This window comes from Pinus tabuliformis, chromosome J (assembly GCF_031772625.1).
Source record: "Pinus tabuliformis cultivar Carrire ecotype Pingquan chromosome J, CPIR1, whole genome shotgun sequence".
Classification (NCBI taxonomy): domain Eukaryota; kingdom Viridiplantae; phylum Streptophyta; class Pinopsida; order Pinales; family Pinaceae; genus Pinus; species Pinus tabuliformis.
In genome coordinates this window covers 1125685476-1125829654 of record NC_142295.1, presented here as the reverse complement: position 1 = coordinate 1125829654, position 144179 = coordinate 1125685476, and the positions used below count along the sequence as shown (strand labels likewise).

Sequence of the window (144179 nt, the reverse complement as noted above, 5' to 3'; positions counted from 1 at the left end):
GAGGAAATTCCAAAATGGTTCAGAATACCTTAGGTGAAAACTCATCCCTCCATTCCACAAGAGGACATCACCATTCAAAACCCAAGTATTCAGTCTAATCAACATCTTTGCTATCCTCCATCATCTACAAGCCATGACTCCTTGCACCATGACTCGCTTGAGCTATTTACTTCAGAAGCTAGTTGCGTGCACTCTCTTGATTCTCGAGTTGTTGGCTCAAGTTGTAGTCATGTGCAAGGAAGTCTCATCATAAAAATAAAGGAGAAGGACAGTGAAGACATAATCAATTCCTCTTAAAACATTGAGCCTCCATTCTTGATCGATTCTCAATCCGCGAATCTTGGTGAAACATCATGCACAATCAATTCTTTCAATCAACCTCCAGTCTTGGTCTGTCATCAATCCCATGCTTCCGTATGTTGTGATGAACACCCAAGCAGATAATATGATGTACTGTCATCTCATGTACACTTTAACTCAGATCTGGAATGCACACCAGTTAAAGTAGACATCCATATTGAAGCTTCCCCTGCACCCCACTTTCCCGTGTGTCCTATCATTCATAGTGCATCAACATGCATCAGATATATTCCACGTTCTCTTTCTTCTTCATCTCATGAGTTATCTCCTCGATCGACACAATGCAATGAGGTTGTCGCTGATGAAAATAGTCTCAACACAAAGGACTCTTCCCACTCGTCATCATCATGTGTGTTTCATGAAGACAACTTATCAAGTTAGCTTGCTGAAAATTTTGATTAAGCCTATGCAGAGATGCCTGTCATCCTGAGAGCAGTTTTGAAATTAGTAACAACAACCATCCTCAATCCATGCATGATATGGTTCACATATCAAAATGCAATTTTTCAATTCTGGAAAGTTCCAGGACATGCCATGGAGTCGAGGCACTTCAACATCCATCGATGGTTATGTCAGGACCTTGCGACTCTGGTAACACTGCCAAACCAAATCAGATATTGTTTCTCATGCACAATCCGTATATATGCATAGTTTCACTCGACATGGATCCCTGTTTAAAGAGTATCTAGTATTCTGGATGTGATATTTAAAAATTTCAGATTTTGGATAATGATTGAATCCACTAGTTCACTACAACATGTCCGTCTGCATGCACCTCTCTTACATCTAATTCAGGTTGGGAGTGTCCATCCCTCATTCAATCATGGGAAAACAAAGTTGATCATCTCAAATAATATCTTTGTCAGGAATCATACTTATCGGATGTTCTCTCTCGTAATAAGCTCCTTCATATTTTTGCAAATTTCGCACGTCAAATCTACCCTCTCATCACACCAGCAATCTCCCTATGTGATGAAGAGCACACAACGCTATCACACGAATCAAGTTACTCTCTTTTCACCACACTGCAATTGGTTTCATACATTCACAGTGTTGGCATCCTTTCTACATTTCTATGATTACCATGATGCCTACACACCTTTTCACCAGTGACATGTTGGTGTTTTATCATGTTTAGTGGACAACGAACTTGGTTCCCTCATTCAAAGATTTTGCACGATTGTTCAAAAATTTTCTTCATTCGTGTCAAACTGGGAATCTGCCATCTCGATCGACTGGTCTGATTTTTCTTCTACCTTGGGTGGTTGTCATGTAGATTATCATTTTCCCAACATTACATCCAATGACAGTCACTTCGCAAACTATGATTTTCACTCTATAACATCTTTATTCTTAGATTTCTATCAAGCAAGAGAGGCACCTCGACATGCGCTGATGGCTATGGCGGGCCCTCACTGTCTTGACATGACTGATGAGAATTACTAGATCTATCTATCTCTATTAGATTCCCATCATGATACCCTCTCTCGAATTAGGAATCCATCTTCTTAAATATCACGAATCTTTTGAAATAGCCATCATGGATTTTGTGATCCAATCACTGAATGGCTACAACAATCTTACTTGGTGAGTCGTGTTTCAGGTAACAAGCTTCAGTCCTTCCTCGCACTCGCTAAAAAACTTGGTGTATAACAAAACACACTCACAAGAGGCCTCCAAGGTTTGTTAAAAAACAGTAGTCACAGAAGAGGTAAGCATGTGTGTTGGGTGGTTATGACACATTCTTTCACCCACTGGCAAGACCTTCTCTCTCGTGTGCAAGTTTTTCAAGTTTTTTCATTTTCTATTGGACACTATTTTTTATCTTTTTTAATTGCTCATATCTTTGTGGCTACAGGTTAGGTACGGCTACGGTGCCTTCATTGGAAATTTCATTTCACGTAACCTAGACTATTTAACGTAGGAGTAGGAATAGTTTTTTCTTTTTCTCTTGTCTTTGATTTTTGGTTTGCATGTTTGTTTGCTTGTTGTTATTTTCACTTTGTTTTTTTTCTTACTATTTTTGTTTTCTTTTGTTTGGTTTGCTTGATACCTTACTATGTTTGTTTGCAGAAATAAGTGTTGCCAACCACTGCGTTCTAGATTTTGATTAGAGTATGTGGCTGAGATTTGAAGAAACTTGTTACACTGTAGCACTTGGCCAATCTTGTGTCTATCTTCTCTATGCTTCGTTATAACCTCCGATCGATGAAGTCTTGAAGGAAAATACGAGATGCCCAGAAGGGAAGTTTTAGTCCAACCATAAATCTGTGTCCACACTAGGAAGCCTCATGCCTATACTCAACTTTATTCTCTATGTGTTCAAGCTCATCCAACTAGTGTAAATGGAGAAGGAGAAAATCTAAATGAGCAAAACTATGTCAGAGGAATTACATGCTTCTTTGAAGAAAAACCCTCTTCTAATCTCAATAATTTGGGTTCCCTCTTCCACCCGAAAAATAAATAAGTACCCATGCACAATCATTTTTAAAAAATACAAAGGCAAAAGAAGAGAAAGGCTTCCCGCATAGAGAGGTGAAGCATGCAACTCCACCGAGGTACTGACTAGGCTCACTGGCAATGGAGCAATGCATGTGTTCCTCCGTGACTCCGTCGGGGTTTTGTCCAGGCCTGGTGGCAATAGAGAAACACTAGAGATGAAAACTTATACTCTGAAAATCTTCAACTCATGAGCCAAACTACCCTTCCTAAATTTGAAACATTGTGATCAAGCTGAAATTTTGATTGTGTTTGACTGAGTTGGGAAAGTGTAAACCATGTATGTCCATGGGGTAAGTGGGAAAGATGACATAACTCGCATGTTGATTCAATACTCCCTGAGAGACCAAGGCCCTGTGTTATTAATGAACCGAAATAGAGAAGTTGGAGTTCTACCAGTGTGTCGCCAAGTTTTGTGGCGGTTACAACCACCCTCCAAAATTTTTTCCTACACCCGATTTCAGAGCCTCCCTTGAGAGTTTCACTCAATGACTACACACACTCGGGTTAACTCTATGAGATCAAGTGAGTCTTCACACCCACCTTTCTTGATCATTTCACCCAGGATTTTGCATGTTGATGTCAATATCATTTTTGCGACCATGTTCTGGTCATACTCAAGGTCTTCGCTTCATGTGTACTTTTTGTGTTCGCTATGTAAACATCTATCGCACTCACACATGGAGTCACATACACTGTCGCGCAAGCGACCAATGATCAATCAAAAGTGTCATGCTTGTTGCGTACACCATTGGTTAGTCATCTTTAGCATGTGTGTCAGGATGGTTGGAGTCATCTCGTTGTCAAGTCATATAAGTGTGTGTTTGCAAGATCATGTATTCATCTCGTTCACACACTTTGTCACTTTGCTGAATTTGTGACGACCAGATCCCCCTTCGACAGCCGGACCATCACCCCACCATCAACTTGATCGATTGTCACATGGAACAACACATAAGCACCAAGCAAGTCATTTCAAGTTGCATTGCCCACAAGTAAATCAATCAACCTTCATGCTAATCAACTGGAGAGTTTGACCCGGTAGCCACCCAAGGACTAACTCCCCTCAGAAATTGTGTAGAGGTTGCAAACCTTGCCCACTCCACTGGCTAAGAAAATTGCACAAACAAGCCGAAAGACACCCAGTGCCCATCCTTGTCTCCCTCATAAAATTGCACAGTTTTTCCAGCTTGCCCTCCCGATAGTCGACCGACTGCTCACCTAGAAATTTTGTAGTTTTCATGAGCAAGTCCTATTTCGCTTAGTAGTTTTCTCAGCTCAGAAACTATGCAGAGGTGACCAGTAGGCCATCCTCCCAGCACCAGAATAATTTTTCCCACCAACAACCACCGACAGCAAACTAACACTTCCCCTCAGGAATTACACAATTTTTGCTGCCAAGCTCTTGTAGTTGAGTATGAGTTCCCCCCAGGAATTACACAGTTTTTCTTCCAAGCTTCCAGCAACTGACTGCCAGCTCCTCTAAGGAACTATGCAATTTTTGGTCCCAGTGGCAATTTTTGTTGCCAGTGACCCAACAACTGATTACCATTTCCCCTTAGGAATTGCACAGCTTTTGTTTCCAAGATCCCAATGCCCACTCATTCTGAAAATTGTGTAGATTTTGCCTGCCCAGATTTTTCGCAACCCAGATTGTTCCTCCCAAAAACTGAGTAGTTTTCTCCTCCAGCTGACCCAAACCTTGCAGGCAGTCACTGTCAATCCAGATTGGCCATCTTCATCACCCAGTGACTCCTACATAGTTTTCATCAGCAGTGCCCAAAGCCTCCATCCTGCCTCGAAACCTTGTCACCTCTCCCTGTCACCTGCATCTTAAATAGTCATGCATCATGGTAGACTAGGAGGTTTTTGGATTTGATGTCATCTCATCATGAGTGATTACAAATATAGGTACACAAGCAAACATGGCATGATGATGAATGAGATGAATGAAGGGAGCACATGCAGAAGGACAGGTTCACCAATAGACGAACAAGTGATGCATGCAAAGAGATATGCTCATGAACGAATGATCATGCAAAGATGTGTTCATGGATGGATGGATGAGAAAACATTCAAGATGTGTTCACAGACGGACAAGAGGGCAAGCATGCACCTTTCGCAAACGAACGAACCTGTCAAGCTTACCAACATAGAAGCAAGGAGCAATGTGTGAATGCAACATCAAGCGAACCAGGGACCATCAAAGACTCCATGCACTTCACCATATAGAAGTGAATTTGTGACACACCATGAGGACATCCATCACCCAGCAGCACTGCAATTCGACATGCACATGAGAAGCAACATGAATGTACCAACATTGTCATGTCAAGTCATGTCATGAGTCATGTCATCCACATCTCTACTGTGGGCCATACAGTCAATCAATGTAATGTAATATGGAATTCCAACAACCACAAGGGCCAGTTTCGCCCTTGGCTATAAATATCCCCTCATTTGTACATGCAAGGGAATGTTTCACCTCAGCTCCTCCCACATAGCCTTTTAACGATGTGTCTTATAACTTTCACTTAATTCAAATGCCTGCTGATAGGCCAACAAGTCTTCACACATGTATTGTAATTGTTGTAAGACTAATATTTAACACTTATAATGCATGTTGCTTTAACCTGTGTTTAACACTTGAATTAATTCACTTGTTGTAATACATATATGTTAATGAAAATGTGTTGTATATGTTGTTATCACTATCTCGCTCATGTAGACTACTCTCCCGGACATCAGATAGACATTTTAAATAAATCTTGTTATAAAAACCATTGTACTCACACAGAATAATCCACTAAGTGTTATACGTGTTATCTTCCTTTGTGTTTTGTGATTGTCACATCCGTGTGGACTCTTCCACCAGAAGCTGTGCACGTCCTGTTGTGTTGAGTGTTCCTAGCAGAGTTTGGACTACTCCCAACTGAGTTGGGACTCATTCTCACCCTCTCCCTATACGATGAAAGAACCATTGACACAAGAGACACTTAAAATCACCAGGCACATGAACCTCACTTCTTGCAAGACAAAGCATACCAATCTCCTATGAAGACAAGCAAGAGTTGAGGCAATTCTTTAAGATAATGGCATCCAAGCCATCATACCAGATGGGACTCCCACACCAAATGGTGTGAGGTCTAGTTGGGACTTCATACCAGGGTGATCCCATGAATGTTGGCGGGACCAACACCATCAAAAACTTCCTAAAATTTCTTCAATAGGAGTCTGATCTTCTGACTGTTCTTGTAGTTGTTGTTGAGGTAAGTTTTTAATAAGATTCTCAAATATTCTCTTCCTTCCTCTTTCTTCTTTGCTGCTACTAGGTGGCTCTTGATCCTCCTCCCTAAAATGATTCATAACTAGGAAGCTATCCCAATTATATCCTAGTCTTTCAAGATGAAATTTAATGAGTATTTTTATAAGGTCATGGTGATACATGACATTTTATATGAATTGAATCCTTTTATGAACATTCCCAGACATTTTACTTAAGCTATTTAATAGAAAATAAGGACGAATGATTTCATTTTCTTTGATAAAATGCATCATCAAACGAATGTGGTAAAAGAACATAAAACCAAATCTTCCTTCACAGGTGACAAATTTTTTAATTACTAGCAACAAATTTCTCCATTTACCCTTAAGTGTTGTAATAGGAATTCCTTTCTTAAAAATAATGATATCCATACCTAGGTTTTTCAAGAAAGTCTTGCATTCTTCTCCTTCAATGCCCCTGTTCTTAAACCATTTCTCTCTGACTCTTAATAGTCTGGTACCTTAAGCAATAATATATTTTGTCACTACAAACTTGATGTCTTATATTTTAACCTCTACCCCATCGAAAGCTTTGGCAAATGATTTGGTTACTTCTTTGTTAAAACCATCAAAATTTTCCACGAAATCTAGCCATTGTGCTTTCTGCAACATTTCCTTCACCTACAGATATCCTTCCATCAATTTTCTTCCATTTGGTTCTGTTCTTACTATGATGCTCGTGCTTGAGAAATTTTACCTTAGAATTCACTTCTTGACAGGGTATGAGTCAGGGTTTCAGGATAATGTCTTTGGTTATAGTATAAACGAGAGCGAGGGGAAAAATAAGTGAAGTGACCATTATGATATGAATGGATGTGAGTTGGGTGATTTCAACAATGAATTTAGAATTTGAGATGAGTGTTGAGTAATGATGAGGGATGAATGGGTGGTTTACGAGTTTTTATTTGATATGACAAGATATTTTCATCTCACATTTGGAAATGATGGCTTTTGAAGCAGTGATATATCATCCATATAATTTGTATACTAATGTCTTGACCATCATTATTAAATTAAAAATTTGCATACCTTTTGAATTGATGATTCTCACATTTGATTGCTCTTTTTTTGTATTGCCTTCAAGTGCTTCTAAGGATGGATTTGATCATTTTTTCAATTTCTCCAATTAGTAGTCCCTATTAAACATCAGTTGCAGAATTCTGTCAAAGCTCTAGATTCTTATAAATTATGTAGTTATTTTATTCTAGAAAGAAAAAGAGGGATACAAATAAAATGGTAATGGCAAAGAAAATTTAGGATGCCAAAATTACCTTTTTTTAACCCTAATTTTTTTATATAAACATGCCAACAATGTTGGTTTTCATGTTTATACAATTTATATTATCTATATATATATATATATATATATATATAGATATTGGTTTTTAGAAAAGAAAAAAGCTTAAGAGTCAAGTTGGAGGAGAAGTAAAATTTGTCTTAACCAATTGGACATCAATGTTGCCTTGCAAATGTTTGATAAAATCCTCCTTTGTCAATGGATTATGATATATTCTCAATCGATGACCATTCAAAAGAGAGGTGATCCTTTCTTCATGAATAGTTCTGATCCTAATTACACCATTATCAAAGACTGTTTCAATCTCATAGGACCCAAACCAATGAGTTTGAAATTTCTCTTGGAAATATTTGAACTTTGAATAAAAAAGTAATGCCTAATCTCCTGCTTGGAAATTTATTTCTTTGATATGTTTGTCATGCCATATGGATATCTTTTGTTGAGCTAGATTGGTTCTTTGGATTTCATCTTGTCTTATCTCATCAAGTTCATTTATTTGCTCCATTATTTATTTTTGTGCTTCTGAAAGATCAAGGCCCAATTTAATTGTTGTCTTGAAATTTTTTACTTAAAACTCAATAGGAAGAAGGAATTGCTTCCCATAAATAAGCTCATAGCGAGTATGCCCTGTAGTGTTTCTCGATGTGGTATGGTATTCCCATAAAGTTTCTAAAAGCTTTTCTGTCCAACCTCTTCTATGTAGATCCATAGTTTTTGTGAGAATTTTTTCAATTACTTTATTGGTGGACTCCACTTTTCCATTTGATTATTGATGGTATTGAGTGGACTTCTGATGTTTGATTTTTTACTCCTCAATTATCTTCTATACCAACTTGCCTGTGAATTGAGTACCTTGATATGTTACAATTTCCCTTGGGACACCAAAATGAGTAAAGATATCCTCGAAAAGAAATGAAACTAAAACATTTCCAGTAGCAAAAGGAAGTGCTTTAACTTCTACCCATTTTGTAACATAATCAGTCAAAACAAGAATGCACCTTTTAAGCCTTGATGGTGGATTGATTGGACCGACAAAATTTACAGCCCATTTTTCAAAAGGCTCAATAAGTACCTAAGGGTGTAGAGGCATTTCATTAGAGGGAACATGTTTCCCCATCCTTTGACAACTATCACATCTCTTGACATACTCCCTGGAATCCTTAAAAAGGGAAGGCCAATAGTATCCTAAGAGAAGGACTTTGTAGAAAGTTCTCTTGTCAGCGATGTGTCCTCCACATGGCTCATCATGACAAGACTTCAATATATATGGTACTTCATCTTCTCTAACAAAACTTCGAATGATGAGATCTAGCCTTGTTTTATACAATTATTCATTTATCCATGAATAAGATGCACTAATTTGAATTACCTTCCTTTTTTCTCGAGGAGATAAATATGATGATAACTTCCCTATAGCCAAATAATTAGCAATGTCTGCAAAGAAAGGTGATTTAGTAGAAACTTCGAAAGGATATTCATGAGGGAAATTGTCTTCTATAGGTACATCATTATTATGATTTTGAATCCTAGAGAAAAAGTTAGCAACCGTATTTTGTTTCCTAGGTCGATCCAAAATAGTGATGTTAAACTCTTTCAACAACAACAACCATCTTGTAATTCTTCCATTAGTGACAAGTTTATTCATTAAGTACCTAATTGCAGAATGATCTATATGTACAAAAAAAATTTAGCCAGTAATGTAATGTCTGAATTTATTGATGGCGTGGACAACAACAAAAAACTCATTTTCTGTTATAAAGTAATTTAACTCTGCAGGAGTCAAATTTTTATTGGTGTAATAAATGGAATAAGAAGTTAAATATTTTTGTCCGAGTACAACTCCTAAATCTATTTCCGAAGCATCAGTTGAAATCTGAAAAAGTATTTTCCAGTTTGGTCTGCTAAGAAATGGTGCTTCAGAGATTTTCTCCTTTAATGTTTCAAAGGTCTTTTAGAAATAAAAATTCCAATTGAATTCACAGTCTTTTGTGAGCAGTTTGGAAAGTGGGGATGCAAATTTTGTGAAGTTTTCTATAAGTCTTCTATAGTAACCAATGGAAGAAAAAAAATTCTAACATCTCATTGACAAGTTGGAATTGATAATTTAGAAATAACTTCTACTTTAGATGTGTCCACTCTAATTCCATTTCTTGAATTATGGTGTCCTAAAACAATTCCTTCAATAAACATCATAAAAAAAATTCATGGCTTAATGAGATATTTTCCCCTTTACATCTTATGAGAAATTTTTCCAAAATTTTAAGAGCTTCTTCAAAATAATTTCCTTAAACTATAAAATCGTCCATATACACTTCCAAACAATCATGACGTAGATCAAAAAAATTCATAATACTTCTCTTTGGAATGTTGTAGGTGCATTACATAATCCAAAAGTATGTACTAGCTAAGCATAAATTCCCCATGGGTAGGTAAAGATAGTTTTATTTTAGTCTTCTGGGGCTACTTGGATTTGATTATACCCGCTAAAACCATCTAAGAATGAAAAATATTTATTTCCTGCCAATGTATCTAAAACCTGATCCATGAAAGGAAGTGGAAAGTGATATTTTAAAGTGGCTTTATCGAATTCCCTATAGTCAATACATACTGTCCATTTTCAATTATTTTAGGAATAATTACTAAGGGTGAAACCCATTCACTGTCTGATATTGGACAGATGAAATTTACATTCAATATTTTTTCTAGTTCCTCCTTTACAATTTCCCTTACATTTGGATTCATTCTTCTGTGAGGTTGTCGAATTGGTTTGGAATTTTCTTCAATGTAGATACGATGTATACATGTATCATGATCAATTACCTTCATGTTAGTATATTCCCATGCATAGGCAGAGGAATGTTCTTGTAAAATATTTATTAATTCTTTCTTTGAAATTCTTCCAAATCATTATTGATATTCAAAGTTTTTCCTTAAAAGATTTCAATTGTAGGATTGCCAAAATTTTCCATAGAATGCAAGGATATTTGACGAGATGATAAATATTAAATATTGCATTGTTCTTGAAAACTTTGACTAGATTCACAATATGATGAAGATTCATTATTTTCCATTAAATTCAAAATTTCATCTTCTTCATATATTTGTGAAGTAGTAAAGTTTCGTCTTATATCAATATCATAATCTATCTATTCTCCATTTTAAGCTTCTATTGTTGTATTGTAGGTGGATACAATGTAAATTTATTTGTTGAGCTCCCATCAGAAATAAACATATCACGAGATCTACAACTTATAAAAGCATCGACTATAGCTAGGCATGATATTCATATAATCAATGGATTTCCTCCTAAATTATTCTTTGGTGTTAAAATCATAAAATCGTGAGGGTATTCCCAAAAATAAAAGTATACATATATATCTTCTAATACACCACCAAGTTTAATTAAAGTTCTATCTCCCAATTGTAATGGTGTAGGTGTATATTGAAGATTAGAATGTTTTAATTGATTCATAGTTTGTTTACTCATGAGGTTTATATATGCTACTAGATCAACCGATGTATTTGTGATCTATACACAATTGATGTGTGTTTTCATAATGGGACTTCCTGGACCAAGATATTTCTAAATTGTTGTCTTACCCATCAGGATATTTGCAATTTTCCCAACTAGATGGATTGTTTTGAATTCTTTTCTTTTTCTTCTTGATCTTTTTATGCTCAATTCCCTAATTTTATTTATAATAATTGGTATTTATTTAATGTCTTGTAGCAAAGGGATTTTTATGCAAACATTCTTTAGTTCATCTAACATGTCAAAATGAGGAAATAAAATATGTTTTTCTACCCTTTCATCAATTTTTTATCTCTCACAAAAAGGTGGTTTTGAAACAGATACTCAAAGTTGTTCGATAATAGGAGTTGAGTTATTTGAATGTGTTTGAGTAACTTGTTTTTGAGTTTTTTTATTTTTCATTAAGAGACTTCTCTTCTTCAGAGATATTTTCTTTTTCACTTTCCTAAATAACAATTATTGGGAACTTTTTCTCCAATACTCTACCAGATCTAAGTTGGACATTATTTAGATATAGTGGAGATATCATGTAAGTTTGGAAATTTTGTCCTTCCATATTGTAACTAGGTTGTGAGTTTTTATTATTATTTGGATTTGGAAGTGGTTGGGAAGGCAATTGGTTTGTTCTTTGAGGAAATGGTAATGAAAGTTGTGGATTCAAATTTTGGGGTTGAGTTTGTTGAATTGGCTTAGGATAATATTGTGGAGGAAAAGTAGGATATGATTGTTGAAATAGTGGAAATTGAGGATATTGAGGATATTGAGGGTACTTTCCATAAGGAGTTTTCCATCCTTGTGATCAATGTGGTGTCCAATATTACCAAGGAATTGGGGCAATCCAATTACTTTGATATGGTTGTGCAAATGGTTGAGTGTTAAAACCCTGAGTTGTATTGGCTGTGGATTCTCTCAGGGTATTTTAGCAATAAAAAAATAGGGTATACCTGATTTGGTACTCCTTCTTGATAGACACCTTTAAGATTTTTTTTATTGAGGTAAATTCTTTTGTATCATGATTTTCTGCACATATAACACAATTTTCTACACTCTTTAAATCAAGAGGACATTCTCTCAAGGCATGTTTCTTTCTATACTTAGGGAAAAAAATGGACATTGCATCAATATTTTTTCTTGTTTTGTATTTTAAGGGTGTCAATTTGTTCACTAAGACTCCCTAAAATATCTATTTTAAAATTATCAAGAAAATACCCTAATTCTTCTCTACTTACTGTCCCAGCTACAAATTTATTAATCCTTGATAAAAGAGGATCTCTTGAATATTTCCTAGTTCTTGCTCTGCCTCTTTAAATGTGTATGCATAACTCACTAATTTATTCAAGTGACAACTGAGAAATGTCTCCATTACACATTATATTGATAAGATAAATCCACTCATCTCTAATGGATTTTAATAAGATAGCTTTCAAAGTTTCCTCACCTAGATTATTCATTTTTTCCATTTTAACATTATAATCAAATATTTCAACAAAGTCTTCAATATTTTCATCTTCTTTTTGTACCATTTTAAAGAATTCATCCTTAATATTATGGGGCATACAACAGTTCTTATATTTCTCTGAGAATGTAGTTTTAATTTTTTGCCATGTTCTTATGCAATTTATTCCTAAACCCATAAACCATTTTAATGTTTCATCTTTAAGGGTTGCAGGGAATACTTTCAAATTTTGAGCATCATGCAAATAATCATATGATATACACAAGACTTCAAATTAAAATAGAAATGTTTCAGGATCTTCACTCCTTAGTCCATTAAAGTTTTGAATGATAAAGGGTGAGATATTTTACATTGTCACAATTGTATCTTCATCAAGGATAGGAAATCCAAAGGGGTCTGGATTTATATCTTCTCCTCTCCCTCTTCCTCTTCCTCCACCTCTTCCAAATCCCGTATTTCCTCCTCTTCCTCCTCCAATCTTAGGTTGTTCACCATTCACATTATGTACCTCTCCTTCCCCTTCTCCAGCCATTGTATATTCCTCATAACCATCATAGGGTTCTGGTTCCAAAATTGGGTTTTTAGCTTCCTCTAGTTCCTCTAGTTCTTATATCAATGGTTTGTTAAAAGAGGTTTCTTATTTCTATTCTTCAATAGGAACTTCCAACTCTTGAGCTAGAAGTTGTTCTCCAGTTGAAGATAGGAAAATTACTCTCATTGTTGGAGATATCAGATCTTCTTCTTCTATTATGGCTTCTGTTAATGAAGTTTGTGAATCTCTAGGTTGGTTTTTGGATCTTAATACATCAAGGAGTTTGTGTTTGCCTGCGATGGATGGAATTCGAGTTTGTGTGGGTGGTGTGGCACTATGAGGTCATGGTGGGGTGAGTGATGTTGTTGCAATTAAACTCTTACCTCTACCTACAAATCTACCTCTACAGTCTCTTTCCCTATGCATATCATGTTTTTGTTTTTGTTGTTGTTGTTGTTTTTTTTTTTAATTTATCAAAATGAAAAAGACAAGGACTTTTATTTCTACTTCCCCGATAATGGTGCCAAAATGTTTGTCAATCTAATTATCTTAAATTTTTACATAAATTATCGACTGGAGTTGGTAAACTTGTGAAGTGAAAGTGCACTATATATGCTAGAAGTACTTTTTATTAAATCAGATTATTAATGTGCATGATTGAGTTATTGAAAATTACTTCTAAGGATGTTTTTCATTCCTATATTACTCTTCAAAGAAAATGGATTTAACACATTAAATATTCCTAAAATTTCCTGACTCCTTTCTAATAAAATAAAAAATGCTCTTCACACTTGCAAAATGAAAATTAAAGCAAACTCACACTATCTCATTAAGAAAATTTAACTGATCTGTTGCACACAAATTTAATCTCTATAAGCAGAATTATTCATCTAACATTCTAGCAATCCTTTGCATATAAACCAAAATGAAATTGTCTTCTATTTATAATGAAAACCACACATCTAATCATTATCAATCACTCATGTTTTTGAAATGAAAACCATAAAGGAATCACTCAAGATGTGAAATGAAATACTGTAAAATGAAACTATAAAGAAATCACTCAAGCTCTGAAATGAAATACTGTCAAATGAAACTATAAAGAAATCACTCAAATTCTAAATTGAAATACTTTAAAATGAAACTATAAAGAAATCTATGAAAAGTGATTACATGACCATTAGCATCATTATAAATCAACTTGAAAAAGGAATTATTATTGAAATCTTGTTATTTCCATTTAATTGAAATAAAGACCACAGAACGATTCTAAAACATGTAAATAACCGCAACAAACGATAGAAAAAAGATATGAAAATGCAGAACCTTCACTATTTGCAGGGGCCCTCCACAAATAGGCAGTCACATAACTTTAATTCAACACTCATCTACGCATCAAATATTCATTCTTCATTAACAAATAAAATAGAGTTTGAAACAATACTGTTGCATATATAAATTATTTTGTTCATGTTTGTTGTATAGTATTTATAAAATCCCATGTCAATAATTGTTCGAGGATTTTATGCCTACCTTAGCTAAGAGGGTTCTAAATTATGCTTCTAACAAATATCAATATATCATTGCTCATGATTTTCTATTTGGCAAAGAAAATCGTGAAGTGTAGGAATTTCAGACTCTCGCTCAAATGTTCAGTAACAAGTTGACTTTACCCTTTGAAAATGCAATCGAACAATCCTTTGATGATCTGGTTCAGATGAATAGGAGGAAGATGAATAGGAGGAAATCAGTAAAGGAATACTTCTCAACCTATACATATCTTTCTCCTCTTAGTTGGCACCTCCGATCCTGGTAAACCTTGGAATCGGCTATGGAAACATAGATTAGCTGCAAAATCATGTGAATTCGGTAGCTAATACAAATATTAACTCAATAATAAGGAACATTATTAAATATAAAAGATAATACAATTAAATACCTTACATGTCAAAAACCTTGTAGTTTTATGCCTATTGAGTTGATTATGATGGTCAAAGAAAGGAAAAATAGTAAGGGAGAGTGTCGAAAATGAAGCAATCATGAGGCTCAATAGAGACATTATAATAACACTACCAAATGGTAGTGTCAGACACAGTCATAATGTTATGTATGTGCGTGGGATCAAGAAAAATATGATCTTTGTGTCTATAATCACAGATCATAATATAAAGGTTGATTTTTTCAAAACAGACTGCTTAGTAAAGGACATGTTGGATCATTGCAAACCCATTGCTTCACGAGTCAAAGTTGGAGGCATGTACAAACTTGATGTCACTAGCAAGAGTCATCGATTAATGACTTCTATAACTATCTCAATAGAATTTTTTTGGCACTAGAGGTACGATCATATCAATTATCATGATTTATTGTTGTTGTAGATATAAAGAATGGTTGAAGGGATCCCTATGTTAAAGAATGGGTATGCTACTTATGAAGGTTCTGCATTAGGAAAAATACATAGAGATGAACTCTCCTCTAATTCTGATAGGAGCAGAAGATATGCATTACAACCTGTGTATACTAAACAATGTAAACTTTGAAACGAGAACTATAAACTAAAAACATGAATTGTAGCCAAAAAGCTGCAAAAAAATAATAGAAACAGTGCTAAAAATGAAAAGTGTGCATATTGAGATGATTTTTTTTTAGGGTTAATTTTAAACATATTTAAAAAATGGCAATAAAATTGATTTTGTTTGTGCAAGAAACAATTGTTTTTGAGGAAAAAAACACACTAATGTTTTTGGTAGAATAATGTTTTTTTTTTCCAAGTATAATGTCAACATTTTTTAGTAATGATGATAATAATGGGATCTGAAGCACATTAAAATTCCATTAGTTTTCATCGATGTTGTTAAACATATAATAAAATGACACTAAAGATTGCAAAAGTTCTAATTTTTTCAACCATAAAATTAAAGATACAAAAAAATTGGAAAAATTTTAACCATAGAATTAATAAACTCTAAGTTTTCAACACATTTAAACCATGACATTATGAAAAAAATACATGACTAAATTAATCGAAATGTCAATACTTGTAGATTGAATGAAACATAAATTATATCTCTAAGTTATTGTTGCATTGTTGATATTCTAAACAATAAAAATCATCATAATTAAAACATATAATCCAACAAGCATAAAAATGACTCATAACTTCATTTAACACCATATGGAAATCAAAATTTTTATTTCAACATATGATGCAAACATCAATTATATAAATTGTCATAGAAAATTATTCAAAATCACTCATATTTTCTTGCAAACCATCAAAATTCACATCTTCAGATGAATGATTGGATCATGCGGATGGATATGTTCCATATTCTTCTTTTTCATCAACCTGTGCCCCATCTGAGTCCACATGCTTGCCCACCATTTCAGGTTTCAAAATTCTTCTGGATCTGTGACTGGTTTCAGCAGACTCCCATCTCAACACTATTCCTTCTAGTAACAACCTTTTTAGAATCTCTATCATCTTGAAGTGAAGAGTTCCTCCCGTTCTTAAATTGAAGTCATAAACAAGTATGTAAACATCCTCCAATTTTAAGAGGTCTGTACGACGACGATTTATATTTGTACCCTTTCTTTTTCTCTTTCCACCAATTTTTTTATCAACTACCATCTCTGGCTTGTACACAACATTGAATGGGTGTGTATTTATGTCATACCAATGTATTTAAACACTTGCAACATCTTCATTTTTTTTAATTACCTTTATAACCTTAGCAATCCAGAATGGATAGCCATTGGGATCTCCATTTGCTAGCATTGAGATCATGCAACCCTCCTTAATATATTGTATTGAACCCCTGTAAAGATCTTCCATGGCTTCACATTGTGCACATGATCTTCTAGAACCAATATGAATTTCTCTTTCCTCTACCTGTGAATAATTAATAATACCTTGAGATTGTTGTTGTTCAACAATGTTTCTTTTCTCATGTTCATTTGACACATTTTGTGGCCAAATAAATGGAGTTTTCAAAGGTATATCTTCATTTGTTGTTCTTGAATTGATATCACTTTGATTATTGAAAAAAGACTCCCACCAAACTAAATCAGCAATATCAAAATACTCATATGTATATCTAATACATTTTTTAATTTCTCTGAGGCAATCAAAATAATTTATATCTCTATTCTACCTGATTTCATTATGAACTTCAGAAACTGATTGTAATAACAAAATATTTGATGCAAATATTGGATAATTTGGAATGAACTTCAAAAATTCCAAACCTGATGATGATGCCCATTTCTACAGAAGTTGAATACTTATTGCCCCATATTAGTATTTTGCCATCAATTTTTTTGATACAAAATTGATGTTGGAAGCTAATGTCGTTAAGTTGCTCAATGCATTTCTCCTCACCATGCGATCCCAGAATAAACCTTCACATGTCAAAAATTTCTTCCAACACATCAAAAATAGGCTCTAGCATGTATGATTTCTTAATACATTCAATTAATGATGGAAAGATCCCAACTTCCTTCCTCCTTAATGTGATTGGAAAATGACTGAACATTTGATCAACATGATCATGAGTGTGCCCAATAAGAAGGAAACCAACCTTTACCTTCAGAAAAATTCTCAATTAAGCAAGCATGTTTAGATATACAAAAAAAAAATCTGATTTTTGTTTTCACGACAAGTGTTGTCCAATTCTAGATACAAAACTTCAGGAAGATTACCAGATCAATGAGAAAGAACATCATGAATTATGGTTATTGTCAGATTTTCATCATTATGAATATTTGGAGCTCCTAAGTATACCCTTGGTGACATTTTCCCATTGAAGAGCATACAACTGACAAAGTGATACTGAATAGAATTTTCTTCCCGTAAACGTTTGGGTGTGCGAACAAAATGTGGTAGAAGTGTTTTCTTCTAGTCCATAACATCAGTCATCAAACCCAAATATTTATTTGGATTAGCATAACACTTATTTCGATTCTTGTACAAAATTTCCTTTCACTTGTTTGTTGTTTGTGATGGTCTTGAAGTGCTTTGACAATGGAATCTACACAACATAATAGAAATTCATTAATAAATACTTTTTCATAGTTGATGACTATACAATTTTAAAAATTAATGTTATGAATGCTTACTTCTTTCTGCCCCTTCACATTTATCCTCTTTTATTTAAGATAAGCACATGTACTACAAATCCTCATCCTTGTCTTCTTAGGAATATGGACATTGTTGAATTCTTTCTTCCATAGCTTCACAAAATATTGCTATGTAATAAATCGACCATGTCCTTTAGCAACTTCTGCATATTCTTTGTATAAGTTCTAGATTTATCGTCTTGATAAATTATATGGAATATGTATTGTCTCTCTATTTGGCATACACTCTCCATTCTTTGAAAGGAGGTCTTTCATCCATGACATTGCATTATTTGATAATGGCCTAAACTGTTGTTTATGAGGTACTTCTAAATAAAATGCGGGACCCTTTTCCAAATTTTCTTGGATTCTTGACAGATGAAAATTACCCATTGAATGAAACATTTTGAAATCCTTTCTATAGATAAATAAATACCCAAATATGATAATCATAACCTGACAATGTAGATTGCATGTACCCCACCAAATATAAATTTTGCATTCTTTTATTCATTGACAAATACCTCTTCCTTTTCTCCAATGAAAACTTGAAATCCATTTGTTTCAAGCAATATTTTTGACAACATTCACTTGAAATGAGAGCAATTATAGAACTTCTTCTCGTCATATATTTTGCTCTACCCCCTGTATAACTAGGACATATTGGACTGATATGAAAAGGTCTGCTCCTACTCCTTGATACAATATTTTTTGGCAACATCTCCATCATTGGATCGTCATCTGTATAACCATTTTCATCATCATTATGAGGAATATTATCCTCACTATGATCATCCATGCTTTTGAAATACTGATTTGGAGGATATTATTCATCTTTGCCTTCTTTAGTGTTACCCTCATAGTCCTTAGAATTAGGACTAAATGGAAAATTTGACTCGATGTTTATTAGATATTCTTCTTCATATGCATTGTCAGTGCTACTCTCATATTTCATAAGATTAGGACTATGTGGAAAATGTGACTCTTTACTTAGTGAAAATTAATCATCTTGCCCTTCGTCATTGTTGCTCTCATAGTCCTTAAGAGTATGACTAAGTGCTTCATCTTACCCTTCATCACTATTGCTCTGATAGTCCTTAGGATTAGGACTAGGTGGAAAATGTGACTCTCGACTTATTGGAAATTCTTCATCCTGGCCTTCATCGCTGCTCCTCTCATAGCCCATAGGATTAGGAATAAGTGGACACCGGTACTCTCTATTCATTTGAAATTCTTTATCATGCTCTTCATCTCTACTGCTCTCATAGTCCACAAGATTAGGGCTAAGTGGAAACCATGACTCTCTATTCATTTGAAATTATTCATCACACTCTTCATCACTACTGCTCTCATAGTCCATAGGATTAGGACTAAGTGGACACTGAGACTCTATTAATTTGAAATTATTCATCATGCTCTTCATCACTGCTACTCTCATAGTCCTTAGGATTACGACTAATTGGACACCATGACTCTCTATTCATTTGAAATTCTTCATCATTCTCTTCATCATTGCTACGCTCATAGTCCTTAGGATTAGGACTAAGTGGCATCCACGACTCTCTATGCATTTGAAATTATTCATCATGCTCTTCATCACTAATACTCTCATTGTCCATAGGATTAAGACTAAGTGGAAACCACGACTCTTTATTTATTTGAAAATCTTCCTCATGCTCTTCATCACTGCTGCTCTCATACCCAATAGGATTAGTACTAAGTGGAAATCATGACTGTTTATGTATTTGAAATTCTTCATCGTACCCTACATCAATTTTCTCTCATAGTCCTTAGGATTAGGACTAAGTGAAAGATTTGACTCTCTGTTCATAGTGGAAGAATTTTTGTAATATTGATCAATATGAATAGAGTTGTTACATGAAGAAGATGTTGATGCTTCACAAAGTGAAATTTCCCAATTATAATAATCCATTTGAATGATACAAATGCACTCTCTCCTAATGATAATATATAGCTTAAAGAATGAAAATTTCCATCCAAATTTTCCCTCTAAAATTTTTTGCCAAAAGTTTTCCCTCCAAAAATTTCATTTCATGTATTTTCCTCGATAATTTTCTTCTACAATTTATTGAAAATTTTAACTAAAATTTTCTTATGATATTAATCTTTTAAACTAAATCTTTAAATTAAAACTGTAGACTAAATCTTTTCCCTAAATTAATTTTTTACTTAAACTATATAACATTTACTAGACAATTGAATGTTTTTATTTTTATTTTTATTATATCTTTTATCACACATTTAAAATAAATTTCTATATCACCATAACACAATTTATATGTTAAGTGTTTATATAAAAAAATTAATACCACATTCACCATGTGGTAAAACAATTCCGTAATGTTCACTTTATCATAATTTACTATATCGCCATAACAAGATTTACATGTTAAAGTTTTTATAAAAACAAATTAATCCCACATTCACCATGTGGTAAAATAATTCTGTAATGTTCGCTTTATCATATTTACCTATATCGCCATAACAAAGTTTATATGTTAAAGTTTTATAAAAAATATTAATCCCACATTAACCATGCCATAAAACATTTTCGTAATTTCCGCTATATCATAAATTTCATTATCACTATTCTTCACATCACATCAAGGCTTTTCGAGGTTCGTTAAAAGACTGGGAGCAGTTTTGTGGAGAAACTACATTGTTATAGACAACATATTCAACGGAAGATTATCGCATTTGAAAGCTTAGTTTCCATTTTTCTGTGTGAAAGTTTTAAAATTCAATAGGTTTACTAGTAGTTATGTGTCAGTTGGGTTGTTATTTTCGTGTAAAATACCTAAACAAAAGCATATTCCAGTAAAATAATACTTAATTTTTTATTAATGAAATTTAGATTTTTTTTATAAATTAAAAATTTAGATGAGACAAACTTACTCAACAGCCCCATGGCAAGTAGAAGGCCACTACGCCGCATTGGGCGTGGTGGGCCCGGTTGTGTTCGCTAGCGGCACCCACCCCGAAGGCCCAAGGGGTCTATGGGTGTGGAGGCTTGATTCTTAGAATCAGGCCTCCACCTCCATGGGCCTGATAGGCCGTGAGGTTTGTGCTGGAGGGGGTTGTACCAGCCCCTCTCACCCCACCTTCATGGTCCAACAAGGCCATGGGGGTGGAGGCCCAATTCTTAGAATCGGGCCTCCACTCCCACATGTCCATTGGGCCACGGGGTAGGGCAGGAGGGGGCTGCATTTTTAAATTATTATTATTTTTTTTAAAGGTTATGTTTTATAAAATTATTTATGATTTATGATTATTTATCGTTTTTATATTTTGTTTCGTTTTGTATGTTTATTTAAGCTATTTTTTCTTGTAATTCACTAATTTATATATATGTGTATATTTTTTTGCAATAAAATGGAGTCAAAGAATATTTTTGTGAATCTTTCTAGACCAACAACTGCTAAAATTAAAGGTGGATTCTCAAAACACACTATTGAACGAACCAAACCTGAGCTAATAACTATAAATCTATCAAGTGCCTCAAACAATAAGAAGGCGATTTCATACAGGGAGAAATCAAAAGAAGTGAAGATTACAAAAAATGTATGGTATGTGAAAGATAGAGAAGGTGACCAACAATTGCATATATATCTATATGTTGATATCCCTGACGATAATGGAATTTATGAGGTGTTGGGAAACTTCATAGACATCTGTTTGATACCGGACACTGAAGTTGTTTATGTACTTATGAAATCGCCTAAGTCACATGACAAGATTAAATATCAGTTATCATTGTCATTATATGACACGACAGATGAATCTACAAAGACGTGTGAACAAATTATAAATGACATTGCACAAGATATGGTAAGTATTGTTATTTATACTTGTGTTTTGTGTTATTGTAACTATATCTTTATATTTTTATAACTTAGCTTTTATTGACATATGATATTTTGTTTGATAGAATTTTATTGAAAATATTTCAATTATGTTGGGAGGCATTCATTTTATAGAGCAAGATATTATGAATTTTGTCAGAAGTTTCTACTCATGGTCAGAAGAATATATGACAAATAATAAAAAAAGAATAATTCGTGATGCTACAAAACTACATCCAAGAGATCAACAATGAATGTCTATAGTAGATAAATCTAGCAAAGGTAGACAACTTACTTTTGAAGATGAGTAAGTTGAAACTGACGCTGAAGAATATGGTGCCATTACTCAAGATGACATTAGAACTGATGTTAGGAAGGAGAAGAGACATAAAAGACCAAAGATAACAATGCCCAGGAATATCTCTGTTCTAGTTAATGATGAGAATGTTAGGAAGAAAAAAATGAATGTTGAACATTCTCAAGTAGTCAATGCCAATAGTGAAGATCCTAGTGAAAATTAAAAAGAAAGCAAGGAAATCATTACACCAGGAGCCGATTTAGAGAATGACATTATTAAAACAAAACAAAATTCCATTCAACATAACTTGACAAAGACAATCTTAATTGAGGGTGTTCATACATTTCAGCGTAATGTGAGACAATTATATAAGCCAAGTGAAGGACAATTTAAATATCAAATCAGAAAGCCACATCACCTGCATGTTCACAACTTGAAGACATTGATGAGGTATAATCCATATGCCCATGTGGCTAATTATGTGCTTCTTGTTGATCCAGTTCAAGTTCCCAACAAAGAAGAATTTGATAAGTCAAAATGTTTTGAATACAATTATTATGTGCTTGGGGGGAACCATTCTGTAGAAGCTCAAAGGAAATTGATGGAGGAATATCCCAATAAACCACGTTTTGAAACAATGAAATGTATCATTTATTCTAGTTTATCAGACATAGAAGAAAAGTTATTGGCATGGGGTCATAACACAGATAATGAATATATGATGTCTGTGACTCTCATCCAAACGTTTAGATTGATTCATAATGAATTTGAAGAAAAATGTGGTGGGGATAAGATAAATGTTACTCTAGAATTTCGAAAGGAATGTTGTATAGAAATAGGCTATCAAATTGAGGAGAAAATAAATTCAAAAGGTGACAATGTAAATTATGATATATTCAGAAGTATTGATAACATTTTCTAGTTGGCATTTAGAACTGGAGAGATATGGGAATTGATTAATGACATTTTTAGCATGTGGGAGAACATTGGCATTAAAAACTAGAAGGTCAAAATGTCTAAAACATTTATATGTAGCAGTAGTAAATCAGGTCCTGAAATGAAGCAACTTCTAGAAGATATGACTATCACAACTTGGAGAGCATTGCAAGGAGTGAAGGATGAAAAACTTGTCAAAGAAATATTAGCTCGTGTGAGTAAAGGGAATTATGTTTAGAGGAAATGTATGAGGAATTTCAAAAGTAAGTTTGTTGAATTATTTTTACTTATTTCTAGATTATAATTTTCTTTTAAATATAACATATTGATCTTGGTAGTATTTGTTATACATATCATTATATTAAAACTTTTAAATTTATCTATTCAATCACAAAGTTTAAATGAAAATACAAGAACAAATGGTTAAATTGTTTAATGAAGATAGTTTGGATGATGTTGTATGCAACTACCCAGATTCAAGTTCTACGTCAACACTAAAAGATTTTTATCTTGCATTTAAAAAGCTATGTTGATTTATATATTCATTTTTATTCATCTGTATACTATTTTTATTTTATAACTTATACACATATTTTTTTTATTTTATTAAAAATGAGGAAGGATGCAAATGGAGCACTAGATAGTTTTAGAAGATTTATTGAAAAAATTAAGATCGAAAGACTAAGAAAGAAATGTCTTAGGAATGTTGAACTTGATACAACTCTTACTCATTTAATTTGGAATGGGCTTGACACTATTCAATATCAAGTAATACAAGGTCACTGTGAAGACATTGCCAAACTCATACCAAAAAGGATTATTCCCTAGTTATTTCAGATATTCCCCATGGTTTCAATATCCCAAACATTGAATATCATAGTGACCCTTATACTTATCAAGCTCTTAGTAAAGTGGTTGTGGGATTTGTAGAAGTCACATTATCACCATTATGGAGATTTATGACATTTCATTCAAACACACAATTGGTAATGTTATTGACAAACTTCAAGGGGAAAACAAACTCAAGGATGCAGCTTACACGGTAAGACGTTGAAATCGTGTGTTTGATTAATGTTAAAAAATTCATTTATGTACAAGTTAATTGACCTTTTACTATTTCATGTTATTGGAAAAAGTCAAATCTTCTTAGCTATGAAGATCAACCAATTATAAATGATTGTGAGTTCATCCATATTGATAGTTGGACAAAAGATGATAACTATATGTCTATGCTTTTTAATTAGGTAGATGGAAAGATTCATAACCAAGTACTAGTTTATGATGTTGTTGTTAAAAAACTACCATATGAAGATAAAGAAGAAAAAGGAGAGATAGTTAGCATTTATCAAAAACCACATTCATTGATTAATTATCTTATAGAATTATGTTCAAATGAAGGAGATTGGGTTTTGGATTTATTTTCAAGCTCAGGTAAGTTTTATTATATAGAATTGAATTTGAATATCTTCTTTCACAATTTATAAATTTACTTCATTATTTATTTTGTGCTTTATAATTAGGTACAACACTAGCATGTTGCCTACAAAAAGGAAGAGTTTTCATTGCCATTGAAAAAGATCCAGTACAATGCAAATTTATTCAGCAAATAATTAATGCTCTTCAATTTCTTTGAGATGCAATGCAAGAAATTAGGTTGAAGAAAGGGGATTTTAGTGAATCACGTGTGGCAAAAAAGGCAAAGGAACCTCAACCACAATTACATGGAATTATGGGAAAGGCATACATTGGGATATTCACAGACATCAAAGATCCATTAGAAGAGAAAAATGAGCAAAATGAAGCAGAAAATACTTTGGAAGAAGACAATGATGAAACTCTAGAGGATGAAGAGTTTGATTACATGATATTGTTGATTAAATTTAAGTTATGCATGGAAATCAAGCTCATTTTTTGTAAATATTAATTAGTTATACTTTTAATGTTTTGATTTTGACATTTTACGAGAAGAATAAGCATTCAATTAATGTTCTTATATGTTCAATATTTGTGTTATGTGAATCATTTTTTTTTGAAAAAAACTGTGATTATTATTATTATTTGACATGAAATTCATAAAAAAAAACTATTATTTAACCATTTTTCGTTAATTTTTCCTATAAAAATTGTGATTTTGATTTGTCATTTCTAGAAAAAAAATTATCAAAATCTGTAATTTTTTACTTATATTTATGTTGAAAATGTTTATTTTTATGACAATTGTTAAAAATTATTTTTTTTAGAGACAATTATTTTATGTGCATTGAAATATTAATTAATGATATATAAATATGTAGAATATTGAAACTTTAAAATATCAACCTTTTTCTTTAACTATGCAAAAAATAAAGACCTCACTACAAAAAAAAAAATAAAAAAAATGAAGAAGAAGACCACTTCAAAAATTGTTAAATTTAGAAAATAATTATTCACATTTAATACATTAGAAAATTTGAAGTAAGAAAATAAGTCTTTTAAAAAAAGGGCCTGATGTAGAATCAACACTTTTTAAAATCAACATTCAAATCACTAACATTCTAAAAACTAATGTACATAAAAAAATATAGTGTCAAAAATATGCTAAAAACATATATGTATTCTACATCACCACTTTTCAAAAATCAGTTGATTTTTTTTCTACCTCAACAAAACAGGTAATCGTACCAATTCTCATTTCAAAGTTTACATTATTACTATGGTTTGTGGACCAATGCATATGAGATCCCTAGGAGGTGCTTATTAATTTTTATTTTTTATTGATGGTTTCACACGGCATACTTGGGTTTACTTCCTTAGGAGAAAGAGTGGTGTTTTTGAGTATTTCAAAGAATTCAAAAACATTGTAGAGAAATAAACATAGAAGTTCATAAAAATCCTTTGTTCAGACCAAGGGGGAGATTATAGGCTAGGGAACTTCATCAAGTGCTGCAAAGATCATGGAATAGTACATCAACTTACAATACCCTTCACTTGACAGTAGAATGGTGTGGCAGAAAGAGGAAACAAAACATTGGTGGAGTGTGCATAGAGTATGATTAAAGGCGAGATTATCTCAAATGATATTTGGGATGAGTCCATTAGCACTGATATTTATTTAAATAATAGAATTCCAAGAAGGTATCTTGATCTCAATACCCAAAGGCTTTTATGGTTTTAAAACAACAATTCATGATTTGAGGATATTTGGGTGTAAGGAATTTTCACATATTCCAAATGAGAATAGAAATAAACTTGATGTGAAAGCCATCAAATGTACGTTTTTAGGGTACTGTTCATAATTTTAAGCTTATAAAATGTTTGATTCCTCTACTCACAAAGTATTTTCAAGTACAGATGTAATTTTCCATAAGAAAGTAGATGAAGGAAACGAGGATAACAACTATGAAATGTGGCACATACTTCATAAAGTTTAATACACTATAGAAGAAGCTGAAGATAGAGAGCAACAAAAGCTTGAGGAAGAATCCAATTATATGGATACAACCAAGAGATGGAGCTCACCTAGAGGTGGCAAAGGACCTTCAAAGAGAAAGGATGAAGATATCAAATTGCCAAGGAGATCTACTCCATAGATTCACCTACCTCAAAGGTATAAGGACTATGCCGTAATGAATAGTGTTTTAAATGTCATAGAACCCATGAGTTTTATTGAATCTAATGACATGTAGTGTGGATAAAAGCATTGAAGAAAGAATATGACTCTATAATGAAGAAAAAACCTAAGAATTTATTTAATTGCCTAAAGATAAAAGAGCCCATAGGATGTATATGGTTTTACATACCCAAATTTAAATAAAATGGTATTATATATAGATATAAGGTCATATTTGTGACAAACGTGTAGTCACAAAAAGAGGGCATTAACTATGCAGAAACATGTGCACCTATAGCTCACTTGAACACTATTAGATTGTTAATTGCATTAGCTACAAACTACCATTGGAATCTTCACTAATTAGATGTAAAATATGATTTTTTGAATGATGATTTAAAGGAGGACATGTATTTGACACAACTTGAAGGGCTTGTGAAAAAGGATCAAGAACATATAGTTTGAAGATTAAAGAATGCTTTGTATGGGTTGAAGCAGGCACCTAGTTCATGGTATGAGAAGATAGATTCCTTATTTCTTCAACAGGGTTTTATGAGGAGGCAAAATGACCCAAATTAGTATGCCATATTTGATTCAAAGCAGAATGTTGTACAAATTTCCTTGCATGTTGATGATTTAATTATTAAAGGGAATTCTAGTAAACTAATTGATGGAATTAAGGTGTAGAAGTCACAAGTATTTGAGATGAAATATCTTGGAGAGCTACATTATTGTCTAGGTCTTGCAGTTTGGAGAGAAGTTAGACATAATTTTTCTTCTCGGTGTAAGTATGTCCAAGAATTTCTTAAGAAGTTTAAAATGAATCAATGTAAAGTTGCTTTTGTTCCAATGCAATAGAATGTGAAAATTCACGTTGATGATGGCTCAAATAAGGTATATGGTACTTTCTATAGACATCTAGTGGGAAGCTTGAATTACCTTACTACAACCAAAGCTAATATAGAATACATTGTTATTGTGTTAAATCAGTTTAGTTCGAGACCTCTAGAAATCCATTGGAAAGCAATGAAGGGTGTACTTGAGTATCTTAAAGGAACATTTAATTTTGGTATTAAGTATATTGATTAATATAATTGTTGGCTTGTGGGGGCCTGACCCAGGTTCAAATATTTATCCAAACAAATCCCAACACTACTGGCCCTTTCAGCATCAACCCACGGAGCGCGGACTGAAGTCTCACCCGAGGCAATATGGGGGGATGTTGGAACCAAGTGCTCGCACCCTTGAGATGTCTGTGATGTCAGTTTAGTCCAACTAGAACCGTCTTCGTGCAGATTGCTTCAAACTCTATTCTAACCTTCAGTACCTTCATGATCTGTTACAATCAGCTTTGCGCAACCCTAACTAGGGTCTGACATCCTTTCGCACTGCTAAGGAAACGTATTGCGCTATTTCCTGAACTACGCCAAGTCTCTTACCTATCTTATTATTAGATCTTAGTTATCTTCATGTAAGCAAATATTCTCACTTTAATTCACTTAACCAATACAATTATACACATTCGTGAATCATATAAGCATTAAAAGTGAAATTCATACCCAATATAATAGATGCATTAAACAAGAATTAAAGGTGCAAAACTGATAGAAAATTCTCCTTATTAATGTTTCCAATTGGTTACAGACTCGACTCGACCTACGCACTCAGCTGCAGGGGTCCACGCACTTAGCTGCAGACTACTAGGCCTCTACGCAGTTAGTTGCAGAGCCTCTTCCTACTCTACAACCCAAACTAGACTTTTTTCCTTTAGAGTATCTCTCATACATCTTATGAATTATTAGATTAGTTGTCGTAACTACTTAGAGCCTCGCTCTATTTATACAATTCCATTGTGTGCGAACCATGGGTAGATCTTATACAACCAACATTACATTATCAAAATAAGGGCGGGAAACCCTATGAATCTTTAACAAACTACGTGCTCCGCGCCCACAAAATGTTGAGTCTTTACATTGGAATTACAAAATTGACCAAAATCTAGCCTATGAGCCCCAAAACTTCCTTTGCGAGATGTCACGCCCAATAGACTGTTGGAAATAATACTGAGGGGGGGGGGGGTGAATTAGTATTATCTAATCAATAAAACTTTTCATTTTCATACCCAGATTCATATATGCTACTTTAGTTAAGTATACCCGCGTATATATGCGACTCTGTCTATTGAAACTAGCGTATAACCATTAAACTCATGATTCAATTATGTGAGCCATATTAACAGTCAACAGTAGCAATAAAACAGATAGATCAACACACATAAGCAACACACATGGACACCATGATATAAGGTGGAAACCCGATGTGGGTGAAAACCACCTGCTGCAATTCGTTTCTATATTCCTTTATTAAGAAACTTCTTTTACAATGTACTGGTGCAGTCCTTTACCAGCATGCAGGCTACAACCTTCTCGCGTTCTCCAGACTCTCCTGGAAGGGAGCTCCAACCCCCTTTGCTCTTGTACTATCTAAGATACTAGTATGTAGGCACTGGCCTACAATATTATCTCCTCGAGGTACCATGTTTCATACATTTTCAAACTGGATACTCCTGAAGCACAACACTATAATCTGAATGCCACGTTTCATCAAATTATCATACTGGACCCATAACTATCATTGAAGCTAAAAAAAATCACTACTAGCATCATCAATCTCTTAATCACTGAAACACTAAAACCCTGTCAATCAACACACCACAGAACTCTGCAAAATCAATCAGAACCAACTGTATCATCAAAATCATGCATCAAAGTGCATACGCTACTTGGAAGTGCTGAACCTACGTGTATACGCAACTTCATCAAGGTGAACCAGCATATATGTCATTAATTGCTTATTCATATCTTCGTTGCACTTCCTAACTTCAGACATAACCAGATCATTACATATAAAAGGATAATATATGAGTTAGTACCTAGATCTAGTCCATCAGATCACATAAATATGAGTCATTATGATCTTGATCCATATTAGTTCTCATCCATCAATACACAATCATCCAACCAAGATATGCAGAATACTGACACCGTTAAACTGTCATCAGAACTCATCAACAGTCAGAACCACCTGTAACTTCAGACATCATAGCTCAAATGGTATACACTACTACAATGAACCAAACCTGCGTACATACGCGTTTACACCAACGCCAACCTGCATACAGATCTATAAATATTCAAACATGACTTGCAACAATTTCAAACTTAAGATATAGCCAGTTCAGACCATTACATGCGTCAGTATATAGATCTAGAATAAACATAATCAATCATTTAGAGATAGTTTATTTCAAACCATTTGATCTCGATCTATCCTTAGATCTTGTTCTCCATCAACTAGTGAGATCCCTCCTTAGCTCAGATTAAGCAATGCATCATCAACCCATAACCTGCATACTGGATCTCATACTTCTTCAGGTATTCAAGACTTTTTCGATACCCTTGCCTAATGATCTTCATCTCCTTTTATAGTCTTAGCCCTTTCTCAATACCATGGTCCAAAACCATAACAAAACAATACTAAGGACCCAATACCTGGGTTCAACAACTTCGGACGCAATACCAAGGACCAAGACCATAGGTCTAAATGCCATGGACCCAAAAATAAGCTTTCCCACATGTACGTGTTTTTCCGTGCATGAAAGTGTGTGCATACACATACGCATACGCGACTTTCGATCGGCAATCCTGCGTGTATACGCACCTTTGTATTAGTGAAGCTGTGTGTATAACTTGGGTGTATACCCTACTTGGTATATAGCAAACCTGCATATATACGCGACTTGGTACATATTGAACCTGCCTATAACCTGTGTGTATACCCTACTTGGTATATAGTGAACCTGCGTATATACTCTGACCTGCATATATACTCTTATTTCTTCATTCTTTGAAGTCTGACCATCAAATCTTTGCTACTGATCTGCTACACTATGATCTACTATCTGTGTGAGTTTCCATCAAGGACAATACTTGTCTCATAATGCCAACAATCTCCCCCTTTGGACTTGATGGCAAAGCTAGCTTGTCATACTTAGAACTGTCATCTGATTCCTTTGAGCCATCCTGCATCCCATGTATTCTGTCACATCTGATATCTCTTCTATAGATTCATCTAGTTATATATGTAAGTGAGATGTTCTTCTATGAGAGGGTTGCCATCAAGTACAACACATGCATCATAATGCCAACAATCTCCCCCTTTGGACTTGATGGCAAAAACACCAAATCACTCTCCCCCTTTTACATCAAGGGCAAAGGGCGAACCAAGATATTTTCTTTCCAAGACAAGCATTCCGCTTTTTGTACTCCCCGTGAGTACCTGCTGAACTCTCTGAATGAGCTCCCTTTATATATGCCAGGGTGTACCAATCTGTCCATGCTACATACTGGAAGCTCTGCTCTTGTTGAAATGTGTTGTTCATGCTCCCCCTGACTATAGGCAAGATCTGCAAAAGATGTTCTTCAAGAAGAACATGACTCTATACATCATAAAAGACCTTCCTATCACCAAAAAGACTCAATACATACATCCATCACCCAACCAAGTGGGGATACTAGAATTGACTCATCCACCCAACCAAGTGGGGATACATCAAAAGTTTACACATGATAAAACAAGAACATTACATCTTCATCCCAGGCATAGTGGGGAAACCAATATAGGCCATTACATGACCTTGACACCATGAAAGAGATACCACAAAAGAGATATATGACATAGAGACGAAATATCTAGAGCAAGACTTATGAAAGTCACGAATAACTGATATCGGTAGCATCTATCAATCACCATTCAGATTAGCAACCAAGAGATCCTTCTGTTCTCCTTTTGCCTTTGTTCCACCTGAAACCAACAACAACTGTGAACTAGAACCAAAAGCTTCTAAGATAATGCCAACAATGCATCATTGGAAGTTTATTTTCTCCCCCTGAACCTGTGCCACATGGTCTCTGCCAGACCCATATCAGAATCTTCTCATTCTGAGTTTGACCCACTGATTTCCTTCAAATTGTCATATACGCGACTGTATCCACATAAACAAGCGTATGTACGCGGATAGTCCTTATGAAACTCGCGTACAACCATTTCCATATCAGCCTCCTGTAAATGTCCTGTAACAAGGTATGTCTGAACATAGATGTCAACTCCTCCTTTTAATTATCATCATGAAATCATTCACATTATATGTGAAACCACCATAGCCATTACATCAACGTCAAGATCTACATGATCCAAGTATCATTACTTGGGAACATCTACATCAATCAACATATGTAATTATCAACCTATCATCATATAGATAAGAACTCATCATCATGTCTCCAACAAAGCAACTTTGAGTAGTCATCCATGTATCAGCACTATGTATCTTGAGCTCAAGCTCATTTGACAAAACTTCTTGATATCATCAACAACAACAATCCTTATCCACATGAGTGCCTGCATCATAACTGTATGATCCTTATGCATATGACGACAACAGCATATGAGTGACTCATCATCAAGTGAGGAAGATGTGAATTCAAGCTTTGTACTTCTCCTTATCCTTATGAAGATCACCATGTAAGCACCATATATGCATCATCAAAGAATCAACCATAAATCTGATCTGAACATCAACTATGTAACCCCAAGAATCATATGAGATTTTATCATGGACAACTCATAACCACATCATAACAAGATATATCATTTAGCCATATGAGCATCATCACCAAGGACTATTAACCATAATGCCAACAATGCATTATTAAAAGCATATGCTCCCCCTCAACCTGTGCCATTTGTTAGATCTGATCATGCATATATCAACAATAAGCATCAAGACATCATCATCATCAAGTTAGGATCAAAACACTTCTAAAAATCTTTCAAGTATCAAAACATTTCCACACATCCTCAGCAGACCGTAACTATTAACCAATAGAGCAAATAATGGACCAAATCATATCAGATCCTTTTTATGAGCCTATCCCCACTGCTTTTCCTCAGACTAACATATACGTGACTTTTCAGTGTCTAACTCGCGTATATACCCGACTTCCCTTTATGAAACTTGCGTATGAGATTAAGGACACTGAAGTTTTATACTTTCAGTTCCCTCTGAGTCTGTTATGTCTGTGCTGTGTTGTATCTGAGTACATTGTGTTGTGCCACATCTTTCTGACTATACTTCCTTCTTCTTCCATATCTTCAAGTGTGATGATGTTTTCTCCTTTTGGTGTGATGTCCGTACTTTTTTCCTGCATTCCTTTGCTATATGTCCAAGCTTGTTACATGCATAACATTTTACATGTTTCGTATTCCTCCTGTAACAATCAGCAGCTTTGTGACCAAACATATTGCAAGAAAAACAATATCCATTGAAGTACCTGGAATGTGATGATATTTCTATGTGATGATATTGAACCATCCTTCTTCTGCATCTAGCTGCAACATGTCCAAGATTATGACATTCATAACATTCAATATTATTCATCTGAGTAAATGGCCGACCATAGTTAGGAGTAAGATATTTTCTTTGAAGAATCTCTTTCCTTGATTGTTGATGAGATTGACCTTCCATCTCCTTTTTGAGCATTTTAGATTTTGCATTAGAGTCCCTTGTCTTACTAGATTCACCTTCAACAGTTTCGTGAAAACGAAGACCAGTCTTGATAGCAGGAGACCTTTGACTACTAAGAATATTGTCCAAGGCTTTAGTACTATCTTGAAATCGTAACAGTTTATCCTTTTCTTCTAATTTACATTTCAAGATATTTACCTCAACTTGAATTTGTTCTTCCTTTTCTAGACATTGCTTCTTCATGTCTTCTTCAGCTTCCCTTCCTTCTTCCAACCGATGCCTTAGTTTGAGAATCTCCTTTTCTTGTTCTTCATTCAGATCCTGCTGCATTTGATGAATTCTGAAGGCACATTCCAGCTGATATTTTAAGCTGATAACTTCGTTTACCTGTTTTTCAATAGCTTGGAGTAGACCTTTATTCTGCTTCTTTGATTCTTCAAGATCTTCTTTTAGCGATTGGATCGTGGCTTCAAGACTTTCATAGTAACTGGATCTATATCTGAGTTTCTTGATGGTTGTGCTTCTTTCGTTGACTTCATCTCTTAGTGAAGTTACTTCATCCTGTAGCTTTTGATATTTTTCCTTGAATAACTTCCTTACCTTGTTTCCTTCCTCTAGTTGGGCCTTTAGTTTGGTAGCTTCTTCTTTGAAGTCACATTCCCTTTTGTTCAATAGATCTTGTTGATCTCTGATTTTATCTGAAAGTCTTTTAAATTATGACTCTATTTGATATCTTTCTTGTTCACGCATAAGAGCAAATTCAGTTGTTTCGCTATCACTTTCATCATCTTTTCCAAATGGATAGATAGCTGGAACATCAGAGGGTAGCAAATTCATACCTGATAGTTCATCTTCATTCTGAAATGATTCTGAATCTAAAGAGCTTCTTACACCTAATCCCCAATCGATTCTCCCACTGTCATATTTCTTTTGAGATGTCTTCTTCTGCTTATGTGATTTCTTCTTAAGCTTCTTTCCCATTGTTCCACAGATCTCCTTCAAGCGATCAAGCTTCTACCAAAGGACCTGCTCTGATACCAATTGTTGGAAATAATACTGAAGGGGGGGGGGGGGGGTGAATCAGTATTATGTAATCAATAAAACTTTTCATTTTCATACTCAGATTCATATACGCTAATTCAGTTAAGTATACCCGCGTATATACGCGACTGTGTCTATTGAAACTAGCGTATAACCATTAAACTCATGATTCAATTATGTGAGCCATATTAACAGTCAACAGTAGCAATAAAACAGATAGATCAACACACATAAGCAACACACATGAAAACCATGATATAAGGTGGAAACCCGTTGTGGGTGAAAACCACCTGCTGTAATTCGTTTCTATCTTCCTTTATTAAGAAAATTCTTTCACAATGTACCGGTGCAGTCCTTTACGAGCATGCAGGCTACAACCCGCAGAAGGCTACAACCTTCTCTTGTTCTCCAGACTCTCCTGGAAGGGAGCTCCAACCCCCTTTGCTCTTGTAATAGCTAAGATACTAGTACGTAGGCGCTCGCCTACAATCTTATCTCCTCCAATACCACGTTTCATACATTTTCAGGCTGGATACTCCTAAAGCACAACACTATAATCTGAAGGCCACGTTTCATCAAATTTTCATACTGGACCCATAACTATCATAGAAGCTCAAAACAATCACTACTAGCATCATCAATCTCTTAATCACTGAAACGCTGAAACCCTATCAATCAACACAGTCACAGAACTCTGAAAAATCAATCAGAACCAATTGTATCATCAAAATCATGCATCAGAGTGCATACACTACTTGGAAGTGTTGAACCTGCGTGTATACGCAACTTCATCAAGGTGAACCAGCATATATTTCATTAATTACTTATTCATAACTTCGTTGCACTTCCTGACTTCAGACATAACCAGATCATTACATATACAAGGATAATGTATGAGTTAGTACCCAGATCTAGTCCATCAGATCACATAAATATGAGTCATTATGATCTTGATCCATATTAGTTCTCACCCATCAATACACAATCATCCAACCAAGATATGCAGAATACTGACACCGTTAAACTGTCATCAGAACTCATCAACAGTCAGAACCACCTGTAACTTCAGACATCATAGCTCAAATGGTATACGCTACTACAATGAACCAAACCTGCATACATACGCGTTTACACCAAAGCCAACCTGCGTACAGATCTATAAATATTCAAACATGGCTTGCAGCGATTTCAAACTTAAGATATACCTATTTCAAATCATTACATGCGTTAGTATATAGATCTAGAATAAACATAATCAATCATTTAGAGACAGTTTATTTCAAACCATTTGATCTCGATTTATCCTTAGATCTTCTTCTCCATCAACTGGTGATATCCCTCCTTAGCTCAGATTAAGCAATGCATCATCAACCCATAACCTGCATACTGGATCTCATACTTCTTCAGATATTCAAGACTTTTTTGATACCCTTGCCTAATGATCTTCATCTCCTTTTATAGTCTTAGCCCTTTCTCAATACCATGGTCGAAAACCATAACAAAACAATACTAGGGACCCAATACCTGGGTTCAACAACTTCGGATGCAATACCAAGGACCAAGACCATAGGTCTAAATACCACGGACCCAAAAATAAGCTTTCCCACATGTACGCGCTTTTCCATGCATGAAAGTGCGTGCATACGCATACGCATATGTGACTTTTGATCGGCAATCCTGCGTGTATACGCGCCTTTGTATTGGTGAAGTTGCGTGTATAACTTGCATGTATACCCTACTTGGTATATAGCGAACCTGCGTATATACACGATTTGGTACATAGTGAACCTGCGTATAACCTGTGTGTATACCCTACTTGGTATATAGTGAACCTGCGTATATACTCTGACCTGCATATATACTCTTATTTCTTCATTCTTTGAAGTCTGACCATCAAATCTTTGCTACTGATCTGCTGCACTATGATCTACCATTTGTGTGAGTTGCCATCAAGGACAATACTTGTCTCATAATGCCAACAATCTCCCCCTTTGGACTTGATGGCGAAGCTAACTTGTCATACTGAGAACTATCATCTGATTCCTTTGAGCCGTCCTGCATCCCATGTATTCTGTCACATCTGATATCTCTTCTGTAGATTCATCTAGTTATATATATAAGTGATATGTTCTTCTATGAGAGGGTTGCCATCAAGTACAACACATGCATCATAATGCCAACATAGACCTCAAACACAAACATTGTGACTTGCCCTCGAGTTTCTTTGTAGGTGCGGAGATATTTGTGAAAAGACTTCCCAACTCTGATTGGATCATTGCAAGTTCAACATCGCACTGAGTGGTTGCCTGTTGGAATTCCTCTATGCATTGTTCAGTGACCGCTGTGGCTGAACTTCTGCTCTAAATCCTTTCTTGTGTTTCTTGTAGTTGCGCGAGCTTTGCTTCAATGGAGGATGTAATGGTATAAGCCTCATCGATCCACGACTGTAGCGGTGCTTTCAAAACTTCCTCTTTATGCCGAGCCGCATCCACCTGCTCCTGAGCGCCATTGCCTATTGCATTCTTGCGAGCCTCTGCATAAGGGAAACCATCTGCATGGTCCCTTTTACCTTGTCATACTTTTGCTGCAGCTCATGCACCTCTATCTCTAGGTGCTCTATGTTCGGGTCCTCCTGTAGGGTGGTGAGGACCTCGAATGATTACTCAAACAACTTCATTTAATCTGTCACTACAGTGTTAACCGCCACCATTGCTGTTGTGTTCATGGTGGTGCACTGTTCCTTAACCTCTGGCGAAGTTGAAGGTTGCGCCTTCAACTATAGTTCTTCTATCTGAAGGTTCAACTCCAACTGAACCTTGGCCATTTCAACTCTGGCATCGCACACCCCTGCTGCTAACTTTCATATGTGCGCCTCCACTAGTTCCTCTGCTTGGATGGGCAACTCCGGGACCATCTAGTAGGCTTCCTGTACCACCTACACTATTTGTCTGTTCTACGCCACTGCCTCATTGCACTGTAGGCTCAACTGCTCAAGGTTGATGCGCTGCTCACTCATTACCTATAGCCGTAACTCGCCCTGGCCCATAGCTCTATAGTGACTCCATCCTGCAAAATATAGAGTGTCTCTAGAGGAAGCACAACCATGTTTAACCCGAACCCTTTCAAACCACTGACCATAGGCCTATCAGCCTCATTCTCTGTCGTGAGTGCTCCATCTAGCAGCACTATTGTGTTGGTAATCATGGCATGCAGCATTTCCTCGATCGTGGAAATGCCGACTATAAAGGTGGTTGACACTGTACTAGCCTATGGAGTGTGCACCTGGAACTCTTGTATTTCCATCCAAAGAGCCCCCAATACCATTTGGTGTTGCTCCTCAAACTTCTGGAGGGCCTCTGTGGTGACATCCTGCACCGTTTCATTGATATCATGTAGACCCCCTACAGTAAGGGTGACGGGGTCGAATGAAGTCTTTGAGGCCTTGATCTTCTTTCGCAGCCCTACCTACTCTCTTCGGTGTGAATTTTTTAGCTAGGTGGACATTGTCTATAGCTCCGTGTCACCTTGTTCTGTATTGGTCTCTGGCTCGAGTGAAGGTGACTTCTGTCCTTCACGCTCTTCTTATGTTGTTTTCTCCTGCTCGACCAACTTCGCAGTGTCGCACACTGCCTGGGCCTTAGTCGCTGCTTCTTCCTTCATGTTCTTTTCCACCAGCTGTTCCATTCACAGTTTCATCTCTTCCTTCTTCCACAGCATGGCGAACTTTCCTACTTCCACTGCGGAGCTAGTTGGAGCATGCCACTCCGATGGCCAAGACTCAAGGACCACGAAAATTACATTGTCGGTCGCCAGGTCAGGTAGCTCGTGCCACATCTTCGTAGGGTCCTTCCACGCCCTGATGAAGACATGGTGGAAGAATGCTTTGAACTCCGCAAAGTTATGTAGACTGTTGTAGACCATGGGCAATAACTGTGGCTTGCAATTATTCCCCATCATGATGTTCATCTCCATGAGCACCCAAAATATCTTGCTCTCCATTATCCTCTATGCATCCCTGGTTTCCCACAACGAAGCGTACATCGATGCCTCTGGAAGGTCCTGTAAAATCGATAGTAATTAGCTATCTTCAAGCAACTCCCATGCCACCAGTACTATCAACAATAGGAGCCATGCATAATGAAATTTTTCCCCTGCTCTTGTGCATCACGACAGTTCTCAAGGAACTCACCACATAGATAGTTTGACAAGTTGAACTAGACCCCTTCTGCACACTACACTACTAGTGCAACCACTGGCACGGGGACCTCATCCGCGCGACACTTATGCATCACCTTCCCTGCCAATATCTGAGTCGCGACCTCAACTGTAGGGTTGTTGATGTTAGAGATGGGGTACCCTCGCTTCTTCTTCTCCAACTTAAATTTCCTTTTCATGTCCTTCGGGATGGCCAAATCATCACTTTTTCCTTCTTAAATGTTTGTTGGGTCCTCTCCTACACAAGGGAGGCATCTAATCCTATGAATCAAATGGTTTGTGATGGGGATGGGTTCCTCCAGCCACAAGCACCAATCATGCACAAAGAAGAGCAGCTTCCTAATGACAAAAATGGTCACTGGGGCGCGGTAGTAATGTGGCACCAAGAGGAGGTTTAGTACCCCTTCTTTCTCAACACCTATCAGCCATTTGTGCAGCTCCAACTCTATCATTCCAGTCGACCCATCTCTCTTCTAGAAAATTAGATGCACGGTTGCTAAGTCCAGGAATTTGTTGTGGTGTGTGAGGTCCCAATCTTCAAATTTTAGAATGGGGACCTATCCCAAGTACACTCCTTCAAACACAATATAATATAGGAGTAGCGAAGTTTGCAGGTAACCTAGTGAGAGTGTCCGCACCCTGGGTTTCAACTTCCATCTCTACATCCTCCTCCTCAACCACGATTTCTTCAAACTCTTCATCCTCATCAGCCTCCAAATTGATGGCCTTCCCCTTTTCCTCCATTGTAAGCTTGGTCCTTAGTGGATTTCTAGGCAAGACAAGCACCAGTATCATGGCCTACTTATCCTTCTTGGGTGTCGACGTGTGCGGTGATTTAGGGATCTCAATGACTATTCTAGTGCTCTCTAGGGCTTCCACTTCCGCAATTCCCTACGCAGCTTCCTTGGCGGTCATTTCTCCTATATCCATGACTTCTTTGGGTGCTACCTGTTAACACCCAGGTTGTTCCCTTTGACTCTAAGGGAATACGGCCGGGGTAACCACTAACCAATCTTTGGATTACAGCTTCTAGCCAAGCTGTAATCAGAGAGGGCTCTCTCTTTATAATTTGTCTCTGTTCTGATAGTATTTTAGGCTAGATGTGAAGTTCAATTTTGGTTTAATTGTTTGGTTGGAAAAGGTTCAGTCAAAACGTGTATGCTCTTACCAGCATCTTATATAACATTGGGCAATGGAGTCAGTGGTCCTTTGGTTTGGTGTGCTATGTTGATACAGTAATGAAAGCTGCAGAGCAGGATAATTGTCCGAGGAACAATGCTTTGGAATTGAGTTTGTGTGTAATATGTTCAGGATAAGAAAGGCAATTAAGGATCTTTCTATAAACTGATATGAAAAGAAAGCAATTGTTACCTGGAAGCATTGAAGAATTTCTAGATAACATTCACAACATGGAATTAAATGTAACATGAGCATTTAAGAATTCATGTCTGTTTTAATCCTGAAGAAAACATTTACAGCAATATAAGATTGAGCACAGGGTGTTAAGAAACATGTCCTGAACTATTCTTTTTCTTTATTGCTAGATATGATGAAAACATGAAAATGAAATAACATAGGGAAACAGAACAGAGTTTAAAGAAAACATATCATTCCACCAGACAACACAGGGATTCTGCAACAGCACTTAAATTATCAACAAGACACCAGAGTTCCAGGAAATCACTGAGCTGAAATTGCTCTTTGTATTAAACTTTTCTGAAAGTACAGAGTATACATGCCTCAGAGTAAAAATTACCAACCCCTTATGCGTTACTAAGGGGAGTATATATACAAATTTACATAAGAAAATATCTGAATGGAGAGTGAATGTTCCATAAATGCTCAGCTAACTGCTGGAGTGTAGCCGCTGAGAGAGTAAATGCTGTAATCACTTTTAGTCCCTTAGCTGTCAGAAAATGGTCAGAAACTGCTGACTTGGTGGCTGTTGGAGTTGGCTAAGGGTACACCGCCAAAATTTGCGCATCTCTTTATCTTTTGGCTAGCCGTCATAGTTTGTATGCTGAGTTAGCATTCAGCTGCTTTTAATGCTAACTTTATCCTTCTGTTTGTCTGATAGTGACCTGGAGCTGGCAGTGACCAAACAGCTGGAGCTACCGTGGCAGAATTTGAAGCATTGCTTGCCACCAATCTTCCTTTGGCATCTGATGCCTCCTAATCTTTATTAAGGTCTCATCGGCCTCTGTATACCTGTAAAAATTAGGAGGAGTCTCAAAAAGGTGGTTCACTTCATTCTCAATAAAGAATAGGCCTCCCAGTTTATCATATAAGCTCTGTCCTGAGGGAGGCCCTGTCTGTTCAGATGTACTGCTAGATGCAGTAATCTGATTCTCAATGTATGTTGCCATTCTGTTGGCAAATTGATCTTGGGAGATCAATTTTCCTGCACCAGTTAGGAGGCTGGGCAGGCCTTTTGCTTGCAGTTCTGCCAATTTGACCCTGAATTCCTCCACATCTGCTGTGATCTCATTGCACTTCCTCTCCACAGCTTGTACATAATTCCTGAGAGTGAGCACTTTCTTGGCAGTGAGAACGGCTTCTGTTCTGTTGGGGATACCTATGGCTGCCAGTTCCTCCTGTTCCTGCCTGTTTAGGAAGTCTATCATTCTGTTGGCCTGTTCTGGTCTGTTTCCCAGCAGTGTTTTGGCCTTATTGATTTCTGTATGTGCTTGGCCCAACAATTCCATCTGCTGATGTATTGTTTTTATTGATTTCCATTGTTGGGTGATGGATTGGCCTATTTTGGCCCATAAGATCCTTTTTATTTCGGCCATAGCTGTTTCCAGATTCAATTCTTTTTCTAAGGCCTTTATCTTGTCCTTGAGGGCCTTTATTTCTCTGCCCTGCTCTGCCACAGTTACCTTGGACTTGTCATATTTGGAATCCAGTTCTGCCAATTTCTCTTTGGCTTTCTTTATTTCATTGGCCTGGAGTTCCATCTCTTTGACAGCCTTGGTCAATTCCTCTATACTTGGGTTGGCCTCTTGGGCTGCTGTTGTGCCTGCTGCTTCTGTTGTGGGGGCCACTGCTGCCCCTGATGTTGCTGCTGTCGTGGAAGTAGTTGGAGGAGCTTGGGAAGTAGATTCTCCCTGTTTATCCTGTAATATTCCTTCCAGCTCTTTCTCCAGTTCCCGGATCCTCTGGTCTTGCTGTAATAAGAGGTCTAGCTGGTCCTCAGCCCGTTTTTCCTTTTGAAGCTCGGCTGTTTGAGGGTGCTCCGTGGGCTGCAGCTTCAATCTCTTCCTCATTGCATTGAGGTCATCATCTTTCTTCTTTAGGAGGGCCTTCACACCTGTTGGATCACTAGGATCATGTCCTAGGTCAACAATGATCTCCTCAAGAGACTTTATTCTATTGTCCTTGGCCTTAGAGGACATTCTCTCAAAATCCAGCTGAGTATTGGTGTTCTTTAGGGACTCTTTCAGCTCATGGGCCAATGTGGCCTTTTCAACCAAGGTGGCATAGACCATCTCCCCAGTCTGCTTGTGGAGTTCAATCTGGTCCATGGGATGTATATCTCTAGCTAGGACCTCCACCCTTGTTTTTATGAAATCTGCAGCTGTCTTAGGCTGCGGCCCTTTGGGCTTAAAATGACTGAATATCATTTTTTCTTCCTTGATGTCATAAACAGACATCAGTCTCTCTTGCTGGGCTGGTGTAGCATCTATGAACTGTTTGTAGACCTCAGCCCTCAATAGCTCATTCTGAGCCTTTATTTGCTTGAAAGAAGCCTTGGTGCTCTTGGGCTTCTTGCTTTGTTGTGAAGGAGAGGACACCTCCAAGCCAAGCTGTAAAGTTTGCTCCTGCTGAAAGGAGCTTGTCCCTGTGTGCTGGCTGCCCTCCTTGTCTCTTGCTGTACTGTTCAAGACATCTTCAGTAATGTCTTCCACCTCTGGGGAGTCTGCCCTTTGCCTTTTGGCTTCTGGCTGGTGGGAGGATCCACTGGGAGGAGTGGACTCTTCTCTTTCTCTTTTCATTCCCCTTTCTTCATGTGCTGGGGTCTGCAAAATTGGGGCAGTCAATGGCTCAGTTTGAGGTGGTGGTGTTTGCATTATGGGGGTTGTTGGAGGCCCAGTTTGTGGCAGTACAGTTTGTCCTTGTTGCTGCTCTGTTTGCTGCTCAGTCTGCTGCTCTGTTAGAGGGGTTGACTTTTCCTTTCCTGCTTCATCTTCTGCACCCATTATGCCTTTGCCTTTGTCTATCCCTGCTGCTGATGTAGAAGGTGCCTGTGGTGCAGTCCTTGTAACCGAGGTCCCTTCTCCCACTGAGTGAGGCGGTCTGAAAGGTACCTGCTGCACATAATCCAGGTCAATAGTCTTCTCAAGCTCTTTCATATTTTTAAGCATTCTTTCTTCTTCAGTTAAGCTCTCAACTAGAGTGTCCAGCTGCCATTCTTGTAAGTTGGCATATTTTTCTATGTGTGGGTAGTGGCAGTGCTTAACACCTAGGAGCCTATACTTATTTCTCCTAGCAGTGATGAAACCTTGAGGGTCATAATGGACCCATCGAAAACTATAGGAGAGCTTATATTTATCCTTGAGGATCAGGTCTGCAGCTTCCCACCCTTCTTTCTTGTTCATGATGAAGGGGCCCAACTCATTTTTGAAATTAAGGTGGGCCTTTTTCTTGGAGCTGTGGAAATGGGTGAGGTCTGACTGAATTAATTGCCTGTAATACTCCAAGGCAAACAACCTCATAGGTACATATTTGGGGAGCCTGTATGGACAGAGCTCACATCCATAGATCCTGAATACAGTATGGTGTTCATATAGGTACCAGTCACCTATTTTATATTTCTTAGAGAGCTGCAGAGCTTTCTTGATCTCATTTGATATTCTGGGAGGAGGGGACTTCATCAACATGCAGGAGATTGGGTATACAAATTGGTCAACAAATTCACAGTAGGTATAGGGTGAACTTGTGACTTTGTGATAGACAGCGGTCCAGAAGATAACAGATCTTCTCTCCCCTCTATGATCCAGCCTTCTGATGTAGCATGGGAAGGCTTCAGAATGATGAAACATGAACAGGTGGTAGATGTAAGCTGAGTATCTGAAGACCCCCTGTCTGTCCACTTTGCTCAACTGATCATGAATCTTATTGGCTATGAACTTAGCAAAGTTATACTTTCGGGCAGGGGGTTGGCGTGGGCTGTAAACAGACAGCAACACTAGCATGGCTTTATCCACATGCTCACTGTTTTGGTATCCCAACACATAGGCTATCATGTCTAGTAACAGCCTGCCTACATCATTGAAATGTACATTCAGATAAGGAGGTGGCCCTGTAGGCTGGCACTCAGGTCTCATGAAGGTCCTGGTGACCTTTTGCAGCTCCTCACTGGTCATCTTGTCACCAGCTTCCAGCAAATAACTCATGGAGAATGGGATCAGCAACTCTGTCTGATCAAACTGTAACATCTTGTTGATGGATTCAGCATTTATGTAGAAAAGGATCCTCCCTGATGGAGTATTGACAGCTCTGTGCTGCACATCATAGTGTTCAGCACATAGGTGAATGATTTCAGGGAAAACATTCACAGCTGGGAGACAGTAATAGGGCAGGTTTGACTCCCATATCCCATGTGTACCATGACCATCTTTATAGTCTTCCCTCAGTTGAGTGAATGTCTGCAGGAAGTCCCTGTTTCCCTCAAAGTCTTCAATGAGACAATCCTTGTCAATAAATGGCAAGGCCTCCAGCTCCTTATTTGTTTGATTTAGTGGAGCAACACTGAGGGATGAGGATGCAGAGGCTGCCATGATATAATCTAAATCTGTACAGGTAGAGGTAATGGTTTGACAAGTCCTTAAAGACTTCAGCAGCAGGTCAACTGTAAACACAGTCTGGTGTCCTCCTTTCAATGAAAAATGCAAGCTGGCTTTTGTAGTTTGCTGCAAATTCACAGGGATGTGAATTGCTAATGGTAAGTTGCAGAGATAGTGAGGTTTCTTTTGGTAAGAATGCAGGTGGCCTGTACTCGGCAAAAGGGAACAATGCCGAGCACCTCGGGGGCAATTTTATGGTTTCAGCCCGTGGAGTGACCGCTCCAATGTCAAATTATAGTTCAGGGGTGGTGCAGGTTGCTTGGGCTTACTTTAGGTAACAGGCAGAGCTGAATTCAGGAGTTTTACCAGTCTTTTAATGGTGAATTTACAGAGAATTGGAATGCATGGGCAAAAGTGGGAAAACTGGCAAAATACCTGGAAAAACTAGCTTGAAAGCTTGCGGGCCGGGCTGTGGAGGCTTAATGCCGTCGAATTCTGGACTTGTAGCGGTTGAAATGTTGAATTTGATGGCTGGCAGACAAATTTCGCGGCAGCTGGTTGACAACGGCTACTTCTTTTGCGCGTGAAAATGACCGAAAACGGCTCATTTGGTCGTTTATAACGTTAAATTTGGAAAAAGTATGTATTTGGCGCTTTTCCGCCAATGACGTCAGCATGACGTCATGGCGGGGCCCGGGTACGGAGGTGACGTGGCGCTGAGGTGTGGGCCAGGGTGGCAGGACACGGTGGCGGGTAGATGCGGTGGCAGAGCTGCGTGGAGGGCCACGGGACGCGGGAGCGGGCATGGGTGAGATGACGTCAGGATGACGTGCCTATGACGTAGGAGGGAGGGTGGTAACAGGGATGGCGGTAAGCGGGTTCCCCGCACCACCTTTGGGCAAAGGCGGTATCGGGGAGGGGGGCTCCGAACAACCCCACTGCCTGCCACGCGTCCCTGTACGGGGCGGCAAAACCGCTTTCCCCGGACGCTAAAGGTCGGCAGGTCGGGGAACAGAAATGACCGCCCACCGTTGGATGATGGGTGGCGGGAGATCGACGGCTGGCGGGCCCTCCGACGGATCGTGCAGGTTGGGGGGGACCCGCCGGTCGATTAAAATACTCGATTAAATATTTCGGGCGGGGAACCTTGGGATAGTGGGTTTTTATGGGTTTTTCGGGATTTCTCATAATTTCAAAGGGGTTATGGGTAGGAAGGGGTTTTTATAGGGTTTTTCTTTGCAGATGAAGGTTTAATGAGTGGAATGATTTGAAATAGGGAGAGAGATGAAGTGGAGGTTCATCATAATGACCAGGTGTCATTTTGATTCCTTTTTTAGAGACCATATGGCTATAATGCCAAGGGGAGGGATATTTATACAAAACTTGTGGTTTATACACCATGGTGTTAATACTAGTAGGGGAAGGGTAAGATAGGGGAGTTACATAGTAGAATTAGAGGTTAATATGGATGAAGGGGGTAAGTGAGGGGGAATGTCACTAAGTTTGTTTGAAACTTACTTAGTTTAGGGAGTAGATCAAAATGAAAAGATTTTTACATAGGAAATGTGGCTTATAAAGGATGAAGAGCCTCCATGAAACCATAAGTCTTTCCATGAATTTCAACTTATGAGGGATGTTAGTAATAAATGGGAAAAGGGAAAGAAGGGAGGTTAGACATGCTTCTTTGTTTTGCTTCTCTCATTTTGACCACCAAAGTCAAATTTTGAACTGAATATCACTTCTGCAACCCCATCTACCTACCCAGCTACTTTGCCTAGCATTTTTTGTTTCTTCTTGTAGGGTGCATTTGGACTTGCAGACCCTTTGTGTGCCTTTTCTTTTCTCTGGCTTTTTCCTTTTGATTTCTATCAAATTCTACCCTTATTTCTTCCAAGGTCCCAGATTAAACTGTTGGGAGCCTTTATTCTCTACCTAAACTACTTGTCTGCCAAGATTAAGCAGTTTGGACAGACTTCTTTCTCTATTCTACAACAGGAAATTTAAACATGGCATGATCCAGATTAGACTGTTGGACCATCCATCAAAATTTTAAGTCCATACCAAGCTATAAGCATAGATTGGTTTCTCTTGGAAATATGTGATCTTTGAGTCATCAAAGCAGAGCATATTTGGCCCTTTCATAGCCAATCATGAAATATGAAACCTATTGGTATAGGTAGCTAACACTACCATAGTACAATTCCACATGTCTCTGAGTGTCTCTAGTAATTGTCTAAGCAACAAATTCGTTTTGTGAAGATCAAATAAGTCTCAGTTCATGAATATTTGAACGCGCAACAACTTAGTTAACAAATTGCCAAGTGTTGTCTACTAGACAACCATTTATAATTTATAGCACCTTTTGAATTTTAATTCGACTATTCCCCCCACATTTAGTTCATTAATGCTAGATTGGCAGCAGATTTTCAAGAATCTAGCCCATAAAGTTTGCCTTAAATTCTTACTGCCCACTCCATTTGGCCTCAAACCAAGCATCACATCATGAATAGTGACTTTAATGGTCACTTTCCAGCCGACCCATGTGGAAATGTAGCTACCCTCGCACTGTTGTAGACCCTGTGACACTTTGCTATTGTGCACAAACCTCACATTGTGCAGTTCCCAGGCAGAGTAGTTTATAGTCCCATGCCTCCTTTCAGCTGCTTGGAGCGCTAAGACTATGCTTCTTTTGACTAGTCAGATGGTCGGGCCACCTATGTATGGCTTCAAATGAGTACCATTCACTTTTCCTGGGAAGGGTTCTCCATTTAACTTTACCAGCTAGACCGTACCACCCTCAGTAATTTCCTTAATAACATACGGTCCTAGCCAATGCATTCTGAGCTTCCCTTGAAATTTATAAAACTTACTATCATACAACAACACCAAATCTTTCACCTTAAAAGTGTGCAGCTTAATATGTCGATTATTCCATGATTTTCGCACTGTTTCTGTACCTGCTGGTGAAATCCAACCAAAAATCGTTCTTCTTCGAGCTCCTCCAACTGCATCAGCCTCTTCTCCAGGGCTCTGCGATCCATCGTGCCTATGAACACTATTATGCGTAGACTAGGCATAATGTATTCCATGGGCATTACAGCTTCCACTCCATAGACAAGCCTAAAAGGTGTCTATCCCATCAGTTTCTTACATGTCGTTCTATAAGCCCATAACACTATAGTTGTACATAGGTTCCAATCACTTCACTACTTATTGCATACCTTGGTTAGCGCGTTGCATACCTTGTCGAACACTTATGTGCGTAGAATATTTTGTGTGGCTGCTCTTCCTACATAATGTCTTCCCAAAATTAAGAGCCATCTACAAGGTTTCCCCCCAACACATGCTTATTAACTAGGTATTATAGCGCGGGGTACATGTGCCACTACACAGGTTGGGACTTTTCTCCATAGGCCTGCGTCCATTTGGCTAGATGCACATGCGGGTCATTTTTTCCATCATACTTGTTTTCCAATCACATCTTAGGCTTCCCAAAGCATGCCCTCATCATTCTCCTACATTCGCACCAGTCGCTAAAGCTTCCTCTGTGCATACCCCACCATCTCACGGGTGTAGCACGCAGTACCTAGTCTAAGGCCTGGAAGCATTTCTTTTCTAGCACCTCCCTCTCAAAAGCACCTCCCTCTCAAAAGCATCCAAGAAGGTATCCACCTCATTTAGACCATCATAAGTATGCAAATCTATTACTTCTATTAAAATGCAGCGCAACGACCTGGTCATCATATTGCAGTTTAACATAGTTACCTCATGTAACCGATTCTTCCATCGTTCTATTTCCTCATTAGAATATGAAGTGTAGGAGCTCTCACGCTCCCATGTAATCCACCCATCCACGGTGGGATTCACCCAGCTTTGGTCTCGCACTATGATCTTATAGATGCAATACAAATCATCATGACTTTCATAGTCGCAGACCGGATCTATATAGCATGATCCTTCAGTAGCGTCCAAGGGTACAATTACGTGCAACGATTTCTTCTCAAACATCATTTTGCGCTTCTTTAGATTAATTACCCCGTTCATATCAGTGGCCCAGTGAATTCCCAGGAGCACAGGGTAGGGATTGTTGTCATCAACGGTCTCTATTACTTCGAAATCTGCCAGCGCGCTCGCTCCCTCAATGTCCATAGTGATTCCTTGCAATTGTCCCATGGATGTTATTTTCTGCTGGTTCACCATCCTTAGCTGAATTGGATACCATTGCAGCATAGGTTTCCCCATTCGCTCCCATGTCTGTTTCGGCCGAAAATTCGCATTCGATCCCAAATCCAGGATGACTTGATCCATTTCATATTCTTGGATCTGCGTAGTTAGTATCATTTCTCACCCCATCCTTATTTTATGTTTTCTGATCTTTCGGACTACACGTGGTTCTCCTAGCATGGTCCCAGTGCATCTGTTGATGAGTTCCTGTAACCCTTTTATAGCCTTACTGTTGCGCAGTAACTTCATACAGGTTTCCAAGAACATTGTGAGCATAGATAGGTCCATTTCTTGCTCTGGTTTATCTTTTCTTTCTGAAGTGGAGGCATCAACGAAGCTCTTCTTAGCTTCCATGAAGGTTTCACGAACGCGCTCCAAATCAAATTCTACCTCTTTTGTCAAAGATTTGTGAACCCATGCACTATCTTTTGGTTCTTTTCCTTTGTCATCTCCCGTCGTGATTCCACTTCAGAGCACAATTTTCTCATTTGGATCTTCCTTGTGTGGTTCAAACCTCATCCTCTGTAGCTTCTAAGTCGAGGGAGGCGATAGTGCTCCTTTATCACGTATCCTAGCTATCAACATAAGACAATCTTCTATCTCATGATGAAACATCATACAGTATTTGCACGACGGGCATGTTGGATTCATGCAATCGAGGGTAGAGTGTCTTAGCCCTCTAAAATTGTAGCAAATAAACTTTCTGTGACCTCTACGAGTTCCTCCTCCACCTCAGCCTCATCCGCACCCTTGAAATCTGGTTTGTGCCATTTGTACATTTTGGTCAAGGGCCGGCGTTTTAGCCTGAACTCTGTAGGTGGGAGTTTTATCCATCATCAACTCATAACTTCTACAAGTTCACTCGTCATGTCCCACTGACGTACAAAAGTTGCAGAACAACTATTGCAAATTTTGCGTATACTTCAGTAATATGTGGCAGTTATTCGTGGCATGTTTTCCATCTATTTGACAGATCATGCACCACAAAGCAGGCACCATGCTAGGTCCCTCTTGAGTTTCCAACCTTAAACATATCGATCCTCCTCCTACAAGGTAATTTGTAAAAACCGGGCAATGGTCTTTTTCATGACCCTAACCCTTGCATTTCACACACCATAGTTCTTTGTGCACTTCTGGTTGAACCGTCGTGTCTTGTTTCAGACTCTGCATCTGAAGGCACAGATTCTTTAGTTGCGCATGGATCTACTGAACTACTAGGTTAGTGTTATAGAAATATTTGGGCCCTGCAACCCCAATCACATATGTCCATAAACCAAGGGCTTCTAAGTCCATAAAAGTGTTTTTTCGTACCCTAAAGGAGCAACGTCAGCTGATTACATCATCTCCCAGAATTTCTCCATAAAAAGCCACTCAGAACTGGTCAAAACAGGACCATTCAGGCTGCCCAGTGCTAAGGGTGCAATGCATCTCACCTGCCACATGCAAAAGGTGCGATGCATACTGGGAATCCCTTCAGTAGGGTGCGATGAGTGAGAGTAGACAAATGGCACAAGAAGTTTGCTAGGTGGAAACCCTGAGAATCTTCCTCAGGTCTGTATTGAGGAAGCCAAGGTTATTACCAAGGTGGCGCAATTCCATCACCGTAAATTCAGGGAGGCGATTGAAATTGAAAAAAGGCCTAACAATCTCAATAGAGATGACGGCTGGAAAATCAGTAGTTGCTGGATCCCTGCCCTTTCTTCTTAGTCCTTCCTTTTTTCCCCCTTCCCCCCCTTTTTTAATTTTCGAGGTTTCCGTTTTTTCCTTGTGCTGCCCTTTCCATCCTCCTAAGGTTTCTCCTTTGTTTAGTTTTCTCTTATTGTCCTGTTCTGGTCCTTCTGGTATTTAAAATCTGTCGCTCGTTCTATTTTTATTACTTTTTCCTTTTCATAGTTTTCTTGATATTATTTGTTATTAAGCTTTTTCCTTGACCTTATGAACAAAATTTAATTAAATTAAAATTTAGAAATTAATTTTAACCAATAATCTATAATAATTTATTCCCTAGTAGTTTAAATGATTAGGTTTGTCTATAAAGAATAGAATGAATTTCTGATTTATTAAACGTTTTTTTCCTCCTTTTTTTTTCATTGGGTGAATTTAAATTAATATTGGGTGATTCAATATTTAAATGAAATTAATATTATAACATAAAAATATAAACAAATCTTTTTTTTCTTTTTAAATAAAATTAATATTATAACATAATAATGTAAATAGAACTTAATTTTTTTTTTTTTTTCACATTAGATTACTTGAAGTTAGAATTAAGTAATTCAATACTTAATAAAATTAGTACTATAACATTCTAATATATAATTAGAATATATATATATATATATATATATATATATATATATAAACCCTTCACGCATCTATATGATAAAATAAATTAAAAATTAAAAAAGGAATTAAATAATATAATTTAATACCCTAGTGAAAATATTTTAATAAATATAACATTCTAATGTATAATATATTATAATTAGGATATTATTCTATTATTAGAAGTAATTACTTTTGACTTTTTAACATTATATAATCTAGCCGTTATATAGTCGTTGATGGTAAACCTAGCCATTTGAAGATCTGCTCTACCTATTTATTTTGCATCCATGATCTGACTCCTCAACTTGTCCTGACAATGAACCACACTAGTTGGTTCGAAATGCGTCGACAAAGGTTTTCTTCATGTGATTTTCACCGAAACTCTTCTTATAATCTTCTAGAAGCTGCTCATTTGACACTTGCCTCCCTGAATTCACCAAAGGATGAGTAAGAGATCATGAAATATCCAAGTGGAACCAAGAAATATCAGAGAGATGACACTACTCAAAATCCCAAAAGCTGAATCAAACCCCCCCCGCAAATATCTATATATGGATCCCTCATCCTAGAGATCCAAAGGTTGGAATTTGGTAATTTGCAAAGAAGTGCTATTGATTTCTCTTTGAAGACATTGTTGGGTGATCTTGCTTTGTATGAAGTGAAGAGGGATTTCAAGCTGGGAGGATGGCGCTGGGTCAGACCATGTGGTTGTAATCCTCTCTTCTACTACTTTTATCAATAAAGCTATTTGAGTTTTCCTCCATATTCTTGTGTATCTCTGAATATTGTGTTGATATATGCATTTGTATGGTCAATATATATCTGATCCTATATTGTTTACAGTGATATATCTCTATGCTTTGATGGTATTATGTTGCTGTGATTCTATAGGTGCTCTTTGAAACGGGACAAGTAAGGAAGTAGTGGCAAGATTCTGTCGAAGGGGAAAGGAAACAAGCAAGGAGCCAAGCGAAAGACCGAGGTTGGTACTCTCTGCTTCATTCTCATTTATCTCTCGTAAAGGAAAGCACAAGTGACTTTAGTTTGTTTGTTTCTAAGATAGCTACCCAACTTAGTGGGACTAACAGTTATGAATAAACACTAGTTTTCCCGGTAACAAAATGGGGACTCCACTGGGTACGAATTAGTTTGATTGCTTGTCTCTATTTGTTTGATTCATAAACCACAGACGGAGCCTGAAGTTAAGCCAGCTAGCCTTCGAACTGCATTTTCTATGCAAGTGCAAAGTAGATCAATGTTGTTTTAGTCAATCTCTGGGTTTGTTTATGAAATGAACAATTTACTTGCAAACATCCTAGGTGCCCTGGAGGTAGCTCAAGTAACCTCATTAGATCAGCCCCCATACTTTGCAGTTATTAACTATCATTAGCTCAGCCTAAATCCCTAAACTACGCTGCAAACTGTGACCAAAAACCAAGTTAAAGTCTCGTCCCTGGACCATCGCACCTTCTCTTCTTGGCAATCTGGATGCATCGCACCTCCCATGTGCAGTAGGTGAGATGCATCCCTGTTTCCCTGTGTTACAGATGTGATGATCAGATAAGACTGTTTCTGCCTCCAGATTTTGGTTTTTTCTTCACTGTCTTCAACTTTATTTAGGATTTTTGTTGTTTGTGATCAGTAGACCACTGTTGAAACCCCCTTCATTTGCACCATCCGGCCTCCATTGTACAAAGATTTGTGAATGTTTTTTATGTATTTTTCGCCATTCACAGTTCTCATTTACAAAATGGTAGCTTAATCGGACTTTCGTCTTTTAATTTGAAAGTGTCGCAAGCGTCGTTTTCAGTCAAGGAAAAGAATCCTCCTCTTTTTGATAGTTGATTACACTGTTACTCTTGTATTTGATCTAAATTAATAGTATTTCAAGTGTCGAAAGCAGTTTTCAATTCAAAATCACAAAGTGTCGTCTTTTCCTCTTTTCATTTTTTGAAAAGAAAATTGTTAGTACTGTCACTTTGAAAGAAGATATAATTCAGATTTGTAATTAGAATTCTTTTTGTCATTCACACGTTAAGAAAGCGAAAAACAAATACATGCATGTGCATTTGCATTTAGACTGCTTGTTGATTTTGATTTAGGACAGTGCATCTAGTGCGTGCTTTCTGCTCTATGTTGAAAGGATTTCGTTTCTCTTTCCTTAGTAGCTAGGATTTTCATTGCAAAAAGAAGAGTAAACGACTATTTATCATCTTATATTGCATATTTAGGAGTTGTATATCTACATCATGCGGTGAACCTTAAAGGCAAACTTATTAAGACAGGTCAACTGTAAAATAAACTCAATGAACATAAAAACGTTTTGGAACCTAACGCACAACATCTAAAAGTCTAGGCTAGAGACATATTCTGGCATCGTAAAGCCTGGTAACTGTCACTTTCATTGTAGGTTGGGTGATTCCTACTCTTTGAGACAACAAGTGCCAGTACAGACTTGTGCTCCCACGTACCGTCGAGTATATATTGGGAGAACACAATAGGCTATATCCTTTATCCTTAGGAAGCTATGTCTGCCACCCTATCGATCACAATGCACTGAACAGAAAATTCGGGAAGATTGACTGTTGTATCGTAAAAAGTATTCTGTAGTTTTGCGATTGGTTTGGTAATACTCTCTTTTCTTCCTTTTCAGACTCCTTAAAAGAAAAGGTCCATCTGAGCACTTGTCACTTCAATCTCATTAAAAATCAAAGGCGACTAGAGTCATCTTTAGCTTTTTCTCGACTCTAAAAATTGAAAAAGCAAGTTGTGTCAAAGCATCTAAAATTAATTTAATTTGAAATAAAATTTTCCCCTCTTATTTTGAGTTGATCAAATAATCCGCAATCGTGGAAGAAAGTCAATCAAAACCCCATCGTTCGTGGAGACTGATGAGTCAGCCATATTTGACTCCAGAAACGAAACCATTCTGGGCCAAGAGAACTCATTTAACTGGGTCAAAGTCTCCTGGTTTGTTTGAAACTTGTGTTTCAACGTCCTCTGAGACTCCAGTTACTCCAACCATTTCTGGTATCCCTGCCTCTACAGAAGAAGTTATGCAGTTACAAGAGGACATTAGAATTGATCCTAGTGTAATAGTAAACACTTCTATTCCTGAACCAGCTCCATCTAGGGTTGATTCAGAAGGTCTTACCCCTCCAGCATCTATCGCTGCAGAATCTATACCTTCCTCGGCACCAGAAATATTTTACGGACCTAACGGTCTACCTCTTCCACTGGATTGATTGCTATAGAAGAGATTACAGAGGATATTCCATCCAGTATTCCATCGCATTTTGGAACTGGGATCCACCTATATCCTTCTAATTCAGAAGTTAGAACTCCTTCATCGCAAGTTCCTGTAGAATCTCTGGGAAGTCTTTTGGATAGACTCGATACGTCTATACAACCATCGACATCTAGGACTGTGTCATCCAATATAGCGGTAGCAGAACCTTCTGCCACCACTCTGACAATGTCTATTGGTATACCATCTGTCCCAACTAGCTCTCAACTGCTAGAGGGAGTCCACCCAGGGACCGTTTCGACAGTATGGTTTGTTCCAGTTTGTTCGTCCGGAATAGTATCTGGAATTTCTTATGTTGAATCGCAGCAAATTGATCCTTCACAACAGTATCAATTTGGGTATTCTGGTCTCCAAAGACCGATCATTCCTTTGAGCACTAGATTGCCACCGTATGGGGTGCACTATACCCTTTCATTATTCCCTCTGGGAGAACAACCGTATGAGAGTTCACAACTGAATTCGGGTCAAATTGGAATGACATCCAGTGGTTGGGTGCCAATACTGCCTCAACAACCAAGAGTTTTATACTCAATGCGACCGAGTCTACTTGTGTCAAATATTCCCACTACACCAGCTATTGTGACATTGTCGCAAGTACAAGCGTTACCTGTTGTATGCCAACCTCAAGTTTCTCAGGTCATAGTACAACAGCCTCTTGTCTCCACGATGCAACCGCAATCTCCAATTAGTGGATGCTTAACTGGAGCGAATCAGGCTCAAACAGGTACTATTACCCCTCATCTTGGTCAAACATCTAGTATTGGGCAATAGCAAATGGTTTCACAACCATGGCTGGTGCAACATCAACGACCGCAATTCTAACAAGCTTACGAAGGACCTGAGCAACAAAGCTTTGCAGGTAATGGGAAGCCGTATATTCAAAACGGTTATCATCAATCATCCAAAATTGGTTATGCCCAGCAACCTTATCAAAGTTATCAGCATCAAATGCATTATGTTGGTATGCAAAGACCCACTGCTCAGGCGATCCCATCTTATCCTGGGTACGCTTCGCCGAACCTGAATCAACAATTGCCCTTCGTGGTGACTTTAGAGTTACCAGATATAAATCGGCTAACGAATGATACAATCGCTTAGGCCCCTTGGTGGTCGATGATTCCTCATAAACTTCCGTCAGATATTCCTAAATTCAATGGAAATCCGAGTGAAGATTTGTCGAATCATGTGATGACCTTTAATCTATGGTGTTCCTCCAACACTTTAAATGATGATTCGATTAGCCTTCGCCTTTTTCAACGAATGTTAACTCGTCCAGAAACAAAATGGTACATCGAATTTCCTAGAGCTTCATTTGATAACTTCGGTGCCCTTGCCATCACCTTTTTAACCCATTTTTAGTTACCAATAAGGTACAAAACAGGAACAAAGCTTCTTACCAATTTCAAATAGACGACGGCCACTCACATATCTGATCATATTCATGAATGGCGACGTCGTCGTAGAATGGTAAAAAAATATGTCCTTGATCAGCTAGTAGCTAAATGGTTTATTAAGTCTTTGTTGCCTTCTATTACAGAAGATGTGGAAAAGGGAGGAGTCGTCACTGAAGAGCAGGTCATTGCTTGTGAGCAATATCTAGACTTGATCTATACTCAGTTTGGCACTTTCTATGACAAAATCCCTGATGCTCCAAGGCTAGAATTTTCCATTCCTCCTCCTCCTAAATCAAACAAGGACTCTCATGCTGGCGATGGTGTGATAGGTATGACAAGCATGAAATCGACAAAGGCTATGTCTAAGAAAGCCCGTAAGGTTTCTGGTCAAAATGCAAATGAAGAACTTATTTCCTCAAAGGTTAATGCCATGTCGACTGACAAAGGAAAAGAACTGAAGCATCCAGGGGGCAAGAGGAAAGGGAAGAGCAAAAAGAAGAAGTAGGATGATTCATCTCCTGAAAAATATTCTGTAAACCCTTATGGGCAAAGGAAACCTAGTTAGCCATGCCTCATATGCGATGAGGATCATTGGATGAGAGATTGTCCATATAAAGCTGAAGTTAAGAAAATCTTTAAGAATTCAAGAACTTCACCAGTATTGACTGACCCATTTCTGAACCCAGGAACCAATCTGGTTTCTAGCGACAATGCTTCCCCATCCCAAGTGCTTATGTTTTCCATTTCAAAACAACAAAATGATGCTTTGATATTGACAAGGAATAAAGATTATAGGAATCCACAGCTGTCGAACAACAAGGCTACTGATAAACCTAGTAGTTTGACAAGAACTTCGAGCGAAGTTGTGCCACCTATCATTCCTAAGCTAATGATAAATCCACCAAAGGGAGTAGTACACAAATCGACATTTAATCCTCGTGCTAGAGCGGCATAGAATTATAATATAGTAGAGGACCTGACCCAATTACCATCTGCTATGTCGACACTTGAAGTACTACAAAATTTCCCCTCCCAAAAGCAGGCTCTATTATCAGCAAGAGGTGGGATTGACCCAGTAGATTCCAACCTTGTGGCCTTTAATCATAAAGGATATGAACCTCAGTTACTAGCTCAACTCGCTTTCCTCATTCAAGTGAAAGCCCTCAACAAAACTGTTCATCGAACAATTATTGATGAGGGGGCATCTACATGTATTATGTTAATGAGTTGTTGGAAAGCTTTAGGATCACCACCCTTGTCACGATCGTCAACGACATTAAAAGTATTTGATGCATGAACAATCATTCCATACGGGATTTTGAGTAACTTACAAGTTGAACTGGGGGGCAAATCAGTAGAAATTGATGTTGAAGTTATCGATGGAAATCTCGATTATAACATCCTACTGGGAAGGCCTTGGATTTATGTTATGGCTACTATTGTGTCAACGTACTTCAGGAAGATTGCATTTCCTTTTCAAGGAGGAATTACAATTGTTGACCAACAAACCTTTCTCCCAAATAGTTCACAAGTTACGGGAAGCATACCGATGATCCACAGAAGCTCTCAGTTGCTTCAAAATATCGGAGTAGGCCTGCTAAAAGACCCTACATTGATGGGTACTTTTTCCCTACCACCTCCAAACAACCTGGCAGAAGTGGCCACGGAGGGAACCTAAAATATGATATCTTCCATTCAAAAGATGTCCAAACATGTTATTATCATGGATCATCACCAGGTATTGCCTCCAAGCCCAATAGAAGTATTGTAGCAATCAATGTTCTCGGCATGGGAGGCAAACCCAAATGAACACTCGTCAAGTGTTTGGGTAGATAGGTCTAAAGAGGATGGCACCTCTTTAGATCCTTGGTCATATGTACATTCTACAGACGAAGGAATTTTTCAGTTAATGAACATAGAGGGGGCACCATGGGAAGATTACCACCATCGTTCCCATCTTCCATATTACAATCAAGATTACTTCGACGACCTTAATCATCCATCAGTCTTTGATTTTCTATCAAATACTGTAAATACAGTGGATTCCGAGCGAAATCTGTCCAATATTCAAGAAACTATCACCATAAATATCTCGACCAAACCAGATGTTGTAGAAAATATTCATGTCGGCAAATCTTGTTCTTCTTCAAAACCGGAAGTATATTATGCTCTCTTTAACGAATTCAAAGATGTTTTTTCATGGTCATATGAAGAAATGCCAGGCATTGACTCGAGCATAGTTGAACACGGAATTAAGATGTATCCAGATGTCAAACCAGTAAGACAATGGCTTCAGCAGGTGCACCCAAAGAAAGCTGCTACCATCAAGGCAGAAGTTGAAAAAATTCTCCATGCTGGTTTCATTTACCCGGTTCCTCTAACTGATTGGGTATCTAACATTGTTCCTATGATGAAAAAGCAAGGAACAATCAGAGTGTGTATCGATTACGAGGATTTAAATCAAGCTTGTCCACAGGAAAACTACCCTACACCCTTCATCGACCAGATAATTGATGAATGTGCCAGATGCGAAATATTTTCGTTTACGGATGGATTTTTCAGGAATAATCAAATAAATATCCACCCACTGGACCAGTCAAAAACTGCATTTATCTGTCCGTGGGGCACATTCGCATATCGTAAGCTACCTTTTGGTTTAAAGAATGTTGGGGAAACTTTTTAAAGGGAAATGAATTATGCCTTCCATGACATCAAGAACATCATTCAACAATACCTCAATGATATTTTGACTCACTTGTGAAAGCAGACCGATCATCCGCAACATTTGAGAGCAATATTTCTACGTTGCCGACACTACAAAATAAGACTCAATCCGCACAAGTGTGTGTTTTGCGTCAGTTCTGGTCGTTTACTTGGCTTTGTATTTTTAAAGGACGGAATTCGTCTCGACCCGTGCAAGGTTCAGGCAATCATCGATTTGCCTCCACCTTCAAATTTACTTCAAATTCAAAAACTCCAAGGGAAAGCAAACTTTCTGAGGAGGTTCATTCCAAATTACACCGAACTTGCTAAAGGTTATATGCGTATTTTTAAAAAATAAGTACCCTTCGACTGGGATCAGGTCGCGCAAGATTCCTTTGATTCTCTAAAGGAATCCCTAATAAAAGCATCATTAATGTATGCTCCTGATTATCAAAGAGACTTCAACGTGTATCTGGCTGGAGTAGATACGACCATCACAATGGTTTTAGTTCAAGAAGACAATGGAATTGAACATCCTGTTTATTACTTGAGTAGAAACTTAAATGATACAGAAATCAAGTACTCCTATGTTGAAAAGCTGGCTCTCGTAGCTGTTCAAGCAATACAGAGATTTCGACACTATTTTCTCTTTCGAAAAATTATTGTTTTGTCAGATTACAATCCCATGACTTACATCGTGTCGCGACAATTGCTTGGGGGAAAATATTCAAAGTGGATAGCAATTTTGCAAGTTTTGATCTGGAGTTCGTAAAATCCAAATCAAAGAAAGCTCTAGTTTTCACGGAGTTACTATGTGATTTCCCATCGTCGTCCAACGATTCAACATCTAAAGCAACAATCATGGATGAAATTTTGTTTCTGATATCTTCAAGTGATCCGTGATATGGAGATATAACCATTTATCTCAAAACCCAAACGTATAGGTCTAGTACCTCTCGCTCAGAACAGTGATGTACTCGATACCAAGCAAAAGACTACATGATCGTCGGTGATACACTTTACCGTCGTGGTGTCGATACAGTTCTGCAAAGGTGCCTCACCCATGAGGAGGTCGAAAAAGTCTTAAATGATTGTCATTCAGGCACATGTGGGGGGCATCAATATAGTTATGGTACGGCACAAAAGATTTTACGAGCAGGATACTTCTAGCCAACAATGTTCAAAGATTGCATAACCGTAGTCAGAAGTTGCCGTGCTTGTTAAATCTTTGACCGCAAAACCAGAATTCCACCCACACCTCTGCAGCCAGTAGTTTTTGTTGGTCCCTTTTCCAAATGGGGCATAGATTTCATGCAATGTAACCCCACCTCAGCCGAGGGGCATGGGTATATCATAGTCGCAGTTGACTATTTTACGAAATGGGCCGAGGCGATGCCCACATTAAACAACAGTGGCAAAATGACCGCTCTTTTCTTTTTCAACCATGTAGTCTCCAGGTTCGGTGTTCCACAAGCTATAGTCACAGATCATGGATCACATTTTCGCAATCACATGATGGTTGAATTGGCTCCCAAATTAGGAATATCCCACGACAGCTCTACTCTGTATTATCTGCAAGCCAACAGACAAGTTGAGGCGATCAAAAAAGTCCTGAAACGCATGCTGCAAAGGATGATTGGAGTCCATAAATGGAGTTGGCACCTAATCTTGTACTCAGCCTTGTGGGCATACCGGACATCAGTAAGAAATGTGACTGGGTTTACACCCTTTCAGTTGGTGTATGGCCTGGAAGCGATCTTACTAGTTCAGTGCGAAATTTCATCTCTAAAGCTCGTAGTTGACCTCCTCCCCCGAACTTCAGAGGAAGAGGCTCATTTCTTAGAGTTAATCCAACTGGATGAAACCTGTTGACGCCACCTTGGCTAACAAAGCACATAAGAAATGGGTCAAAGCACAATTTGACAAGAATGTCAAACCCCGCGTTTTCTCAGAAGGTGACCTGGTCTTGCTTTACAATCAGGAATCCAATAAATTGGGAGCAGGTAAGTTCCAGTCTTTGTGGATGGGTCCCTACATTGTCAAGTGTGCATTAGCAAAAGGAGCCTACGAGCTAGTAGATTATGACAAGGTTCCACCGTCGCAACCCCGAAAGGGGTTGTACCTTAAGCGTTATTATGCTTAACTCGGCATGGTAACCTCTTCATATGCTTTTGTTAAATTTTTGTTTTCGTTAAGAGTGATCATTTTGGTTAGGTAATCCACTTTTACATTTTGTTGTAGATGTCAAACCCATTGGAATCATCTATTGGATACGCCGACGGGGCGAGTCATAGTATGCAGAACATATCTTTTGCAGCTTGGGCCATCTTTGATCCAAGCGGCGAGTTAGTGAGTTTCAGAGGGGTTTGTATTGGTCTATCAATGAACAACATCGTTGAATATAGCATGTTGATAGAACTCCTCTCTGATCTTATCATGCATGGCATACGCCGACTTGTCGTCAGGCTATACTCACAGCTTGTCATTCTACAGCTTACGGGCATCTATTCCATTCAGAATCCAGCTATCCATTGCATGTTCCTAAGGGTCAAGATTTTGGAAAGGCAGTTCAATTCTATTCAATATCAACATATTTCTAGAAACTTAAACACATTAACTGATTCATTAGCAAATTATGTGTTAGATAGACATTTGCAACGTTTTTAAAAGAAAAGCATTTTATCAATAACTGCATCAAGATCATATAACATAACCAAAATAAAGCTCCAAAAATCATATATATATATATATATATATATATATATATATATATATATATATATATATATATATATATATATATATATATATATATAACTGTTTATAGTTTGTACATAATGTTCTATGACTAGGACAAAATCAGTCATATGACCCAAAAACTAAAATGCAAGGAGGCACCCTAATCTATTGGTGCCAGTGATAACTAGTCACCAACTGTGCAATCATGTGCAAGAGCCTAGTCCATCAGCTCAGCACGCAAGTGATATGGCATTGTAATCTCAGAGGCAACTCATTAGTCCTCACGTCTGGAATACCAAGGGTGAGACCCTCGATCTGATCCTGCAACACTGCAAGGGTCTCGAATACATCCAAATCGTGAAGAATGGCCCTCCCTACAGCCTCTCCTGCTGGAATGGCAGTGGCTACTCTCAGATGCACTGTTGGTCGCACTGGCCCGATATCTGCATAAGCACATGAGTTTTGATTAGTCTTGATGAACATTTGAAAAGCACAAGAACACTATAAAAACAATAAACATAGATATGGTTAGATATTTTTACCTATGACACCCCACTACTCGCCAGCCGGTAGTAGCAAATCTGGGTCACCCCAGAAATCCATCCCAGCATATGGATACTCGGCATAAGCCATCTGTTGACGGTTGAACCACTCGAAGAAAGCATCAGAGAATGAAACCCGTGATTGACCAACATGTCTGTCCATAAGGTCAACCCATCTCTACATCCGTGGCTCAGTCGGTGGTGGTAGGCCAAGTGAGATGTAGTGGGGCTACATCAGTGGGATCCTCTCCAAGGTGAAAGCGGTCATAATAGAACCATAGCCAAAGTTCTTATATCTTCCATTTTTCATCTTGGTAAGTTTCTCTTTGATCACTGGAAGTACTGCATCACACTAGTTGAATACCTTGGGTTCGAGGCATTCCAAGTCGTATTGCATATAGGACCTGTTGGCCAAGTGAAGGGTTGCGCTACCATCCAATCTAGCAATGGTGAATAAAATATTCCTCAAGGACTGGTCTGTGACATCTCAGATATTGGTATTTCCGTCCCTGCTTGGCTGAGATCCTTCTCTACAGTATCGGTGAATATAATCCCTCACAGGTTCACCCCTGTGGGCAAAACCTGATAATGAGAGAGGGGCACCACGCCTCAGTAAGCCAGTCAAGAAATAGATGTCCCCAATAGTCATGGGGATGGATTTGCCTCTTATCTCAAACACTTGGTTGGTAGGATTCCATACATTGAGGAAATATTGCAACAAGTTGATTTGTTGCTTCATGCTAGACATGCGGAAGAACTTGAGCAAGCCATAGTTCCGCAATACAGTTACTGTACCTGGATCATGTAGGGAAACCATGTCCTCTTCCTCATGCTCATGTTCATGCCATGTAACAACCATTTTTTCTCCGATGAATCTCTGGAAAGCAAACAAGAGAAGAATTACGATCCTGATTTGGCAAAAAGTAGGCAAAAATTCCATGAAAAATCAGTGCAAAAGTTTTCCTCCTTGCGCCCATCGCACCCTAGCTTTGTACTAGATGAGATGCATCCTAACTGGCCAGTGGCCATCCTAGGATGCATCGCACCTTTTGATGTATACTAGGTGCGATGGGGGCAGAACGAAATGTTCAAACCCTAGGGGCCCATAAAAACAGGAAAACATGCTCAGAATTAAAAAAGGAAAGAATGTGGTTGAAGAGCTCAGGTTTAGCTCCTACCTAGTCCAGATGGCGCCGAAAATCGTCCACAGAATATACCAGAATTAGCTGATGAAAATCAGGGGGGAAAACACCTCCAGAGCTCCAACAGTGACAACTCCAAATGAAATGGTAAAATGAGGGGTAAAAAACTATTTTTAAGTTACTTTTCACATAATTTAAGTAGGGTATTAGTTTTTTAACTTGTTTTTCAAGTATATGTCCTCATTTCTAATCAATGTGATGGAGAAATTGAACAGGAAGTACGACCATCAAAAGAATAGAGTGTTAATGTTGAATCGAATATCAATGATCATTATCAGGAGAAATTTTACGCAAACTTCAAGCTCGTTAAAAATTAAACCTAGCAATGAGAATATGTTCCACCAGAGTTTAAGCTCATCAAAAAATGAACCCATCTCTAGTAAATAACCATTGCGAACACATTATCATCAGCTTTTGAGCCTTGGTCGTGTTCTGACTATCACCTCCACTATGTTTTAGCCGATCATACGCCTCCATTTGATTGTTTACCCCTTTTGAGGAAGAACTGTGACAAGTGATTCTGTTAGCCATCTTCTTAACACTGCCATGATTGGAAAGTTCCAACCCTCACCTGCAACCAGCTGCTACTTGAAATATCACTCGTTCCTCAAAAACGAGTCTCCTTTAAGCTCTTTTCATCTGACTCGTAAAATATGAAAACATTACCGAGAAATTGGCCTCTCCAGCTCGTTAAAGTGATCGGACGTGCCATCCCTCCTCTAGATTTTAATATTTTCGGAGTTGAGGGATTATTGCACAAAAATATCGAGCGTTTGTCTTGTTTAGCTCGTTAAAACTATCGAAAAGTCATCCCTTTCACATTGTTTTATACTTTTTCGGACTTAAGGGATTATACTATGAAAAAGGAATATTGGAGTTTCCTTTCTGTCTCTTTTCAGACTCTCTAAAATTGAAAAGGACCGAGTTATCCTTGTCGTTAAAATCATTAAAACAATAGCGACAAACTCGTCCATTTAGACAAGAGAGAGTTTCACTATCGCTAGGCTCGCTAAAACATAGCGACGGGTTTGCCCGAAGGGAAACTTATAGAACAAGAATATGTTATCCTCCTCAAGCTTGAAAAAAATAAAGAGGTACTGGTCAGAAATGACTGGGGAAAATTGGGAAGAAAACTTGAAGAAACTTTATTGGTAGCAGGTCGCTCTTGAACATGACACTTTCACTCCATCACCATGATTGAGTCGGGTTGAGCTATTCCGTTCACCGGTCATTGATGAGCCCCAAAAATGGACAATTATTTGGGCTCATTCAACCTCCTAATTTGACTTAATCCACCATTCTCATTAGTTTATTGCATGTTTTTTATTATATTTATGTTAACAGAGTGAATTTGGTTAGTCATTATGCCAACAAGTCTAATCGGTGCTTTGTGTAGCCTTTTTGGTCAATTTGGAGACAAAATTGAAGGTCTTAATGAGCACTTGGCAGCCAAATTCGTGGGAGAACAAGGGAGAGGATTTGTAGGAAGGTGTCCCCTTCATTTATGGGCCCTTACCTCGAATTCTCCACCATCAGCTCGGAGTTCAAGGGCCACCGAATCAGTCAGCACAAGGGCAGCCAAGCAAGTCAAGTAGGACTGCTGTTAACTCCAAGTCTTGGGCAGCCGAGTCCCTAAATTTTAGGAGGAATGTTGGGTCCTCAAATTGTATAAATAGGAAGGCTTAGGGCCTCATTTTGGGGGTTAGCCAGTGGATGTTAGCTAGTTAGCCAGTATATAGTAGCTAGTAGTTAGTCATTTCATAGCCTTGTTGTAGTCATTTTGTAATTCGATTTGTAGGCAATAGATTAGCTTTGCTTTCAGCTCATTCTCAAGCTCTTCTTGTGGACAATTTTGATGTAACTCTTCATTTCTTGATCAATAAAGATGAATCCATCTTTGCACCAGCTCTAAATCTCTCTTAGGAGGTTGTATCTCTTGGGGTTGGGCCCATCTCAAGCGCCCAGGACCTCCTTTGTTTACTATCATGTGTCTTTGCTGCGTTCTTAAAATAAAATCTTCTCTTTAAATTTAGATATTTCTTCGTTATTTAGATTTCTTTTGATGGTTAAAGTAGCTGTTTATGTTTAGAATATATTGGTAGGATAATAACAGGAAAAAGCTCCAAAAAAGGGTCAGCAAACGCTTTTGGTTTCACCTCTTCCTTATTGGGTCAGGGGCTGGAGTTGAAGTAACCATGTTGTCCCAAACAAAAACACTTTCTTTGCTTCACCATGCAATCATTAGTGTTTGAATCTCGTTCGTAGAACTTGATATCAGTTTGGATGCATGCTTAGGTTTATGATCACTTAGTTTCATAGTTGTTTCACATGGTTTCACTGCAAATAAACTTCGGTTCATTTCCTTTTGTTTTTAGGTCAGATTAGAGTGAAGTAACTAGGTCATAGGTTTTATAACTAGATCTTTGTTTTCTTGCATGCCTTTGTTTGTTCAGTTTGAAAAACCACTTGCAGAGTACCTGTTATCCTTCCTTACCTGCCCATACTCCATCCAACCTACCTGCTTCACCCTTCACTTATAACCCTTACCTTACATTTGCCTCATCCGCTTACTTTGCCATGATTCTCATCTTCTTGTGCAACATCGTTTCATCCATCCTTGAACAAATCCAATCGCTCCTTAGCCTCATCCACCAAGTCCTATACCTCTTCACACCCCTACTTCACCTTCATACTCATTCCTCCATCTTTTTCCCTCCATCCATGCTCCAAAAACCCAATCACGAAACATCCTGTAGAAGAATTACAGAACTTCCTGTAGAAACCCCTGCAGACTTCCTGTAGAAGTTCATAAACACGGTTGCATGGCATCCTGACTTTGTGAAACTCTCTGAAAGGATGATAGGGATCCCTTAGACCCTCTCCGAGTCTTCCCAACCTTTTCCAAGCATTTCTCCTCCTTGATCCATCCCTGCACAGTGAAAAGCCAGTTAAAAGCACATGCATGATAATTCTAATAACTTAATCAAAAATACAAAAAGATGTTTTCTTCAGATAGTGATAACTTAGACACATGCATTTTACCTTCCTAGAAGTAATGGCATCTCTTCTCGTAGTTTGCATTCTCATTTTTGCATCAGTAGGACTAGTTGGTAGAATTAGGGTTTGCTAGGGTTTGCTAGGGTTTGTATTTCTTTTTGGCTTTCAGTTTCTTTCCACAAGTATATTAGCTTCCTTTCAGTTAGCTTTCGTCCATCAGTTAAAAAGCTTCTTCTAAGAGTTCATAGAAGTTGGCTTGAGCCCCTAGCGGACTTGTGCCAGCTGACCAAGTGACAGCTGCGGCAAGAGCTAGTACTTGTGCATACAGCACCGTCGCTTCCAAGTTTGTTACGAACTACCGGGTTGATAAAATTAGAGAAGGAAGCTCCAGGAGTTGTAGCATTATTGCTACAATACTGGAGCTCACCATCGTTTTGGCGCCGTTGCCGGGGAAGCGTCAGAGTATTGGTGATTGCTGCTATTCTTCTATTTTCTACTACAACCTTCTGCTAAGTAGTTTATTTCATTTCCATTATGCAATTTCGTTTATGCAAAAGTAGATTAGCCTTTCCCGCTTTCATAGATTAGCATTTCAATTCCGCAATTTCATTTCTGCAAATGTAGATTAACATTTCAATTCCGCAAGCATAGACTAGCATTTCATTCCTGCAATTTCATTTGAGCAAAATAGATTAGTCCTTTCCTGCTTTCATTTAAATTCCGCATTTTCATTTTAGCAAGATAGTTAGTTGCAGTTCAATCTATTTCAGTTTTGCAAGTAGAAGTAGAAAAAAGCAAAAATCAACCAAAAAGATTTCATTTCATGCCTTGTAGGAGTAGAGATAAGTTAGAAAAATGATTGCACAACACCCCCCTTTGCTTCACACAGCCAATCTTCTCTCTTCTTCGATGGCTGTGACTAAGAAGAACCCCTGGGTGGACATCAAGACATATCTGAAGAACCTCCAAGGGAGAAGAAGAAGAAACCATTCCTTTGGAGCAAATGGCTACAAGCAAAAATGTTGGGAGCAGTCCCTTTTCCAAAGACGAATTTGAAGATCAGATAGAAGATTTCAAGAGTGATATGAGGCAGTTTCTTGCCATGCAATTGGATACCCTGTGGATCCAAAAGAAGCAAGAGGAAGCCAAGCGGGCTTTGGCCATTTTTTTTCCTAGGTGCACTAGAAAGCATCCTAGGAACGAATGTCCAATGCACTCTCTAGAAGTGTGCTTCATCTGTGAAGAATACCATCCTACGAATCAGTGCCCTTCCTTGCCTGGACTTAAAGTTGCATATCAAAGAGTTAAAGAAGCCACTGAATCACTCTATTATATGAACCAAAGGAGGCAACATGAACCTAGATATTATCAGCAGGAACTGCAAGGGACATCCGAGACCTATTATGATCCCTATCAAGCCACTTTCATGCCTTCTTGGGGTCCCCCTGCTCATCCTTCTTGGTTCACACCTCCTCCTTGTTCCTTCATAGATCCATATTATGCCCAACCAGTTGCTCATTCATTTCACTCTTATGCTCAGCCACAACCTCAATGGAATGCATCTCATTAGGGGTGGAGGCCCCAGTACAACTCTCATCCCGCTCATTTTCCTCCACCACCTGCTCATCCACAACCATTGCCTCCTCCTCCACCAAGGCAACCCCAAATGCCTACCCAACCACAATGCCATCCATCTCCATCTCAATTTCACACCCCCACTCAACTACCCGTACCACCATTTCCAAGACCATACAATGGAGCAGCTCAACCCAATTGCAAAGATGAGGCACAACATGTGCAAATGACTCCTCTTGAGCTCAATGATGTTCACCATAGCTCAGGAAGAGTATTGCAAAAAAGTGACTATATTGAAAGCATTGAAGGATCACATCTAGCAAAAGAAGATTCAAGAGAGGAGATCAATGAACCATGGGCTGCACTTGATGAAGAGAAGAGATCAGAATCAAAGATCGAGAAAGCTTCCTCATGGTTACCATCAAATCTTCCATGTATTCAAGAGAAAGATCATCAAACAGAGGGAGGTGAGAAAGTCATGATATAAGGTGACATGAAACATGATCCAGATCAGCAGAAGGACCAAGGATATCAGAGCTATATTGAGATATGGTTCCAGACAGTTACTAAGTTGCAGCAGTACTCTCTTCCTCAACTATGTTTGATCCCTTCAAAGTCAGATCATTTTGTCTCTAAACTCTGGATAGCTGTTAAAGCATGCATTTCGAGCCTTCACATCATCTTTTCTCTAATCTCGATGTGCACATGGCTCCATTGGAAGTATTCTTATACTTGAAAATGATTTTGTTTTTCAAGTAGGGTAGGGTAGAAAAAAAAAGAAAAAAGAGAAAAAATGAAAATAAGAAGAAAATAAAAATCTAAGGTGAAAACCTCCTCAGAGGCACCTTAGATTGGCTCATTGATTGAAAACCTCCATGAGGCGGTCAATGGGTTGGAAAGAAGAGAAAATAAAAAGGCAATAAGATCTTTGGGTGAAAACCTCCCTTGGAGGCGCCCAAGGCAGGCAATTAGGGCGAAAACCTCCATGAGGCGCCCTAGTTGTTTTTCAAAAAAAAAAAAAAAAAGAGAAAAAGAAAAATAAAAATAAAACTAATTCCATTGGCTAATTACAGGTTGCAAGAAGGACATTTCATGACAAGAGGAGCACTCAAATCAAGATCAAAGGAATTTTTCTTGTGCCTTCTACAGGAAGCTCTGTATTTCTACAGGAAACATCCTGTAGAACCTTTGGATGAGCCAAATCCAATTTCAAAAGTGAATCTAACGGTAGGAATCTATTGATTAGGCCTACAAGCACTTGTGTGTCCATCCCTTCCCTTTATCCATCATTTTTTTCCACCTCATTGTGCTTCTCATTGTGCTTCTACAGGAACTTCCTGTAGAAATTGTGGGAAACTAGACATGGATTTCAAAAAGTGGTTTGGCGAACATGGTAGCTTCTTCAAGGGTTCAGAAGTCCTCATGCAATATTCCAACTCCTCCTCCATCATCTCCATACCTGCATCACAGCCCAAGCTCAGTTTTTCCTTCCATGCAAAAATGCAAAAAGCCTTGAGGCAAAAATCCATAGAACAAAATTTGTTTTTGCCATAACTTGAAAACCATGCATCCATTTGACAAACCGTTTTATGGGGAATTGAACAAGGGTGATGGAAACATGCTTGAGCAGTTTCAGCCAATTCCGGTGCATGATCTCCAAGAAATCAGCCTCCATCACCGTCAGCCATTTTTGCATTTTCTCCATATCCGTGCTTCCGTTTTAAAACCTGCTTCATGGGGAGATGCACATGGGTGACAGTAGCCTACCCAAGCCGTTTCAGCCGATTCCGATGCACGGTTTCTGAGAAATCGATCTCTGAAATATTCAGCCATTTTCCATTTTTCTCGAAATCCGTGCATCCATTGATCACAATTTTGCTATTGTAGATGCATCATGATGATAGAAACATGCTTAGCAAGTTTCAGATCAATCCGCTTTACCGTTTGGGATAAATGGCGAAAACAAGTTCTGGTTCTGTGACATTGCAGCAGCAGCAGCTTGAAGGTGCAGATTTGAATGTGGAAACAAATGCATGCAGCTTAGATCTGGTCAAGAGGACACCTGCAGAAGGAAAAGCAATAAAAATTCATCAGCCAAGCCCTCATGCAACCAAAGGATCCAAGCATGCAGCAGCAGAACATGAGCATGTAGCAGCAAAAAGCTTCACAAGCAGCCGTTTGACTTCAGGTACGTGACTAAACCTTGTTCATCTATTGCATGAATCTAGTCTAAGCATTGGATGAACAAATGGAATGGTGAAATTAAGCCACGAATGTAGCAAGACACCTAGTTCTCTAGCACTCACGAGAAAATCACGTAGCATGCGTGGATAGTCATTCACGTGGAAGATGAGAAACACAGGCAATGGAAGATTTGTTGAACTTCAGTGCACAGGGCATCAATTGATTAACAAATAGAAGAAGACATGCAGTTCATGATAGCACAGCAGTTCATATGGACCAACACACGTTTTTGCCACCTCACTCCACCAAAAATCACGCAGAATTAATGAGCGCTTAGCCGAAACTCATAGACTGCAGTTAACTTGCACTTGCATCATGTTCAACTGAAGTATACATCCTCTGCTTCCTCAAAATGATTAACCTATCATCCTTTGCTGATTGTTTTGGCCTGTTCAAAATTCTCCAGCATACCAAGATTGTGCAAAGGCGCAGAGACATCCTATGGAATCCGGCTAGCATTCTACAGGAAGATGTTTTACAGGAAAATACAACAGACTCTTCCAGGGCAGAGTAAGCTGCTTGGTTTTCAGGCGGAACTAGGGTGGAGCTCTCTGATGAGATTTGTGTTTGCGCTCGCTTCTCATACACCTCAATCTCAATCTGAAGCTGTTCCCAATAGGAACTGATCTCTCTTTCATCTCTCAGCTCGAGGAGGCTAAAAAGATCACCAAGTTGCAGAGTTGGGGGAGGCTTATAATAATGAGACATCCACATCTGTTTTGGGTCCATCTGAGTCCTACACAGTATAGACAAGTACCTAGACGATGCTCAGGTCTGGAAACCAATTGGGTCTTCCGAATATTGATCAGATCTGATTTTTCAAGCCCTCTTCAGCTATGGCCAAAACACAAACATGGACTAGGCGGGGCAGTAATCCAAAGCTTGAACAAGAAGTTATTGACATACCTCCAACTCCAACAGGAGAAGGAAAATATGGTTCATTTCCTGTGTCCCAGACTATTACAACAGCTCTCATTATTGCAGCTTGGTACTCTTCCAATATTGGTGTGCTATTGCTTAACAAATGCCTACTTAGTTTTTGGATGCAGATACCCAATATTCCTCACAATGTTGCACATGTGTGCCTGTTCATTTTATGGTTTTCTGGCAATTTCATGGTTAGAGATTGTACCAATGCAGTTCATCGTCTCCAGAAGACAGTTTCTTGAGATATTGGCACTGAGCTTCATTTTCTCCTTCTCGGTTGTTTGTGGAAATATTTCTCTGCGCTATTTGCCAGTCTCCTTCAATAAAGCTATTGGGGCAACAACTCCCTTCTTCACAGCAATATTTTTCATTTATAATAACATGTAAGAGGGAGTCTTCTGTGGTTTATATGGCCTTGGTGCCTGTGGTATTTGGAATTGTTATTGCAAGCAACAGTGAGCCATTATTCCACCTTTTTGGCTTTTTGGTTTGCCTAGGATCAACTACTACCAGAGCATTGAAATCAGTTGTTCAGGGGCTCCTGCTTACCTCTGAGGCAGAGAAGCTTCACTCTATGAATTTGCTCATGTACATGGCACCAATTTTTGCGCTGTTATTGCTTCCTGTTACTCTTTTTGTGGAGGGTAATGTATTAGCTATTGCTATTGAAAAAGCCAGAGAAAACACCTTTATCATATTCATGTTGCTTGGAAACATGACCATGGCTTATCTTGTGAATTTAACCAACTTCCTTGTTACAAAACATACGAGTGCCCTCACGTTGCAGGTTTTAGGAAATGCCAAGGCCACAAGTACCAGCCTCTGCACCACCACCAATTTGTTTCTCAGCATATCCATCAGGCCTATCAGCATATTGATGAGCCTCGTCATTGGGTTTTTGGGAGAAAATCATGGCAATTTTGGCTAATTAAGAGCAGGAACTTGAATGAGACAAGGAGGAGAGATTAGGAGATAGATCCTCCTCATTAAATCCTCACTCATTCAAATATTACTTAATCAAATCACACTAGCTCAGAGTCGCAAGCAGCACAGTTCAAGGAGAAGGCACCCCCAGCCAAGCAAGCAAAATCAGAGAAAATTGGTTCAGCAGGAAGTTAGCAGACTGTTTCTAGAGGAACACAGAGGACTGGTTCTACAGGAAGCCAGCGAACTGTTTCTACAGGAAGTTTGAAAAGAGGGAAGCCAAAGGAGAAATCGACCGAGATTTTAGCCAAGGAGGCCACCAGGGCCATCAAAGATGAGGAGAGAGATTGGTTGCTCAGAGGATGAGCAACACTTTCAGTAGGGGGGCGACGATGAGCCCCAAAAATGGACAATTATTTGGGCTCATTCAACCTCCTAATTTGACTTAATCCACCATTCTCATTAGTTTATTGCATGTTTTTTATTATATTTATGTTAATAGAGTGAATTTGGTTAGTCATTATGCCAACAAGTCTAATGGGTGCTTTGTGTAGCCTTTTTGGTCAATTTGGAGACAAAATTGAAGGTCTTAATGAGCACTTGGCAGCCAAATTCGTGGGATAACAAGGGAGAGGATTTGTAGGAAGGTATCCCCTTCATTTATGGGCCCTTACCTCGAATTCTCCACCATCAGCTCGGAGTTCAAGGGCCACCGAATCAATCAGCACAAGGGCAGCCAAGCAAGTCAAGTAGGACTGCTGTTAACTCGAAGTCTTGGGCAGCCGAGTCCCTAAATTTTAGGAGGACTGTTGGGTCCTCAAATTTTATAAATAAGAAGGCTTAGGGCCTCATTTTGGGGGTTAGCCAGTGGATGTTAGCTAGTTAGCCAGTAGATAGTAGCTAGTAGTTAGTCATTTCATAGCCTTGTTGTAGTCATTTTGTAATTCGATTTGTAGGCAATAGATTAGCTTTGCTTTCAGCTCATTCTCAAGCTCTTCTTGTGCACAGTTTTGATGTAACTATTCATTTCTTGATCAATAAAGATGAATCCAGCTTTGCACCAGCTCTAAATCTCTCTTAGGAGGCTGTAGCTCTTGGGGTTGGGCCCATCTCAAGTGCCCAGGACCTCCTTTGTTTACTATCATGTGTCTTTGCTGCGTTCTTAAAATAAAATCTGCTCTTTAAATTTAGATATTTCTTCGTTATTTAGATTTATTTTGATGGTTAAAGTAGTTGTTTATGTTTAGAATATATTGGTAGGATAATAACAGGAAAAAGCTCCAAAAAAGGGTCAGCAAACGCTTTTGGTTTCACCTCTTCCTTATTGGGTCAGGGGCTGGAGTTGAAGTAACTATGCTGTCCCAAACAAAAACACTTTCTTTGCTTCACCATGCAATTATTAGTGTTTAAATCTCGTTCGTAGAACTTGATATCAGTTTGGATGCATGCTTAGGTTTATGATCACTTAGTTTCATAGTTGTTTCACATGGTTTCACTGCAAATAAACTTCAGTTCATTTCCTTTTGCTGTTAGGTCAGATTAGAGTGAAGTAACTAGGTCATAGGTTTTATAACTAGATCTTTGTTTTCTTGCATGCCTTTGTTTGTTCAGTTTGAAAAACCACTTGCAGAGTACCTATTATCCTTCCTTACCTGCCCATACTCCATCCAACCTACCTGCTTCACCCTTCACTTATAACCCTTACCTTACATTTGCCTCATCCGCTTACTTTGCCATGATTCTCATCTTCTTGTGCAACATCGTTTCATCCATCCTTGAACAAATCCAATTGCTCCTTAGCCTCATCCACCAAGTCCTAGACCTCTTCACACCCCTACTTCACCTTCATACTCATTCCTCCATCTTTTTCCCTCCATCCACGCTCCAAAAACCCAATCACGAAACATCCTGTAGAAGAATTACAGAACTTCCTGTAGAAACCCTTGCAGACTTCCTGTAGAAGTTCATAAACACGGTTGCATGGCATCCTGACTTTGTGAAACTCTCTGAAAGGATGATAGGGATCCCTTAGACCCTCTCCGAGTCTTCCCAACCCTTTCTAAGGATTTCTCCTCCTTGATCCATCCCTGCACAGTGAAAAGCCAGTTAAAAGCACATGCATGATAATTCTAATAACTTAATTAAAAATACAAAAAGATGTTTTCTTCAGATAGTGATAACTTAGACACATGCATTTTAACTTCCTGGAAGTAATGGAATCTCTTCTCGTAGTTTGCATTCTCATTTTTGCATCAGTAGGACTAGTTGGTAGAATTAGGGTTTGCTAGGGTTTGCTAGGGTTTGTATTTCTTTTTGGCTTTCAGTTTCTTTCCGCAAGTAGATTAGCTTCCTTTGAGTTAGCTTTCGTCCATCAGTTAAAAAGATTCTTCTAAGAGCTCATATAAGTTGGCTTGAGCCCCTAGCGGACTTGTGCCAGCTGACCAAGTGACAGCTGCGGCAAGAGCTAGTACTTGTGCATACAACACCGTCGCTTCCAAGTTTGTTACGAACTACCGGGTTGATAAAATTAGAGAAGGAAGCTCCAGGAGTTGTAGCATTATTGCTACAATACTGGAGCTCACCAGTCATATCACCATTGGTCCACCGTACCATCCACTTTTGGGGTTAACACTACCAATCCATTTCAGTGTTGCCGATATGTTGAAGAGAAGTCGCTCAGAGAATTCACCTACCCAGCTTGTGTCTCATCCGCTGCAATACCTTCACGCTTCATTCTTTCATGACCGCCACCCTGAACCTTGTATCATCAGATCGTTTTCACCTCTACAAAATCATTTGCTCCATTCAGTGTCATAGATGTGGGATCCATCAATGCCATCCTATGATGGGTCACTTCTTATCAGCATCATCTCATTATCCAAGAAGCCGACCTGGTAACAACCCTTTCAGTACTTTGAAGCTTGCATGCCTCAATGGAAAGATTCTCACTTTCGGCGATAAGTATACATTAATGGCCTTCGACCAAAAGATTTTGCGTGGTGTTAGACATCGACTCATGTATTCACACCACGTGAATTGTACTGCAGTACCTTGAGGGTCATCATCATCATTGGTGATTCCTCTCGCACCTGTTAATAGCTTACATCATCGGTTGGTAATCAGGCAATGTCCTTCCATGTTCGACATCAGAACATCTTTTCACACAGATCGACTTGTACTTTCGGGCAAAGATTGAACGAGTTTTGAAGACCCCAGATCTAGTTTCATCCATCCGGGCTACGATATATTCAGGGAAATAAAGACATCAAATGTACATCATTTCTGCATAGATAATCATCCAAAGTAAGGGATGATGGCTCTACCAGAATCGTTAGTCTGCACACAGACGGTTGTCTGTCCTATGTACATGAAAATGAATTTATCAAGCTGAGCATGGGAATGCCCGCCTCAGCTAGATCATGAAACTATTATGAAGATAATGTATTGTATTGTATCTTATTACAGGTCACCTTCCAGTTTGGAAAACCTTGGATCCTCATTATAAAGTATTTCAGCCGACATCAAAAGATTTACGACCTCATGCTTTAGGGGGCAATTGTTATAGACATATTTGGGCACTGCAACCCCGATCACATATGTCCATAAACCAAGGGCTTCTAAGTCCCTAAAAGTGTTGTTTCATACCCTAAAGGAGCAAGGTCAGCTAATTACATCATCTCCCAGAAGTTCTCCATGAAAAACCACTCAGAACTAGTGAAAACATGACCATATAGACTGCCTAGTGCTAAGGGTGCGATGCATCTCACCTGCCGCATGCAAAAAGTGTGATGCATATTGGAAAGCCGCTTTGTAGGGTGTAGTGAGAGAGAGCAGACAAATGGCACAAGCAGTTTTCTAGGTGGAAACACTGATAATCTTCTAGAAGCTACTCATTTGACACTTGCCTCCCTGAATTCGCCCAAGGATGAGTAAGAGATCATGAAATCTCCAAGTGGAACCAAGAACTATCAGAGAGATGACACTAATCAAAATCCCAGAAGCTGACTCACCCCCCTGCAAATATCTATATATGGATCCCTCATCCTAGAGATCCAAAGGTTGGAATTTGGTAATTTGCAAAGAAGTGTTGTTGGTTTCTCTTTGAAGACATTGTTGGGTGATCTTCCTTTGTATGAGGTGAAGAGGGCTTTCGAGCTGGAAGGATGGCGCTGGGTTAGACCAAGTGGTTTTAATCCTCTCTTCTACTACTTTTATCAATAAAGCTATTTGAGTTTTCCTCCATAATCTTGTGTATCTCTAAATATTGTGTTGATATATGCATTTGTATGGTCAATATATATCTGATCCTATATTGTTTACAGTGATAGATCTCTATGCTTTGATGGTATTATGCTACTATGATTCTACAGGTGCTCTTTGAAGCGGGACAAGTAAGGTAGTAGTGGAGAGATTCTGTCGAAGGGGAAAGGAAACAAGAAAGGAGCCAAGCGAAAGACTGAGGTTGGTACTCTCTACTTCTTTCTCATATATCTCTCGTAAAGGAAAGCACAAGTGACTTTAGTTTGTTTGTTTCTAAGATAGCTACCTGTCTTAGTGGGACTAACAGTTCTAAATAGACAATAGTTTTCCTGGTAACAGTTAGGATCCTGCATCGGGTCTAATGAAACCTCATAGCAATCTCCAAAGCCTCTTCCTGAGTTGTTATCTTCTGCAGCGATAAAGAACTCCTCAAATGTGGTAGCAGCGAAGCTACAAACCACTTGTGATGCTGGCCATCTGTCAAATTCATATTGGCTTTGTGAATCGTACATTTCAGTCTTTGATCCAAATCCCAAGGAATCTCACCTAGTAGCATCGTAATCTTTTTGAATCCAATGATGAAATGCGCTTCAGACTTAGGCCTTCTAAATTCTTTATTTAGCGATGTTTGGATATCCGTGACTCTCACATTTGGATTATCACTGGAGTACTTAATATACTAGGTTAGCGCGTGATCGTGCAGCACACTAACCAGTGTCGCTTTCTTTATATGGTCATCTGTAACACATTGTGTTTCCTATACAACCCTTATAACGAACCAAAATTGGTTTGGATCCTCATTTCCTAAACCTTTGAACATAAGAAAATTCATTTTGCTTGCCATATTGAATCGTAGTGGTGGTGGAGTTGGTACGGGCGAAGATGGAAGTGATGGTGGTGAAGCCGGTGCTGGTGTGGGTGGAGGTGGTATTCATAAGATTATTTGCTTTATCAGTTGAATAGCACCTCACGGAGAGACCTTCGCGGGCTCTTCCTCGTCCCCTCGCAGAGGTGAAATCAAGGGGCTATTTTCTGGATCCTTATTTCCTTCATTCTTGTAAGCTTTTAGGCTTTGCGTAGCCCCGAACATCAAGGTAACTGCATAACCTTCTTTTCACGCAACAACATTTTAATCGAAGTATTCAAATACTTTACGTACTTACCTCGCAGTCTTTTGTGAAAGCGTCACTCTGCCTCGCTGTAGCGGACTGAGGTTTCAATCACGAAATAAGTAATGAATCCTCCTATAATACGATTGAGTCAACGATTAACAGCGCATGTGATCTTATCCTTTGACGCTTCCAACCTTCGCACTAGCTTTGGGATCCACACAATAGGACTGTCAAGTTTCCACCTTCCTTGGCTATCTACTAGCTTCACGATCCAATCGTATAGCTCAGTAGGGAAGGCCGTGAAAAACATTTCATGGATCTCTGTATACAGGTAGCGATCTGGCCACTCTTCTTTTGACAGTCACGGGTTTCTATTCTCTGGTGCCGCGAACTCGTGAATTCTTCTATCCAACTAGCCTTCAATTTCCTTCTTAGTTGGATTCCAATGATACAAAATCACACATCTCTGATGTAGATTTCGGTCCTGGCAACAGAACCATTTGTTGGCTTATGGGAGCCTGACCCAAGTTCAAAGTTATTTAGCCAAACAAATCCTTACACTACTGGCCCTTTCAGCATCAGCCCGCAGAGCGTGGATTGAAGTCTCACCCAAAGTAGTATGGGGGGATGTTGGAACCAAATTTCCACACCCTTTAGGTGTCTGTGATGTTGGTTTATTCCCAAAAGACATGTCTTCATGTAGTTTGTTTCGCACTCTATTCTAACCTTCAGTACCTTCGTGATCTGTTACAATTGGCTTCACACAGACCTAACCAAGGGCTGACATCCATTCACTCTGCTAAGGCAGCGTACTGCGCTATTTCCTGAACTATGCCAAGTCTCTTACTTATCTTATTATCAGATCTTAGTTATCTTCGTGTAAGTAGATATTCTCACTTGCATTCACCTAACCAATAAAATTATACACATTCACGCATCATATAAGAATTAGAAGAGAAATTCATACCCAATATAACAAATGCATAAAATAGGAATTATAGTCATAGAATTGATAGAAATTTCTCCTTATTAATACTTCCAACTGGTTATAGACTTGACCTACCCTGCGCACTCAATTGCAGGGGTCTGCGCACTCAGCCACGGACTACTAGGCCTATGCACACTTAGCTACAGAGCCTCTTCCTACTCTACAACCTGAACTATACTTTTTTGCTTTAGAATATCTCGCATACATCTTATGAATTATTAGATTAGGTGCCTTAACTACTTAGAGCCTTGCTCTATTTATACAATTCCATGGTCCGTGGACCATGGGTAGATCTTCTATAGCCAACATTACATTATCAAAAAAAGGGTGGACAACCCTATTACTCTTTAACAAACTATGCACTCCGTGCCCACAAAATGCGGAGTCGTTACATTTGAATTACAAAATTAACCAAAATATGGGCTCTAAGCCCCAAAACTTCCATTGGGGGATCCCGCGCCCAACAATAATGTTGAAATGAGATGTTACTCATATTGAGATTAGGCCAATAATACAAATGATAGGAGATCTACTACAGGTTATGCTTTTAGCATTGGATGCAAGATTGTATCATCAAGTAGTAAGAAGCAACCTATTGTATCTTTGTCATCCAATGAGGTAGAGTATGAAGCTTTGTGTGTAGGAACTTGTGAATTTGTTTGATTGAGGAGAGTTCTTCAAGACATTAGAGAAGAACAAAAGAAGGCTACAATAATCAAATGTGATAACCAAAGCTTGATCAAGTTGGAAAATAATCTAGTTTACCATGCAAGAACAAAGCATGTTGATGCTCAGTTTCATTTTTGAGAGAGAAGGTACAATCCAAAGATAATTTTCTTGAATATTGTAATACTTGTGAAAATGCTATTGAAATTTTCAGTGAGCCTCTTGGGAAGATGAAATTTGAGTTGTTTAGGGAGATATTAGGTGTGGAAATAAACCCTATCTCCATTAAAGGGGACACTTGGAAATAATGAAGAAAGTATTTGTTAGGCTAGTTTGATTGTGTTTTTATTTAGGAATTAGATCCTATTTTGCAGGAGTTTGTTTGATCTTCCTAGCTGAATGTAATCATATAAATGCATGTACCTTTAATTGTTTAGTCAATGAGGAATTGACAACGTTTTTTGGCAGCCTCCAGGTGTAGCTCATCTCCCCTATGAGATGCAGGTTCATTCATTAGGTTTTGCCTTATATTTTGAAATAATTATATAGTGTTAATAATTAATCTGTATTCAATTAATATGGGGTTATGTAACACATATTTTATGGGTGTTTCTAAGTGAGAAAAACTCTTGGATTAGTGGTATAGAAAAATAAACCCTAAAGAGATATGTATGGAAAGCCATGTAACATTTGATTTGTTGAAATAATACAATTGCCTCAATTCAAAAAATTAAATGTTTTCCTAGGTGATTAGGATGAAGGAATGGAATCCTCCCCACCTCGATTTAGTTATAACAAGTGACATGACTGTTAAATATGACAATGGTAGAAACAAAATATGAAATGATAAAGATTTAGTTGCATTTATTATTCACAATGATAGATATGTATAGAACATTTGTATGACCCTTGGATTCATATTGTTGAGGGACAACGTCTCCTAGGGTCTTGGGTCAATACCCTAGCAGAGCAAGGGTTATCTATGATGAGAAACAAGCATTCCACACAGCCATGATACTAATATAAGAAAACTACATGAAGAGAGGTGCACTTGGGGGTCCTTCGTTCAGGTAGATCCAGCTAGGGTCCAAACCCTCTTGGAGTTCCTTTCGATCCTTCAACCTGCAAAACAACCATTTCAAAGAAGCATAACAGTATATGGACCAAGCATCATATAGAAATCAACTTCATAACATATTGAAAGGTAGTTAGTTATACAATTGAAACAACTATTCATATGCAAACCATAATAACAACATCATAAGCATGAAGAAGATTGATTTCGGGAAAAAGACAAATGTTTCTTTATTGAAGATAACTAAAGTAAAGCAAGAAATGATATCACCTGAATCTTCCTCTTGCAGGCTCCAAGTAGAACCATCCTCCAAATTCGTCCAATCCCAAGTCTTCAAAAGGCTCCTTCCATGACTCACACAAGCATATCTCAACTAGTGAAAAGACATCATAACTCAAGGAAACAAGGGTTTCCTGTAATGGGGGAAGTGCTGGAAGCACAAGGATCTTCAGATCTGATCAGGGATAATCTCAACAGAGTGATTTTTCTCTCTATTCTCTCCTCCCTCAAGCCTTCCCATTGAAGCCTTTTTATACTTCTCCTAAAGTAGCTTTTAGTTGGGAATTCATTGGGAATAGTTGGGCCACGGGCACTAATAGTTAATCAACAGGTAAAACCCATGATCTCCACCTGAAATTAAGGAGATTTAATTTTTTTAAGTGTTTTAAGACATATACGCGGGTTTGGTATACACAGACCTGCATACACACGCGTTTAGCTTAGGCAATGTCGCGTATAGGGAGTAAACACTGTTTTTAAAGTATTTGGACCAGGTATGGAAGGAGGGGTTTCCCTAGGCCATGAGTGCAGCATCACAAACATAAAGAGTGAGATTTGGAGCTATAACACATATTCCAAGTGGTCTCTTGGACTCCAGTGGTTGCTCACATTCCACAGTAACCCATAGAGGATTTGGTGTCCAACATTCGTCCCTTAATCCAAAGGGGTATCTATGATTCCAAGAAGAGAGTTGTAATACAAATTGTGAAAAGATGCATGGCAGCACTAGGCTGAATGTGCTCTCTAAATTGTTGGTATAAGGGGGTGGTTTAAGGATGACCACCAACACTGGAATGCTTAGTGTAGTTCCCAGAACTCATCCAAGTCTAGCATGAAGCTGAGGTCTTATACTAGAGGAAGTGATCCTAATGTTTTAAAGAGGGAAAAATTCAAACTTGAAAGGGAGGCCTCACCCCACATAAGAAGGGAGAAACTCAACTTGAAAAGGAAGGTCTCAACCTATGATGGTTTAAGGATGATCACCAACTCTAGAATGCTTAATGAAATTACTAGAACTCTTCAAAAAATGGAAATAATTTGAAGTCTTCTGCTAGAGGAAGTGTCCCTGACTCTTTGAAGAGATGTCTCATCCCCGCATAGATTGTTTAAGGCTAATCATCAATCAAAGGCATGATCAGGGCCATGTTTGTCTCTTGCTACAACTCTAAATCTGGTATTGCAGGTTTCCGCTCAAGCCCACTTAATGTGGATTTGAATCTTGTAGATGACCATCACTCCTCCCCCATCAGATACAAGGTGAGAAGATGTTGAAAAATCAACTCCAAGACCTTTTAATAATCTAGAATAAATTATGACATATGACTGAAATATGTTCTTGGCTATTGAAGCCCATTGCCAAGAAGCAATCCATCCAAGATGAATCTTTGTTCTTGCAGGAGGCTTGTTTTTGAAGCATCTGTGTGAAGAATGAGTATGTTGACAACAATACTTGTATAGATGAAGATAAAAACAATGATCTTTCACATGGCCAACTCTGTCAAAATGTTGGCATTTAAAAATTTGTTGTGGCTATTGTGGAAGTGGACTAGAATATGAAACAACTGAATGTGAACTATCATGAAGAAATCTAGCACTCTAAAACTGGATGGGCTTTGAGTAATCTAGAATATCAAAGGACACATCCTTGTCATATCCAAGACCAGTTCTGCGCTTGTTATGGAAAATATCTTCCCAAGTACAGGCTTAATTTTTTATTCTGCGTGCAATTATTCTGCTTCATTGGGTACTAGATCTGAATCAACTTGTTGCTTATGGTAGTCCATTTCAATGTTCTGAATAGAAATAGGTTCAGAATGATGACTCTGCTATTGTAATTATTCCTTCTGCAATTGAGATTCAATCTACAAAAAATCAATTTGTTCTTGTGCATATTGTAGACAGATTCTAATGTCATCAAGGGATGATTTGTTGATTTCCACCATGTCATTAGTTGTAGAGTGTATTATAGTTTTCAAAAACTCTAATACTTCGTAAATTTTTCCATGCTCGACAAAATTGATGTATGATATGAATTACAGTAATGACACAAATGTTGTGCAAATATTCAAGGGCAAGATCAAGCTCAATGGAGATATAGAGCCTCTAGAAGATGATATTGAGTTGAAGGTGAAAACCAAAAAATAATGAGAACACCAATGAAAAGGGAAACACTGATCAAACAGGTTTGAATAAACAAGGCCAATTAAATGCAGAGGAAAATTCTAAAGTTTCCTATATGCAGTAATCAAGGAGCCCACACAATTGGTGTGTCACATTGCTCTTCCTTTGTGAGCAGGCTCTACAACTTCGACAATATGCATGATACTAGCCCATCACTTTATCCTGTGTATGCTATGCAGCTAAAGGCAAGGTGTCCCAATGGAAACCCTCCTATGAAATGTTGTTGAAAAATATAAACCTCAGGAATTTGGTTTTTTTTTTTTAAATTCCAGCGCGTTTATCAGGTTCTCATCTAGTCTCAATTTTATGTAAATGGAAAGGAAGCAACCTCTATCCATAAATTTGAGATGGGCTATCTCAAAATTTCTAGTGAATTAAACATTAGTCTATGTTGATGACAACCACCCTTCCTGCAAAAGAAAATATACGCTGGAAGTAATAATACACGCAAATTACCAGAGAAACCTATGTAAGGTCATCCTCCTCAACCTCATCTTAGATTTCAAAGTGTTCTCAAAAGGCAATATGGTGTTGTGATGATCCGAGTGAAGGTCAAAGACTTTAGAAAATCATCCTTAGTAAAACAATTATGTCACATAATTTGAACCACAGAGCACTTTAACTCAAACAAATAAATTGAAATATGCCTTTTACAGTTTCTACATTATACTCTCAACTGAAGCGTGGTCAAGCCCTTTCACTAAGCTCCTTGATCTTGCTAACACCTTGTCACCTGATTCTCTCAACCTCAAGGTGGAAGGATTTCAAGCCTCAGCAAAGTATCAATTCCGTCTATTCAGCTTCCTGGCCCGTTTAAGGCTCTCGCTACTTTTCAGTCATCAAATATCCTAACATTCCACAATAATAAGAACAAAATGGAAATGCCTTATACTAGCACAAGCCCTAAACCTATTGTCATCCAACAAAAAAAGTATGGAAGCAACCCCTCCAGTTCTCCTTCCACATCTTCGGGTAACAATAATTTGCAAACGAATGTTGTTGATGAAGTTTGAGAGTTTAATAATGAACAAGAGAAGCAACAATCAACTGGGGCTTCCCAACACGACTTTCAAGAAACCTAGAACATAATCTTTTGTGGGTGCTCCGATGAAGGTGCGCAAAGAGAATCTAGGTGAACACATTATGACATTGTATCAACTCCTCTCACCATTTGGAAAGACCAATACAACATCTGTTCTTCTTGAATCTATTGGTATCACCTTAAATTTGTATAATATCAGGTTCAGGTATTAAGCTCACCTTACCTCAAAGGAATTCCCTCCAACCAAAAGGACAAGCAAGGAGATCAGGCAAAATACAACCTTCGGAGTAGAGGATTATTCTTAGTTCTTGTATTGTGTACTGTCCATGTAGCCAACAACAATGGGGCATATTTCTGGACAAATATTAAAATAGGTATCACCATTGCTCTCAATCCACATAACTCTGCTTCAATTCCACATACTTGACTTCAATAGATAGGATGTTACTCCTTAAACACATAAGATGTATAAACTCAGTCCATTTTATGTACAGAGAATAAATAGTCGCTTCAATGTAGAGATCTGGCCATAAGCTTCACCATACAATTCAAATTCCAACCAACTCTCACGCTATTCAATTAATTTTAACACAGAGCTTTAATCATATTTTAGCACAAACAACCAATATACACCAGCCATAGCCAACGCATAGAATATGACATTTAATATCCATATTACATCACAACCATCAAAAAGGTGAAAAAGAGACATTATGTCAGATTTGATAGGTTAGTCAGAAAAACATTCTTGAATTTACCAAATTCCTGCAAAATATTTTTGGCAGAGGGGTGTCCAAACTTTCAGACAAATTTCAAAGTGTTAGAGTAGGTGCATAGTGAGGAGGAGAATTTTTCATGTCAGGGTGAAATGGAAATAAAATAATAGATGGAAGAGTTTAAATGCACACAAATGCCACAAAACTAGTGGCTCACACAAGATTGAGCAGGTTAGGAAGGTACCCATTATGATCCCATGTTAAACATGACAATGACAGAGACAGAATATGAAATGATAAAAAATTAGTTTCATATATTATTCACAATGATACATATATATAGTACATTGGTGTGACTATTGGATTCATATTCCAGGTGGTCTCTTCGACTCTATTGGTTGTTCACATTCCACACCAACTCATAGAGGATTAGGTGTCCAACAATGACAATATTGATAGTATAGCATTGTGCCTCTGAAAGATAACAATGTTATAACCTATAGTGGCCCTTCTCAAGGAGACAAGAATGGAGTAACAAAATATATTATTAAGGAATCATAAAATATGGAACAACAATGTTATCTATTTTGTTAGCTCTAGAGGGACCTCAAGTTGTTTGTGCACTTTGTGGGATCCTTGCCAACTTCAACTTCTAAATTCTCTCAAGATGACACATTGGATAACCTCGTCCTTCCTGAACCTGTCCACAAATCATATATGTGTTATCATCTAATGATATATATATGCTTTCTCATTTTAGAGAGAAGCAATCTTGTTGGAACTCCCTCATGCGTCTTAAATATTTTCAATTTGGCACTAATTTTGTATTCAGAGGGGATTTCAACACCATATTAATATAAAATAATATTAGCCAATGTTGAAGCATTTTTGATAAAATGTACTAAATACAAATTTTCTTATCTTATCTATATTTTATGAACGTAATTAGACTAGAGCACCTCTTCATTCCACTCCAATGGGGAAGTCAAGATGTAGTCCATGTCTAATATGAGAAGGACAATGTTAATGTTGCATGACAAGAAATGTATTCTGAAGGTCATATTTATTGCATGGAGACCAAACCTCATCTTTACATGTCCACACACACACACACACACACACACACATATATATATATAATGAAGGTAGCATGTCTATTTGTGACTAGATTCTCTCTTCCCTGTCCTAGACTTATGTAGCTTCTCTCATTTATAGAATGAAGAAGATCTGTTTTTTCTCTTCAAAAAAGAAGTAGCATGTCTCCATTCACAGCTACATAATTAAACAATAAACGTAATAGACATAGATTCTATGTTAGACTTGCCTCAAAATTTAAAACAGAAAAATACCTAATTAGAGAGAACTTGGATAAAATAATCGTATATATGATCCTTATAAAGTTTACATGTTGCACTACTTCAAAGTACCCATTCACACAACCATCAACTTTATTTATTATCATAAAAATACATTTCTTAATTTTCTTTTTTCAGTTTCAAAGGCCAATTTCTATATTTTAAGAAATTCATGTAGACTGAGATACATCACCATTGTGACCCAATGGGGCTTAGGTAATGCAATGGATATACATAAGATTTATCTAATTTAGGGTTGTCAGGGATCAAATCAATAGAGGTAAAAATTTTAGTCTTGGAGTGTATAACTTCAGGAAAGGTTTTAACCTCAAGGGATTTGATCTATTTCCAACTATCATAGATATGGACTTAGATGGATATAGGCTAATTCCAATTATTTGCAAATGATCATTATTATGTATATGTTTGAGGTAAATGTTAAACGTTGATATTTATATGTTTATTATTGTGTCTTTGTTTGAGGATTTAAAGTGATGACATGTAGATACAATCTTATTTTTACATGGATTGAGAATGGTGAGTTCATAAATTTGAAATTGGCCACTATACACACATATTGTAAGAGATTTTTTGAAATTAGGTCGTTGTTGAAAAGCTTTGTTGAGATCCTTTGGCTTTAAATCATATTTTGTTTTTTCTACATTTGGTCATCGTTAAAAAGCTCAGCGGTGGATTTACATTATCATGTTTTTCTTTTCTTGTGTTTTACAATTGTTAAAAAGTCCTTTTGTTGATTTACATTATGTTTCGTTTTCCTAAGTTGGCCTTATCTTTCTCTTCTTTAATCATTGGATGCTTTGAATTGTTTGTGAGTAGTTTGTGTGTTTGTGTTTGGATGTTAATGTTTTTGGATATTATAGTCCTTGTGTGGTATTTCTATATGTATAAGTAATTGTCTATGTTCATCGAGAAGTGAGATATTTTATCAACAATTAATTTAATTTAGAGAAGAATCTTCGACGAAAATCACATAGAGATAAATATTTTTTTTTGGTCGATGCGTTTCGAACCAACCAGTGTGGTTCATCGTCAGGACAAGTTGAATGAGCAGATCTTGCTATGCATTATAAATAGATTGGGCAGAATATCCAGGTAACAGCTAGATTTGACTAGGAAACAACGAGTTAGACCAAAATATTTATTTATTTATTTATTTTTATTCAAATCAGTTAATTCGGTTATTAATTTACTTATTAATGTAAATAGACAATTTTTTAAATATATATTAAAATAAGTGAGTTAATATACTATAAGCATAAAATAATCGAGTAATTAAAAATAGATAATAGTTGACTATATTTTAAATAAATATAAGTTAATTATATTTCAAATAGAATATTAGATAAAGGGAGATTTAAATCCTAAAATAAATTAATTATAAATCAACGAGGTTATATAAATATAGAATAGTTAATTCTAAAATATATATAAATAAATAAATAAGTTTCATATTCATAGTCAAAGAATAACTTGATAAAAGTATTTACTTAATAGTTATTAAGGGTAAAAATTACTATATTAGTTTAAAAAATAAAAAATAAAAATTAAATAAAATTAAATAAAATATTAATTTTAATTTAAGAATCAAAGAGCTTGCCAAAAAATAAAAATAGAAATAAAAATAAATAAATAAATAATATATCTATATATATATATATATATATGAAAAAATAATAATAATAATAAGAGAACCTAAGGATCGGATTCCTAGTGTCCATCTTCCATATGTTCAAGGGACCACGGATAGGATTGTGAGGATTCTTAAGAAGCACAATGTCCCCGCAACCTTTAGACCTCTTAACACCATTCGTAAGTCCCTCAGATCTGTGAAGGATCCTATCGACCCCAAGGACATGAAAGGTGTTTATATTATTCCTTGTTCATGTGGGACCCCCTATATCGATGAGACTGGTCGCTCCATTAACCAAAGGATTAGTGAGCGTGCAGCGAACCTCAAGCATATGAGAACCAAGTCTTCCACTTTAGTAGAGCATGTGGAGAAAACCAATCACCATGTCTGCATCGAAGAAGCTAGTGTGATTGCTAGAGTGTCGCAATTCCATCATCGGAAATTTAGGGAAGCCCTTGAGATTGAAAAAAGGCCAAACAATCTCAATAGAGAGGATGGCTAGAAAATTAGTAGTTGCTGGGTCCCAACCATCTCCTCCTAGTCGTTTTCTCCCTTGAGTGTTTTTTTTTCAAGTTCTTTGATTCTTAAATTTCAAATTAATATATTTTATTTATTTATTTATTTTATTATTATTATTATTATTATTATGTATTATTATCATTTATTTATTATATTTTTATTCTTAAATTTAATATATATATATATATATATATATATATATATATATATATATATATATATATATATATATCTCCAAGCTCTTGATTAAAATTAACATTTTTATTTATTTATTTATTATTATTTATTATTTACTAATTAATTAATTAATTTATTATTATTATTATTATTATTATTATTATTATTATTATTATTATTATTATTATTTATTTATTTATATTTATATTTCTATTTCTATTTTTTATTTATATTTTTATTTTTTGGCAAGCTCTTTGATTCTTAAATTAAAATTAATATTTTATTTTATTTTATTTTATTTTATTTTTATTTTTTATTTTTTAAACTAATATACTAATTTTTACCCTTAATAACTATTAAGTAAATACTTTTATCAGGTTATTCTTTGACTATGAATATGAAACTTATTTATTTATTTGTATATATTTTAGAACTAACTATTCTGATGATGATGATGATGATGATGATGATGATGATGGTTACCGTCCACTGAGACCAAATAATGATCTATCGGACCTAAAAAGACAAATTATTTATTTTGATTTAAGATTTTATTCCTATGCTCAAAAAGCTTGGAGAGAAGCCTCCCGAGTTCACTATAATTTTGGCATTGTAAAAGGCTAGGAAGGTCAGTATTGTAACAAAGGTTGTGAAAATGAGATCTAATGTGGTTGTATGCAAGGCACTCTAAGAGGAAGTGGTTTTCATCCTCGATGCTCCTATTCTCACAAATATGGCAGATCCTTTCCATCCATGGCATTTTAGGAACTGCCCAGCAGCCAGTTTCACTATGGAGCTCATGAGAATTCGTTCTAATCTTTGCTATATTAATTTTCTTCTTTGAGCTAGTTAGAATAGAGAGATAGTTTTGATCTTGAAGGGTGGGGTTGATGACCTTCTTATAATAACTTAATTTTCTTTTAGACGCTAAATCTTTCTCACACCACAATTTTTCTTTGAATTTAGAAGTAACAATATCTTTAATGTTATTTATGTTTTGCAAAGCATCATTCTCATTGATCTCCCAATAGTTTAACCAGGCCCTTGTGTCCTTATGCCATCCTCGGTTAAGCCTTAGGTGGTTTTGGCTGGAATTTAAAGCTAGCTTAGGAAGTCTATGATTGTCTATGTTATTGAGCTTGTGCTTGTACAACAGAAACCTGAGCATAGCTAGGCTCTCAATAGGAGAAAGTCCCGCTTCTATAAGGAGAATAGGATAGGGTGTATTACTTTTAATTTTCAGGTTATAAGTTATAAAACGCTTCTGGATTTGCTCAATCTTCCTCCATGAATCTCTGGAGATGCTGCAGCCCCAAACTTCACAGCCATATAAGATAACAGGAATGACTAAAGTTTCAAAGAGGAACTTATTTTTATCCCACATTACGAGGTTTGCTATTTTACAATTATTTTCAAGACCAAAATAAGCTTTCCATCCCCCATTGATCCTTTTCTCAATGCTATGCTTCCAGTTGAGCTTGTGATGGATATCAATTCCTAGGTACTTGATTATTTTCATGTTATGATTTTTTATGGAACCATTTTTAAAAAATAAAAACTAATCTATATTTTTTATTTAATCACATCTCCATTTTCTATATCTCTTAAAAATGGATCTTGAATAACATTTTAATGAAAGGTTCATAAATATATTTTTCCTCAAATAAACATTTTGAAGATATTTTTGTATGAAATACTTTTACATATTCTATATTTGATTAAATTTTGGATCAAGGTCAACAAAAAATGATAAATGAGAAATGATGTTAAAATTTTGATTAAAATGATAAATGATAAATGGTAAAATCTTAAATTAAATTGTTCATATATGCCAATCTTTAAAAGAAACAAAATACTCATCTTCATCAAGATGTTGAAATAATTCAGTTTTAATGCTCATAAAAGAGTGTTGGTCATTTTATGTGAAAATGAAACTATAAACTGGAATGATGTAGTTTAGGGACAAGATCTTTTTTATTCTCATTCATTGGGATGAAGAATTAATTTAATTTTATTGTTTATGAAAGAGTGTTGGTAATTTTATGAGAAAATGAAACTATAAACTAGAATAATGTAGTTTAGGGATACTTTAATTTTAATTTGTATACTTGATCAAAATAATTTTCTAATGAATATTCATTCATTCTCATAGAATTTTATTTTTTTCCAGTTTTGTGAATTTTATTATATTATATTTGCAAAAGATTAATTTATTTGCTAGATTGCTAGGTAAATGGTGTATAGAACTATAAAATATTCAACGATCGACATCATATTCATTGAAATTGTACAATATTCGAAATTGAATTATGAGTGTACAATTACTTTAACTATTTATCTCTTTCATTCAGTGTTCTTTGTAGTGTATATTCAATATATGGAAGATGGGATAAAAACTTAAATATTCATTATATTTGTACTATAATTTTAATTCAAATTAAAATGCATAAATAGAACCAATGTCAATAAAATCACATTAGGAAACTAGATTGTCTTTAACTTAAATTTACAATTCCAAAAGCTCTGTGTTAAATCTTCAAAAGGAACCAAAATATAGGATGTCAACACACTAAAATGTTTTACTCATAAAAAAAATATTCTTTATAATATGCATCTAATTTTTTTTCTTTTTAAAGCGTGTATATATGTGTGTGTGGTCATTATATATTTTTAAATACATGTCAATATTATTTAACCATGAATATTGAAATAATTTATTTATAACCAACAATGATTTTATTATTAACAATATTTTTAAAATATCACATAATTGAATGAATTATGCATCTCCCTCTTATTACTTTTATTAGAAAATAATTGAAATTTTGAGCATGAGGTTCATAAAAACCTTTTTATGCCCATTAACATGCGGAAAATAAAAATGAAATATTATTTAAATAGAAAAATAATATCAGTTATAAAAGTATTATAAAATGTAGTACCACTCACATGTGTTATGGGTTGTTGATATTGCAAGCCATGTCTCGTTGTGTGTACCAGCATATGATCTAGTGTGAGATGATGTGAGCCAGCGTGTTGATGCTACATGTAGGCTATGTGAGCCTACATTTTTGAAGTAAAAAAGGGGGCCATAGTCATGCTGTAGGTTGAAATATCACCAAAACCAGTAGTTAGGAGGAGAGCTAAGATCAGATCTCTAGACACTTATTGTGCATGCAGCGAAGGATATATTGCAGTGAACTAGTGTATTGAGTGGCTAACCTATACACTGGTGTGTTGAGCAGCTAATCTACATTCTAGTGTGGTGAGTTGAATTTCATGTGGTGCATTGACCAGTGCATCTATCGTTTAGTGAAACGTGCACCAAAGTGTGATTATTTGTTGTTTGATTGGAAAAACACATACAAGCTCTAGTCTTGCTTTGGGCACTGAAATGTCTGGAGGCATCAAAGGTGTTCATGCTCAAGATCTTCATATTTTGAGCTCAAGGGGAGGGCTGAGAATAAAAATGACCCCAGACAGGGGAAATTATGTTAAGGATGTCTACATATCCAATGTTATAGTGAAAAATTTGAATGTTGGTATTTGCTATTGGGTTTTATAATGATCATCCTAATGATAGATATGATCTAAATTATCTTCTAGATATACAAAGGTTATCATTTAAGGGCATTTTCAGTGATGAAATAAAAACCATAGGTTCCATTGGAGGCATCCAAAATGCTCCCTTCAAATATATTTTCTTATCAATCATTCAGTTCAATGTTATATCAGAGCCTTTCTGGAACTGCTCCTATGTGGGAGGATTCTTAGAGTCGGTGTATTATGAACCATGTACACAGCTTGAACCCCAAATCCCTCATTACTCGCCCGTATGTTATCCTTCTTATGTCAGTAACACATTTAAGGTCGATTGGAATAAAGCCAATTTGTAAGCTACCAGTATTTGATTGTGTTCTTTAATGAGTTATAGGCCCGATTCAGGAATCCCATTATTTATACATTTTTTTGAGATGTTTGTATTATGGTTATTTAAATGGAATTTTATGCCACTCTCGATAGTATTCTAGTTGTCTACTATATTTCACAATTGTTTTCATTTTTATATCCAATGCCTCCTCCTCCTTGTATCCAATATTGTATAAATTATATTTATTTCAACTAAATTGTTCTTCCCTTGCTAATATGAACAATAATTATGTCCCTATTAAACTCGTAATTTGTAAAGTTCATTGACATTCCTGTTACATCTAGTCAATAAAAGCCAAGACATTCATTTTCTACTCTAAAATTTATGATCAATGGGAAACAAGTTGATCATTATTCTTATCTGCAGGGACTAGTCAAGAAAAATGTGTTCGTATCAGAAAATCCATTTGTAATTTTGGTATGTTGGAATATTTTACTCAAATTATTTATTTTCTGTCATCTTTCCACAAAATTTTACAAGATTGAATATGGTTGTGGTGTCTTTCATATTAATTTGTTTAAGTTGTTCATTCTCTTTTCAAATCAATGTGCTCAATTTTAAGACAATTGTGTGCCATCATGTACAATTTTCCATAATTATAAAACCTATAAGGTAGTTTTTTGAAGCATTGTTTGAAATTTCAAGTATGATGAGAAGGGTTAGTTTGCAAAGCTAATTTATAGTTAGGATAGAAATATCCAACGGGATTAATATCTTTCAAGTTTAGTCGTTGTATTCCACTGCAGAGAAAATTGCATGAGATATATCATCTCTCACATGATAGCTACATATGCTACTTCCAACTTTCAAGTATTGAAGATGAACCATATCCAAAGTAATTTTCTCCTCCAAATTAAAGACTATAAATGGACTTAAATACTACTTGTAAACTTTCTTTCTTTCTCGACATTTAACTCATAGAAGGTACCTTCTTTTCATTTTCACAGATGATAAACTTCACTACATGCTCCTGGAATGTTATGCTTTCTAAAAGGTGTGTAATTCATGAAATGCTAATTTAAAATCTTAGTGTGATAACTGAGCAATGGAAGGTTGTTTAAATTTCCAATTGTTACTATCTTGGATGCTTCTATTTTTGTAAAATATTACTATAATATAATTGTATAGCATGTATGAATCTCGTAAATAAATTTTGGCTTTACCTAAAACAAAAAAAGACATTTGAATCCTTTCCAGCATGAAGTTTTTGATCCCTTTGGCGAGAACTTGGATTCCTATTAAGCATGGAGGAATTTTTAAGCCATGAGCTTCACCAGATCAAAATAAGGTTTTAAATATTTCATGAACTTCATCACAGTGCATATTTTTGTTCACTATATTTACAAAATTCACTCTACTTGTAGCTACTTAAACTTGCAAGGACTAGACTTGGTCGCTATTAGCTTTCCTTTAGGCACTTGTTGAATGATGAATGAGCATTATCTGATATGATAGTGAGTGATTTGTGGGAGCAACTGAGGATACATATTACATCAGATAGAGATGGTTCTTCTACAATGCAATAAACTATAGTGATCCTTATTTTTGGGCATAAGTTAAGTATGTTTTTTTGTTCACAAATACAATTTATAACATGATTGTGTTTGAAAATTTAGATCAACGAATGCTTTGGTCGGTTTATGAACAAATGGACACCATGCTAGGCCATCTTAAGGACATTATTGAGCTAGGAGATGTAAAACTGTGTGACTAAATTCTACATAGAGGTGAAGAATGGTGGGTGAAGCAAAATTTCCACTTGAAGCCTTAGCATATCTCCTTACACCAAAATGATTTGCTATGTCATGGTTGGAAACACCATGGGGTGAGGAGGAAACCACACATGGATCCAAAGGTTAAAAGTGATTACATCTAATTAATAGACAAGTTTGTCCCTAGCGATGAGTGTGATATCATACAACAACAATTGAGCATAGTCATCAATATTGAAAGACTATCATTGTTCCCATTAAACTAGAGAATTGAAGAAGATGGCTTATCTTTAGTGGTGCAACATGTATGGTGGTTTTTCTGTACAATTGTAATTTTTAGTGAAATGTGTGCTTTAATAGGTTATGAATACTTGAAATAGTTTACCATCTACATAGTTCCATTGTAGAAAAACATGCTAAGGTGAATAATTAATGTAAGAACAAGTAGCATTTGTATAATGGACAACTCCAAAATCTCTCTAGGTTTTATATTTTTCAAATTTAAGTTTATATTGGGATAATATGCAAGAATTTATGATACTAGGGTTATAGTGTGTTTGACGAAGAATGTAAAGTTGAGGTGACATTTAGATGGACCACTTTATTATTTTGTTTTCTTTGCATTTTCCAGATCCAAAAGAAAAAAAATAAATAAATAAATAAATTATGATTTTATTAACTCATTGTCAAGTTTACCTGCAACTTTGCTTTAATATAATCATCAATCATTTGGGTTTAAAAGAAAAAATTTATTATAGTGACCTAGTTAAGGAGTGTGCATCTTATTTAACCCTAATATGGGTAGAAAAAATGTGTTGCTACATCCAATGAAAATGATATGGAGGGAAAACTAGGAATCAAATACTTTCAAGTGGTGATCTAAATACATAAGTAAGAAGATCTCCAAAATTCCATCTGATTGACACATGAGATTTCAAGTTTTATTCATCTTAGAGAGACACATATGATTTTGAACTTTTTACCTTTTGATTTCTTATTGGATGTCGTAGGTGAGCTGGATGTGAAATGATTACTTAGAGAACCAGTTGTGCCACTGAAATATTCTTTCCCATAGTTAATAATACAAGTATTTTGCAAAATTTTCATTTGGGTCATTTTGTAACTTCTTGAATAATTTTATTTAACCATTTCAAAATTTTTAATAAATATGAAAACCACATGTGATGAAGAATGTAAAGTGAATGGGGTGACATAAAATGGTGAAACTTTCATATGTACAAAAGTTGTTTGTGATCTATCATATCTACCTAACAAGGTAATTTTACTTGCATGATCTAAAAATTAAAGGAAATTTTATTATAGCATAGTTGTATAATATTCCTATGTCATGTTTCCTAAGATATTTTCTTGAGTCATGTTAAGAATATTGGTATAATTTATTGAGCAATTTGTATCATGAGCCACCCCATTTACACTTGATATTTTTTCTTTTATTTTTATTATAGCATAGTTGTAGAATATTCCTATGTCATGCTACTTAACATGTTTTTTTTAGTCAGGTTAAGAATATAGGTAAGTTCTCTCCAACAATTTTCATCATGAGCCACGCCATTTTGAATACAAATGATTCAAAACCAATGTGGATTATTTTGTCTCAAAACAAACTTGAACACAAACATGATATGTATATCCTTTGATATCATATTTTGTCTTTTCAAAAATCATATTTTTTTCCTTATGCTCTTCTAGATGAACATGAGAAATTCATATTTTCCCCTCATTACAGACCATAGTTTCTTAATAACAAGGTTTTCCCATAGAAATTTATGCATGAGATACATGTAAATGCATGAATGTAGATTTATGATTGTGATTATAGGATTTTATCGTACCCTCTACTTTGTAATTTACATGACTTTTCTTCACCTTTCATTTTGTAGGTATGTATTTTGTTGTTCCCATTTACATACTATTTCTCAAAAATAAAAATACATTCCATTTGTCTCAACAAAAGCATAGACTAACCAACCTGAGAAAGAATTACAACTAGGATTAAATTTGCCTGGAGCAGTTGATGAGATTTTTTTTGAAACTTATGACATATATGAACCTATTAATGAACCATATCTTGACAATTTATTCATATTAAAAGTAAATGGTCTTCCCATATTTTCTTTGAATTTTTCATTTATGTATGGATATATTTTTATTATCAAGTCTAGGAAGGTACAATAATGTAGAGTTTTTCTTCCTTTAGAGCTATGATGTAACTACACATTTTGAGACAGTGGTTCAAGATGTTTTTGTTAAGTAAACACAAATCAGAGGAAAGATAGAGTCACTATCTATTTACACTTGATCATTTTTTATTTTATGTTTCTGCAAGTTTATTTTAGCTGTTTCCCTTAACAATCTTGATTTTTTTGCCTACTCTTAATTCCTATTTTTTGTTTTTTTCTTCTATCTCCTTTGCTTTTGCAGGTATTATATCTAAGTGTCGATCTCAATGCTACAAGTGTTGCGCACAAGTAATTTCTAATGTTCCAAGCTTGATTATCTTCGATTGTAATGCTAGGCTACATCCATCTTCTAGATATGGTCAAAACTAACCTCATATATCACTATAAGCTTAATTTGTGAAGCTTATTTCTGTATCAAATTATTGACATGAATTTTTAATTAGCTACGCCAATGCTTAGCAAGTGTTACAATCGAGCTAAGTCTTTTAAACAGTATATGTCAATGATCTCTTTTGAATATTTAATCTATCTTCTTTTCTTGTAGTAATTTATATAGTAAAAGAAACTTTAAATATATGCAAAGTTTGAATTTATATATATGGGTGCATACTGTATATACCTACCGACAAGTAACTATGCATGTCCAACAAGATCAATGATTCGTAGAGCATTCTTGTAGTCATTTGTATAAGATAACATGTTCTTATCATGTGCATATTCTAGATGTCACATTATGATATGTGATTGTATATATATATATATATATATATATATATATATCTATATATATATATATATATATATATATATATATCTATATATATATATATATATATATATATATATATATATATATATATATATATATATATATATATATATATATATATATATATATATCTAATTACTTAAACCATGTTTACACTTCATGAAATTGCAAATTTTATTACCTCTTGATTACTAATGGAATGATTCATGTATTGTCTATTTTTTGCTTAATTTCCATGTTTTAGGTATTCCCTTTGTTTTTTCTTTCTATTCCATGTAAGGTTGAATACTAAGTTAAGGTGTTCTTTGGTATGGCGATGTTTTATTTGCTCTTTTTATAGAGGCCATCTAGACACATTTTGGCCACCGTCACCCAACTGAAGAAAAATTGTTCAATTTTCTTTCTTTTTTGGCGAAAATGGAATTGGTATTGGTCATGTTGAGATATATGTTGTATAAATCCTTTATAGTCTACTTTAGTTCATATTCTAGTGTTCATTGTCTTTCATGTCTTATATTCTGCATTGTATCTTCATTCAATTTTAGAAGAGGGATTGAATATTGATGGTAAGAAGAAGGAATTGAAGAAATAGGAGAACAATAAAAATGGAGTAACAAATGCAGAAAGAGAGAGAGAGAAGAGAATAAGTCTAATGATACCCTTAAAGTAAATATCTCGCATGAGACACAGACATACAGACTGATGGTTAAGTCTTTAGAGTCAAGGAATTCATCTGCAATTCCTTGGCAACATAATGATAATATTTTGAAGTGATGAAACAATATTTCATAAGTAAATTGTAGTCCAACCAATATTAAGTTGGAAAGTCATCATGTAATACTTGAAATTTCATATAATATAATTTATGTCGTTCAAATTATTTATATTTGTACTTAATATTATTTAGTATTTTAATTAACATATGTAACTTTGCATTTTCATATTACATGAGCATGCACATTATATGATATTTTTTTCAATTTAGTCATAAAATCATACTAATTAATTTATGTTTATTAATAATGAGAACATAAAATCAATCTAAAACTGCTAAATTAGTAGTTTATATTGATTAATGATGAAAAAAATAAAATGAATATACAACAACTAAATTAGTCATTTATGATGATTATTAATGAAAGTAAATGAAAAGAATATAAACTACTAAGTCAATAATTTATATAATGAATATGAAACTACCAAAAAAAGATAAATGACTATTATAAATGATAAATTTGTGATTATTAATGATGACTAAATATTGCATATATACGACTATTAGTAGCTAATTCATAGAATCTTATTACATAACTAAAATTTAGTTATTTTGTTGGTCATTAATTAGTTTCAAACGATGACTAAAATTTTCATATATATGACTATTAGTACCTAATTTATAGTATCTTATAATGATACCAATAGTTTAGCCATATTTGTTTGGTCATTAATTGGTTTTCTCAAGTGATCATCTAGTAGTATATGTTATTGTGTATTTGGTCCTTAACTGTGGAAATTAATGACTAAATAAATGACTAAACTAATGACCACATTTATGACTAAATATACTACTAGATGATAAAATTGAGACAACCAATTAATGTTTATTATTAATATGTCTAAAAGTCGGCCATGTTATAAGATATTGCAAATTAACCACTATTGACCATCGACTAAAAAATGGTCATTTATGTGAAAATTTTAGTTACTTTTTTAGTAAATAATTAGTCATTTTGTACTAGTGACAACTAGTATTTACTATGTGTCTCATCCCTGGATTCTTAGGCTTTGTGAATAATAATGAGACCACACCACTCAACTTCAAGTCCATCTAGAAATCCAACTCAACCAAATAAAAGAGAACCCACCACACCGTGGCTATCCGAAAATGCAAAGGAAAGGTTGGAGAACACTGTCACACCTAGGAAAACCCATGACAATGACAAAAATATAACCAAGAACACACGTGCATGTACCATGCATGCCACATCTAGCAAGGAAATCACACATGTAAATCAATACATGCAAGTAATCCTGTTGTAGCTTCTTGATCTATACTTCCTTGCTTGATATTTTCTTCCCTTTTCCATCTTTGTCCTTCCTTTAATTTTCCTTGATCCAATACTTGAATTCTCCAAGAATTATCTAAGTGTTCAAGAGTGTGAGAGAGAGATAGTATAAAGAGAGATCTCCAATACTGAACTAAGAAAAATGTGTACTGAAAAACTACCAACTGATCCTCAGAAGCCTTTTTATCAATAAGGCCTCTAATTTCTTCAATTTTCCATTATTTTCCTTAATTTTCCTCCTCACATGCAACCAATAACCTTTCACCTTTATTTTCTCCTAATTTCCATTATTTTCATAAATAAAATTCCAATTAATTCCTCTTTCCTTTCCAAAGCCTTTGCCAAACTCCCTAGCCATAATAAACCAGATGAAGACCCACACTCGGATGTTTTTCCAAACATTAACCTTGGAATATGTGTTCCATGACCTTGGTATTATGTTTCTTTTTGCATGGAATTTTTACCAGGGCTGTTACAAAACCCTCTCCCTTGGGGGAACACTGTCCTTGGTGTTCAATGACAACTATAACTAGAAATATAGCTCAAAAGCCAAAACATATAGCTCATTGAGCTTTATAACTCATCTTGTTGCAATATTTATAATGATCAACATGTTGAGAACATGACAATGATACCATTTACTGGAGCTTTATAAAACAAATCATTACGATATTTACAATACCAACCACATATATACTCGTGCACATTTTCTTCAACCAAAAAATAACCATACTATCTATTTAACTTTATAAATCCATCTCGATAGAATATTTACAATAATATACACATGTACACATATACACATTTTTTCTAACTAGAAAATAAAAGGATATGATTCCCTTATCTACAACAAGGGAATCCAGAGGCTCACACCTCCACCCTCAAAAGTAGTTCCAGGATTCACCTCCTTCCAAAGAAGTCTAGAATCCACTACCTAAGTTAATGTCCGCATCCGATGTCTAGTGCTGCAATCTCACACTATTTTCCTCTCAGTGAATAGTTACTGACTCATTGTTCCAGGGCACACTCCAAATGTGCATCTAATTCCATCTGGAAATGTTAAAGACAAAAAAAAAAGCCATCTCCTGACCTTCCCTTCTCTGCTATAGAGTCCCTTAGAAAATTCAGTCATCCTCTTCCGTGCAATCACTCACCTTCAATGTTCCCTGATATCCCCTATCTTGAGTGATCCATCCCTTGGCAAGGCTTCCTCGCATCGTAAGGTCAAACAACCAATGCATATACTTTCCTTAAAAACATCATACCGGTCATAACATGCTAATGGATATCAATGGACGCTATCAAGTACCAATATCCCACAATCGCCCATCTCTTAAAGTGTTTTACCAAGATACTACTTCCTATTCCATTTTCTTTAGCTTCTGTTGCTAATTCATTCTTGCAATTAGTTCCAACCATCCAACTGGGAATTTTCATTCTCTCTTGTACCAAGCACATAGTTTCCATTAGATTCGAAATGAATTGAAATAATTGACATCATACCTCATCGGTGGCAGTCAATAAGGTACACTTACAATTATGTTTAGTTCCTGTCACAACAAGTCAAACTAGTTGTTTGATCAAATCATCATGTATAAACATATCACATTCAGTTAGCTAAAAAGAAACCATCTTAATCAAAATCATAGATCACATGTCATCATCATAAGCCAGAATCATAGATCACATTCATAATAAAACTAAAATAAAATATTGATAATTATGATTTAATCGATCCTTTTGATATGCACACCGGATCAATTGCCACACCTGAAAAATATCCAATGCCTTTTCTTCAACCACATACAAATACACATATTGTGTATCACACATATACAACCATGCATGGAAAATAACACCATACAATACATGGACCTATAGCTGACATACAAAACATGCACCTAAACCTAGTGTACAACAAAACACATACACCTGCATCTAGTGTACGAAATAACAAATAAACCTACACCCAGCGTACAACACAATACAATACATACACCTACACTCAATGTACAATGCAATACATATACATACACAGAGTACAAGATAATGAACACTCATGTCACGATATCACAAATACATAATGCACATACACAATACCACACATATACAAAACAACATGTACAACATGCACACAATACCACATGTGCACAATACAACATGCAAACAATATCACATGTAGAATAATACCACATGCACAACATGTATAGAGTACCTCTTGTACACAACACCACTTGCACAATATGTACACAACATGACATGTCCACAACACCACGTGCACGACCTGTACACAACACGACATGTACACAACACCACCTACACAATGTGTACACAACACCACTTATAAACAACACCACATGCATCACATGTACACAACACCACCTACACACAACACCCCACGTACAACATGTACATGGCACCACATGCACACAACACCACATGTACATAACACCATATGTACAATATGTACACCATGCCATATGTACATAGCACTGCATATGCAACGTGCACAAAGCACCACATGTTCACAACAATGCATATCCAACGTGCGCACAACATCATATGTACAGAACACCATTTTATACAACACTGCATAAAAAACACGTATACAACACCATCTACTCATAGCATTGTATAAAAACATATACGCAAGAACATATGTACATAAAATTGCATAAACAACATGTACCCAACTCTATCTATACATAGGATTGCATAAATAACATGTATATAACACTATATATACACAACACCGCATGCACACAACATCGCAGGTGCAACATGCACAACGTATACACAACAATAGTATCACACATCTAGAGACCACACTGTCTTTAGCAAGCAACCTTGCTTCAAGTGTCTTTCCACTATCCATGCGTGTCCCCGCATGTCACAGAATACACCGCTTTCATTCCATTGATGTACCCCTCAACATTACCTGCCATAGCATAAACATATACATAGTATAAGCATATAACATAAATTCATATCCACATGATACTGACCTTATAGATCTATTAGGGTTACTCTTCCCACTTGACTCATAAGACCAAGAACCTCTTCATGCCATTCACTTGCATAAGCAATCAATCGTCCACAATAATGATTCTTGATGACCCTCTCAGACAATAGGACACATACATACATATATATATCTATATATCTATATATATATATATATATATATATATATATATATATACATATATACATATACATATACATATACATATACATATACATATATATATATATATATATATATATATAATCATGATCACAACATAATTACCAGATATCATAAGGTCTACGTTAAGAGAACTACCTTGATCTATTTATAACATGTACAACATCGAGAACAATGGTTTCCATCTTAGACAAGGGATTTGTTATCTTAAGCACATTTACTTTAACTTTCCTACTACTTTTCTCATGAATGTTCTTCCATTGTCCATTTACACAAATGTACCCAACCAAGCTAACCATCTATCATATTCTCACCTTCATCTTCCCTTTACTCATGCATTGGGCTTCATCCAAGTCTTACATTACTTGTTGGCTTCATCCATCTCTTCCCAAACTCAATTAACTTTCCTCTTTCCCAACCAATTCTCAAGAATCTCAAAACATAAAGGAAAGAATGAGAAACAAACTAGAAGAAGATTATGAAAAAATAATAGTAATACGACACCACAAACAAAGTGGCATGATCATGCACCAAGCATAAACAAATCTACAATGAAGTGCAACAAATCACAAAAGACCAAAATCACAGGACTAGCAACAACACCATGACTCAACCACATGGGTTCCCAAGGAAAGCTCAACCCAAGCCTTCTTCAAGATTTTATAGTAGTTTATTTTTCCATGCAATCCCTATATCATACTTCCATAAACACATAAATGTTAGTGTATAAATAAATACAATGGTATAGTAGTTATCTTACCTTGTTATGCCAAGCACATTTCCTTATAACTAAACACATCTATGCAATCTCTCAAGGGAGTACAAACCCCTTGATGGATCAAGCTACAACTATAAACAAAATTTTATACCTTTCAAATATGTGTTCATGGATATAGCACATACCCACATAATGTCAAACAAAATCAAGGTTAAGAAGGCTTCTTGTATTAAAAGCACTCGTTCGTTTGGAATTGTCATTTCTAATCATAACCAAATGAATTCTCACAAAATTCCTTTATTTTAGCTTTTACCTTGCTACAATTGAGTGTTATTACATGCTATGACATCACCCAACCATTATTTATATATAAACAAATCAAGTGTTACCTTGTCATGTTAATAGGGTAAAAGCATGTTAATGTGTCTCATTATATGGCAAAAGCAAAAAAGTACTCAAATGAAAAAACATAAAAAGGAAAATAATATAAAAATATCAATTAAATTAGTTGAGTTTCGTACTTGTTAATTATAAAAAATAAATGCTAAATTTGTAACAAAGCTAACTCACAATAAATTTTGGTAAAAGCTATAGTGAACCTATTTAATGGGTTTAGAAAATATAAATAATGTTATAAAAAGTAAATACTAAATTTGCAAATAAGTCAACTGATAGTAAATATTGGTAAAAGCTATGGTTAATCACTCACAAAATATAAATAACTTTATGTGAAGTTAAATGAAATGCTAAAACTCTTTAAATATATATATAAAATAGAAATAGAATTTCTAAACAAATAATTTTCTATATTATATTTTGAATAATATAAAATACGTTATTATAATCATAATTAAAAAATTTATTATAAAAAATATAAAATATATTTTAAAAATTTTCAAAAAATAACTTTAACATTTTGTTATATGTTATTTTCAAATTTCTATTAAAAAAAATTGATTTAATAAACTTGAAAGGGTAGTTTCTTGGGTCGCGGTTTTACATATACGAAAATAAGATCATTTTTACTAGTATTTTAATAATAATTAAAAAATATGCTTATTTTTTATTTTTAAATTTGTTTAGCAATCTTTAGAATGTTTACAACACATCTCTTAAAGAAATTGGAATTAAAAAACATAAATCAATAGAGAAATGGGGGGTCGCGGTTTTGCCACTACTTAAAAATTTATGTAAAATATTAATGATACCTTTTAAAGAAAATGAATAAATTAGATAAAAATTCGATATTAAATTTTAGAAAAAATATGACATGAAATTGAATTTAAATTGACATGTTTTGTCTTCTTTTACCACCACCTAGTTTTTGATGATTTTGTAATTTTAAGAGTAAACATTCCAACTCCATTTATTTTTATAAAACTTCTTTGCCACAAAAAGGGAAAATGTGATACACATTAACATGCTTTTACCCACCAAGCATGTTTCCCTGCAACTATTCACACATGTAAGTCACACGTTCCAAAGATAAAGACATTATATTTATTAATTTAAAATCATCCTTTATAAAGACTAAGAACTATGTCATAATAAACCTAACATTCATAAGACATAATGCTACACCTATCACCTACTTACACTCATGTACATATCAATTATCTCAACAAATAATGTGTTAGTTCGACCATCTTAAAACAATCTCATTTATTAATGCAAACTTACATACACAAAATATATCATGCAACTAACCAAAAATTCAAATAATAGATAGATAATATAATCAAACATACAAGCACCAATTAGATGACATAAGCAAACTCATACCTTAATCCATCTCAGGGGAGGCTATCTTGTCTACATAATCAATCTAGATTAGCAAGATATTACTTTACACCATATCAACTCAAACATAAATTAAGGTCATGATATCCATAATAGTAACTAGCTCACATGTTCAAATCATAAACTCACAAACAATTTTCATTCATGCATAACAATCAGATATGCATAGTCACTATGTATCAGTACACCACAATATCACAAATAAGTTGACTCATTCATTAACGTCATAACCCTAACCATATGCAATTACCAATTCAAATTCGCATGATACATATAACATCAAGATCTTAGTTGCAATGACCATAACCATCATGCATATGACCACAATGCATATAACAAAAAAGTCATCATGCATATGACCACAATGCATATAACAAAAAAGTTACTATCCTTCATGACTAACCGATGCATATACATATGATTACATTGATTAAATAACATCTATCATACATGTAATTGTAACAACCATAGATTGATAGACATGTACATAACCCTAATTCTTATAGCATCCATTAACAAACAAACATGAATACCCATCATACAAATTTTTATGATGATTTTCTCTTACCTCGAGGTCAACCTCTGTGACCTAACATTGATGATCTATATCTCTTGCTTCATCTCAGAAAACATATTAGCATCATAACATACCAAGAGTATTGTGATGACATAACTACATAAAATGACCTCATGGACAACAACCCTAGCCATGAAAATTCATGCATAACAACATATAAAGATTGGCATGCATAACCAATGCATAATGACTATATATTCATGATAAACACATCCAACATCAACACCACCACTTTCACATGATGACACCACTGCAACCATGATGACCACCATGCATATGAAACAAACACAAAACACAAGCAAAAGGAACACATATGCAACCAACATGTATGCATGACCAACACACTGCTCATCCAGTTCAAGGGGTGAACCAAGCTTTGATAACTCTCTGTGGTATCAGATATCACCCAAAGAGAATGGAAGCCAGACACCACCCAAATAGAGTGCAACCATGCTCTAATACCACCTTGTGGTATTATATATTACCCAAAGTGTGTTGGAAAAAATACCGATGGGGGGGGGAGTGGGGGGGTGAATCAATATTTTAAAAGCTCTTTAATAATAATTTTGTTTTCTAACATGTATACGCAACTTGACTGTGCCCAACTAGTGTCTATACATGACTATTTTAAAACAAGCCAACATATGATCAATGAACTTGTAAAACAACTAATGCTTTATCTGTTAAACTTTGAACCAGAATGTAAGATATTTATCAGGTATTTGATAAGAAATAAATAGGTGCAGTAAGAATAGAATAAAGTATCATACATAAGGAAACACACATGAATGCCAGGATTTAAGGTGGAAAAAACCCAATATGGGAGAAAACCACCATTGTTGTCATCTCAGTATTCAAAACTTATTAATATCAAACAATTCTTACATTCTTGTATTGGTGAAGACTCATACCAGTGGCTATGCACCCACCTGCTGGAGGTTACAACCTTCTCTTATTCTCCAACTCCTACTAGAAGGGAGCTCCAACCCCCTGATATAATCACCAACTACTACTGGCAGGAAGCTTTGACTTCCTCTCTGATGGCTCCAACCCTTAGCAACCTGAATGGACCACGTTTCATGAAATTTTCAGACTGGATCCAATATCTACAATTATTCTCAATCATCCCTATAATTCAATAATCAATCTATGACACACAAAATCAACCAATCATTGAAACCCAAACAACTAAAAAGAAAATCAAAACTTAACCAACCAACTAGAATGGTCAGATCACTATAGCCAACACACACAACTAAAATCAAAGTGTTCCATCATCACACAGAATCAACTGCAACCCTGATCATTCATTTCCAAAATGTATATGCTATTTCACTTAAGGAAAAACATGTGCATATGGATTTTTCTAGAGAGAAACCCATATATAGATCTTAATATATTTAAAATTGAAAAACTTGACCACTAGAATTTATGAAAAGAACACTGAATCATACTCAGATCTACTGCAACAATCTCAACCAATAACAGAATGTTCTATGATCTTCAATCATAATCAACAAGTAATATTAACATTCTTCAATCAATTAATAACCAAATTCAACTTCATCATCCAATCAGATATACTTCAAACATTATCACTCAACCCAGATCAACATGAGGACTTTATTGATAGAAAATAGAGAAACAAATCAGTCATTTCTGAACAGAAACCCCTCACTTTATATACATGACTTTGTAGAAGTGAACCCCCATGTATACGCGCTTTTCTTGAAACCAACCAATATATAGATGTGTAAATTTTGACCTAAAATTGTGTAGCTCTTTAGAACTTCAAAAAGACCCAGACCACCATAATCCGAGATAAAGACATGCGTCGGTACTTAGATCTAGTCAATCTATGAGCATATCACACAATGAAAAGTCATTTCAAGTCTCATGATCCCAATCCAAAATCGTATTCATTAGTGTATAATTATTTCAGATCAATGTGACAATTATGGCCCTTACAATGGCAATATACTTCAAATTGAAGTATTCATCAAAAAACCTTCCAATTGCACACCTCATAGACCTTGATCTTTATCACCTTAGATAGTTTTAGCCTTTTTCAATACCACGGGCCAAACCATAGTTATGTCGATGGTATTCTTTGACTAGATCAATATTCTTTGTCGCACTCTTTACTATGGGCCAATACCATGGTAAGAACCCCTGGTATTTAGAATTCCTTGGTGCAAAATCCATACACTACTTTTTTTCATTAAACTCATGTGCATACGTGAGTTGGCTTAACAAAACCCACGTATAGGTCTTGAACTTCCAACTTTATCACTTATCTGAATTGAATCCTCTAAACTGTCATGCATTCACTCACATTTGTATTCATTCTGGCATTCTGTTGTATTCATTTTGTTACAAGTGAGTTTCCATCAAGGATAACATATGTATCATAATGCCACCAATCCCCCCATTTGGACTTGATGGGAACCACTATGGTGTTGGATCATGACAACCTGTAAATAACATCAAGCCAAGCACAAAAATTTCTAAAAGCTCTCCCCCTTTGACATCAAGGGCAAAGGGCTAACCAATGATAAATAAAGACTTCGATATATGAACTACTAAATATGAATACTGACCATGCTCCCCTTGAGAACATGCTAAATTTTCTGATCATGCTCCCCTTGAGCACATGCCGAAATCTCTGATGGATCTAGATTGAGGTACATGACTCTATGACTCAACTGAATATCACCTTCCTATCACCAAGGACCCATACACATCAAGCAGCCAACCAAGTGGGATTAAATTTAAGCACAACCACCCAACCAAGTGGGATTACATATTCGACATAATCTCAAATGTCCATACATGACCGAATATGACAATTATTTCATCATAGGTCTTTACATGACCTTTACATCAAATGATATACATGATATTTATAACAAACACCAAAAGATCTTAAAAGTAGCATAATTCAACAACCAGAATGTCAACAGTGCATTATATTCTACAAGACTAATGCTCCCCTGAACCTATGCTACCTGTTAATTTTCAACAACTCATTCATCAAGGCATATTCATCAATCAGATAAATATCAATGAGAAAAACATAACTCAATACCATATCAACATGTTGTACCCATCAACACCAGACCAAGAAAAAACAAATTATAGATGTCAAAAGCATGTCATAGGCTGATCTTGATTCTATCCTATTGTTCTTTTTATCAAAGAAAAACATATGTGATTGTCTGCAAAGAAACTCACCTATATACGCGACTACACTTCATGGAACCTACATATATCCAACAACCTTCAGAATTTTCACCTGTAGACTCAGCAGACTGACTTAACAGCAAAATGAGGTAGAGACAACTCTCAGTTTCTATCTAAGATATTCAAATTCTTCTCTAGGAAGGGGTTTGGTAAATATATCAGAAAATTCTTCATTGGAGGGAACATACTCCAATTTAATCTTTTTCTCAAGCACATTTTCTCGTAGAGATTGATACATAATAGGAATATCCTTGGTCTTGGAGTGCATAAAAGGATTTTTCAAAATACTAATAGCACTTGTATTATCACATCAGATGGAGATGGGTGGAGAAAAATTGATTGTATATCCTGTAATGTTTGCATCATCCAGAGAAGTTTTCTGCAACAAGGTGCAACATCTACATATTCTAATTCCACTGTAGATAAGGCAATGGGACTTTGTTTCTTGTTGAACCAAGATACCAATTGGGGCTCCATGTAAAATTCACCTCCACTAGTGCTTTTCCAGTCATCCACATTTCCGGTCCAATCCGCATTTGTGTATACATGAAGGGTAAGATCTACATATTTAGGATACCATAGACCAAAATATTCAGTTTCTTGGAGATATTTGAATATTATCTTTACTGCTTGAAGATGTGATTCCTTTTGTTTGGATTGGAAACATCCAACAATCCCAATTGCATGCATGATATTTGGTCTAGTACCTATTAGATAAAGTAGACTTCCAATCATAGACCTGTACTCTACTTGGTTTACTACAGGAGAATCATCATTAGAACTGAGGCTATATCCTATCATCATGGGAGTACATACAGGTTTTCATTCTTCCATCCCATACTTTTTCAGAATTTTCTTGAGATATTTTGTTTGTGAGAGAAAGATGCCATCGTTTGCTTGTTGTACTTGTAGACCAAGAAAATAGGTTAGTTCCCCAAGCAAATAAATTTCAAATTTTTGCTACATAACAAAAGAAAACTTTCGACTCGTAGATTCTTCATTACTCCCAAAAATGATATCATCAACATAAACAACAATAATTAGTAGTTTATCACCCTGAATTTTTGTGTAAAGGTTGTTGTCTGCGGATCCTTTTGTGAAACCTTGTTGTTTAAGATATTTGTCAAGATGATAATACCATGCTCGTAGAGCTTGTTTTAGCCCATATAAAGCCTTTTTGAGTTTTCATACAAGGTTTTTGTCATTCCCCAAAATGAATCCTTCTGGTTGTTCAATATATAATTCTTCTTCTATATCTACATTAAGGAAAGCAAATTTTACATCCATTTGATAAACTTTTAAATTTTAGACACTTGAAAATGCAAGAAACATTCTTATGGCTTGAAGTCTGGCTACTGGAGAAAACGTTTCTTCAAATTCTATACCTTCTTGTTGATAATACCATTTACAAACAAGTATGACTTTGTTTCTAATGACCTCTCCATTTTCATTCAACTTATTTTTGAATATCCCTTTTGTCCCATTAATACTTTTATCATGAGGTCTTGGAGCCAATTCCCAAGTATTTTTCTTTTCAATTTGATCAAGTTCTTCATTCATGGCCTTAACCCAAGATTCATGTTTATTAGCTTGATTTACATTTTGTGGTTCAATGGTGGATAATAAAGCTATATAACTAGAAGATCCTAAAATTGTTCTTGTTGTTTGTACCCCATATTCCTTTTCTCCTAGAATTTGAGTTTCTAGATGATTCTTTTGAACATACATGGATGGATCCTTTTATTTGTCTGAAGTATCTTCTTTTGCTGCTTCATTAGTTTCTTCTTCTATATCATTGTGATTTGATGTGGGAAAGAATTAATCATCATCATCCTCTCTTGTTGTTGGTACATTTTTGGGCCCTATGCATGCTTCATCAATCATAAAATCAATGCATTCAACAATTTTCCGAAGTCTCTTACTGTAACATTTGTATCCTTTACTTCTAGATGAGTAACCAAGAAGTATTCCTTTATCTGCTCTAGATTCAAACTTACGAAGTTTTTCATCATTATTTTGATGAAACATTTTCTTCCAAAAACTCTAAAATACTTTATAATGGGAGGCTTACGATACTAAAGTTCATATGGAGTTTTATCACTATTTACATGAGCATGAGCCTTGTTGAGAATATTTACTATAGTATGTGCAACTTCACCCTAGAAGGTGTCAGGAGTTCCAGACTCATCAAGCATAATACGAGCTATCTTTTGAATAGTTCTATTCATTATTTCTTCCATGCATTTTGTTGAGGAGTTTTAGCTATATAATATTATCTTTTTATGCCACGTTGTTCACAAAAATAAAATAATTCATCTGATATGTATGCGCCTCCTAGGTTAGATCTGAGACATTTTACTTTTAGAGCTAATTCATTTTCAACTAATTCCTTGAAGACTTTAAATCTATCAAATTATTCATTTGTGTATTTCAAAAGACCGATCTATCACATTCTTGAAAATTCATCAATGAGTAAGATATAGTATTGTTCTCCATAAGGTGAATTTTTCCCGATTGGTCCACATAAATCATTATGTATAAGCTCGAGAGGTTTACTTGCTGATCGTTATTTTGAATTGAACTTTAGTTTGCTTGCTGAATTGGCATGACTTACATATGGTACTTTCTGGTATGGTGATGTAGGGTAGATTATGAACAACTTTGAGTCTAGTTGATTTTATTATTTGAGAGAAGCTTAAATGTCCCAACCTTCTATTCCATAACCATTTTTCTTCTGCCTTGCCTAGCGTTGATAGTGCTGGACCTACCAACATGTAAGGGGATCTCCCTGGTAAGATGTCCCAATTAAACCTCAGACCATTTGGTGTAGGATTCCCAGCAGTGGTTCGTAAGGTAATGCCTTGACCGCGATCTCCCACATAGGAAAGTAAGATAACTTTGTCAGTATCAATGGTGTTACCACTGATGTGAGTTAAGGAAGGTGTATGAGAGGTTCTAATATAGGTGGGTGAGATGAGGGCGAAGGTGAGTTTCACGTTGAAAGTGATCAGTCCCAAATCGGATAGGAACACACAACACACATGACATACACAACCTCCAGTGGAGCAATCCACTCAGATGTGGTAGTCAAAACATACAAGGTAATATAACACATACAACACTCACAGATCAGTCCGAATGAGTGCAATGGTTGTTACAACAAGGTTCATGTGAAAGTTTTGTCTGATGTCTGGCAGAGCAATCAACACGAATAGGAAAACATTAACAACATATGCAACATATTTCCATCAATAGATTATCCATTACAACAAATGAATCAGTTCAAATGTAGAACATAAGTTAAGCAACATGTATTACAACTGTTAAAGATCAGTCTTACAACAGATACAATACATGTGTGAAAATGTGTTGGTCCTTATTATATAAAGACGTGTAAGTTACAATCATACAATACATCCATGTAAACCTTCTAGCCTCAACAGTGAAATGTTATAGCCACATTTGCCTACTCCTAGCTCCATGTAGTGGAGAAGCCAATGCGTGTTACAATACTATCCAAGCTTTCTTCAAGATAGTCTTAAAAGAAGCTTGGCTGACCAAAAGCCACTACAATAAGTTATTAGGGACTATTTATAGTAAAGGGAGGTTTGACCCTTGATATTCCCATTTGTGACAGTTCAACTACCCTCATGACTCTTCACCTAGTCTATAACTGTTACATCCAACTATTAACACTTGACTTACACTTGACATGATTCAACATTACAATGCACATGTATTCACGTGAGACAGCATGGCTTGAGCAAGCCTTGCAAGACATCACTGAAACTCAGCCCGCTGTGATGAGACCAACTCTTTGACATGCTTTTGATGGTGAACGTGGTGAGTTGATGCCAAGGTTGGTCGCCCGTGATGGTGTGCATGTAGCTCATGGTGACATCTTGTTGAACCGAACTCTTGCCTCCGTTGCAACTGGTGCATTGGTTTAGCCCCTTCATCCAACTCATCTGCTAACATGTGCATGCATAGAATCTGTGTTGATCTTCAAGTGTGTGCTGGTGGTCATACACATCAACTTTCTGAAGTACATGCTCAGCTTCAGTTAGAATTTCTTCTTGTCTTTGCCTTGGTGACTATGTTAAATGGGTTGGATTGCATGAGTGTGCAAAATGACATGCATGTTACTGAATCCCCTACATGTGATCAACAACACTGCTTACCATGTTTGCTTCATGTTGACTGCTAGGATGGATATTTAACTTGTACGGGTGCAGTTTCATCCGTGAGTGCATGTTGTGCCCACTGCTGTTCCTGTTTCTACTACAACTCATTCGTCTGTCTGTGAAGCTTTATCTTCTTCCTTGAGTTGTTGCTTCTGCACATGCAACTCCTTCTTTGTTCCATTCTCTCTCTTCACACGATCTTCATGTTGCATCGTCACTTCATAGCCTGAGTCTCCAAAGTTTCTTTCATCATTAGTGTATCTACTTGATCTTCCAACTTTGTTCTACCTCTGTTTTGTCAACAACCTTCCTCTTACATTCATTACATCCTTTGCATTCATGGCATTAATTTTTTTCATTGTGTTCGTTGCATTCACTACATTTATTGCATTTGGTATGTTGCCTTCAGTTGTTGTTCATGATGCTACATGTTGTGATGCTACTACTGTCATATCTTGATGTCCTTATCCACGAACAACTTCATATCTTCATGAGAAGGAAAGCTCATGGACATGTGATCGATTTCATCTCCATGTGTGCTTTGGACGGTGTCTTCAATGCTGCTCTCTTGGAAATCATTGTACCTACACTGCTGGGAGGAAGATGAACACCTACAATACCTGGAGACATGGAAACATTCATGGAAAGCAATTTGTCAATAAAAAACCAAAATGAACTTGAGAACTGACTGGCAACATACATGTGTGACTGATCATGAAGATTGCACAATTTCGGCTGGGAGGTCGGGAGACCGACTGCCAAGATTGTACAAGGCATAGTTCGGGATGCTGGGAGAGTAACTCACTACTGGAACTGTGCAATGCATAGTCTAGTATGGCTGTTGGTTGTTGGGATTTCCCAATGGGCAATTTGAGATTGGAAGGACTACAGGCCCAATGATTGATTTGTGCAATTTCTTAGGTGAAGCTGTCACTGTCCTCCAGAAATGCGCAAAATAATCCTGGAGGCCAGTGTTGGGAAAAAATTAACATTCTTGGAGAGGAAGGCAGAGCCTTTCATCCTTGTATTGTGCAATGCAACCTTGGTGAAGGTTGATTCTATGCCAAGGTTGGCCTCACTCGCTGACAGGAAACTGAAAGAAAATAGGACAGTGAATGCATGTTGATACTGAGTGTAAGCATAAGTGAATGATCATGCATGAAAATGATGAATGACAGATTCAGAAAATGGAACAACATGCATGTGGGTGAGGCGAGTGGCTGAATTGGTGACCGTTCACAGAAAACAATTTCATGCATGCGACAATAGTGAGATGTTGACAAAAACTGAAATGGTGCTAGGACAAGCTAATATACATGTAAACGATAGTAGGTGTTCAAAGAAATCAAGAAAACAATTCTCATACAAGCAAAAACACAAAAAGAGACAGAAATGCAACACAAGGCATGGGAAGTGAGCTTACCCCAAAGAATTTGAGATGAATGTGTTGACTGCTCCTAAATGTGATGTGGGATGTTAGAGCTGTAAGGTTGATGTGAGGAATGAGCTATGCAGCGTTCAGTAGATGAGTTTTTACAACATTGAGGTTGTGACGTGCATGCCACAAATCTAGGGAAAGTGACACTTGGTGGGAGGTTTCTGAAATGATCCTTGCATGTAACCTCCAACTACTAAACATAGATCCCTAAAACATGGGATCCATTTGCATGCTTCCTTGGGAGAAGTAGTCCATGCATGCAAGTCTGTTTTGCTCGGTCCAGGAGGGAACCGATCAACTGAGCTGCGCATGCAAGAGACGGCCTGACTGCTAGAAGGAAATGCACATTTCTCGCTGGGAGCTAGGCTATCTGCTAAGGAGATTTCTGGAATTTATGGGTAGAGCAGCTAACTGCTGCTAGATTTGCACAAACTCTGGGTTGGGCAGAATTGCTGGGGAAAATATTCCAAATCCTGCTTGGAGTGTTGACCGGACGAATTGAACAATCTTGGAGCCTAACAGGCCGCTAGATAGGATTATACAATTTCTGTAGGGAAGGATGGTTTCTATCTAGAAATGTGCAATTTTATTAGGGAAGCTGCTCAGCTTATAGTTGGACCAAGTCCGAGTGATCAACCTGTGAGGGGAGTGCATCAGGCTATGATCGACAGGTTCCCTCTGTGCAAGAAAAACATCGAAGCTTGCAAACTTGATGAAGCAAGGCAAGCTACTATGAAGGTTGAAAGGGAGGCTCCAAAATGAAGCTAAGGCAAAATTTTTAGGGGTGGTTGTAGCCGCTACAACACTTGGAGACACACTGATAGAACTCTAGCTCTCTGAATGGACATTGTTGGTGAAAAGTGAGTCTATCACCTTCGGAAGTATTGTTCAGCTCTCAGCTCATCTTGGCTTCCAAAATAGCTTTATTGTAAGATGTATCATCTATTAAGATCTTAGTCAATTAGCACACATTCCAAGACAAGGAAACATAGTTTTCTCAATCAAGGTTGAGGGTTATATTAGTGTACAAGAAGTATAGTCATCAAAGTCATAGTTTCATCTCTGGTGTTGCTCTGCTGCCAACAGGCTTGGACAGTACCCCGACGGAGTCACATAGGAACACAAGAATGGCTCTGTTGCTAGCGAGCCTGGTTAGTACCCAGGCAGAGTTACTTGAATCACCTCTCTGTGCAGGAAGCCTTTCTCTTCTTTCACCTTATTCATTTTTCATTTTTTTTTCAAACTTTTTTCACTTTTTTATTTTTTTATTTTTCATCTTCATAACTGCCCATAACACCTATTCATTTTAGAGGCAGAATAGGGATCTTGACTTATTGAGAGAAAAAGGCTTTGTTCCAGTAGAGAAGTAGTTTATTATACCTCTAACGTGCCTGTCAAGGTTTTGCCCCTCACCTTATTCTACTTGGCTAAGTTGACAAGTGTTAACCCAAAAACAACTGACTAGAGTACATGCAACTAGCTAGCATGCAAGCATTGTGTTTTCAACAAGGTTCACTTCACATAATACACGTTTTCCATTGACATATCATGGAGTCAAAGTAACAATTTCTTCATACAGAGGCAAGATGACAGATAACCAAGTAGTGATAGCAGCACAAGGCCTCTTGTACTTTACCCAACTTGCTTCAAGAGTCATACATGGTTTCATGTGAAACTATCCTATGAAATGAAACAAGCGAACTAACAAACAACAAAGAAGAGCAAAAGTAGAAGCAAAAGTGAAAGCAAAGCAAGTAAGCAAACAAGAAAGCAAGCAAACAAACAAACAAAGCAAGTAAGCAAACAAGAATGCAAGCAAACAACTCAAAAGCAAACACTACTACGACTCCTAAGCTAACAATGCATGGGTCATCTCACATGAAGTGATACTTCCAATGTAGCCACCGGTGCATGGGTTGGCCCATTTTGGTGAAGGCATGGTTCACGAACATGACAACTACGCAAACCAAAAAACAAGAAGGATATAATAGTGAAGGCAAAAAACATTATGAGCTTATAAGTGACCAAAGAACAAATATGAGTGAAAGTGCATGACATGCATTCTGTGGTGCTGCCATGATGTTGTTCTACACCACATGAAGATGTTGGGTGTATGCATTCTCTTGATTGTGACATGTAAGAAAATGTGAGAAAGGTAGACCTATTGTGTTGTGCATGTGTGCTTGATGTGTAAGATTCATCCAGTGCATGAGAGATGGGATCATGTAGTCCAAGTGGATGAAGTGAAATCTGGGTGTTTGGTTGATCTTCTATGCAAAGTAGAGAGTGATGAGGAGCATTGAGTGTTTCAACAATTTCCTGACCCGAAGTGAAACCAACCTCAGGACAGCAAGGGCCTGACATAACCATCAGTTCGGGATGAAGTGCCTCGACAGTCTGGGTGGTTTTGAATTTGTTGACAGATAGATCATTGTAGACTAGTGTCTTGGATAGATTAACAATGGTTGAATCAACATCATGATCGAATGAGGAAGTGAAAAAATCACGACAACCAAGATCAGAAAATTCGAGATGTTCATTAGCACCCTCATGATTTGATGAATTAGGCAGAGGGGTATTTGAGAAGCAAAGATGTTCACCCTCTGTGTTTTCAAGAAAGATAAATGACAAATAGAATGGATTTTCCAAGGGAGATGTTTCCTCTCTACACTATAATGACAGACTGACATCCATCATGTCCCGTGAATGATCGAAAGTAGAAGCATCCAAAAATGAGTTTTCACAAGGGAAATCGGGAGTGGCAGAATCACAAGGGATGTCAGGATGAAGCGGACTAGGCATGAATGGAAGGGTTTCATCCTTCACCATGGGTTCTTCTTTAGATTCCCGCACACACTCATCATGAATAATGGCGCAGGATGGCTGCATAACACTAACTTCATTGACAATCTGATCCTCGTTCACAAGAAATGAGGAATCTTGAATGGGAGAACAAATGACAGTACAATCTGGAGGATCAACAGAATGAGAGGATGGAGGTCGAGGGAAAGAGTCCACATGACAACCAACAAGGTTGCAAGCCAAATCTACACAAATATCAAGAGTAGATGGAGTGGGAGGATGTGATAGTTAAACAGAGGTGTGTGCATGATCTCCCACATCACTCCCCAGTGGTGGAGCTGTTTGATGAGGGGAAAGTGGATAGTAACTTGTGACAAAAACTATGCCTACCTGCGATTGTGCAGATCCATCACCGAAGTGTGCTAAGCAGGGTTCGAATATGTGAAGAACATACTCGAATATTCCATCAAGAAATTCCCAATCAATATCATCTTCTGGGAATCGATATGAAAGATTACAAAAGCGTTTGTGAAACTGTTCAATGGATTCATCAGTTTCTTTTCGTAATTTCAGAATTTCTTTTTTGAGTGCTTTTTGATCATAGTGATTGAAAGCACGGTCTATCTCTACAACTAGATGAGCCAGAGAATGAATAGATCTTTCAGACAACGTGGCACACTTGTGAATTGGGTGTCCTCGAAGTGTGTAGATGAATAGCATGCATCTCATGTATTCTTCAAAGAACCTATGTCTTTCGAATGAGCCTACAACACTGACCACATGCCTTACCAAGGCTATGTAGCCTCCACCATCAAATTTTTTATGAGAAAAGTTATCTGAGAGCCTATTCGGAACGATGAAATTGTTTCCATAAGACATGAATTCTGGAAGAGAAACTCGGTAATTTGTCATGATAGATATGAAGATATTCAAAGTAGATGTGAGGACTCAGCTTGTCATCTAGCCCTCCTTCTAGCACCAAAATGTTGACGATGTTGGACCCACCAACATGTAAGGGGATCTTCCTAGTGAGAAGTACCGATTAGACCTCAGACTATTTTGTGCAGGAGTCCCAACAGTGGATCATAAGGTAATGCCTTGACCATGATGTAGCACAAAGGCAAGTAAGATAAATCTGTTAGTAGCAAGGGTGTGACTGCTGCAGTGAGTCAAGGAAGGTGTATAAGAGGTTATAACAAACATGGGTGAGTCAAGGGTGAAGGTTAGTTCCAGGTTGAAAGGGATCAATCCCAAATCAGCTAGGAACACACAACACATAGGACATATACAGCCTCCAGTGAAGAAGTCCACTCGGATGGGGTAGTCAAAACATACAAGGTAATATAACACGTACAACACTCACAGATCAGTCCAAACGAGTGCAATGGTTGTTACAACAAGGTTCATGTGAAAGGTTTGTCTAATGTTTGGCAGAGCAATTGACACAGAAATGACAACATTAACAGCATATACAACACATTTCCGTTAATAGATTATGCATTACAACAAATGAATCAATTCAAATGTAGAACACAAGTTAAAGTAACATGCATTACAAATGTTAAAGATCAGTCTTAGAATAGATACAATACATGTGTGAAAATGTGTTGGATCTTATTATATAAAGAAGTGTAAGTTACAATCTTACAATACATCCATGTAAACCTACTAGCCCCAACTATGAAATGTTATAGCCACATCTACCTGCTCCTCCAAAGAGATGTACTAGCTCCGTGCAATGGAGAAGCCAAGGCGTGTTACAATATTGTCCAAGATTTCTTCAATATAGTCTTAATAGAATCTTGGCTCATCAAAAGCTTCTACAATGAGTTATGAGGGACTATTTATAGCAAAGGGCGGGGTGACCCTTGACATTCCCCTTTGTGACAGTTCAACTACCCTCATGACTCTTCACCTACTCTATGATTGTTACATCCAACTATTGACACTTGACTTACACTTGACATGAATCAACATTACAATGCACATGTACTCATGTGAGACAACATGGCCTAAGAAAGCCTTGCAAGACATCACTGACACTCTGTCCATTGTGATGAGACCAACTATTTGACATGCTTGTGATGGTGAAGGTGGTGCGTTGGTTCCGGGCTTGGTTTTTTATGATGGTGTGCATGCACCTCATGGTGACATATTGTTGAAGTGAACGCTTTCCTCCATTGCAATTGGTGCATTGGTTCATCCCCTTCATCCAGCTCATCTTCTAACATTTGCATGCATAGCATCCGTGTTGATATTCAAGAGTTTGTTGGTGGTCATGCACATCAACTTGCTGAAGTACATTTTCAGCTCTAATTGGATATGCTTATTGCGCTCACCTTGGTGAGTGTGTTGAATGGGTTGGATTGCATGAGTGCACACAACGACATGCATGCTACTGAATCCCTTACGTGCGATCAACAAAACTGCTCACCATGTTCGTTCTGTGTTAGTTGCTGGGATGGATATTTAACTGTCAAGTGCAGTTTCATCCGTGAGTGCACATTGCGCCCACTGTTGTTCTTGTTTTTGCTACAACTCATTCGTCCGTCTGTGCAGGTTCATGTTCTTCCTTGAGTTGCTTCTTCAACACATGAAACTCCTTCTTCGTTCCATTCTCTGCCTTCACACGATCTTCATATCACAATGTCACTTCCTATCCTGAGTCTTCAAATTTTATTTCATCATTAGTGGATCTACTTGATCTTGCAACTTTGTTTCGCCTCTGTGTTGTCAACAACCTTCCTATTGCATTCATTGCATCCACTGCATTCATTGTGTTCATTGTGTTCGTTGCATTCGCTATGTTGCATTCAACTACTATTCATGATGCTGCTTATTGTGATGTTGCTATTGTCATATATTGATGTCCTTGTCTACGAACAACTTGATATCTTCATGAGAAGGCAAGCTGATAGACATCTGATCAATTGCATCTCCAAGTGTGCTTTGGATGGTGCCTTTGACTCTGCTCTCCTAAAAACCATTGTACTTGCACTGCTGGGAGGCAGATGAACACCTACAATACCTGGAGACATGGAAACACTCATCGTAAGCAACCTGTCAGTTGAAAACCAAAATGAGCTTGAGAACTGACTAACAACATACATGTGTGACTGATCATGAAGAATCCACAATTTCGACCAGGAGGTGGGGAGACTGCTTGCCAAGAATGCACAAGGCATGGTCTAGGCTACTGGGAGATTGAATGTCTACTAGAAATGTGCAATGCATAGTCCAGTCTAGCTTCTTGCTGCTGGGATTGCACAATGCATAATTCCAGCGGGGAAGGAATGTTGGCCCAGTGATTGATTTGTGCAATTTCCTAGGCCAAGAAGTCATTGTCCTCTGTAAAGGCACAAAAGAGTCCTGGAGGCCAGTGCTAGGAAAAAATGCACATTTCTAGAGAGGAAGGTGGAGCCTTCCCTCCCCATATTGTGTAATTTAGCCTTGTTGAAGGTCGAGTCTAGGCCAAGCTTGGCCCAACTTACCGATGGGAAACTAAAAGAAAATAGAATAGTGAATGCATGATGATACTAAGTGTGAGCATAAGTGAATGATCATGCATGAAAATGATGAATGACAGATTTAGAAAATGGAACAACATGCATGTGGGTGAGGTGAGTCGTCGAATCAGCTACTATTCATGCAAAACAGTTTCATACATGTGACAACAATGAGATGTTGATGAAAACTGAAATGGTGCTAGGACAGGCTAATGTACATGTAAATGAGAGTAGGAGTTCAAAGAAATCAAGCAAAAAATACTCATAGAGGCGAAAACACAAAAAGCGACAGAAATGCAACATAGGGCATGGGAAGTGGGCTTACTCGAAAGAAGCTAAGCTGAATGTGCCGACTACTCCCACATGTGATGTCATAGCTACAAGGTTGATGTGAGGAATGAGCTATGCAGCATCGGGTTGATGAGTTTTGACAACATCGAGGTTGTGACGCGCATGCCACAAATCTAGGGAAAGAGACACTTGGTGGGAGGTTTCTGAAATTATCCTTCCATGTAACCTCCAATTGTTAAACATAGATCCCTGAAACAAGGGATGCATTTGCATGTTGCCTTGGGAGAAGCAACCCATGCATGCAAGTCTATCTTTCTTCATCTGGGAGGGAACCAATCAACTCAGCTGCACATGCAAGAGACTGCTTGACTATTGGAAGGAAATGCACATTTTTGGCTGGGAAATGGGCTGGAAACCTTGGAGATTTGTGAAATTTATGGGTAGAGCAGTTGAATGTTACCCAAATTTATGCAAACTTTGGGCTGAGCAGCCCTGTTGGGGAATATTACGCAATTCCTGTTGGGAGCGTTGACTAGAAGAATTGCAAAATATTGGATCCCAATAGGCTACCATAAAGGATTGCACAATTTCAGGAGGGAAGGCTAGTTTCCCTCCAAAAATGCACAAATTTCTTGGGGAAGGTGCTCAACCTATAGCTGGACCAAGTCTAGGTGATTAGCCTGTGAGGGGAGTGCATTGGGTTATGATCGACATGTTTCCTTTGTGCGAGAAAAACATTGAAGCTTGTGAACTTGAAAAAGCAAGGCAAGCTATTGTGAAGGTTAGAATGAGGCTCCAAAATGAAGCAAAGGCAGAATTTTGGAGGGTGGTTGTAGCCGCTACAACACCTAGGTAACATTTTTCTTGGCCACCTTTCAATATATACATATTTCTCGGGGTTCTTGTTCATTTTATTATGGTCTTTCCTATCTCAAGTTCACGAACAACACATTCTTGTGATCAGAATACCACCTCATTTGCTTGATCACACATTTAGCTAACACTCAACAACTTATGTTTTAATCCATCAACATACATAACATTACCAGCTTAAACTTTTTCTTTTAGAAAAAAATAATATTTACCCTTAATGACAATAGGTGAGTCATTTCCAAAAGTGACGTTCTTTTCTTTCTCTAAAGCATTGTATGAAATAAGTTTATCTTTATCACCTGTCATTTGTTTTAAGCATCCTCTATCAATGTAAAACTTATTTTCTTTTCCTTTACAAACAATGCTATGCTACAATTTTCAGACTATAACTCCTTCCTTTTGCATACCTTGGAAGTTGTTGATAGTTGCTCCTTTTGAGATGTTCGCCGTAATTTTCTCATGCATTCATATTCTTCATGTGCAAAGTTATTGCAAACTGAGCATTCAATTTCATCTATAAGATGTGAGAATATATTATAATAGTTATTCTTGACTCCTATGTCATTCCTTTTTTTTCTTGCTTCTCTAGTCATGATAGTTTTGTATGCAACACATTGAGCAACCTTATGACCAAAATTATGACATGAAAAACAACTTCCATTAAAGAAGAAATTTCTGTGACCATAGAATCTTCTAGTGTTTTTTAACTTTTGATTGGTTCTTCTGTTGTTGTTCATCCTTGGATTGGAGTGAACATGATTTACCTATACAATTCCTTTATTCTTTTGCTGAGCACTGAAGCTTTGTTGACTGGGTTTTGCTGCATTACTAAAGCTTTGTTGATTGATTTTTGTTGTATTACTAAAAATTTGTTGATTGCGTTTTGCTGCATTTAGATATCTTCTAGTGGTGGCTAATTAGGGGATTTTTTAGGTCTAAAATGGGCCTCCTAAGAAGATTATAAAATAATAGTGGAAATAATAAAATAATATTAGATTACATCATCAAATTTTAAAGGGAAAAAAGGAAAAACTATTTTTTCAATTCATATTTTCAACTTATCTCCCTATGGGTTTACTCAAATTTGGAGCAGAAACATGTTGGATGCATAATTTGATTCCTCATCCTTGGAGTATACATGTTGCATACTTTCGATGGACCCGCCTACACGAAAAATGAGAAATACATGAAAAATGTGGTTGCAATCTTGTTTTTTCAAGTATTTCTCATTTTTCATGTATCAAGGTGCATCGAAAGTATGCAACATGGGTACCCCTTGGAAGAGGAATTACATTTTGCATCCAATGAGTACACCCACTCAAAATTTGAGTAAAAACTTCGGGAGATAAGTTTGAAATATGAGTTGAAAATGTAGTTTTATTATTTTATTATTTTTTAATCTTTTTACATTTTTACTCCAAAAATGGTGAATCATACCCCATGGTCGGCATCATCATCTTGAGTCCTCTTGGTTCTTATAAAGTTTATTTTCGTTGTAGATTTTTCTTAGGAGGCCGATTTTAGACCTCAAAATTCCCCTAATGGAAGACTTTTCTGGTTGAAATGTTTCTCTAGTGTATCCAAGACCTATCTTCATAAGAGGAGAACATTGTAACTTGATAATTTCATCTAAGGTTTTAGATCCTTTATGTTACCGGGAAAAGTGTCTATTTAGAACTGCTCTATCCCACTAAGGTGTGACAGCTGCCTTAGAAACAAACAGAGAAAACTACTTTTGCATTTCCTTTATGAACTATAGATAGAGAGGAATAGAAAGAACTGACCTGTGTCTTGCGCTAATCCTTTGATCCAATTCCTCTCTTCTTTGACAGCTTCCAGCTACCCGCTCCCTTACTTGCCCAGCTTCACCAAGTACCTGTAAGATCACAGAAGGAGAACACTATACAAAGACATGGATCTATATTCATAAATAACTTAGGATCAGATTTAAGTTAACCATACAAATGTAACAAGCATCAATGATGCAAAAGCATGGAGGAAAAACTCAAATAGTTTTTATTGATAAACAAGAAGATCCAGGAGGAGTTACAACCGATGATTCCTGACCCAGCATCAACCTCCCAACAAAGAAGCCCCCCTTCACCTCCAACAAAGCATAGATCACCCAATTCTCTGATGTTTGTCTCAAAACCAACAGCAATTCCTTACAATGTGCAATATTCCAGCCTCCGGATCTCTGGGATGAGGGATCCATATATAGATGTATGCAAGGAGGATGAGTCAGCTTGTGATTTGATTAGTGGCTTCTCTCTGTCAGTTCTTGCTTCCACTTGGGGACTAAAGGCCTCTTACTCATCCTTGGTCGAATTCAGTGAGGCAAGTGTCATAGGAGAAGTTTTTGGAAGCTTCCATTGTCTCTCCACCTCGCGGAATGACACTGCCATTTGTCATTTCTCGCTCAACGCACCCTCATAGTGCATTTAGGTGCATTGCAATGCATCTAGCTAGTGGATTTAGGTGCTATGCAATGCACTTAGCTAGTGGAGCAGCTGAAATGATCTTGTTTTGACTTATTCTGAGCAGTTTCTGGTGGAGAACTTCTGGGAGAAGCTGTAATTTGTTGACCTTGTTCCTTTAGGGGTTGGAACAACACTTTTAGGGACTTAGGAGCCCTTGGTTTATGGACATTTCATGCTTGGAGCTGCAAGGCACAAAAATGTCTATAACAGTTGCCCCCTGAAGTATGAGGCCGTTTATCGGGTGAAATGCTTTATTATGAGGATCCGAAGTTCTTTCAATGCTGGGAGGAGACCTGTAATAAGATACAATACAATACATTATCTTCATACTATTTTCATGATCTAGCTGAGGTGGGCATTCCCATGCCCAGCTTTATAAAGTCGTTTTCATGTACATAGGACAGACAATCGTTTGATTGTAGACTGATGATTCTGATAGAGCCATCATCCTTTTGGTAGGATGATTATTTGTGCTGCAATGTTGTACATTTTAATGTCTTTATTTCCCTGAATATATATCGCAGCCCGAATGGATGAGACTAGATCCGGGGTCTTCAATCTCGTCTGATCTTCACTCGAAGTACAAGTCGATCCATGTGATAAATGTTTTGAAGTCGAACATGGAAAGACATCGCTTGATTACCAGTCAATGATGTAAACTGTTAACAAGCGCGAGAGGAATCACCGATAATGATAATGATCCTCAAGGTACTGCAGTACAATTCACGTGTTGTGAATAAAGGACTTGGCGTCGAACACCACACAAAATCTTTCGGTCGAAGGTCATTGATGTAAACCTGTCACCGGAAGTGAGAAACTTGCCATTGAGGCATGCAAGCTTCAAAGTACTGAATGGGGTGTTCCTAGACCAACTTCTTGGATGATGAGCTGATGTTGATAAGAAGTGATCCGTCACAGGAGGGCCTTAATGAATCCCACATCAATGAAATGGAACAGAGCAAATGATTTTGATGGAGGTGAAAACGATCTGATGATATACGGTTCAGGGTGGTAGTCATGAAAGAATGGATTATAATATATGGTAGTGGGTGGGACACAGGTGGCTTCTCTGGATGACTTCTCTTGAACATGTCGGTGACACTGATGTGATGGATTGGTAGCATTAACCCCAAATGTGGATGGTATGGTGTGACCATGGCGATGTGACCGGTGAATGAAACAACCCAACCCGACTCGGACACGGAGCGGAAGTGTCATGTTCAAGAGCGACTTGCTACCAATAAAGATTCTTTGAGTTTTCTTCCCAATTTTTCCCCAGTCATTGCTGACCAGTACCTCTTTATTTTTGTCAAGCTTGAGGAGGATAACATATGCTTGTTCTATAATTTTCCCTTCGGGAAAACCCATCGCTATGTTTTAACGAGTCTAGCGATAGTGAAACTCGTTATCGTCTAAAGACAAGTTTGTCGCTATTAATCTTTTTAATGAGTTTAACGACAAAGATAACTCGGTCCTTTTCATTTTTAGAGAGTCTGAAAAGGTACGTAAAGGTAACTCCAAAATTCCTTTTTCGTCATCTAATCCCTTAAGTCTGAAAAAGTATAAAACAATACAGAAGGGATGAATTTTCGATAGTTTTAACGAGCCGAATAAAACAAGCGCTCGATCTTTTTGTGCAATAATCCCTCAGGTCCAAAAAGATTAAAATCTAGATGAGGGATAACACTTCCTGTCCCTTTAACGAGCTGGAAGGCCAAGGACTCGGCAATCTTTTCATATTTTACGAGTCAGTTGAAAAGAGCTTAAAGAAGACTCGTCTTTTGAGGAACGAGTGATAAAATGGGTAGCAGCTGATTCCAGGTAAGGTTTGGAATTTTCCAATCATGGCAGTGTCACAAGGATGGCTAGTGAAATCACTCTTCGCAGCTGTTCCTCAAAATGGGTAAACAATCAAGTGGAGGTGAATGATCGGCCAAAAGTGGAGGTGACGGTGCAAACACGACCAAGGCTTTAATGGCTGAAGTAGTACATTCACGGTGGTTATTTACCGGGTAATAGTTCATTTATTAACGAGCTTAAACGTGGGTGGAAACATTTGCTCATGTCTTATGTTTATTTTTTAACAAGCTTGAACTATGTGCTAAAACTGCTCGATGCGGGTTTATTTTTTAACGAGCTTGAACCCTGCAGTAACACTGCTCGTGGCGGGTTTATTTTTTAACGAGCTTGAACCCTACAGTAAAACTGCTCATGGTGAGTTTGCATGCCCCCAGCATAATAACGCAAATGGAGGTGCATGCCCCCCAAGCTTCATTGCATTCAACTCGATGGTTGGAATGAAGGTTTACCTTTGAGATTTGGAAAGGGGATTTGTTTCATTTTTTAATGAGGTTGACACAGTAAAAGAATTATCCTCATGACTCCTTGTTTCATTTTTAACGAGGTCGACACGAGATAAGAACCGTCCTCGGAATCCAAATCCATTAGATATAGAAGATTTCATATTCCACTGTGGCCACTTCCGCCAGATTACTCGGAGGCGGTAGGGAAAAAGTACCCATTAAGGCAGGGTCTTTTAGGAGACCTACTCCGATATTTTGGAGCGAATGATTGCTTCCATGGATCATTGGAATGCTTTCTGTAACTTGTGAACTGTTGGGGAGAAATGTTTGTTGGTCGACGATTGTAATTCATCCTTGGAAGGGAAATGCAATCTTCCTGAAGTAGGTCGACACAACTGCGGCCATGGCATATATCTAGGGTCTTCCCAGTAGGATGTTATAATCGAGGTTTCCGTCGATTACTTCAACATCAATTTCTACTGTTTTACCCCCCAGTTCAGCCTGCAAGTTACTTAAAATCCCGTATGGAGTGTATGATCCTCCATCAAATGCTTTTAACATTGTTGACGATCGCGACAAGGGTGGTGACCCTAAATTTTTCCAGCAACTCATCGACATAATACATGTGGATGCCCCCTCATCAATAATTGTTCGATGAATAGTTTTGTTGAGGGCTTTCACTTGAATAAGGAAAGCTAGTTGAGCTGGTAACTGAGGGTCATATCCTTTATGATCAAAGGCCACAAGATTGGAATCCATTGGGTCAATCCCACCTATTTCTGATCATGAAGCTTGCTCTTGGGAGAGGAAATTTTGCGGTACCTCAAGTGTCAACATAGCGGACGGCGATTGGGCCAGGTCCTCTATTATATTATAATTTTGTGCTATTTTTGCACGAGGATTAAATGTCGATTTGTGTACTACTCCTTTTGGCGACTTTATCATTGGTTCAGGAATGATGGGTGGCACAACTTCGGTCAAAGTTGTTGTCAAACTACTAGGTTGTTCATTAGCCTTGTTATTCGATGGCTGTGGATTCCTGTAATCTTTATTCCTTGTCAAAGCATCATTTTTCTGCTTTGAGATAGACAACATAAGCACTTGGGATCGGGAAGCATTTTGATTAGCTACCAGTTTGGTTCCCGGGTTTGGAAACGGATCAGTCAATACCGCTGAGGTTTTTGAACTCTTAAAGAGTTTCTTAACTTCAACTATATGTGGAAAATCTCTCGTCCAATGATCCTCATCGCATAGATGACACCCCGCAGGGGGTTTCCTTTGCCCATAAGGGTTTGCAGAAGGTTTTCCAGGAGATGACTCATCTTGCTTCTTTTTCCTCCCTTTCTTTTTCTTCTTGCCCCCTGGTTGCTTCAGTTGTTTTCCCTTGTCGGTCGACACAACATTTACTTCTGAGGCAAGAAGTTTCTAATTTGCATTTTGACTAGAAATTTTACGGGCCTTTTTAGATGTAGCCTTTGTCGATTTCGTGTCTGTTGCACTAATCACGCCATCGCTGACATGAGAGTGATTGTTTGATTTAGGAGGAGGAGGAACTGAGAATTCCGGTCTAGGGCCGTCAGGTATTTTATCATAGAGTGTGCCAGACTGAGTGTAAATCAAGTCCAAATATTGCGCACGAGCGATAACTTGCTCTTCTGTGACGACTCCCCCTTTTGCCACATCTTCCGTGATGGAAGGTAGTAATGACATGATAAACCATTCAGCTAAGAGCTGATCGAGAACATACGTTTTTACCATTCTACGATGACATCGCCACTCATGTATATGATCAGATATGTGAGTGTCCGTTGTTTGTTTGAAATTGGTAAGAAGTTCCGTTCCCGTTTCATACCTTATCGGTAATTGAAAATGGGTTAAAAAGGTTGTGGCTAGGGTACTGAAGTTGTCAAACAAAGCTTTAGGTAATTCAATATACCATTTTGCTGCCGGACCAGTTAACGTCCTTTGGAAAAGGCGAAGCCTAATCAAATCATCATTTAGGGTGTTTGATGAACACCATAGATGAAATGTCATCACATGATTCGACGGGTCTTCACCAGGATTTCCACTAAATTTAGGAGTATCTGACGGAAGTTTATGCGGAATCGCTAGCCACCAAGGGGCATAAGCAATTGGATCATTCGTCAGCCGATTTAGATCTGGTAATTCTAGAGTTGCTACAAAGGGCAACTGTTGATTCAGGTTAGGCGAAGCATACCCAGGATAAGATGGAATCGCTTGAGCAGTGGGTCTTTGCATACCAACATAATGTATTTGATGCTGGCAACTTTGACAAGGTTGATGGGCATAACCGTTATAATATGGTTGTTGATAACCGCTTTGGAAATGCGGTTGCCCATTACTTACAAAGACTTGTTGCTCAGGTCCTTGATATGATTGCTGGAATGGCGGTTGTTGAGATTGAACCAGCCCTGGTTGTTGGACCATTTGCTGTTGTCCAATACTGGATGATTGACCAAGATGAGGAGTCATAGTACTTGTTTGAGCCTGAGTCGCTCTAGATAAGGAGACACTAACCTGAGGTTGTGATTGAGTCATTGAGACAAGTGGCTATTGTATTGCAACCTGAGAAACTTGGGGTTGACATACAGCAGGTAGCGCTTGTACTTGCAATGCAGTCACGATAGCAGGTATAGTGGGAATATTCGACACAGGGTGGACTGGTTGCATTGAATATACAACCCTTGGTTGCTGAGGCAGTATTGGTACCCAACTGCTGGATGTGATTCCAGTTTGACATGTACTTTGTTGTAAACTCCCATATGGTTGTTCTCCAGGGGGGAATTATGAAAAGGCATACTGCCCTCCATATGGTGGAAATCCAGTACTTAAACGGTAGATTCGCCTTTGTAGACACATTGGATCAATTTGTTGAGTTTCAACATAAGAAATACCAGATAATAATCCAGATGAAGAAATAGGAACTGACCATGTCGTCGCGACAGTCCCTGATTGGACTCCGGCTTGTTGTTGATAACTTGCTGGGACAGATGGTATACCGGCGAACATTGTTGGAGTAGCAGCAGGAGGTTCTGCTGTTTCTGTGTCGGATGACACAGTCCTAGATGTCGACGGTTGTTCAGACATATCTAGTCTATCCAAAAGATTTCCTAGCGATTCTACAAGAACTTGCGATGAAGGGAGACTAACTTCGAAGACCAACGAGGGAAAGGTGATGATTATTCCGTTTAAAATAAATTTTAGACGCTTTGACACAACTTGTTTTTTCAATTTTTAAGAGTCGAGAAAAAACGAAAGATGACTCTAGTAGCCTTCGATTTTTAATGAGCCTGAAGTGACAAGTGCTTAGATGGACCTTTTCCGTTAAGGAGTCTGAAAAGGAACAAAAGGGACTGCTCTGGAGGTCTAGGTAGAGGGAGTACCAAACCAATCGAAAAACCGAAGAATACATTTTACGATACGGCAGTCAATCTTCCCGAATGTTGTGTTCAGTGCATTGCGATCGATAGGGCGGCAGACACGGCTTCCTATGGATAAAGGATTTAAGCCTATAGGGGTCTCCCAAAATATACTCGATGGTACGTGGGAGCACAAGTCCATACTGGCACTTATTGTCTCAAAGTGGAGGAATCACCCAACCATCAGTGAGGACAACAGTTACCAGGCTTTACAACACCGGAATACGTCTCTAGCCTAGACCTCTAAATGTTGTGCGTTAAGTTCCAAAGCATTGTTAGATTCATTGAATTTATTTTAAGTTGATCTTGCTTATGAAGTTTGACTTTTGGGTTCACCATGAGATGTAGATGTAATTCCTAAAATGCAATCTAAAGATGAAAAACAAACTTTTATCTCTTTTCTGCAATGAAAATCCTAGCTACTGGGGGAAAAGAAAGACACAATCTTTTCACAAAGAGGAAAGAGCACACTGTAAATGCACTTTCCTAAATCAAGCCAAACAGACTGCATATATGCAAATGCACATGCATGTATTTTTTTTTCACTTTCTTAGTATTGATGCTGTAAACAAAGTTGATGTACAAATCTGAATTTGCTTTCAAGCGACAAACACAAACAAGCTTCTTTTCGAAATCAAAAGATAGAGATGATTATGACACTTTATGATTTGGAAATGAATACTCGTTCTGACACTAGAAAGTCACAAATTCAGATCAAAGGCAATAGTAAAAGTATAACCGAACATCAACAGCAATTAAACCTTCTCCTATGATCGAAATCGACACTTACGACAGATCTAAATCAAAGGACGACAGTACGACTATTCTACTTTTGCAATGGAAAACTCTAAACGACTCAACAAACACACAAAAACATCTACAGTTATTTTGTACAAAGGAGGCGGAATATTAGTAAGGAAAAGGGGTTTTGAACAGTCATATACTGATCACAGGCTGCAAAATTCAGAGACAAAACTGGAAAGAATGAAGCACAAGAACCTCAGCTTGATCAGCGCACTAGTAACACAGAGAAACTGCATTGCAGCACAGGTTTCCCTTTCAGGAAGTGCGTTGAAATGCAGGATCTCTTCATAGTGCCTGTGCTGGGCCAGAAACGAGAATCTGTCCAGGTTCTGGGTCACAGTTTGCAGTTTAGTCTTTGGTTTTTGGCCGAGTAAAAGCAATCAGTAATGCACAATCAGGGGTAGATCTAAGGAGGGTCTAAGAGCTATCACAAGGGCAATCAGATAGTTTGTGAATCAACTATTCAAATCATAAACAAATCCAGTGAATGGATTGAAGCAGCAAATGTCTACTTTGCATTTGTTATGGCAAATTCAGTTCGAATGCTACTTATGAGTTTATGAAACAAACAACAAAGAGATACACAAACAAAGTAATTAGACATTCGTCCCCAGCGGAGTCGCCATTTTGTTATCGGGAAAAGTGTCTATTTAGAACTGCTCTATCCCACTAAGGTGTGACAGCTGCCTTAGAAACAAATAGAGAAAACTACTTTTGCATTTCCTTTATGAACTATAGATAGAGAGGAATAGAAAGAACCGACCTGTGTCTTGCGCTAATCCTTTGATCCAATTCCTCTCTTCTTTGACAGCTTCCAGCTACTTGCTCCCTTACTTGCCTAGCTTCACCAAGTACCTGTAAGATCACAGAAGGAGAACACTATACAAAGACATGGATCTATATTCATAAATAACTTAGGATCAGATTTAAGTTAACCATATAAATGTAACAAGCACCAATGATACAAAAGCATGGAGGAAAAGCTGAAATAGTTTTTATTGATAAACAAGAAGATCCAGGAGGAGTTACAACCAATGATTACTGACCCAGCATCAACCTCCCAGCAAAGAAGCCCCTCTTCACCTCCAACAAAGCATAGATCACCCAATTCTCTGATGTTTGTCTCAAAACCAACAACAATTCCTTACAATGTGCAAAATTCCAGCCTCCGGATCTCTGGGATGAGGGATCCATATATAGATGTATGCAAGGAGGATGAGTCAGCTTGTGATTTGATTAGTGGCTTCTCTCTGTCAGTTCTTGCTTCCACTTGGAGACTGAAGGCCTCTTACTCATCCTTGGTCGAATTCAGTGAGGCAAGTGTCATAGGAGAAGATTCTGGAAGCTTCCATTGTATCTCCACCTCGCGGAATGACACTGCCATTTGTCATTTCTCGCTCAACGCACCCTCATAGTGGATTTAGGTCTGTTGCAACACACCTAGCCAGTGGATTTAGGTGCTATGCAACGCACTTAGCTAGTGGAGCAACTAAAATGATCCTGTTTTGACTTATTCTGAGCAGTTTCTGGTGGAGAACTTCTGGGAGAAGCTGTAATTTGTTGACCTTGTTCCTTTAGGGGTTGGAACAACACTTTTAGGGACTTAGGAGCCCTTGGTTTACGGAAATTTCATGCTTGGAGCTGCAAGGCACAAAAATGTCTATAACACTTTAGCAAATCTAAGATTCAGAGTTTTTATTTTCTCAAGTTCCTTTCTTAGACTTACTACTTCTCATTATGGTTTTCTTTTTCTATGAGTTGATGCTTCAAACGATCTATGGCTACTTTGTTTTCTTCCAAGAAAATTTTGAGTTGAGTAGTTTCTTAAAAGAAATCATTTTCTTCTAATGCATCCACAAATTTATCATTAGAATCATTAGTATTTTTCTCAAAATCCATGAGTAATTTATGATCTTGATCAGATTCGCCTTCTTCACTACAAGTTATCACTATCATTATGAGTATAATAACTTCTTCTACTATCAAATTGTCTCCTATTACCTTTTGAAAAATCCTTCCCTTTGTCATGGTTGTCCATATGAGGACATTTAGAAACGTAATGACCAACTCTACCATAAGGAAGGGAATCTTACCTTTGAATCTTCCAGTGCCCAGTTGAAGTTTATTTACAAAGTTCACTTGACCTTCTTCTCATACGTACCTTGATTCCTTGCTTTCCTCCTTTTCTTTTCCTTTCTCACATGCTTTAAAGGAGGCTTCTCTGACTTCTGAGGGACCTCCTTTCCTCATTTCAAAAGCAGTCAGGATCCCATGAAGTTGAACAACAGTAAGAGTGTACAAATCCTGCTTCTCTTCAATGCAAGACACTTTTGACTCAAATTTAGGAGTTAGAGATCTTAAGATTTTCTCTACTAAAGTAGTGTCCTTTATTTCTTCACCTAATTTTTTCATGCGATTTACAATCTCATGTATACGTAGAAAGAAACTGGCAATACTTTCATCATTATGCATTCTAAGAGTTTCATATTGAATTCTGAGAGTTTGGAGTTTAACACATTTTACCTTGGTATCGCCTTCATAGCTTTGAATGATCCTGTCCCATATTTCTTTTGTAGTGTTTATCTACATAACTTTGACAAATTTTGATTCTGTGAGACTTCCCAATAAAGAATTGATAGCTTTGGCATTGGTTTCATACATCTTCTTTTCTACTGCATATGTGGGAACTTCAACTAGATATTGGTAACCTCCTTCCACAATTACCAAAACATCTGCTCCAAGAGACTGAAGATAGGATTTGGTTCTAGTCTTCCAATATATAAAATTATTTCCGTTGAAGAGTGGTGATCTAATAGACTTAGATCCATCCTGATTTATCATCCTAGGAGATCTTCCTTCAAGCAATCAATCTTATTTTGAAGGACCTTCTATGATGCCAATTGTTGGGAAAAATACTGAGAGGGGAGCTGACTCAGTATTTTAAAATCAATAATAATTTTCTTTTCTGAAATGTATACATGACTTGACTGTACCCAACTATTGTATGCTAAGTAAACTTGTAAAATAGCTAATTCTTTATCTGTTAAACTTTGAACTAGAATGTAAGAGGTTTATCAGGTATTTGATAAGCAGTAAACATGTGTAGTAAGAATAGAATAAAGTATCACACATAAGTAAACACACATGAACACAAGGATTTAAGGTTGAAACCCAATGTGGGAGAAAACCACTGTTGTTGTCATCTCAGTCTTAAAAAATTATTAATATAAAAAACTTCTTACATTATTATACTTGTGAAAACTCATACTAGTACGCAGGCACCCACCTGCTAAAGGCTATGACTTTCACTTGTTCTCCAGCTCCTACTGGAAGGGAGCTCAAACACCTTGATCTGATTAGCAGCTACTATTGCCAGGAAGCTTTGACTTCCTCACTAAAGTCTCTAACCCTCAACAACATGCATGGACCATGTTTCATAAAATTTTCATATTGGATCCAATATCTACACTATTATCAATCATCCTTATCATCAATCTCTGACACACGTAATCAACCAATCACTAAAACCAAAACAACTAATACATAATCAAAACTTAAACAATCAACTGGAATAATCAGATTATTGTAACCAATACAGAGAACTAAACTTAGAATGCTATATCAACAAACAAAATCAATTGCAACCGTAATCATTCATTTTCCAAAATGTATACGCTACTTTTCTTAAGGTAACATGCATGCATACACATTTTTCTCGAGAGAAACCCGCCTATAGATCTTAATATAATGAAAATTGAAAACTTGACCACTCCAATTTCTAAAAAGAACATTGAGGCATACTCAAATCTAGTACAACACTCTGAACCAATCACATAAATGTCTCTGATATTCAATCACAATCAACAAGTAATCTTAACATTCTTCAATCAATTAACAATCAAATTCAACTTCATCATTCAATTATATCTACTTTAGACATTATCACTCAACCTAGATAAACATGAGGACTTCATTGAAAGAAAACAAAGAAATAACAACGCTGATCAGATTCTTAAGTCATTTATGAATAGAAACCCCTTACATTATATACGCAACTTTGCAGAAGTGAACCCGTGTGTATACACACTTTTCTTGAAACCAACCAGCGTATAGATATGCAAATTTTGACCTAAAATTGTGCAGCTCTTCAGAACTCCAGAAAGACCTAGATCATAATAATTAGAGATAAAAACACCTGTCAGTAGTTATATCTAGTCAATCCATGATTAGATCATACAATGAAAAGTCATTTCAGGTCTCATGATCCTAATCCATCATTGTATTCATCATTGCATAATTATTTTAGATAAATGTGACAATTATGGCCCTTATAATGCAAATATACTTTGGATTGAAGTATTCATCAAAAACCCTTCCACTTGTACACCTCACACACCTTGATATTCATCACCTTATATAGTTTTAGTCTTTTTCAATACCATGGGTCAAACCATTTTTATGTCGATGGTATTATTTGACTAGATCAATATTCTTTGTCGCACTCATTACTATGATCCAATACCATGGTAAGAACCCCTAGTATTTAGAATACCATGGTGCAAAATCCATATGGTACTTTTCTTCACTGAAATTGCCTGCATATGTAACTCGGCTTAATAAAACTCGCGTATAGGTCTTGAATGTAAAAATTTATCTTACCTTTGAACTGAATCTTCTAAATTGTCATGCATTCTGTCACATCTTTATTCATTCTGGGACTCTGTTGTATTCATTATATTACAAGTGATTTGCCATCAAGGACAACACATGCATCATAATGCCAACAAAGAGAACACAACCATGCTTTGATACCACCCTTTAACACCCTCCTCCCACATTTACCCAAGCTAACCAGTCCACTGAGGTAAGCATGTGATGAGAGGCTACTATGATGTGATTCAATTCCCATGTATAGTTAAGGAAGTGGAATTGAAAAAATGCAACCAAATTGACCTTCCACGCATGCTAAAAAACCTTAAGGAGCCAACCAACCCTTCTAGATGACCAACCCCTGCGAGAACCTGACATTTCACTAATCTAGACTATTAGTCGCTCCCACAACAAGCCATTCCAATGACATTGGACTTTTCCTCGCAATTTATGATAGAAACCCCAGACTCTGAGCAACTTTTTAAGGTCTAGGTCTCAAGCTATTGTCCAGAAATTCATGATAAAACACAGTTAGTGATCAAATGAGAAAATTACTGCTTACCCATTTTTTGAGGTAGTAAATAAATCACCCAGTTTTGAAAAGTAGTGATTCAGAATACACCTTTTTTTGGAGCATATTTTTGACACTTTAGATTTTCTTATGCATCAAGTATGAACAATTTTTTTTAAACGTGGGAGATTTTCATGATGATTTTAAAAAGTGTTGATACAACATCAAACCCTTTTTATAGAGGGTTTATTTTTGACACTTCAAGTTTTCTAATGTCTTCTTCTTCCTTAAGACATTTATTTTTAAGTGTATTTGTGTTTTTGGGTTTTTTTTATTTTTCTTTTCAATTTTTTTTGTAATTAAATCTTAATTTTTTTGTATTGTATAAAAGTAAGGAAAGTGTCAAATATTTTAAAGTTAGTATTTTCTATATGTTTATGTAATGTTTGTTATATTTTCAATGCACATCAAATAATTGTCACTAAAAAGCAATAATTTTAAACGTTTGACCAAAAAATACACATTTTCAATATAAATATAATGAATAAAATACACATTTTGAGACCTTTTGTCAAAAATGGCATATCAAATAAATGATTTTTATGGGAAAATCCTAACAAAAAAAAAGAGCATATTTTACAAATCCTATGTTAAAAACTAATAGTGATCATAATTTTTTTATAAAAAAAATGATTCACATAAACATTAAAGTGAGAATTAGATAATATAAACATTAAACGTACATCAACAATAATCAAATACTCATTCTTCTCATAAAATCTCAAAGGAAAAACATTGCAAGTAAAACTAATGAATATCTCTCAAAATTGATCTTGATTTGCAAGCATAACTTAAAGTTCATCAACAACATCATATAATCCATGTTCATCATCTTCTAGAGCTTCATTATTTTCTTGTTCCACAATATGTTTGTTGGAAAAAGGAATTGCTGTGAAGGGGGGGCAAGGGGTGAATCAGTAATTTAAGAAACTGTTACTTTTATTTTCTTTTTTTACTTTCTTATATGAGAGAATACATTCATGAAATAGTAAATTACTAAACTTTTAGATATGCAGACTCAAACAACGATCTCATGTAAAACATACATTTGACAAAATGTTTTTAACCTACAAACCTAGAGGGAAAAAACCACCGATTTGTTATTTGTTTTATGATGTAATTTAAGCAGCAACTTAATTCCATTTGTTTGTTTGTGATAACCCAGTCACTGGAGGCACCAACCCCCTTAGTTTCAGCAAGCACCAACTTGCCAAGAGGCACCAACCCCTTTAGTTTTAGCAAGCACCAACTTTCCAAGAGGCACCAACCCCTTAAGTATTTAGGCACCAATCTATCACTACCATTGTTCTACTTTTTCATACAATTTTCAAACTGAAAATAGAGGCATATAATATTACATGTAAAATACGATCTAATGGTTGTTTGCAGATGCAATTTCTACACTTTGCTTTTTGAACACTTGTGGAAGTCCTCCTCTTGCTAATTCCTCTGTGTTTTGCTATCTCAGCGCAGGGCTCTCCATTGTTTTAAACACAAAACTACCCTTGCAACACTTTGAACCTATTTCTTAGGCCAAAACTCTGCTCTTGATTCCTCTCACATCTGCTCACTCTCCCACTTTGCTCAATGGAGGTTCACATTTTTGTTCCTGTGCTGCATGTGGCTCGATGTATTCATTGTCATAATCGTGTTTTCCCAAATCTATACTACTGGCTTGGCTCCCTAGTTATTTTTTGAAACACACTTTCGCTGTGATGTCATTTCATTCAAGACCAGAGGAATGGGTGATGATCACTTCTTCATCATGTTGTAGACACTCCATGCTTTTGCTGAAACCCACTTCCCCTGCACCGTCGATGCATTTAAGATCCAAGGAATGGATGATGATAATTTCTATTTCATGTTGTAGGCACTCCATGCTATGTATTAAATATCATCTCTCCTTACATATTTCATAGAGGCTCCCCATGATCATTTATGGTTTGTAGAGACTTAGCTAGACATTCTCACAACACCTCTATTCATCATTTATGTTTACAATTCGTGTAGAGTGTTCTTTGACAATCAAATACACTAAAATTCATTCAAAGCCACAACTTCTGATTCATACATCTTTAATACACCTTTTTATTGTTTTTATATTGACAAATTTTCACAATAGAACACTATCCAAGCCTTTTCCATATCAATGTCTTTAAAAATAAAATCCATACAAAAACAACGAACTCTGATAGTCCTCAACCCCTTATGTATAAGCCTCTCTTTGTGTTTTCCTCCTTAGAACCGAGGGCTACGACCGAGGGTTCATCCTTAAGGTGCTAAGGCCTCGAGACACTTGACAGGGGCTATATTTCTTTTGTTGGACACTTACACATTTGTTTCACAAAACCGACACTTTATACCCAAGTAGACCATTTATCGAAGAATTCTTTATGATGCAACTATGTTAGCCACCAAGGATCGTCAAGCACCGATTATTGATGTGATATCATCACATGCCATGTGGCGTCTTCCATCCAGTGATATGTGTCACTCAGATATGGTCCATTAGGCCATCCAAAAACCCCAAAACAGCCTACCATGTGTCCCTCTATATTGTGATGTCATGTTGATGTGAGAAGCTACCTAGAATTATCAAAACTAATAAAATGCTACCATGTGTCCTCATCAGAGCTTATATGATGATGCTACTCATCCTTATTGAAGGCAACTAGAAACCTCCACTGTGCTCCTAGAGGAGATAGAAAGGGCCTCGCCCTTCCTGGATTTGTAGCGATTTTCTTTGTTAAAACATGTTTGACTCTCATGATGATTTAACACTGGAGGCCTCAATCCTGTCATCACTTTTGAAATGTTGAACGTTGGTTGTCGATGCACCACTATGTGCCGACTGTCGATACCTATGATATGAGATATCACAAATCGTATATCACAACTTGTTGTTGTGTTTCTCCCTTTATTATTAATCCTTCGATCTATGATATGTTGGGACCTCTGATCTATGATATTCCTCATTGCATAGGGCCTGAATCACCCTAAACTCCAGTAGGCCATATCTTCCGAACCACACGACCATTTCTGGGCTTCTACATACTGTTGGAGAGCTCTTATAGAGAACTTTCCAATGAAAGGATTCTAATTAGCCACTGAGCCCATATGCTTCCTCAAAGTATGGCTCCAAAGTCTCTACATAGAAGATCATCACAACCACCAAGGGAAAATCCCCATCATCAAGTTGAACCTTGTTTGACATTAATGCAAACACTTACACATCTGGCCACCTTCATACCATCAAATGTACAAGAATCCCCCCCTTTGGCATTAACAACAACATTGCAGACTCTCCCTCAGGCATGATTTTCTCTGATGCCAAATTTCTCCCCCTTTTACATCAGTGGCAAAGAAAACTTCACCTACACTCTGACTGAACTAATGCAGTCTACTCTCCCATGAGTTCCTCTTATTGAATAATTTCCACCTCCTACCAATATGATGTCATTTGGAGGGAGGAGTCACAACTCCTATCTTCTGCCTAAGATTCTCAAATGGTTCTCTTGAAAGTGGCTTGGTAAATATATCTTCCATTTTCTCTTTAGTGGGCACATACACAAGTTTAACAATTTTGGTTGCAACTTGTTCCCTCAGGAAATGATAATTGACGAGAATATGCTTGGTTTTTTAATGCATGGCTATATTTTTTGAGATGTTGATTGCACTAGTGTTGTCATAGTTTATAGGAATGGGATTAGAAAACTCTACCTGTATATCCTTTAAGGTCTACTTCATCCAAAGAATCTGTGTACAACAAGTCACAACAACAATATGTTCTTCTTCAATAGTCGATAGAGAGATTCAACTAAGTTTCTTACTAACCCATGACAACAAGTAGTCACCAAAAAGAAGGTTGCACTTGAAGTACTTTTCCTATCATCAAGACTTCCAACCATATCTACATCTGTGTAGGCCTTCAAATTAAAGTATTCACTCCTAACATACCACAACAAATATTCTGTTGTACCTTAAAGATATTTGAAAATTCTCTTAACAGCCACCACATGAATTTCTCATGGACAGGCCTGAAATCTTGCCACAATTACCACTTCTTGCATGATATCTGGCCTTAACACTGCTAGATATAGTAACATTCCTATCATTAATATGTATTCAATATGATTTACCTGTGGCGTTGCATATTCCTTGCATAACTTACAACCTCTAGTCATGGGTGTGCTGACCGGTTTGCAGTCCTCCATTCAAAACTTCTTCAAAGTTTCCTTGAGGTATTTGGATTGAGATATAAAAGTTCCTTGTGGAGACTGTGTAATTTGCAGACCCAAGAAAAAGGACAACTTAGAAATCATGGGGATTTCAAACTCTGTTTGCATAGAGTTTGCAAACCTATGCCCCAACTATTCCACATCGGTGCCAAATATGATGTCATCCACATACACAACCACTATCATAATATGATCATTTTCAGAGTTTACATAGAGATTGTTTTTTGTTTGCAGATTACTGTGTTGTGATTTTTGAATGGAGTTCGGATTTTCCACAGTGTTCATGTTTTTCAGTCGACGTTTCGAGTCTGAAACTAGACTCATCATCAGGACTGAAACTAGACATTGTCAACTAATCCTTTCTTAAAACCTTGTTTCTGGAGATACTTGTCTAGCCTTTCATAACAAGCTAACAAGCCTGTTTCAAACAATATAGAGGCTTCTTTAGTTTGCGTACAAGCCTTTCATCAGAGAAAGACAGACTTTACATCCATCTGATAAACCTTGACGTTCACATGAATGGAAAGAGAAACACGGATTCATATGGACTCTAGAAAATATACTGGTGAAAACATTTCTTCAAAGTCTACTCATTCTATCTAGGCATACCCTTTGTAGGCCTACTGATATTTTTTCATGATTACTTGACCTTATTCATTCAATTTGTTCTTAAAAACCCATTTGTTCCAATAACACTTTTCTTCTTTCGTCTTGGGACCAGCCCCCATTCATGGTCTAGCTCCCATTCATGGTTTTCACCCAAAAATTATTTTCACTTGCTTGACAGAGGTTCTTGGGTTCTATTTGTGACAGTAGAGCCAAATCAACAAGATTTGTACCCCCCACAAGTTTCCTTCTGGTCTGCATGCCCTATCTTTGATCTCCAAGGATATGACTCTCAGGATGTTCCTTGTGTACATACCTAGAAGGCATTTTTTTGTCTTGAAGATGTGCTTTCTTTCTCATCTTCATTGTTCGAATTTGTTCCATTCAAATTTTTGGTCATCAACTCTGAAATCTCTTCATTATCTAAGTTCAAATTACTTATAGAGGGTTCAGGTTGTGAGACTTCTTCCTTAACCACTATGTCAATGTAGTCTTCTATCATCCTTATCCTCACGTTGTAGCATTTGTACCCTTTGCTTTGAATACAATAACCAAGCAACATTCCTTCATTAGCACATGACTTAAGCTCTCCAAGGTTCTTTTGGTTTCTTTTAATGAAGCATTTTCTTCCAAACACCTCGAGTTGTTTAACTGATGCAGGTCTACCCTTACATAACTCATACAAAGTTTTGTCATTGTCAGGCCTCAGATGTGTTCTGTTTTACAAGTATCCTGCTACCTAAGCTGCTTCTCGCCATAAGTGGTGAGCAACTCATGCTTCATCTAACATTGCTTTGTCCATTTCCTAGATTGTTTGGTTCTTCCTCCACCTCCATTTTGTTGAGGAGTACTAGCCACTAAGAATTTTCTTCTGATACCTTTCTCTTCACAGAACTCCTCAAACTCATTTGAGGTGAACTCTCCCCCTCTGTCTGATCTCAAGCACTTTATCTTCAAATATTTCTCATTCTCAACATGAGCCTTAAACTTCTTGAAGTGATCCAATGCTTCTAACTTATGTTTTAAGAGAAGAATCTAGGCAGCCCTAGTAAAATCATCACTGAAAAAATAGGAGGAACTTTATCCTTTTGATGTTTTTGTTCTAGTGGGGCCATAGATATCTGTGTGGATAAGCTCTAGAGATATGAATGAGAAGAACTCTTTTTATTTGAAATGAGTCCTGGTCTTCTTGCCAAATTGACATGATTTGCAGGTGGTGTTATCAGGTCTTGACAATCTAGGCAATCCTTTTACGACACCTATATTTCTTATATTTATCAAGATATCAAAATTCATGTGCCCGAGCCTTTTATGCCACAGGTGTGGTTCACTTTTTCTACTCAAATAAAAACTAACCCTTGATTCATAGAACACATAAACGTTCTTGTGAATGGTAACTGCCTTTCACTAGTTTTCCATCTTTTACATTTCAAATCTCACAATCTTTAGATCAGAAGGTAACATTATACCCATTGTCGCACATTTGACTAACACTGATACAACACATTCTGTGCTTTTGTCTTCTAATCATGGTTGACCACTCCTCTTCCCTTGGTTCTTGCTGTAGCATTGTTACCAAAGGTGACATTGCCTCCTCTGTGTTTTTATTTTAGTGACAAAAACTTGCTTTTGTCTCCAATCATGTGTTTGGGGCAACCACTATATGCATGCCATTAATTGTTTTCCACATCATGCACTGATAATTAAAGCCCACATGGCATGTTATTTTTGGTATTTTGTTTCCAGCTTCTATTATCCTTTTATGGATGTGTCTGTCTGTCAATTTGAGATTTTGGTAGGTATTCAAACCTACTTCAATAGTCATTGGCTTTATGCCTTAAATTATTACTTATAAAACATTTAAATTCACTTTGTAGGGGAGTGTAGGAATTTCAATTTCTTAAAGAGGAGTCTTGAGACTTAGCATACCAATGTGTATTAATCCTGATATTTTCATCTCTTTCAACTTTGACACTTCTAAAATCAAGAGCTTTGTGTCCAAATATATGAAACTTATAGTAGTGACCATAAAACAAGTAGGCACACCTATTGTTAAAACTATTGTAACATTTGGTAGATAAATACCTTTGTCAACTAGATGTTTGACTCATCCCCCATTGACAACCTCCTCTTTGACCGACTACTCTTTTGTCTTCATGAAGTATTTCATGTTGATTCCTCCTATGACTATGTCGCTCTTCGACTCATGTGAACTTGAATTTTATCTTCTTTTTCTTATCGATAAAATATTCTTGTTCCTTTGAGTACCCCTATATGGTTCTAGCTCCTGAGGGCCTTTGATAGCTCATAATCTAATTTAGTCTTCTAGTCCCTTAAACAAATCTGTCATCTATACCTTTATTGGTCTTTTCTTTCTCAAGGTCAGTTCTTAGAGAGACCACCTCTCCTTCAAGATACTCGCAATTTTCTTCCCATTCTTGAATCATACCTTGAAGTAATTCCTCCTTTGATCTGGATTCCTCTAGCTCAACCTTCAAAGATAGAGAATCATCTTTGCAAAATTTTGAGGTTATTTCCCTCTTAAATGTGAACAACTCCTATTTCAATTACTTGTTCTGCACTTCTAATCTTTATTCAACTCATCAAGGGCACTGATGAGTTCTCCTTCAAGGTATGCCACTTCTTCCTCTTCAAAGTCTGTAAAACCTTATTTCTTGGAGTTTGTTTTGAGGGCCATAAGCAGATGCTTATTTGACCCATTTTCTGATGAGTCTTCACACTCTCATTCCGGAGCTGAACTATCTTCTTTGGAATAGAATCCCTTCTTTTTGTAGGGTTTCTTCTTATGAAATGTCTGAGGCTTATTTCTAAATTTTATATCTTCTTCTCCTTCACCCTTTATTTGTAAGCGAAGTTGGAAGAGAAATTTCCAACTCTTCCATAGTCAAAACACTTAAATGGAAAATTCCCTTTATATTTACAAGAGACATGCCTCAGTTTTCTGGCTAGTTGAGCTAGGTCCTAATCGGATTCACTGCTTGAGAAGTCTTGATGAAATTTGTGCTCATTTCCTTATTGGATGCTATGAATGTTTCTTCCTTTGGTTTAGATTTCTCCATTCCTACCCTCATCTCATAGGCTATGAGAGTACCATGTAGTTGATCCATTTTGAGATCCTTCGAGTTGACCATTTCCTCTATGGCTATGATTTGGGGATTAAATCTGATGGGTAGAGATCTCAATACCTTTTGAACAATAAATTCTTCCCTGACTTCCTCAGATTGTCCTCTTATCATATTAACTACTTCATCAAACCTGAGGAAGTATTCAACAATGCTTTCTTTCTTAGTCATCTTCAAGCTTTCAAACCTCATTCTGAATGTATGAAGTTTTGCTAGCTTCACTTTGTCATCTCCTTCAGGACATTGGTTAAGCTTCTCCCCCATTTCCTAGGCAGAATTATAGTGCAAGAATTTCACAAGTTAAGGTTGACTAAGACCAGACTGAATGACATGCTTGGCTTTACAATTGCTCATATACTATTTATTACCATCTGCATCTATGGGAGGTATATCTGGGACATCATAATTAACTAGTACATAGGTCCAAACATCTACCCCTAGGGACATGAGATATGCCTTCATTCTTACTTTCCAAAAGGCATAATTAGCTCCATCAAGGACCTTCACCTTACTTGATTAAACTTCTTGACTCTCTTGCATATTCATAATTCCTTAAGGAACTTCCTTCAAGTAATTAAATTATTGTCGGAAGAACTTGGCTATGATACCAATTGTTGGAATAAGGAATTACTGAGATGGGGGCGGGGGGGTGAATCAATAATTTAAGAAACTGTTACTTTTATTTCTTATTATACTCTCTTATATGAGAAAATTCATTCATGAACCAGTAAATTACTAAAATTTTAGATATGAAGGCTCAAAAAACAATCTCATGTAAAGCATACATTTGACACATTATTTTTCACATGGAAACCCAGAGGGAAAACACCACCAATTTCTTGTTTTTTTAATGAAAAAATTTAAGCACCTACTTAATTACATGTTTTTGTTTGTGAGCACCCACTCACTAGAGGCACCAACCTCCTTATTTTCAGCAAGAACCAACTTTACAAGAGGCACCAACCCCTTTACTTTAAGCAAGCACCAAATGGCAAAGAGGCACCAACCCCTAAAGTGTTTAGGCACCAACCTGTCACTACCACTACTCTACTTTTTCATACAATTTTCAAACTGAAAACAAAGGAAT

The 144179-nt window shown here is 37.0% G+C and overlaps 3 pseudogenes; all 3 read left to right on the top strand.

The window, feature by feature from the left end:
* Positions 1 to 70523: 70523 nt before the first annotated feature.
* LOC149231034 (putative sugar phosphate/phosphate translocator At1g12500 pseudogene) lies at positions 70524 to 81123 on the top strand (annotated as a pseudogene).
* Positions 81124 to 81143: 20 nt separating this feature from the next.
* LOC149231033 (uncharacterized) lies at positions 81144 to 83568 on the top strand (annotated as a pseudogene).
* Positions 83569 to 94370: 10802 nt separating this feature from the next.
* LOC149231032 (guanosine nucleotide diphosphate dissociation inhibitor 1-like) lies at positions 94371 to 95695 on the top strand (annotated as a pseudogene).
* Positions 95696 to 144179: the final 48484 nt, after the last annotated feature.